This window comes from Vipera ursinii (genome assembly GCF_947247035.1).
Source record: "Vipera ursinii genome assembly, chromosome: Z".
NCBI lineage: Eukaryota > Metazoa > Chordata > Lepidosauria > Squamata > Viperidae > Vipera > Vipera ursinii.
The window spans coordinates 44,108,292-44,240,056 of NC_139517.1; the positions used below are offsets into that span (position 1 = coordinate 44,108,292).

At 38.7% G+C, this 131,765-nt stretch overlaps 3 protein-coding genes across 5 annotated transcripts; 1 reads left to right on the forward strand and 2 right to left on the reverse strand.

Annotated features, from left to right (window-relative positions):
- Nucleotides 1–12,337: 12,337 nt before the first annotated feature.
- Nucleotides 12,338–21,796, reverse strand: LOC310648469 (protein O-mannose kinase-like). The gene is made up of 4 exons (XM_083376318.1): nucleotides 21,653–21,796; nucleotides 17,079–17,255; nucleotides 15,706–16,014; nucleotides 12,338–13,661 (listed from the first exon to the last, which is right to left on the reverse strand). Exons 3-4 carry the CDS (start codon nucleotides 16,000–16,002, stop codon nucleotides 12,891–12,893), a joined length of 1,068 nt encoding a protein of 355 aa, XP_083232444.1. The 5' UTR covers nucleotides 16,003–16,014; nucleotides 17,079–17,255; nucleotides 21,653–21,796; the 3' UTR covers nucleotides 12,338–12,890.
- On the forward strand, nucleotides 21,409–69,469 carry LOC310648466 (heparan-alpha-glucosaminide N-acetyltransferase-like). Of its 2 annotated transcripts, none has more exons than XM_083376308.1 (18): nucleotides 21,409–21,612; nucleotides 23,261–23,376; nucleotides 24,015–24,139; nucleotides 24,846–24,967; nucleotides 37,930–37,999; nucleotides 38,357–38,426; nucleotides 42,466–42,575; nucleotides 48,050–48,126; nucleotides 48,579–48,609; nucleotides 51,498–51,658; nucleotides 55,748–55,863; nucleotides 58,084–58,205; nucleotides 58,708–58,834; nucleotides 62,936–63,022; nucleotides 63,437–63,514; nucleotides 66,261–66,331; nucleotides 66,415–66,527; nucleotides 69,148–69,469. In XM_083376308.1, exons 1-18 carry the CDS (start codon nucleotides 21,522–21,524, stop codon nucleotides 69,327–69,329), a joined length of 1,869 nt encoding a protein of 622 aa, XP_083232434.1. In that variant the 5' UTR covers nucleotides 21,409–21,521; the 3' UTR covers nucleotides 69,330–69,469. The 2 variants fall into 2 exon arrangements, with proteins under 2 accessions (XP_083232434.1, XP_083232435.1); XM_083376309.1 differs by having other exon boundaries at nucleotides 21,484–21,655.
- Nucleotides 69,470–69,603: 134 nt separating this feature from the next.
- Nucleotides 69,604–114,061, reverse strand: INTS10 (integrator complex subunit 10; the record flags this gene model as incomplete). 2 transcript variants are annotated; one of them, XM_083376306.1, is made up of 18 exons in its annotated part: nucleotides 69,604–70,407; nucleotides 72,442–72,519; nucleotides 77,874–77,967; nucleotides 78,773–78,935; nucleotides 81,123–81,202; nucleotides 82,023–82,128; nucleotides 83,594–83,746; nucleotides 85,973–86,055; nucleotides 86,525–86,678; nucleotides 87,383–87,516; nucleotides 88,092–88,261; nucleotides 91,194–91,365; nucleotides 97,477–97,617; nucleotides 99,140–99,221; nucleotides 100,044–100,183; nucleotides 103,264–103,367; nucleotides 108,590–108,657; nucleotides 113,933–114,061. In XM_083376306.1, 18 exons carry the CDS (start codon nucleotides 114,059–114,061, stop codon nucleotides 70,251–70,253), a joined length of 2,208 nt encoding a protein of 735 aa, XP_083232432.1. In that variant the 3' UTR covers nucleotides 69,604–70,250. The 2 variants fall into 2 exon arrangements, with proteins under 2 accessions (XP_083232432.1, XP_083232433.1); XM_083376307.1 differs by lacking the exon at nucleotides 72,442–72,519.
- Nucleotides 114,062–131,765: the final 17,704 nt, after the last annotated feature.

Sequence of the window (131,765 nt, forward strand, 5' to 3'; positions counted from 1 at the left end):
AACACTAAGTAAATTGGGGAAATTAAAAATGGACATAATTTGCTTACAAGAAGTTCATATTAAGAAACAACATAAAAATCTACTAGAATATCCAAAATTGGGAGAATTATATACCTCACTTGCAGATCAGAATAAAAGAGGTGTGGTATTATATATTCAAAAAGCAATACAAATTACATTGCTATATTCAGATGAAGAAGGGCAAATTTTAATGGTGGAAGTAATTATGAATTGTAAAAAAACTTTATTGGTACTGATTTATGCCCCAAATGAAAACCAAGAAAATTTCTATTCCAAATTACACCAGAAAATAATAGAATTGGAATTCAAAAGCGTATGTATGATTGGAGATTTCAATGCTATCATAAAGGCCGGGCTGGATCATAATACAGCAAAAATAACCAAGACCTTAAGGAGAACACTTTCAAAATCTTTTCATAATATGGTGGATGAATTAAATATATTAGATGTTTGGAGAGAAAAATATCCGGAAAAGAAGCAATATACATTCTATTCTAACAGACACCTGTTCTGGTCGAGAATAGATATGACATGGACATCAATAGACTTACACAAATTATAAACATAGAAACAAGCGCATGGGCAGAGCACAACCCAGTCACAATTATATGGAAAGGACAAAAAAAGAGAACAAGATGGACATTAAATCAAACTGTATTGAATGAAAAAGACTTCCAGCAATATATGGAAAAAGAAATGACTTTCTTCTTTAAGGAAAACAAAACAGAAGATACCTCACTTCAAAATGTCTGGGATACGGTGAAAGCGTACATGAGAGGACTTGCTATATCTTATATGGGGAAAAAGAATAAACAGAAAAGACAAATTAGGGAAAAACTGGAGGAAGAATATAAGACTATTGAGAAAGAATTAGAGAAAGATACACGAAACAAAAAGATAGAACATTTAATGGAGTTATTTAATGGCGACAGCATATAAAGAAAATATGTACAAGATGTTTTACAGATGGCATATGTCTCCAGAAGGACTAGCTAAAATGTTTAAGGACAGATCTATGAAATTTTGGAAATGCCATCAAATACCAGGCTCTTTCTATCATATGTGGTGGACGTGTGCAGAAGCTAAAACCTATTGAAACATAATCAAATCAAGGATAGAAAAGATGATACAATAACATATAGAATTAAGACCAGAAATATTCCTGTTGGGTATTTTACCAGAGAAATATAGCAAAAAGAACACATGTTTGACTATTCATATAACCACTGCAGCTAGGATTGTGTTTGCACAAAACTGGAAGGCACTGAAAGCTCCTCCAGAAGAAGAGGTGATCAGGAAAATAATGGAATGTGCGGAAATGAATAGATTAACAATGATAATTAAAGATAAGACAGAGTCAGAGTATTATGAAATTTGGGGCAAATTTTACAAGTGGGTGAAAAAGAGAATATGTTTAAAAGACGGCTAACACAGGAGATTAGGAGGGAGACCCAGGCGACACAGTATTGCATAACCGGAGGTAGTATAAAAATTTATAGAAGTATATACTGAGAAGGTGAGATTTATAAAAATATTGATGTAATAGAAAATTAATGTTATCATACCTAATATAGATATTGAAAATCTAAGGAGAGCTCGGACATTATCCCTGAATTGTATCAGAAGAGGAATGGGAGGGAAGAAATGAGAGGAGAGAGGGGAGAGAGTAGAGGAGCGGGAAGGAAGTAGGAAGGTTGGAGGAAAAGAGGAGGCGAAGTGGGGAGAAACGGGAGGGGAGTGATAAGGGAAAGAGGAGAGGAGAGGAAGAAGAGGCAAGTAGGAAAGAAAGGAGAAAGGGAGAAAGAAAGTAGAGAAGAGGAAAGAGAGAGAAGAAGGGTGGATACAGTGAAAGGAGAAATGGACAAGCAGCACCAAAACTTATGTGTATGTATCTATGTATTGTGGTATATTTGTTGACTTGTTTGTGGAAGAAATGGAAAAATAAAAATGAATATATATATAATATAATAAGAGCCTTGGTGGAGCAGTGGGCTAATGCCTCCTTAAGTAACACCAGCTGCCTGCAATTAGTGCAGGTTCACATCCCACCAGGCTCAAGGTTGACTCAGCCTTCCATCCTTCCGAGGTAGGTAAAATGAGGACCCAGATTGTTGGGGGCAATTAAGATGACTTTGTAATAATGCCGCTTGGGGGGGGGGTGAAAGCCCTAATAAGCAGGCATATACATAGAATGAAGGCTACTGCTAAGCTTGTAAGCCGCCCTGAGTCTTCGGAGAAGGGCGGGATATAAATGGAATATATATATATATATATATATATATATATATATATATATATATATATATATATATATATATATATATATATATATATATATATATATGCCTGATATATATTTCAGGCATATATATATATGCCTGATATATATATCAGGCATATATATATACATATATACATGCCTGATATATATATATATATATATATATATATATATATATATATATATATATATATATATATATATATATATATATATATATATATATATTCAGACCTCTTCCCCCCCCTCCAAGATCAGTGGCAAGGAACTGTGACAAAGTCCTTGCTTTGTGGCCGTTCTGGAAAACAGTTCCTAAGCTGATCGATATGGTGACGGACAACTCGCCCACCCTCTAGGCCCACTTTGTATGAGAGAGAACCTGACATTTTAGTGATTTTCCCTGGCACTCACAAGTTCCCATGCCCATAGTTCCTGGCCCACACCCTGTCGCCCACTTGCAGCCCCCTCGGGAGTTTTGGGTGAGAGGCCTCTGCTGCCACCCGGTCTGGGTGCAACCTGTCCAATTTCGCGATTAGTCGCCTCCCCCAGTGCAGCTCCACTGGGCTTTTCCCTGTAGCCATGCATGGCATGGAATGTTGGCAAAGCAAAAAGTTGGCCAGTCTGTGGTGCCAGTCCCCAGTCACTATATGCCTCAAAGACTCTTTTGTTGTGCAAACCATACTTTCGGCTTGACCATTAGTAGATGGGTGAAACAGGGCCAATATCGCATGCCTAATGAGATTTGCTCTCAGAAACGCCTGAAATTCTTCCGCAGTAAATTGGGCCTTGTTATTGGACACTACAACGTCTGGCAGCCTGTGCATGGCAAAGAGTTTCCTAAGCACCTGGATGCTCCTAGCAGTAGTCATGTTTGCAATTGGTATAACTTCTAGCCATTTAGAGTGGCTGTCAACCACTATAAGAAAGAGCTGTCTCTGAAAGGGCCCAGCGAAGTCTATGTGAATCCTAGACCAGGGAGTGTGAGTCTCCTCCCACCTGTGAATTGGAGCATGCGGCATTTCAGGCCTTGATTGCTGGCATGTATAACATCCATGCACCTGGGCCTCAATGGCTCTATCTAATCCTGGCCACCATAAATAGCTTCTAGCTAAAGCTTTCATGCGAACAATACCCGGATGGCCTTCATGCAGTGATTGCAAAACCCTGTCTCTTAGAGAAGTAGGAACTATGACCCTGTTCCCCCAAAGAATACAACCCTTGTGAGCTGAGGGTTCATGTCTCCTTGTAAAATAGCTCTGAAACTCAGGATCTGGGCTTTTATCCAGCCACCCTGTGTGTATCCAAGATAGCACTCTACTTAGAGTCTTGTCTGCTGCCGTTTCTGCAGCAATGTCCCCCGGGTGGAGGGGAAACTCCGACAAGTCCTGGATGGACAAAACGCGGGCCGCTGGGGAACTAACTGACAGAAGTGCCTTCAATTCCTGGAAAATCTTTTTGTGAATGCTAGTCCACTTCCATGAAGCATTTTTATCCAAGAGCCTGTGAAGCAGCTCCGCCACTGCGGCCTTGTTAGGAAGGAATGTGTGGTAAAAATTGTGGAGGCCCAGGAATGCCTGCAGCTCTCCTTTTGTTTTAGGGCTAGGTGCCAACTGAATGGCTTTTACTTTAGACTCAGCGGGGTGAATGCCATCAGCATCAATGCGAAACCCTAAGAATTCAGTTGAAGGGACTTCAATACTGCACTTATTCTTTTTAAGCTTGAGGCCTGCTTCTTGCAGCCTTTGCAGGATGGCTCTGAACCTCCTTGCTAGCACCTCAGTGGATTCACTGGTGATGAGCACATCATCAAAATAGGGGCAAATCCCCGGAATGCCCTTGAGTGTACGTTCCATGATGCCCTGAAAAATGCCCAGGGCTATACTGACCCCAAATTGCAGGCACTTTACTTTAAACACCCCCCTGTGGGTTACAATTGTCTGTGCCGCAGCCGTGGCCTCATCAACAGGAAGTTGTTGATAGGCCTGAGCCAAATCTAATTTCGCAAAAATGGTGCCACCCTGCAAAGATGCCAGGCTGTGGCTTACTACTGGTACTGGGTATGCGTGCTGGTTGAGTGCATGATTAATTGTGCATTTATAATCTGCACAGATTCTGACCTTCCCATTGGCTTTTAGTGGTGTTACAATTGGGGTCTCCCACTCACCCAATCTACTGGCTGCAAAACACCCTGTTCAACAAGTTTATCTAGTTTAGTGTCTTTTTTGTGTTTAAGGGCAAATGGGACACTACGAAGTTTAATCCTTACTGACATTACATTTGGATCTAGTTTGAATGCTATTGGCGGGCCTGTGTATGTTCCCAGAGCTAAATCAAACACATCTGCGAATTCCTCGCATACTGTTGCTAGACTCGTGACTTGTGTCTGCTTGATTCCTGTTACTTGGATGCCTAGTGCATCAAACCAATAGAGTCCGATCAGGCTCGTTCGCTGGCCCCCTACTACGACAACATCCAGGTGCCCTGAAAACCCCTTAAATTTAACGGCTAGTGTGGCCTCACCCTTGACTGTGACTCTGGCATTCTGAAAATCAGTTAGTACAATGTCAGAAGGCCTCAGCTTGGCCCATCTCTTACTGTGACTACAAATGAAATTAAATGTTTCAAGGGAAATAATAGAAACGGCAGAGCCTGTGCCCAGCTCCACCTTTCAGGGGACCGCTTGCAGCTCCACCCAAAGTCTAAACTTGGGCTTAATTGGACGGTGAGCCCTGGTACGGCAAATGCTTCTGCAGCTGGAGTAAAACCCCATGCTGTACTGTCTCAGGGTCCCAGTACCTCTCCTGGTTGGATCTTCTGACTGGCGATTCGATGGCCAGTCCTTTAGGCAACCTCTGCAGATGGAAGCAATGTGGCCTGTCTTTCTGCAGGCCCGGCACGTGGCTCTCCGGAACCTACAGTCCTAGACATCTAAGGAAGGGATCTGCCTTGTAAGTGGCCTCATGTTGCTTGTTGCTGTGATGCTGTTGGTTGAGTTCTTTGTGTAGCTTGTTGACTTCTTTATTGTCTTCGGGGTCTTCTGTGTGTTTGGCATCCTCATGGTGGACGGCTTCTTTGCGTTGTGCAGTTTTGGCGGGCTGCATGGCTCGTACGGCCCCGCTGGCAGCTTCATCTGCCATGACTTCCTTCTGTGCATCTGAAAATGATAGAATCTCTTTGGCGAAAAGCTTCTGCTGCAGCTCTCGGTTGCGGAGACCGCAGACAAGCCAATCTCATAATCTCTCCTTGACATCAGAGAACTGGCACAGGCATGCAGCGTGCCTCAAAGTCGCAATGTACTCGGACGCAGTTTCACCTGGTTGATGTACTCTTTGCTCAAATGCATAGTGCCAAGCAATTACCGACAGCTTGGGCTGGAAATGGTCTCCGAGCTTCATCTTCAAGTCCGCAAAGGACATGGACTCCAAAGGCGTTGGCGCGAACAGGTTCTGTGCTATGTCGAATGTTGGTGGGCCACACACACAGAGGAGTGTGGTGGCCTTCAGTCCGTCCTTGGCGACCTGGTTCACTCGAAGGTAGTTCTCGACCCTGGACAGGTACGAGAACCACTCTTCTGGATGTTTAGTGTTGAATTCTTCCAGCTTTCCGACCTTGGCCATTTCTGCTGGTCTTCGCGGCTGGTGCTTGGCGTCTTCGAATCCTGCTCCTCCGTTGCCCATGGACTGGTTCTCTGAGCGCGTGGTCACTAGCGTGGCTGTGCTAACCGACCGTAGGGGGGGAATTGGTTTTCCCGCCAGGCGTGTGCTGCCTCTCCTCTAGTGACTTTCAGCTCCATTGAAGAAGCAGAATTCCACCTTTGTCGCCAGTGTGATGTACTGGGTTCATTACTTAATGGCGAAGATGAGGCGAATGAGTTCAGCAAAGATCATTGTTTATTGCTTGCAGGATCTGAACTGAGAAACAGGGCTGCAAATGCAGCAATTTATACCCTGGCCTCTAGGTGGCAGCCAATAGGTTTAAAGCAACCTATTGCCGCCCTAGAGGCAACCAATAGCGGCACTGGAGATGGGTTGTCTGAGGAGTTGGGAGCCATTAGCCAGCTTCCCTGCTCAAGCAACCTCCCAGCAATTACCCATGTGGTGTTCCCTTAACAAAACAAGCCCAATACATTACAGAAGGTGGCAGAGAAGATGGCTGCTTGGTAGCTTCATAGGGCCCTGGATGAAATGGATTATCTTCACCTCTTCCAGTCAGCATTCCGGACTGGTTATGGGACATAAACAACATTAGTTACACTTGTGGATGATCTCTGGTGAGAGCAGGATGGAGGTAATGCAACCTTCCTTGGTTTCCTTTACTTCTTGGCAGCTTTCAGTACCATTAATAATAATAATAATAATAAGTTGGAAGGTACCTTGGAGGTCATCTAGTCCAACCCCTGCTCAGGCAGAAAACCCTATACCATTTCAGACAAGTGGCTGGCCAGTCTCTTCTTAAAAACTTCCAGTGTTGGAGCATTCACCGCTTCTGGAGGCTGGTTGTTCCACTGGTTAGTTGTTCTAACTGTCAGGAAGTTTCTCCTTAGTTCTAGTTTGCTTCTCTCCTGGACTAATTTCCATCCATTGCTTCTTGCCCTGCTTTCAGGTGCTTTGGAGAATAGCTTGACTCCCTCTTCTTTGTGGCAGCCCCTGAGATATTGGAACACTGCTATCACCTCACCCTTCTCTTCGTTAAACTACACATACCCAATTCCAGCAACCATTCCCTATATGTTTTAGCCTCCAGTCCCCCAATCATCTTTGTTGCTCTTCTCTGTATCCTTTCTAGAGTCTCGACATCTTTTTTACATCGTGGGGACCAAAACTGGATGCAGTATTCCAGGTGTGGCCTTACCAAAGCATTGTAAAGTGGTATTAGTACTTCACGCAATCTTGATTCTATCCCTCTGTTAATGCAGCCTAGCACTGTGTTGGCTTTTTTGGCAGCTACAGCACACTGCTGGCTCATATTTAAGTGATTGTCCACTAGGACTCTGAGATCTCTCTCACAGTTGCTACTATTGAGCAAGGTACCACCTATACTATACCTGTGCATTTGATTTTTCCTGCCTAAATGTAGAACCTTACTTTTTTCACCATTGAATTTCATTTTGTTAGATAGTGCCCAGTGTTTGAGTCTGCCCAGATCCTCCTTTATCTTAAGCCTATCTTCTGAAGTATTGGCTATTCCTGCCAGCTTGGTGTCGTCTGCAAATTTGATGAGTTCCCCATCTATCCCCTCATCCAAATCGTTGATGAAGACGTTGAAGAGCACTGGGCCCAGAACAGAGCCCTGCGGCACCCCAGTACACACTTCCTTCCATGTAGATGCAGTTCCATTGAGGACCACAAGCTGAGTATGCCCTGTCAGCCAACTACGAATCCATCTGGTGGTGATGCTATCTAACCCACATTTTTCTATCTTATCAAGTAGTAGGTTGTGATCTACTTTATCAAATGCCTTACTGAAGTCCAAGTAAATTATAACTACATCATTCCTCTGGTCCACTAATTTTGTCACTTGGTCAAAGAATGCAATAAGATTTGTCTGGCATGAACTGTTTTTGACAAACCCGTGTTGGCTTTTAGTGATAACTTTGTTCGCATCAAGGTGTTCGCTGATTTGTTGTTTAATTATTTTTTTCCAGAATCTTCCCAGGTATTGAGGTCAGGCTGATAGGTCTGTAGTTTCCTGGATCTATTTTTTCCCCTTTTTTGAAGATGGGAACTACATCAGCTCTCTTCCAGTCCTCTGGTAGTTCCCCAGTGCTGCAGGATCTTTGAAAAATACTTACCATTTTCTTGCCTATCTTAACTTGCGTTTCTATTCTGTTTTTTATGGCACTGGTTTTGGTAGGTTGGACTGTTTTTTCCCTTTGTGTAAAGACAGATGCAAAAAATGAGTTAAATAGTTCTGCTTTCTCCCTGTTGCTTGTCACCTTCTTGCCACTTTCTCCCACTAATGGACTAATCATTTCCTTAACTTTTTACTTGTTTCTTATATGTTGAAAGAAGTTTTTTTTGTTATTTTTGACTTTGGTCGCAAGCCTTAGTTCATTTTGAGCCTTAGCTTCTCTCACTTCATCTTTGCAGGCACGGGCTGTTTGCTGATATTGTGCCTTAGTTATGTGCCCCTCTTTCCACTTCTTATACTTGTCCTTTTTATCTTTCAGTTTATCAGAGTTCTTTATGCAGCCATGCTGATTTCTTTTGAAAGCTGTTATTTTTCTTCTTTGTTGGTATTGTGCTAGACTGGGCCTTTATTATCTCACTTTTCAAAATTTCCCAAGCTTCTTGAATTGTTTTCCCCTTTAGGATTCTCATCCACGGAATTCTTCCCAAGGTCTCTCTAAGTTTATTGAAATTAGCTCTTTTAAAGTCCAAGACTCTAGTTTGGCTGTATTCTATTGCTTGTGCTTCCATAATGTTGAATTCCAATATTGCATGATCACTTCCCCTCAAGGTTCCTGTGGCTTCGACACTTTCTATCATTTCATCTCTGTTAGTGAGAACTAAATCCCCTAGTTCCCTTCTCTACTTTTTGAGAGAGAATGTTGTCTGCTAGGTTTGTCAGGAATCTTTTTGATCTTCCACTTGCTGCAGAATTTGTCTCCCAGTTGATATCAGGGTAATTAAAGTCCCCCATTACTATTGTGATGCGCTTCCTACATATCTTAGTTAACTGACTAGCAAAAAGTTCATCTATTTCCTCTGCTTGGTTGGGTGTTGACCATGGTGTTGTTTTGAACTGGCTACAGATGGGTCTTATGCTGATTTGGCTCCAATCAGTGTTAATATGGACCAGTCCATGCAGCTCCTTGTGGCAATCCCAGGGCACCGTAGTTTCTCCTGTTTAACTTCTAAATAAAGCTGCTGGGTGAGATTATCCATAACCAAGGGTTAAAGTATCATCAGTACATATATAATGCTCAACTCTATATTTCCACCCTGGATGCTGTTACTGCCCACTCATGGTGCCTGGAGGTTGTGGGGGTCTGGATGGGAGACATGTTTTGACTGAACCCTGGCAAGAGCAAAAGGACTTAAATGTGTAGTGCTTCAAGATCTGGAACTTTAACATTTTTAATTGTGGATAGGCTTGTACTACCACAGACAGACCCAGTGCACAACTTGAGATATCTCCTGTACTCATGACTCCTGCTCAAAAAACAGGTGACAGTTGCAGCTAGAACCTTTGCATTACTCCATATTCTGTGACAGTTGAAACCTTTCTCAGACTGGGGATCCATACACTCAGGCATTCAAGATGTCAGTCTCATGCTTGGACTATTGCATGCCTGAAGAGTATTTGGAAATTACAACTGCTGCACACTGCAGCAGCATGGGCAGTTCTAGGGTGGCCCATGTTATATTGCTCTTCCATGAGCCACATTGGCTGCCAGGTTTGCTTTCAGATGCAATTCAGTGTTGGCTATTGCCTTTAAAGCCCTTTATTGTGTACAGTAGGTCCAGGTAATCTGAAGAACCATCTCATCCCAATGAAATTGGCCTGCACCACCTGTGCTGGAAGAAGCATGTGGACCCCATCAGTCAAGGAATTTCTGCTATTGGGGCCCAGGAGAAGATCATTTTCTTCCCTTTGGAACATCAAATCCCACCAAAGTGAGATCTGCACCCACCCTGCTGACCTTCCATAAAGACTTGAAGACCTGGGTCTGCAGGTAAACTGGGGCCCCAACAAGGGTGTACCATTCTGTAGGTGGCTATTGGATTAAGAAAAGCTTCACCCCTCTATGTGTACTTTGTGCTCCTCTCCTCCCTTCTTTTAACTGTACAGTTAGTCCCTGACATATAACAACTGAGCCCAAAATTTCTATTGCAAGGCAGTTGTTAAGTGAGTTTTGTACTATTTTATAATTTTTTGGCACAGATTATGTGAACCACTGCAGTTGTTTAGTGAATCATGCAGTTAAGAGAAAGTCTGTCTTCACTCTTGACTTTGCTTGTTGAATGCTGGCTGGGAAGGTTACAAATGGTGATCACAGGACCTCAGGCAGTGCAACTGTCATAAGTACTTGCCAGTTGCCAAGTGTCCAAATTTTGATTACATGACCATGGGGTTGCTGCTAGCTGTTACTGTGAAAATTGATCATGGGTCACTTTTTTCATTGGTGTTATAATTTTGAACAGTCACTAAACAAATGATTTAAGTTGAGGATATTATATTTGTTATTTATTGTTTTATCATTTTAATGCCTGCCAGTTCTAATGTTTGTAAACTGTCTAGAGCAGGGGTGTCAAACTGCCGGCCCACAGGCCAGATGTGTCATCCAGAAGCCGCGCCCACCCATTGCCAGCAATGGCAAAACCATCCCGATACATTGCGCAATGTCACGTGACGTTGCGAGTTTGACATGTCTGGTCTAGAGTCATCTCTAGATGATATGGGTAATACACAAATCAAATAATAATTTAACATTTTAATTTAAATCTACATTGGCTCTTTATTTTAATGGCTTGCTCAACCTATTAATTTTATTTGCTTTTAGTTTTAAAATGTTAAAGTTTCTTAAATATTAATTGAAAATATTTGTACATAAAATTGTATTAGAGAATTTTAAAAGTAAAACTTTAATTTTCATTTAGATTTTACTGTTCATGGTATTTTTCTATATAAAATTTATTTATGTTTATGTTTTTATTTCATTGAATTTGATCCCACATGTAGAAATAGTCTCTAGTAATTAGATAAAAGTCATTAAAAAAGCTGGATGGAACATTTTAATTTTAAAATAACATCCTTTTTGATTACTACTTGCTTGACAATAAAACAAACTAAGGGTTTGCTATTCTGATGGTCTGCTTAAAAAACGTCTCATAAAATCTGGCCAGCTACAGTGAAAATGTTTTCTAGAGCTTTCAGATATACTGGGAAGGCAAGTACTGTATTACTACCTCTAGTTAACAAATTGTGAAAATCTGGATCTTTGGCTTGAACATCAGATTATTTATGCTAAGATTCACTAAAGATAAATGTTTCTGGGCCTGAAAGTATATTTTCAGAACTTCCTCAAAATTCTATATTTATGCAATTTTCTCGAAACAGTAAGGTAGGTACTAAAACTCACTGTTTAATGTAATTTGGCTCGATATTTTCTCATAGGCCTAATACTATTATTTTTTAAATTGCCCTTGAAGAATTATCGCTCTTTTCTAAGATTAAATAAAAACCCTCTTTTTTCAAATTAAACATTAACAAAATCCTTTCTTTCAAACATGAGCATGAGCTTTGTTACAAATGAATTCAGATGAAGCTTTTTCCAAAAAACAATATGTTTATGAGTTAAGGGAGGTAGAAAATGGGAACTTATTTTGAACACCAAATCTGAGCTGATCTCAATCCTTTTGCAAGAAATGTCTTTCTGGTTATCCAAATATTCTTAATTTATCCAAGAATTTAGGAAGAATACTATTATTAAATAATTAGGACCTAGTAGTTCTACCAGTAGATCAAGATTAATCTTCTACCCACTCCTTCCACATGTAAATATTTTATAGGCATTTCTCTCTATAAATACAGTATTATTATATTCTGAGCTTGTTCAGAGTTGCTATGTTAGGGAGATGGGCAGCATGGAAATCCAATATATATTATAAATATTTAAAATGTGCAAAATGCATAATGTGCAAAGGCTAACTGTAAGTATAACAAAGGTATATTAATATTCTCAATGGTAAGGTACATTATTATATTTTGGTACGCTACTACCAAAATGTACTACACTGCTTGGTGTACTATATTTAACTAATATATGAAGTAGTGGGAAACATGGCTTCCTGCTGAAAACATTCATCCACTATTATACCTAAAAAAAATGGCTTCAATCAGCATTGTTTTCTCCCACTTAAGTTCATTTTGAGTTTCAAAAGATTTCTTGGAGTGGGTTTAATTATACAGATGTTTGCCAGAAGTGCATTTGTCGAAATATTAAAATCCTCTCACATTGATATTCCTAAGGAAATACAGATGTTTTTTGTTAATAATGCAAGGAAACATAGAATTTGTACACTAGTTTGTTTCATACCATTTGAACTAGCTTAACTGAGCAGCAATGCTTCGTTAGGCCACAATAGTTATATCTGAAACCATAACATACCTGCACTTCTTATAACTATATACTCAAATGTTCACTCTTCATATATTAATCCTAGCACAATGTATTCAAGACTGCATTAACATTTTGATGGAATTAAAATCCAAGGAGCAATTTTACCAGGACAGAAATTAGATTAATTGGGAACATACTAAAAAAAATAATCAAGAAAAAGAATTGCACAATCATCAATTTTAAATTAAAGAATTGCCTCTATCAAATGATCGATCTTTAGTGCATTAGTGCTACCATGATACAGGAATTTTATTTTAAAATTATAATATAAAAACAATTTGAATTTTCAAGCACGTTTTTGTTCCTATACAAGCTTTTACAAACATTTGAAGTTATTTAAGAATTTCCCCACTTATGCTTATAACATTCTCAGCTACTTTTGATTGGAAAAAAAATCATACAACAATGGACATTGAACATACCCAATTCTACTTGCATTATTGAAGCATTCCATTATTTTTTTTATAACATGTCCCTTGTATTGGACACAGTTGCTTCTTTCACAAGTGAGGCGAGAACATTTTTATATCTGTCTAGTACCATCTGAGCAGAAGGTCTTTCAGATGCATTTTTTTTACATGCTGCATGTATACTGAATAAATGAAATCTGACAAGATCACTCCCATCGACATCTCCCAAAAGAAAGTTAGAAACATCAGGGATTTTCCATATGTCTATCATTTCGTTATAGGGAGGCATGAGATGGTCTTCAAAAGGTACTTCTTTTCCATATGGCCATAGTTGCTCAGGAGCAACCCATTCACCTTCCAGTTCCCGATGACCACACTTGATCAATTCACCAGCCCTCCTGTTCAAGAGGGGCAAGGCATCCAAGTCATTCACAACCACATGAAAGCTGCTGGTCAATAAATATTGTGACAGTGTTTTATTCAGATCATTGGAGTCACACATAACAAAAGTGCCAAGGGGGTTGTTGTGTAAAAAATGGATAATGCTCACATAGTCTATGGCAAGCAGAAATCTGTTATGCCATGTATTGTAATTTTTATATTTTGGAAGGTTCAATATCTCATTAACATTTTTCAAGGATCCAAATGGGTGGTACTCTGTAAGAATCGTGAACTCCTCTTCACAATATCCAAGGAGTTTGACCACATGCTTGCTTTGTAACTTTTTTAGTGCCTGAAGCCCATGAATAAAGTCTTCTTGTAACTCTGGCACAGTTAGCTGGGAAAGTGCCACTTTGTTTTCTTTCCACTCAGAAAGAAAAACCTAGAAAGAAAAGGGGAAATGAAGAGAATTATGCATGTGTCTCACACATACAGCCACTAATGTTCACTATTATTTAAACATGCTATTTATTTTATGAGTTGTTGGGATCCACACCTTTACTAAGTATCCAGTTATAACAAAGGCCACTATATGTCATTATTTCAAACGATCGTGCATAAGAGAAAACTAGTCAGCAGCATTTAAGTAAATTTGTGTTGCTTACAAAAGTGGGTCAAATCCATCTATAATCATATCTATAAACAGATATGGAGTGTTTTCTATAAATGAACAAGAAATTTTTTTATTATAGTACATATACATACATCTCTTCCCAGGTTTTATTTGATAGACATTGGCATATTTTAAAGTATAGTATCCTTATTTAAATTTCTAAATATTTAATTGTCTCCTTCCAAATGTTAGCTTAGAATATTTCTCTGTCTTTATGAAATGGTGGGTTTTTCTTACAGCTCAGCTCAGTCATACTCAGTGTCTATAAAGCTAAGAAACTTGAAAGGATTCCACTGAGCATTTCTTTTCCCAAGTAAGTGGAACGAGAAGATGGAAAAAGCAGCTGGGAATTAAAATTCAATTGTTTTCTAATCCAGGTGGTAACAGCACCATTTGGCCATCCCCAACTTTTATCTTCAAAGAGGAGAGTTCATTTATCAATCAAGTAATCAGATGTAAATAACACAAGAAAAATTAGTAAATACCATGTCTATGCCTTATCTCAACAAAAACATTTTGTTTAGAAATAAATACTTCAGTAAATGTAAATAACTTATAAGCACTTATATTTAAATTTGTATTTATTTTTAGACATCGTCCACATTCCTCTGGAATCATCAGCATTTACTTACAAAACAATTCCAAACACTCCAGAAGTGGTGAATGCTCCAACACTGGACGTTTTTAAGAAGAGACTGGACAGCCATTTGCCTGAAATGGTATAGGGTTTCCTGCCTGAGCAGGAGGTTGGACTAGATTACCTCCAAGGTCCCTTCCAACTTCTATTAAGAGCCTTGGTGGAGCAGTGGGCTAATGCCTCCTTAAGTAACACCAGCTGCCTGCAATTAGTGCAGGTTCGCATCCCACCAGGCTCAAGGTTGACTCAGCCTTCCATCCTTCCGAGGTAGGTAAAATGAGGACCCAGATTGTTGGGGGCAATTAAGCTGACTTTGTAATAATGCCGCTTGGGGGGTGTATGAAAGCCCTAATAAGCAGGCATATACATAGAATGAAGGCTACTGCTAAGCTTGTAAGCCGCCCTGAGTCTTCGGAGAAGGGCGGGATATAAATGGAATTAAAATAAAATAAAATAAAATAAAATAAAATAAAAATTATATTATTATTATTATTATTATTATTATTATTATTATTATTATTATTATTATTAACAAAAATGCATGTAACGCGTTATTTAGAACTTTTTCCAATAGAAATATTAAGAAAATCAATTTCTTCAGCAGCATCTTAATGGAAAGGGGAAGTGACCAAAGTAATGTTGTGTTGATATGACAGAAACTCTACTCTTTTGTAAATGTGTTGTGACTGCTTATCTATACAAAACAATGTAATATTGATTTCATCATTTTGACAACAGCAATAGATTCTGAGAATGCCTATGCATCTCTATGTATATTGGGGTTATCATTAGTCACAAAAAGAGATCTGGAAGTCCCAAATGTGCTTTTTCATGAGGCAATTGGAGTTTCTTTTTTCTCTTTGAAGGCGTTTTGCTGAAGAAGCTTCTTCAGCTCTGACTGGATGTAAGGAATGGAAGGATTTATACTCCTTGCTGACAGCTGGTCATTTATAGTGTATAAATTCTTCCATTCCCTCCCATCCAGTCAGAGCTGAAGAAGCTTCTTGGATGAGAAGCAAAACATCTTCAAAGAGAAAAAAGAAAGTCCAGTTGCCTTGTGAAAAAGCACATTTGGGACAACCATGACCTGCATGACTGAGAATCTCCATAGACATTTAGTGACCTGGGAATTCATAGAATATTTTATTATGTTTGAGTCCATTAACTTATACAAACCATTTTTACAGCTCCTTCATCAACATATTTCAGTTTACGGACTTCTCTTTTTATAGTCTTGCAAGACAGCCATGGTGAGCAATTCTTCATAGTTCCTAATTTGAAGTTGCCATGTGGGCAGAAATTTTGCTCAACATTGGATTCTCCATTGGAAAAATATACATTGCCGAAGTATTGGTAGAGAAACAAGATCACAAGCAGCAGAGTTAAAAGCAAAAAGAAGGGTAAAAGGATCAGCTTTTGCTTAATATCATTTTTAAAATCACAAGCCTTTTTTGTCCATGTTGTAACTATCATCTTTCATAATTTCTGAAAAATAAACAGTAACAAATTATTAATTGAACATAACAAACCAGCAAATGGGGTGATAGTCAAGTTAAATATTTCAGAATATTTTTTATACTGTTAGGATTTTATTTTTGTACATAGCAATTCTATGGTCTCAAAATATGGCAAGAAATATACATATAAAAAGAGTTAATGTTAAAGTGATAGTTATTTCATAAATCATGATCTATTGAAACAATTTTGCACACATGGGAAAAATACGCTTTGATCCAATTCATTCAAATGCTAAATACACATCTATTTGCATCTGTTTCACTGATACATATTAGATTCAATTAATATTTTCATGTAAAGAAACCAAATAATTTCAAATTATATTTGCTGAAGCAAAATATTCCATTGCCTTCTAGAGAACATGATGAAATATATTATAAGGGAACATATGTACACATCACTTGTGGAGCTATGAAAGGAAAGCAGATTTTGTTCATGACTTGGTTCTGCTCTTTGGTTACATAAGAACTTTACTGTACTACTTATAGGTATCTTAATGAACTATAAAGCTTGTTTGACTATCAAATTCTATGGATCTCTGCTAGAAATAATTAATGTTTTCATCATTGGTATTACCCTAATTCCAATATTTTAAGTCCTGCTGGCTTTAATGATTTCAGCAGCAAATATTTACTTTCAATAGTACTGTATACATGACTACTGACAAATAGGTCTAGCTGAATTCACTAAGGCTTTCAAATAAATTTTAAAAATTTATAAATTTAAGCGTATAACTGAAAACAAAATATAAATTCATGGAAGCCACATTCTTTTCTAACTGCTTTTTAAAATCTGACTATTTCTCAGGGAATTTTGCGCGTTTTCACTTCTTAGAGATGGTTTTATATAGAGAATGTAATGGAATATATTTCTACCTATATGCCTAAATTAATGTATAGAAACAGATAGGAGTTGGAAAAACTGAGTAAAAAAAATAATAAAAATCTTTCTAGTTTGCAGCATCCCAGAAATTCTAGGCAGAATGAAATAAACTATTATTCAATAGATTTGTCCTATTGTACTAGGCTTACCTGTTTCCTATCTTTACAGCTTATATATTGTTGTCAATATCGGCATAATACAATCCCAGTATTCTCTGCTTTGAGCCACATGAGTTGTCCGTCGTTTGCGCATAGAGATAAAACAGTGTAGAGTCACATATCCCCTTGCTTTAGTCTTTTGGATTCTAATTGAAATGTAAACCTTTCCTGCAGTGGAGTGAACAGATGAAACTTATTTCTATTTATTTCTTAACAAGAAAATTTGGAAAACTAAAAATATAATTGGTTGGCTTTTACTACAAACTTGTGCATTAATCTAATTTAGATCATTTTGGGAGATTTAAATGTTTATAGATATATATTTGAATGGACAATATGTACGTTGTATTACAATAGCTTCTCAGAGCATCCAAATAACAGTCCTTTACTCCCTAGTTCATGCTTTTCTCTTTCTCACCATATCTAAAATCTTAATATGATTTTTTTTGGACATTAAAAATGCAAAATAGAAATGCTTAACTAAAAAATGTAAAATAAAGTGCATTCAGAAAGTATTCAAATCCCCTTCACATTTGTCAATTTTGTTATGCTGCAGTCTGATCCTACAATTGTTGAAATTCACTTTTTTCTCATTAATCTATACTCAGTACCCCATAATGACAAAATGAAAATAGAATTTTAGAAATGCCTGTAAATTTATTAAAAAGGAAAAAACCCTGACATATCACTTTGGCATAAGTATTAAGACTGTTCACTAGTACTTTGTTGAAGCACCTCTGACAGCAACTACAGCCTTGAGTCTTTGGGGGTATGACAACAAGCTTTGCACACCTGGATTGGGAGATATTCCGCATTGTTCCTTTCACATTCTCTCAAGTTCAGTCAAGCTGGATGGCCTCTCAAGTTCAGTCAAGCTGGATGGCGACCTTCGGTGGACCGCTATTTTCAGGTTCTCCAGAAATATTCATCAGGGTTCAAATCAGAGCTCTGACTGGGGCACTCTAGAACATTTACAGAGTTGTCCCTAAGCCACTCCTCTGTTGTCTTGACTGGTGCTTAGGATCATTGTCAAGTTGGAAAATGAACCTTCGGCACAGTGTGAAGTCCTGAGCGCTGTGGAACAGGTTTTCATTGAGGATATACTGTACTTTGCTCCATTCAGCTTTCCCTCAACCCTTACCAGTCTCCTAGTCCCTGCTGCTGAAAATACCCCCAAAGGATAATGTTGCCACCACCATGCTTCACTGTTGGGATGATATCAGGCAGGTGATAAGCGGTGCCTAATTTCCTTCAGACATAATGTTTACAGTTGAAGCCAAACAGTTTCATCAGACCAAAGAATCTTGTTTCTCACAATCTGAGAGTCCTTCAGGTGCTTTTTTGCAAATTCTAAGCAGGCTTTCATGTGTTTTGCACTGAGAAGAGGCTTCTGTCTAGCCACTCTGCCATAGAGCCCATATCATGGAGGGTTGCAGTGATAGTTGTCCTTCTGGAACTCTGTCCCATCTCCACATAAGATCTCTGGAACTCAGCCAGAGTGACCATTGGGTTTTTGGTCACTTCTCTTATTAAAGCCCTTCTCCCATGATTGCTCAGTTTGGTCGACCAGCTCTTGGAAGAGTCTTGGTTGTGCCAAACCTCTTTCATTTGAGAATTATGGAGGTCACTGTGCTCTTAAGAACCTTCACTGCAGCAGAAATTTTATTGTAGCCTTCCCCAGATCTGTGCCTTGCAATAATCCTGTCTCTGAGCTCCGCAGGCAGTTCCTTTGACCTCATGGCTTTTGCTCTGTTACAGTATGCATTGTCAGCTGTGAGACCTTCTATAGAGTGGTGTGTACCTTTCCAATTCTTGTCCCTATGTAATTTACCACATGTAGACTCCAATCAAGGTGTAGAAATATGTCTGCCATGATCAAGAGAAATGGGGAGCACCAGAGCTAAATTTCAAGTATTGTTGCAAAAGGTTTGAATAATTATGCCACTGTGTTAATTCATTTTTCTTTTTAATAAATTTACAAATAATTGTAAAATTCTGTTTTCATTTTGTCATTATCAGATACTAAGTATAGATTAATGAGGAAAAAATGAATTTCAACAACTGAAGGATCTGGCTGCAGCATAACAAAATTGACAAAAGTGAAGAGGGTCTGAATATTTTCTCAATTCACTGTATATTCCTTAGAGCTTTGCTGCCTTTAACCTTCCACAATTCTTTCCCCATAATTCTAATATGTTATGAAGTTTTATTTTCACTCCATTTTTATACTAAGATATGTCTCTGTCTATAGTTTCGAATCCCGAGTGCCGCGTAACAGAGTGAGCGCCTGTTACTCGTCCCAGCTTCTGCCAACCTAGCAGTTCGAAAGCACGTAAAATGCAAGTAGAAAAACAGGGACCACTCCGGTGGGAAGGTAACAGCGTTCCGTGCGCCTTTGGCATCTAGTCATGCCAGCCACATGACCACGGAGACGGCATGTGGATCAACTAAGGAAGAGGTTTCCAGAATGGTCACTAAGTGAGTATGGGGGTACTAGTTCCTCTCGTAGTTATCAAGCTGGCACACAGGCTAGCTCTTATCCTACCTATCAGCATTTTTAGCACACAGCAGGTTTCGAGTCCGAAGAGGACCAAGACAGCATGGAGGTGCAACAGGAAACCTCTGATCAGTCAGATCAGCCAAACTACAGCGACCACTGCGGCCACGCTGCTTCAAGCTTTGACTCTGGGGTGGGCCTACCAGGTGAGGCCAGCCAGAGCAATCCTCCATCCTCAGACTCTCCAGCACAGAAGAGCATGAACACGCCTGGCCTGCCAGGTAAGTTGGTAGACCACAGAGTGGGTGGAACTCAAAGACGTTCTTCATGGCCTCACAGGCCACCTGCATACCTTGCTGACTATGTTGTCAAATAAGACAAAGTATTGTAAATGGTTTACCAGCTTGTGGGCATGCCCACTGTTTTTTGGATTTTGTTTATCAACATGTAATAGGTTGCATTGCATACTGAAAGGGGATTAACAGAGAAAACAATTCTCAGAAAAGTGTCTGTAACTTCGTTGTAGTCCACTTGTACTTAGGGTAGTGTAATACTACTGGCAAGGGACGCGGTGGCTCAGTGGGTTAGGACGCTGAGCTTGTCGATCAGAAAGTCGGCAGTTTGGCGGGTCGAATCCCGAGTGCTGCGTAACAGAGTAAAGCCTGTTACTTGTCCCAGCTTCTGCCAACCTAGCAGTTCGAAAGCACATAAAAATGCAAGTAGAAAAATAGGGACCACTCCGGTGGGAAGGTAACAGCGTTCCGTGCGCCTTTGGCGTCCAGTCATGCCGACCACATGACCACGGAGACGTCCTTGGACAAGCGCTGGCTCTTCGGCTTTGAAACGGAGATGAGCACCGGCCCCTAGAGTTGGAAACGACTAGCACACATGTGCGGGGGAACCTTTACCTTTACCTAATACTACTGGCAGAACAGCAAAGCTGTCTTTAGTCTCATTGCATGCAACCTATACACTGCACGTCTGAGGTCACGTTATGATTATTCTACCTTGAATGGGGCCAAACATTCAATTTAGCATTGGAGGTTAAGAGTGAATCATAATCCTTAAATGTCAAAGGTTATAATGTTTGTTCCTTAAAAGGGGAAGGGGTGTTATGTATTGAGCTTTTGGGAATACCCTATCACTTGTACGCTGGAAAGCTAATGGTTCTCCAGCAACACAGATAGGATTTTCCAGTCCAGACTGCAGTTAACTTGGCGGGAATGATGGGTTCAGTCTGATTTGTTGTTAAGACTATGAGAGACTATATAAAGACTGCATGGATACCCTTAACCCTCAGTACAGTTCTAGTTATGAATAAAGCAACTATTCTTCTGTACTTATCTGCCTGGCGTCTTTTCTGCTCGTCTGAACCCGAAACATAACAAACAGTATTATAAGTTGTGAGTTTATTTTGTAAGTATCAAGTTGAAATGTATAATTAGAATTGTATTGGAAATGTATTCTCTAACTAGAGCAATGTTTCTCAATCTTGACAACCTTGCTATGCAAAGACTTCAACTCCCAGAATTCCTCACCCAGCATGAAGCTGAGGTCCTCGCAGCTTAACTGCTCAGAAATCAGAAATTTATCAGGAATGACCGCAGTGATTTAAAACAGATATCAGAAGGAGCAGAAGTATTTAAAATTGACAAACGGCAAAGCCTAAAGCCGAGTGAATGGAAAAGAAAAAAAGTTTATGTCTGGTCACTCGAGCCCCGCTTTCACAGCCTTTGCTGCTCTCTTCAGTGGTCAAGACCACCTTACTCTACCCAACTGCAGCGATTATTCAATAGCAGCACCAGTCGTTGTTTCATTCCCAAATATCGCGAAGCGCGCGCGAGGCGTGGGGAAGAAACGGAGAGCAGGAAGCGGCCTCCCCCTCCTTCTGGCAGAGCGGCGCACTCCTCCGCTTTCGAGGGAGAGAGGCTGCGAGTATGGTGGCGTCGGATTGTCGGGGCCGCTCGGCTGCTTATCTCGGAGGGGCCCTTATCGCGCTCCTTGTGTCGGGCTTAGCTCAGCCCCACGGTATGCTTTGTCTTCCCCGCCGCAGTATCTCCCTTCGTACCTCGTAAGCGTTGCCTCCTTCGGTCCTTTGCAGGTCTAGCAGGAGCTTTTTACAGGCGCAGCAGAATTCCTTAGCTTTCTGTTTTGCCCAGTGAAAAGAGGCTCGACTCGAGAAGAACTCCCTCAGCGGTGGGAGTCGACAGTCCGCTAGGGAGGAGGGAGAGAGAGAGAAGGAAAAGAAGGAAGGCCGCCCCGCTTTTAGTGAATGGCTTCATCATGCCTTGCTTTAACGGCGCAGTTGCTTGCAGTTTACTGTGTTATTTTCTCTCTCTGAAGAGATTAGGAGATGCTTAGAAACCACAATCAAAAACTAAACATGCACTTAAATCCAGTGCCTGAGATAAAAAAGCTGTGGACCAGTTCTTCTTCACAATTCTTGTGGATCTTGTTGGCTCTGTCGTATTCACTCTAGTCTCCAGCTTTTGGCTAGTGATCATACTTGATGTCCTACCTGTCCCTAAATCACAGCTTGCTTCTCTGTCCGAATTAAGTTACCAATTTTGCAAATGCTAAAAAATTAGGGATATCATAACAGACATCCAACAGCACTTTGGCTCCACCTTGTGGTTGTGTATATTATCTAATGTAGACCAGATGGGTCATTCCTATCAACTATTTGCTCACTGATTTCTTTCTCTTCTTCTGCTTTCACTCAGCTATGGTCTTCCTGATATATAAATCTAAATCGCAAATGAAGAAATTGGGCTTTTATATGTGAATTTATCTTCAGTTTAACAAGGAAATGTCGTGGGACAATTAACAGTCCCACCGGAGGTGGATGGACCGTGGTTCATTTGCATGGTCAATATCAAAGAAAAGAAATCCAAAACATGTTTTATAGTAAAAGTTGTTTATTGAGAAAACAAAAAACCTAGACTGACTGCATTCTCTCATCAGGCAGAAGAACAAAGTAAAGTAGTAACTGTGGGAAACTTTTTCTAGGCCTGCGCACAAAACTGTTTAAAACCAAAACATGGCTGGACATAGCTGGAGTCACTGGTTACATGATAAGATAATAACACAGGTGCAGAGCAGAAAGAGATGTACACTTAGGAATGAGCGAAGCTGGCAAAATAAAAAAACGCAGTGACATTTCTCAAAAATATTCTTCAGCAATGAGGGCTTTTCTCTTATTTTTTTTTCAAAAATAATAAATTATTCATTATTTATTAATCTTAAAATAAAATTAATTCCAGGCTTAGAAAAGTATTTTAAGGAGATGATATGGAATAGCCTTCTGTTACATCTGTTGCAATTTTCCAGAAGTTAGTTAAGACAAAACCTTTGGAGAGTATGTAGCAGTTGGTATGTTATTTGCTATAGTATTATTATTAGGCAGTTTTATTATATTGGTTAATTATGTTATAACTATATAATGCAATATTTAACTATTTTGGTAAGGTTACTTGGTATAAAGAGAACATATAACAATCACATTATATTGCTGGTTATGTTTTCATTTCTGAAATGTTTTTTGAGATCTCAAAGTACACAAGAAAAAAGAGACAATTCCAGGATTCTCAATTTTTCCAAACTAGCTAGACAAAAATACCCAATTCTGATTTTTTTTAATACATAAATATTTAATCACCTTCATTTTTAATTCTAGATATATCCAGACGGCCTCTGTGGAACTTGAAAATGGATCAAGCTTTATTACAAATTCATAATGAGTTGCTCATTGACAACTTGTCCATTTATTGGGTCTCAGATTATTGTTATGAGGTAAATAAAATCCTGAAGGGAGGGAAAAGTCCTATAATCAAAATACCTGTAAAATGATTCAAATTGGATAAAATGCTTCATCTGAATCAAACTGCAATTCATACTTGTAAATCATGATTTGTATTTGAACTGTGTGACTGTTATGGAAGAAAACTGGTTTAATCAGAAGCAAATATATTCAGCTAGCCCAATGAAATACATTTTATTTTAGATACTAGAATTCTAAATATATAAAATCAAGGTAATTTTAAAATCTTAGAATATAAATATATAGCTTGGACTCACTGGAGAAGAGCCTAATATTGGGAAAGATTGAGGGCAATAGAAGAAGGGGATGACAGAGAATGAGGTGGCTGGATGGAGTTACTGAAGCAGTAGGCGTGACCTTAAAAGGACTCCAGAAGATGGTAGAGGACAGGAAGGCCTGGGGGAATGTTGTCCATGGGGTTGCGATGGGTCGGACATGACTGCAACTAACAACAACAACATAGCTTCACCCAGTAACTTTCTTTTAGAATAAATCACATTGTTTATTTTAGATCCAGTAACCCTTCTATTAGTTTTTAATTTTAAAGATAAGAATATTGGTTCACCTATAGCAAGGCAAATCAATCTGTAATTTTTCCTCATTTTTTTAGTGTTTGGAACAGGAGTTGATTTCTATCCAGATGAACAGAACATCTAAAAAAGCTCACGTAGCTATAGATACTCAGCATGCCCTCATGCTGAGGGTCAATCATTTTAAAGAAGGAGAACTGTGCAGGTTAGTCCTTTTAAGATGCATAGCTTCTGCTATGTGGTTATCTCTTAGAGAAATTACAGAGGTATTGTAAGTAATTTATTTAGATAATTTATCCAAAAAGGGACTGAAATGTCTATTTAGATATATTATTTAATTTTATACTAAAATATTAATGTTATGTAAACAAAATTCAACAGGCAGCAGTAGTTGCTGGCTCTTTAACATATCCAAACATCTGTGAAAAAAAATATATTAGAGATAATAAATGGTAGGATAAACGGTTCAAAGATAAAAATCACTAAATTACTGCAAATGAAATGATAAGTATAATACGAGGAAAGTGAACATACTGAGAATTGTTGAGATTTGCATATATTCCATAAGCATACATATCGATAAGAAAACATCCAAGTATATTCATATTGCTTAAAGCTCTCTGTTTCTTTAGCACTTATAAAATGTTCAGATATGTTGGAGTCTCCAAGCTATGTGAGCAGTAATAGCATTTTCTGTGAGAAGTATGAAACCTCTTCCTTAAGAATTTTGATAACCTCATGTATCAAATATTAACACATCTGGAAAACCTGGATGACTTTAAGGTTATATTTAATGGAGTTGTTTATATTTAGTTCTTTTAAACTTTTAAGGGCACTATGTTCATATGTTGTCAAAATTGTTCTAACTTGATCTAATTTTGCAAGTATTTTTTTCTTTTTGCTGTCTCTAGGATTCATTATCATTTTGGAGAATATGGAAACTATTCCTTAAGAATTAGGCACCTCCAGAGCAACATCATAAACATTACATGTGACATAATTATCAATCAAAGTCCTCTCAACAGCTATCTCCGTATGTTACTTTAAACTTTTATAACTTGTTTGTTATAATGTTTGCCTTAATTTGTTTAGAAAACTAGTTGTTGTATAGTCATGTTTGGCTTAAGTATTTCTATTTAACTGTACTATCACATCTCAGTTTCAGGGATGGTGAATCTTTTAGAGACGGAGTGCCCAAAGTGCAACCCAAAACCTACTTATGTATTGTCGGGTGCCGGGTGGGTGTGGCCCATTGTGTGGGCATGGCTGCAGTGGTAACAGCAGACTGGGTAGGACTAAAAAGTTCAATCAATCAATTCCAACTTTGCAAGATCTTTTTTTCCCCACAAGAAGTTGAAATTCATTGATTGAATGAACCTTTTTTTTTTGCACATGGCCTAAAGTGAAAAGGTTTTATAAAACCCAGCTGAAGGCCTAGGACTGGGGTGATTGCACGTGTGCCTACAGAGAGGGCTCTGCATAGCATCTGTGGCACACGTGCCGTAGGTTTGCCACCACGGCTATATCCTATGAACAAAAAGAACCTAAAACTTACAGAGTGGAAATCTGCTAACTTAACATTTCAGCCTCTTTTCTCCCATGCTTGTTAATATTATAAATAACCTTTAAAGTCTTCAACAATGGGTCAGCTGTAGTATTATATTTAACTATGATGGGTACAAGGTTCTGCATTGGAAAGGAAAAATTAGACAAGGCAGGGGGAGACAAGATTTGGCATGAAAAGAACGTAGGACATCAGATGAGCAATAGCTGAATTAGTAGAAGCATTCCATCCAGGTTATGGGAGGTAATGGTTTTATTATATTCTGTGCTGATAAGGCCACTCTTGAAGCACTGTGTCTATTTCTGGGCGCTCCATTTTAAAAGGAAGAACATAGAATATGTTTGGTAGTTAGTCTCTGTTGAAACTGGGAATACAAAAAAAACCCTAATAAGTTGAAATTAAAGAATTTAGCTGAATATTAGGAAGAATTTTCTAAGAATGAAGCAATAGTCTTAGTCTGCCTAAAACAGCGGTAAGCTATCCTAAGAGCCATGGTGGTGCAGAGGTTAGAATGTAGTATTGCAGGCTGACCCTGCACTGCACAGGAGTTTGATCCTGAATGGCTTAAGGTTGACTCAGCCTTCCATCCTTCCGAAGTCGGTAAAATAAGGACCCAGATTGTTGGAGGCAATATGCTGACTCTGTAAACTGCTTAGAGCAGACATGTCAAACACAAGGCCCGGGGGCCAGATCCGGCCCGCAAAGTGGTTTCATGTGGCCCGCGAAGCCATCCTGGAAACAGTGAGGGAACGGCCCTGGCTGCCTTGGGCCTGGCCCAGAGACCCTCCTCCTGCCAGAGACCCTCAGATCTGTCCCACTCCTGCCCAGGCCCCCATAGGCACCCTTGATGCGAACGATGTAGAGCTGGCCACGCCCACCCAGTAGGCCACACACACTCTAGCCATGCCCACCCAGTAGGCCACGCCCACCCGGCCTCCTGAGGGCAACTGCAATGCTGATGTGGACCTCAATGAAATTGAGTTTGACACCCCTGGCTTAGAGAGTGCTGCAAAGCACTGTGAAGGGGTATATAAGTCTTAAGTGCTGTTGTTATTGCTGTCCCCTTGTGGCTTTGAAAAGTTAATAATAGATTAATAAGGATTGGAATAGAAAACTAACTGTGAGACTCTTCTAACTCATAATGATGTGATTATGCGAATATTGAATATGCTTCTGTTGAGAAAATGAAAGAATATAATCAATTAGTAAGATTCTACATTTAGGCAAGAAAAACCAAATGTACAGATATAGTATAGGGGATACTTTGCTCAATAGTAGTAACTGTGAGAGGGACCTCAGAGTCCTAGTGGATAATCACTTCAATATGAGCCAGCAGTGTGCTGCAGCTGCCAAAAAAGCCAACACAGTGCTAGGCTGCATTAACAAAGGGGTAGAATCAAGATCACGTGAAGTATTAATACCACTTTACAATGCCTTGGTAAGGCCACACTTGGAAAACTGCATCCCGTTTTCGTCACCATGATGTAAAAAAGATATTGAGACTCTGGAAAGAGTACAGAGAAGAGCAACAAAGATGATTAGAGGTCTAGAGGCTAAAACATATAAGGAACGGCTGCTGGAATTGGGTATGTCTAGTTTAAGAAGAGAAGGACTAGGGGTGACATGATAGCAGTGTTCCAATATCTCAGGGGTTGCCACAAAGAAGAGTGAGTCAAGCTATTCTCCAAAGCGCCTGAAGACAGGACAAGAAGCAACGGATGGAAACTAATCAAGGAGAGAAGCAATCTAGAACTAAGGAGAAACTTCCTGACAGTTAGAACAATTAACCAGTGGAACAACCTGCCTCCAGAAGCGGTGAATGCTCCAACACTGGAAGTTTTTAAGAAGAGACTGGACAGCCATTTGTGTGAAATGGTATAGGGTTTCCTGCCTGAGCAGGGGTTTGGACCAGATGACCTCCAAGGTCCCTTCCAACTTTACTATTATGATTATGAATTATAAAAATGATTGGAAAAATAAGGATGTTTCCCCCTGCTCCCTTCTTACCTCAGAGGAGTGTATGGTTGATAGCTGGCACTGGAGGAAAGCCCTGTGGATATATATTTAGCTCTTTATTTATTGCAAGTATTTTAATGTTTTCTTTTAAAGTTTTGTGATGAACAGATATAAAATTGTTTAAAATATATAAGCAGTTGATGCTACAGTGGTGGACTCTAAGTTGATGCTGAATTTAGTTACGGCAGCAAGACTTTTGATAGGGCAATATTGGAAGAAAGAGGAGCTGCCGACCATAGAAGAATGGACTTTAAAGGTTTCCGACCTGGCAGAGATGGCGAAGATTTCGGCTTACTTGAAAGATCATTCGCAAGAACGTTATATTATGGAATGGAGAAAGTGGATTGAGTTTATCCAGAATAAGTATAAGGTTAAGAAGTTTTATGTAGCATTCGAATAAGTCTTCTTTCGTGTTTTTTCTTTTTTTTTCTATCTTAGTTTTTTATATATATTTAATAATGTTAAGTTTTGTTTGTTCTTATATAAGTTAGAGAGTGATGGATTTTAGAATTTATGGTTGTTAGTATATGGTTGCTTATGATTGCTTTTTTATATATATATACCTTGTATTTAGCTCTGGGAAGTCCGGGGGGGGGAGGGGGGTGGGTGGGAGGTAGGGGAGGGAAGAGGGAGGGGGTGAGGGGGGAGGTAGGGGGGAGGGAAGAGGGAGGGGGGAGGTAGGGAGGGGAGGGTGGAGGGGGATGGGGGTTTTTTAAAGGAAAATTGTATTGTAAAACTTTTCAATAAAAAAAAATATAAAAAAAATAAAAAAAAGAACATAAAAAGAAAATATATAAGCAGCATAAATGGAAGTATTATGTAAAATTAATCATGATGGAGCTTGATGAAAAAAATCTTTGACTTACAACAGTTTGTTTAGTGACCTTTCAAAGTTACAATGGAAAAAGTGAGTTACAGCCATTTTTCTCACTTTACTGCTGTAGCATCCCCATGGTCTCATGATCAAAATTCAGATTTTTCAGAGGCAACTGACTCATTTTTTTTATGGTTTCAGTGTCCCGGGGTCACCTTTAGCAACCTTCTGACAAGCAAAATCAATGAGGAAGCCAGATTCACTTAACAGCTGCGTTAGTAATTTAACAACTGCAGCGATTCACTTAACAACTGGGCAAAAAAGGTTTAAAATGATGCAAAACTCACTTAACTGTCTTGCTTATCAATGGATATTTTAGGCTTACTTGTGGTCATAAGTTGAAGACTACCTGTATCAACACCAACTGTTACAGGCCTCAGAAAAAGGACAACTACTGCAACACCATGGCTTCTAATCCCAGCCTCTTGAGTCAGTCCAGAAGGATGCCATGATTGATGGTATCAAAACCCACTGAGAGATCAAAGAAAGCCAGATGGATGAACTATCCCATCCCACATCCACCAAAGGTGATCAAAAGCATAATTAGTGCCACCTTCCATAAAAAGGGGAAGTTGGAAACTGGTTGATATTGTCCATTGTGGGCTTCTTAAGGAGAAGGCAGACAACTATCTCTTTGAAGCAAATGGAGCCACCTTCTCCCATAAGAAAATATTAACCTTATGTGGATCTAAAACAGGTAGAGGAACTCACGTTCAAGGACTTTATCCACTTCATCATAATGAACAGGTTCAAATTCTTCCCAGATTATCACTCAAGAACATGCCTCAGGTAGTGCCATAGAACCTGTACAGCTGTAGACTAACCCCAAGTGAATCTGAACAACTTCATCCTACAGTTTCCTAGGATGGTCTTCTCTCTGTCATGAAAGAATTGGAATTAAAATTGATTGTAGCAACAATTCAGTTTAAGTTTAAGATAGGACTTCATAACTGAGATTATATAACAGCCACAAGCATTTTCTTGTGTATTATAAAGAATGACTACAGTATGTGAATATATTCAAGTCTCTTGTGTATTACTTATATAACAGAGTCTGTGTATTTCATATTTGAGGAAAACTAGGAACAGTATTCATTTTTTATTTTTGGATTTCTGAGTTCCTTTTCTCTTGAACATTTCAGTCAAGATGACTGGCAATTCCTTGATCTATTATATTAACATGAAGTTCTAGCAATTTGGATTATGTATCTTCTGTTTTTCTTCATCCAACCAACCTGTATCTGATACTAAATAGTATTTTAGGATTTGAGTAATTTCTGTAGATTTCAATTCTTAAGGATTTGAGACAACGAGAAACAGGATTGTGCTTCCAGGTTTCTTTATTAAAAATATGTCAGTTTCTTATGGCGAGTCCTATTTGTCTAACCCATAACGTAGGTTCTCCAGTCACCAGAATTAATAAAGATTGTTGTTGATCTATTTTCTGAATGTCTGTAGAGCTTCTCAGTCATCCAGGTCAAAGGTGCTTTTTCAAAAGGCTTTCAAGAAAAAAGCAAAGGAAGTCTAGTTGCCTTTTGAAAAAGCACCATTGGGGGGGGCGGAGCCAACTGTCAGAGCGGGCGGCTGTGTGAACGGAGCTCTCTCCTCGCACAACCTCTCACCCAGTGTTCGCGGGGGCTTTTCGGAGCTTCAGGAGGTCCTGTAGGGACATCCGAAGTTGCAGGCAGCCCGGAGAACCTTCATGAGCGGCAGTTCGTGTTGAAGATCCGGAGAAAGTCTGATGCGAGCGAACCGGGGAGAAGGAGGCCAGTAATGGCCGACATGAAGATCTGACAGAGGGACGGAGCTAGCACGTAAGCAGCGGGACAACGGTAGAGCGGAGCTGACGGAGAGTGTATCCGAATATTAAATAGGAAGCGCTTGTGAAAGAGGTACTGGTTCGAAGTGGGAGCCTCACGGAGAGGGAATAAGCGGCGATAGAAGTCTTGAGGGAGGCGTTTGGCAAAAACAGCAAGGGAAAGAAAGCCGAAGACTATATGACTGTATTCTAGCTGGAAAAAAGCTACAACAAGTCAAAGTCTGAGCTTTGGAGCCTTAGAGACTGAACTCTGGATTGTCGGGCGTGGAAAGCGATCAGCTTGGTCTAGTCTGGTCTATCCTGGTAAATTTTGAATTTGTGAACTTTTGAAACTTTTGAAATTCTACTCTACTTGTCACGGGCGGCCATTTGATATAGCAATTTAGTAACTGGAGGTTTGTTTAGTGGGACACCTACTGGTCTTTGACAGCAGAGGAAGACGGAAAAGGTGCCAATTTCTGCGCCGGAAACGGGGGGGGGGGGGAAAGAAGAAGAACGTGACTTTGATTATATTCATACTATAGAATTTTATTATATAAATTGCTTAGTTGGTAATAAGTATCTGGTGGTAACTGTTTTATATATCTTTTGTCATAGAGTTAAAAGGTTTATATAAGACTCAGGGTATTATACATTGATAAAACGCTGTTAAAATTGGGGAAACATGACAAGTATCTCGGGAGCAACTAAGCCTAGCGCTGGCAAAAAGGCAGCAGCACAGGGACAGGGGATGGCCTCAAGTCCCTCCAATCAGAAATCTATAGAGGATATGCTGCAAAGGGAAAGATCTAACTCGAATTCCTTTAAAGATTTACATGCCCTTTTGCAAAACCTACACGAGGCAATGGCCAAAAACCACGAGGAGATGAAGAGAGAAATAGGCCAAATAAGAAACGACACTGGTGAATTAAAGGGGAAAATCCAAGCGATAGATGATAAATTTGAAGGGATTCAACAGCAATTAGTCAAAAATGAACAAAGACTTCAAGATATGGAAGCTAGAATGGAAAAAGAGGAAAAGAGAGTAGATGATTTAAATGAAACACTCCTTCAGGCTAATAAGGAATTAGAAACAACAGTCATTTTTCTGGAAGCAGAAAAGGCTGCTCATTATCTACGCTTCCAGAACGTTCAAGAAAAAAGAGGGGAAGATCTGTTGGTCATGATGGCAGAACTGATGGCAAAGGCACTCGGTGTAGGGAAGGAGGAAATGCTGGCGGAAATTGATGAAACATACAGGGTCCAAACTAATTATGCGAGAAGGCACAACCTCCCAAAAGAAGTACATGTAAGGTTAGTTAAAAAATCAATTCGGGATGAGCTTCTGCATAGATCTAGAGAGGAACCATTAGAATTTCGGGGCCAACCAATCACCATCCTTAAACAGATACCTAAAAGGATGAGGGATCTGAGACGCGGCTATCAATTCTTAACATCTAAACTAATAAGAGAAAATGTAAACTTTAGATGGCTAACTCCAGAGGGTATTCTTGTTACGTGGCAGGATAGAAGGCATAGACTGGACACGATAGAGAAGGCAGAAGATTTTTACAAACGCCACTTCCATAGCCAAGAGGAAGTAGATTTAGAAGATCAAGATGGAAGGGAGGTAAGAGAAAGAGATACAATACGTGTGGCAATGGATGGGAAGATCTTAGCTACAGAGGATAGAAGGAACAAATCCGGTGAGTTAACAGAGAAACATGGAACTAGAGACAAGGAAGAGAGAGAGCCCCGAATCACGAGATCCACAAAAACCAGAAATAAGTAAGATGAAGGGAGGTGAGTGTAGTATTATGTCTGTGAATATTAATGGATTGAATTCGCCAGTGAAAAGGCGGAAATTTTTTAATAGGCTTATTCACCAACAATTGGATATCGTGGCAATACAAGAAGTCCATATAAAGGAACAACAAAAATATTTGTTAGTACAACCAAGAATAGGGAACCTATTCGTTTCCTTAGACCGACACAAGAAAAAGAGAGGAGTGGCACTATATGTAAACCCAAAATTGACTGCAAAACTAATTTATAACGATAAAGAGGGTAGAATACTGATAGTCGAGGTTATAATAAATCACAGGAAGGTCATGATGGTAGAGATATATGCCCCAAACCATAACCAAGAACAATTTTTCAAAACACTTCACAATAAGATATGTAGCATTGATTATGAGGAGATTTGTTTAATAGGAGATTTTAATGCTATCCTAGATATAAATTTGGATTATATGGGAAAGACGCTTAGGAAAAAGAAGAGAAGAACTCTACCGAGATCTTTTCTTAACTTGGCTGAGGAACTAAATATCCAAGATGTCTGGAGGGAAAGAAATCGTAAGGCTAGACAATATACATATTACTCCAACCGACATAACTCATGGTCTAGAATAGACATGGTGTGGATGACGAAAGAAATTAGTTCAGAAATAGATGAGGTACATATAGCGACAGGTACTTGGGCAGATCACAATCCTATTAAACTTATCTGGAAAGGTTCCAAAAAAATATCCAGATGGACGCTTCAAAGAGCAATTTTAAAAGAAGACGAATTCAAATCTAAGATGGAGAGAGAACTAAGTTTTTTCTTTAAGGAAAATAAAGCTATAGACACCTCAGTACAAAACAATTGGGATACAGCTAAGGCTGTGATGAGAGGGGTAGCGAGGGCATATATGGTATATAAAAATAAGGGGAAAAGACAACAACGGGAAAGATTAGAAGAGGAATATAAGAGCTTAGAAGTTACACTCCAACAAGATCCACAAAAAGAGAATATCAAGCAATCTATGGATCTGATTAAACACAAACTTAACATTCTAGACAAAGAGAAATTGGCACAACAATTGAGAAACACGAAACAAAATTTTTTTGAAAATGCAAATAAACCGGGCCGGTGGCTCGCATACAAATTGGGAAAACAAAAGGGGAAAAACTGGATTCACGAACTACGAGATGAGGAAGGGAGAATATTCCACCAGGAGGAAAAAAAAAAATTATAGCCCAGGAATTTTATGAACGTTTATATAAAGAAGATAGCCAGGCAAGTGTGGAGAAAATGGAGGAATATTTTCAAAGAGCCAAACTACCTAAGGTCACAGAAGATACCAGAAATATGTTAAACGAGGAAATTCGACTATCTGAGGTGATAAAAGCTATTAATGCACAAAAGAATAATAAAGCATCGGGACCCGACGGTCTTCCATCAGAGATTTATAAAGAATTACAAAATATCCTAGCTCAACCCCTAGTGGAGGTATTTAACGCAGTATTAGAAGGCGCAAGGACGCCTAAATCTTGGCTAGAGGCAAACATAACCCTTATTCCGAAAGATAACACAGACCATACATTAATCCAAAATTACAGACCCATATCACTTCTTAACTCGGACTACAAGATATTTACATCAATTATAGCGGAACGATTGAAACGATTTCTGAATGATTTCATACACGCAGATCAAAATGGTTTTCTCGCTAAGAGACACACTAAGCACAACATTAGAATAATATTAGATACATTGGAGTACTATGAATTACATAGCGAACAACAGATGGCATTACTTTTCTTAGACGCCCAAAAGGCATTTGACAATGTTAAATGGTCTTTTTTGTGCCAACAGCTTAGCTTTATGAATATGGGTGAAAAAATTATAAATATAATTAGGGCAATTTATGACAATCAGGAAGCAAAAATAATTATTAATGGGGAAGCATCTAGCAAGTTTCAAATTCAAAAGGGAACACGGCAAGGCTGCCCCTTATCACCGTTGCTGTTTATATTGACTCTTGAAGTATTAACGAGAACTATAAGAAACGACCCAAAGATAAAAGGATTAACCATTAAAAAGGAAACCTTTAAATTGCAAGCTTTCGCGGACGATCTAGTTTTTATTATGGAGGATCCATGTCAGACGGGACCAAAGCTATTGGAAGAATTATCTAAATATGGTGAGGTTGCCGGACTGCGAATAAATAGAAATAAGACCAAGATGATTGTTAAAAATATGACCAATAAACAAAAAGGTAATCTGGCCGAAATCACGGATATAGAAATAGTCAAGAAAATAAAATATTTAGGGATTAACATTACGGCTAGATGCACTTCACTCAAAAAGGATAATTATGATAGTGTAGTGAATCAAATAAAAGGTGACCTGGAAAGATGGGGAAACCTAAAACTCTCATTATTGGGAAGAATCGCTGTCATTAAGATGAATATTCTGCCTAAAATCCTGTTTCTGTTTCAGAATATCCCAATTCAACTCGACTCTAAATTTTTTCGAAATTTGGATAAATTATCACTAAATTTTATTTGGCAGGGGAAAAAACCAAGAATTAAATTGAAATATTTACAAGACACGAAGGAAAATGGGGGTTTTGGATTGCCAGACTGGGAATTATATTACCACGCCGCGGCCCTGAGCTGGATTAGAGAATGGGTAATCTTGAGAAATAGAAGACTATTAACTTTAGAGGGTCACGATTTGCAATATGGCTGGCATGCTTTCCTATGGACGGAGAAACAAGGTCTTTTCTCGCATTTTCAAAGACACCGGATCAGGCAAGCGCTACTCAATACTTGGAAAAAAATTAGATCTCACAATTACACCAAAATACCGGTCTGGCTATCCACCCTTGAAGCGATAGTTTACCCAAATCTGTTTGATTTGGGTAACATAATCTCATACAAGGATATTCTGAATGAGGAGGGGGAATTGAAACTTAGGAATGAACTAGAATTACAAGGTATAAAACTCGATTGGTGGGCCTACTTACAAATCCAATCGAGATTTAGGAAGGATAAAAATGAATGGGGGATATATACCTCTGAAACAGCATTGGACAAAATATTATTGGGACCGGACTCTAAACAAATAAGGAATTTTTATAAATTACTTTTGGGATATAAGCTGTTTGAAGAGCAAGTGAAAGACCCCATGTTGATCTGGGCTAACAATTTAGGACATAACATCGACCTAGATACTTGGCAAACAATTTGGGATAGGAATAAAAGGATAACACTGGCCTCATCGTATAAAGAAAATTTATTTAAAATGTTTTACCGATGGCATCTCCCCCCAGCCCGCTTAGCAAAAATGTACACAACAGTATCTCCCAAATGTTGGAAGTGTTCTGAAGAGATAGGCACATACTTCCACACGTGGTGGTCTTGCAGTAAAACACAAAAATTTTGGAGAATGATTTGGATTTGGCTGAAAGAAATATTGAAACAAGATCTGGAGTTTAGTCCAGAACTTTTCTTGTTGGGAATCACGAAAGAGAAATATCCTAAAGATGTGCTATACTTAACGATCCATATTATCACAGCAGCTAGAATATCATTTGCGCAAAAATGGAAAAAGAATGAGATCCCAGGACAAAAAGAGGTTATTAGGAAAATTTGGGATTGCGCTGAAATGGACAGATTAACTTTGGAATTAAAGAATAAAGATCAATCAGACTATTATAGAATTTGGAACAAATTGTATCTTTGGATGGATAAAAAGAAAGGTCTCTATTAGGTTTTACAGACTAGCTCACTGTTTTAAATATTGTGGTATTTCACCGATTTGTAATCTAAGTGTATTTAAGTGTATTTTTGATGTACATATATACATGTATATATATATATATTTAAACATTGTAGACAAAAAGGTTTGTCAGCTCGCTGGTACTGTGTCCAATGTTTTTAAATAATAAATTTAATAAAAAATTTAAAAAAAAAAAAAAGAAAAAGCACCATTGGGACAAGATGTATTTTCTAATGCTATCAACCTTTTAAAAAAATATAAAGTGTGCAACTAGATTGCAGTTCTAAAAGCAGAAATGTTTAAAATTCAGTTAATGCTGAAGGATGTCAATTAAAAGAGGCTGATCAAGAATCTCTCTGATTGCAATATAAAAATATGAAGCAGAACTGGGGAGTGGTACAGTAGCCATTGAGAAAGGGAATGTTGGGATTAAACTTTGCATGAACCAGTTGGAATTAAGCATCCCCAGTTTTTACTCCTAACCATACTGTTCATTGGGGGGAGTATACGTAGAGATGCAGGTAGTTCTCATTTAGCAGGCAGTGACTGTTCAGAATGATAGCAATCATGAAAAATTTCAGCCTTAGTTACTACCTATTGAACTGTGCTTGACCTTGTTTCCCCTTCCCCCCTCACAGAGCAGTGATTGTCTAAACAAGTTTCCTGAGCTGCTTGTGGCACAGCATGTCCCTTAAAAAGTGCTAAGCAGTTGTTAACAAGTTCAGCTCTGTGTTCTTAATTAGTAGTTTAGAAATCTTCCACCTGCTGGCTGCTGCCTGACACTGACAAGACTTTAATTACTTTCACATTACAGTAAAGGCTTTTGTTACCTAAGCCACTGGCTAGGCAAACAGCTATGGTTAATGCATTCTTTTCAATGTTTATTCCTCATTGTGTGCCTGCTTAGTCTTTTGTAATCTCCTCTTCTCCAAATAATGTAAATGCACAAACGTTAATATAAATACAAACATTAATGTAAATATAAACTTTCTTGCCAATTATCTCAATTTTGGAGTGAGCATTCATTTAATTATTGAGTTCCCAATTCCAATTGTAGTTGCTGAATGAGGACTATCTGTAATTAGCCGAGCCTCTGAACTTTTATTTCCTTCCCATGTCTGAAAGACTTAAATGTTGCATGTCTTTGGAACAGGGCTAGTATAGATTGGACGAATGTTCTCAAAGTTTTCATCACCTCTCTCAGTTCAATCTTTATACTGAGTTCTCTCTCATTCCATAATAGAGGAGAGTACAGGTAGTTAGAAAGTTTAAATAACTCAGGCTTTCCTATCACCATGTTTCCCCCCTAAATAGAGTTTGTCTTTATTCTTCTTTCATGCAAGCTCTAGCCTTAAGAATATTTATGAAAGTTTTATTTCTGACTTTAGCATTTTCCTTTCCACATACAGTATTCTGTATAAAGATATCTTTTTGCAGCAAGAAATTAATAAATGTGAACTCCAAATCTGTTCAAGAAATATAAAAAGAAATGTTATAATAGCACATAATATCTTCTTAATTTACATGCACATCTTTTATCAATTTACTGCTTTTTACATTATTGGTATTTCAGCTGCTTCCCCCACTCTCCTTAGTTATTCTTGATGCTCATGATTTCAACGGAACTGTTTCCATTCCTATTGCTGCAATATCTGATGATTTCTTTCTGGCAGCTGTCAAAGCACATTAGCAAGAAATGTAGTTATGTAGGCTACTTTTAGGGGATTGTATGGATGCCATATAATCTTTATTATACTTGAACCTACCTTATTTAGTATTTAATCTTAATATTTTAATATGTTGTTACACTTTGCTATGGTATAATGTATAATCATTTTTTCCTAGCCATTCCTTTTCCAGGAAGCCTACATAAAAATGTTTATTACAGTGAAGACCTTTTATAATGGTTCTTGAAAGAGTTGAATAATTTAGAAAATTTGGTATTTCACAAAAAAGTTTGTCAAAATGTGAAAAAGAAATCTATTTTTTATGGATTACATTAAACAATGTGGTTAAACATGGGGACACCATGTTTTTCTTTGTGTTTGTACAAAATTTGGTTTCCAACCTTCAAAATAAACTAAAGCCATTTCAATTACAAACCTGATAAATATAAATGGACCTTTTTTTAAAAAAAAGTATGAAAATAATTGTTTTAGAATATATATACTATTGTGTTTTCTTTTATGCAGCTATTTTATTTGCATTTCTCATCTACATGGCTATTTTCATTATTCTGATGATTGGACAGATTTGCATAAAGTAAGTAAATATTTTAAAATGAGAATGAATTGGATGTATACATTATTTTTTCATATTTGCATGTTAAAGTCAGTTCAACCATTGAACAATAGAGCAGTATATTAAGATTTTTCCTAGAAATCTTTCTCAAAATGTATATTTTTGGGGTAGTATTTTCTTTATTAAGGAAAGGGCCTTCAGGGGGACCTTCTCCACTTACAATTTCATCACTGGGCTCCCAGAGTTGCTTGTTTTGAAAGCAACTTCAAAGCTTTGAAGAGCTTCAAAGTGCTTGATTGTGACTGGATAATGATGATTTTAGATGAACGTTTGTGGTACTCAAGACTAAAGTTGATTTTCTAAATTTCTGTTTTATAGCACTGAACAAGTCAGAAATTGGTTCTTCAAAAAGATGGATCCTAGAGAAACTGATCGACTTATTAATTCAGTAAGATCTTTAATAGTGGGATCATATAAATTAGTTTTCAGAGTTCACTCTGCTGTTTTCTGAGACAAATAAGTCGTGAAAGCTTAACTATATGGGCTGATAATTAGATTTTTCTCTACAAATGAATTGTCTTCTAATGAGCTCAATTGTGCACGTTGACCATAAAACCTGAGAGCTTTATGATCATGAAATAATTCTGTAAATATTCAGAATTCAAAACTTCAAAGTATTTGAAGATAACCTAGCATCACTGCATCTCAGTTGCTTTTCATGTAAGTGCTTCAGACACTAGTTCTATGATTTTTTGCTTAATGAGATAAAAGTCAATCTGAGTTTAGTAAAGCATATACCTGCATAAATATCATTGTTTCAGCCTAAATATGTTGAGTAATTATCATTGATATGATATTAGTACTGACCTATGTTTAGTTAAGCTAGAGAAGAATGCTATACTTATTCATTGTTATGCTCTAGAATGAGGCCAAATATAATTACGAGAGCACCAGATGTGTCTCTGTATTCCTTTTGCAATCTTAATTACCAATTGGTACAGTGGTGAATATACAAAATTAGCCCAAGCTGTTGGTGTTAATGGGCTCATTTGGACATTTAAGAATATAGGAAGCACTCTTAACCACGTAGTTGCTGTGGAGGGCATGACTAAATACCACAGTAAAATATCCATTTCTGAGATGGCAAATTATTAAGCAAAACAAAAGCAAATTGATGAGTCTTAAAAACCAATTAACTTTTCCCCTAGTCTTTCAAGAGTTGAGTTCTGAACTCCTCAATACCGAACTATATATTTTCCCACAGACAGCATAACATAGTATTTTATTTTATTTACAGTCAATGACCAGTAATAATACTGTTGCCTATCCCAGGTCCTTGGTAAGGAAATAGGTAGACAGAAATGCCAAATCCAGTCTGAACATCTGGCTGACTGTGTGAATAACAATAGCAATAATAATAATAATAGTAGTAGTAGTAGTAGTAGTAGTAATAGAGTTGGATGGGACCTTGGAAGTCTTCTAGTCCAACCCCCTGCTCAGACAGGAAACTCTATCCCATTTCAGACAAATGGTTGTCCAGTCTCTTCTTCAAAACTTCATGTTGGAGCACTCACAACTTCTGGAGGTAGGTTGTTCCACTGATTAATTGTTCTAACTCTCAGGAAATTTCTCCTTAACTCTAGGTTGCTTCTCTCTTTGATTAGTTTCCATCCATTGCTTCTTGTCCTGCCTTCTGGTGCTTTGGAGAATAGCTTGACTCCCTCTTCTTTGTGACAACCCCTGAGATATTGGAACATTGCTATCATGTCATCTCGTCCTTCTCTTAATTAGACTAGACATACCCAATTCCAGCAACCATTCTTTATATGTTTTAGCCTTCAGTCCCCCAATCATCTTTGTTGCTCTTCTCTGTATTTTTTCTAGAATCTCAACATTTTTTTATATCATGGTGATCAAAACTGGATGGAGTATTCCATGTGGGCATAACCAAGGCATTATAAAGTGGTATTAACATTTCACATGATATTGATTCTATCCCTCCGTAAATGCAGTCTAGCACTGTGTTGGCTTTTTTGGCAGCTGCAGCACACTGTTGGCTCATATTTGAGTGATTGTCCACTAGGATTCTAGAAAAAAAAAGATTCCAAGGTCCCTCTACTATTGAGCCAGGTACCACCTACTGTACCTGTGCATTAGGTTTTTTTTTTTGCCTAAATGGAGAATCTTACTTTTTTTCACCACAATTTCATTTTGTTAGATAGCGCCCAATGTTCAAGTCTCTCAAGACCCTGCTGTATCTTAAGCCTATCTTCTGGAGTGTTGGCTATTCCTGCTGGCTTGGTGTCATCTGCAAATTTGATGAGTTCCCCATCTCATCAAATCATTGAAGATATTGAAGAGCCCTGGGCCCAGAACAGAGCACTGGGGCATCCCACTACACACTTCCCTTCATGTAGGACCATTGAGAACTACATGCTGAGTATGGTCAATCAGCCAGCTATGAATCCATCTGCTAGTGATGCTGTCTAACCCATATTTTTCTAAGTAGTAGACTGTGTTCTACTTTATCAAATGCCTTACTGAAGTTCAAGTAAATTATATCCATAGCATTCCTCTGGCCCACTAGTTTTGTCATCTGGTCAAAGAATGCAATAAGATTTGTCTGGCATGATCTGTTTTTGACAAACCCATGTTGGCTTTCGGTAATGACCTTGTTTGCTTCTAGGTGTTTGCTGATTCATTGCTTGATTATTTTTTCCAAAATCTTCCCAGGTATTGAGGTCAGACTGATAGGTCTATAGTTTCCTGGATCCATTTTTTTTCTTTTTTGAAGATGGGAACTTTATCAGCTCTTTTCCAGTCCTCTGGTAGTTTTCCAGAGCTCCAGGATCTTTGAAAAATATAGTTCAGTGGTTCTAAAATCACAACTGCCAATTCCTTCAGAACCTTGGGGTGTAATCTATCTGGTTCTGGTGATTTGAACTCGTCTAGGGTGGACAGTTGGTCACTTACCATTTTCTTGACTATCTTAACTTGTGTTTCTAATGTTTTTTACGGTGTTGTTTTTGATAGGTTGGACTGTTTTTTCCCTTTGTGTAAAGACAGATCCAAAAAGAAATAAAGTACTTCTTCTTCCTCCCTTTTACATGTCACTTCTTGCCACATTCTCCCACTATAATGGCCCAATCATTTCCTTAATTTTTTCTTCTTTTTTATATGTTGAAAGAAGCTTTTTTATTTTTGACTTTTTTCAAAAATTCATTTTGAGCCTTAGCTTTCCTCACTTCATCTTTGCACACTTGGGCTATTTGCTGCTATTCTGTCTTAGTTATGTGCTCCTCTTTCCACTTTTTATACTTGTCCTTTTTGTCTTTCAGTTTATCAGAGAGTTCTTTATGCAGCCATGCTGGTTTCTTTTGAGAGCTGTTATTTTTCTTCTTCATTGGTATTGTGCTAGACTGGGCTTTTATAATCTCACTTTTCAAAATTTCCCAAGGTTCTTGAGTTGTTTTCCCCTTGAGGTTTCTCATCCATTGAATCCTTCCCAAGCTGTCCCTAAGTTTATTGAAATTAGCTCTCTTGAAGTCCAAGACTCTAGTTTGACTATGTTCTATTGCTTGTGCTTCCATAATGTTGAATTCCAATATTGCATGTTCACTCTCCCCACTCCTCCAATGTTCCTGTGGCTTCAACACCTTCATATCATTTCATCTCTGTTAGTGAGAATTAAGTCCAATATGGATGATCCCCTAGTTTCCTTTTCTACTTTTTGGGAGACAAAGTTGTCTGCTAGGTTTGCCGGGAATCTGTTTGATCTTCCACTTGATGCAGAGTTTGTCTCCCAGTTGATATCAGGGTAATTAAAGTCCCCCATTACTATTGTGCTTCCTACATAGCTTAGTTAACTGACTAGCAAACAGTTCATCTATTTCCTCTGGTTGGGTGGCCTATAGTATACACCTATGGCAATGTCATTTTCCCCCTTTTTCATTGACCCAAATGCATTCAAGACAGTTTTCATCATTGTTGTGCTCTATTTCTGTAGAGATGTAGTTATTTCTTATAGAGAGAGCAATTCCACTTCCTCTTTTATTTGGTCTGTTTCTTTTAAATAATTTGAATCCCTTTAGCTGTGTGTTCCATTTGTGGGTTTCATCCCACCAAGTTTCTGTAATGGCAACAGTATCACATCTGCCGTCATTTACCTGAATAATAAATACTAAAACTGGTAAATGGTATTCTATTTTGTAGCATGACAACTTTCCAGACATGTTGTAGTAAAAATAACCTTAAATATTATATAAAAACATTATTTTAAAACTGTAAAATAAAATTAAAAATTAAGAAAGACAGGAAACTGGTAGGATTGAAGAAAACAATGCTAGAAATATCCAATTCAATACAGAACATGGCATGTGGGAAAAAATACAGTGAATAGATTATGAAAAGACAAGACCTTTATCAAACTTAACAATTTTATAACTAGGTTTTCATACTTAATTTTTCCTTGTCTCCGTCATTTTTAGGAGCTTGGATCTCCAAGCAGAACAGATTCCATTGGTGGTGAATTCCCAGTAGGAGTATGGAACACTGCTTCCTCTCTACAGAGACTTCGTTCCCTGGATACCTTCAGAGGGTAAATTACAGTTCTGGATAATTCCTTACAATTTTTCTGTAAATATCTTTGAGGATATTATCAGCTGAGATTTATAGGTGCAGTAGTATTCACATTCATAAAGTAGTAATGACAGCTATCAAGAGTGGAACCCATTTGTCCTATTCAGTGATGCTGTAAGTAACAACAGAATGATACAAACTGGTACAATCTGGACACTTCTTGTTCTTTACTGTGATTAGAAACTGGACTCATCTCAGATTCAGTTCATATGCCCCTGAAGTAATAGAAATCATTACTTTGGTTTTGGAGGTTCTGATTTCCTGTTAGGTTGTTCTGTTGAACAACTGAACTTGCTCTTAGAAAAGAAAATACAACAGACTTAAGGCTCTTCTGGATGGGATTACTGATCTGGTAACTGTGAGCAACATCATAGCTGCTTGAGCCCTCATCAGACTTAAACTTGCCTACTTGGGAGGAGGGTAAACTAGTCTGCTGGGTTTCTCTGAGGAAATGAAAGAATACCTGTCTTTATTTTGAATACCTCTATTTCTTTGATGAATTTTCTCAACCTGTTGTCACTGACATAGCAGCATTGGGTAGCAATCAGGGAAATGTATCCTAACATACCTAGAAAATCCATATTGAGGGACACTATTGTTTGTTTATTTCTTAAATTTATGTGTCACCCATCTTATCAGAGATCATGTCAGCTGAAAATCCTTGACTGACAGGGACTGCAGCATGCGTTCTCAGCCACTGGAAAGGATCTTTGGTTTTCAGCTAATCATTGCATTTTCAACTATCCTATTTACTCACAAACGAAGCTCCCCATCTCCCCAAGGTCTCATTTGGATAAAAGGTGATTGAGCGCCTATGGAAGCCTTGGAAACGCAGTGATTCACTGCCTTTCCAAGTGTCCCTAGGCACTCAAACACCTTTTATCCAAACAGAGAGGAGATTTTTCTGTATGCGAATGCAACACTTCAAAACGCAGCGATTCGTTGTCTTTCCAAGTGTCCCTAAGTGCTCAAATACTTTGTATCCAAATGGAGACTTTGGGGAGATGGGGAGATCCTTCTGTGTGTGAATACAGTGCTTCAAAACCCAGCAATTTGCTGCGTTTCCAAGTGTCCCTAGACACTCAAACACCTTTTGGTTAGGATTAAGTCCAGATTAAATAATTGATCCTTTGGTTTGTACCTCCATCCTTTGAGTGACAAGGTTGTTAGCTAGGCATGTCGAAAATCTGTTCAGTCTCCAGTTTGTTGCAGAGTTTGTTTCTCAGTTGTTGTCGGGGTACTTAAAATCCCTAATTACTACAGTATTGTTTTTCCTGCACACCTCAGTTTACTGATTAGCAAAACATTCATCAGTTTCTTCTGCTTGGTTGAGTAGCCCTTAGTTGTCCTAAAAATTGGTTTCCTTCTTCTTCAAAATTTAGTTTATAGCCCTTCAGAGTAGCTGAACCAGATGTTTAACAAACACATTCTTCCCAATCTTTGTGAAATACAGCCCATCTCTTGCCAGTCCTTTCTGCAAATAATGTATAATATTTGTAATCCAAAGTTCTGTTAGTGGCACCATCTGTTCAGCCAAGGTTTTACCTCTAAATTCCTCCATTCCTTTATTGGGTTTTGTCCTTCCATTGGAAGTATAGATGAAAACACCACCTGCGGTCCAAAACTCTTTTGCCTTCTTGCCTAACTGCTCACAGTCTGTTGATAATTTTTTCAGGCTCTTTGTTGCCTTGTTCATGCCAACATGAAAAAGGAGAAAGAGGTAATAATAGGTGAGCTGAATTATTTAAAAAAGGATCTCTGTCACATCTTGATCTTTGCATTTGAGAAAAAACCTCCCTCTGATCTACAGATTGCTGATTCTGTTCCTCTGAGAAGTGAGTCAGTGTGTGATAGTGGCGAATATCTGTACAGGTGGAGAATGAGGGTGGAGGTTCATTCTCCGAGCTTGTGGGTTGCTTTCTGAATGTTTCGTTACTATGCTAGGTAATATATTCAGTGAAGTTTAGGGGATGTCAGTATCAGTGTTCTGCTTATAAGGGCCTTGTGTAGTCAGTAAGTCCTGTGATGGGAAGGTCATGTTAGGTGAGGGTCACATCAGGTGAGGATCTTGTGATGGGGAGGTCATATAAGGTGAGGGTCATTGGGAGATGAAGTGCTGATTTGTGTTTTGTGTGGGTTGGTTGAAGGTCAGTGCCATCACTGGTTGGCTGTGCAGTTGATTTGAATTCTGGGGGGTTTGTAGGATGGTTATGGGTCGATGTGTCTGCTGATGGAGTGCCAGGCTTCAATAAATTCATGTGCACAGCGGGCGGTAGTGTGGACAATGATTTTTTTATTGCTCCAATCGAATTGATGCTGTTCGATGTCAATATAGAAATTAGGGATTTGGGATCGTGGTAATTGATTGCCAGCTGGTATTTGTGGATTCTGATTTTCAATTGACGTGATGTTTGTCCCACATAGAATTAGTTGCAGTTGTTACAGTTGGATTAATAAATTACATTATTTTTCATCCTTCTGTATCTTGTTTTTGGTTCTGGATAATTTCTGGATATTCCTAGAGGTTGGAGAATTCTGTCTGTCATTTCCGACATCCCTTTTGTGTATGGTAGGGTTAGTTTTTGTATAATGGTTGATTGTGTAAGTTGGATGCTGTGTGTTAGAATATGAAGTTTTTTGGATAGCTGTTACAGAGAAAGACATCTAGCAGCCATTTCTCTTCCACTTTTTTTAGTGCTGTGGTGCCACAGTGTGTCTTGGCCCTTCTGAAGAGGGTTTGGATGCACTATGTGCAGTGGAATGGTTGCTTATGAAGTGAGGGTCTGGGTTTGCTGTAGTGAGTCAGTACCACAAGCCTTTTTTTAGAAAGGAGGGGGAAACTCAGCAGATTAGTCTTCTTTGTGATAATAGTTTTCTTCCTGTCACTGGAATATTTGGTGAAGACCCTTTTCCAGATGCCTACATGTTTTCTCCTACAGAGAGGATATCAAAGTTATTGAGCTCCAGTGGCTGGGACAGTCTTCTTAGGGTTGTTTTGTTCTCTGAGTGACATGCTGCCATTACTATTCCCCAAGAGCAGGGGTGTCAAACTGCCAGTCCTCGGGCCAGATGCATCACAACGAAATCGTGCCCACCCCATTGCTGGCACTGAGGAAAAGGTTCCGATACGTCGTGCAACGTCACGAGTTTGACATGTCTGCCCTAGAGCTTTGTTTTTCTTGGTAGTTGTTTCTTCCTTCGTGTTTTCAGTGTGAATACAGATGTCTGCCTTTGCTAAGTATTCTTCATTTACTCAGAGGAGTCTCAGAGGGGTTACACATGCCTCTAGACTCACCATTTCTTCTCCAGCAATCCAATCAGTTGGTGCTTGGTGCATGTATAATTTGAGTCCTCTATGGGCAGGAATAAGGGATGCGGTGGCTCAGAGGGTTAGGACGCTAAGCTTGTTGATCAGAAGGTCGGCAGTTTGGCAGGTCGAATCCCGAGTGCTGCGTAACAGAGTGAGTGCCTGTTACTCGTCCCAGCTTCTGCCAATCTAGCAGTTCGAAAGCACGTAAAAATGCAAGTAGAAAAATAGGGACCACTACGGTGGCAAGGTAACAGTGTTCCATGCGCCTTTAGCGTCTAGTCATGCCGGCCACGTGACTACGGAGACGTCCTCGGATAAGCGCTGGCTCTTCAGCTTTGAAACGGAGATGAGCACCGGCCCCTAGAGTCAGAAACGACTAGCACGCATGTGCGGGGGAACCTTTACCTTTACCTTTTATGGGCAGGAATATAAATGTACATTCATTGGAAGTCATCAAGGTGCTAGTCTGTTTCTCTATGACTTGTTACTCTTCAGGGTTGTACAGGTGCAAATAGATCTTCCCTTGTAGATTTTCTGATTCAGATTCTTAGCTTAATCTACTGAACAAGTCCCTGTGATCCCAGTAAATACAAGGAAAACTATCTTTTTAACAATCTTTTCAATACATTGGTCCTTATGGCAAAGAGAATTTTTTGAGTTTAATAAATTCAATAAATTTATTCAAATTCAATAAATAAATACATTCACCAACCTTATTTTAGAAGATTAGTCTTTTGCTCCCTCTTGTGCCTCATATTGAAAAAATATTTAAATACGACGTGAAAACAAATCAGGTATTCTTCTCATCTAATTGTATCATATCAGAAAGCCTTCTATACTCACAAAACACAGCTTATACATCCACAAAGAAGCAGGCAGAGAAATAAAAAAAATCAATCAGGACACACAAGAGAAGAGAAAATTTAGTTATCACTTTGCAATTAATGTAAAAAAGGAATAGAAAAGGGTAAATCCAAGCTTCCTTAGTTCAGTGTATATCTGTCATGCCCCCTCCTTACCATTTCATTTACTGGAGTTCCAAAAAGGAGAAAGAACAACAAAAAGGAAAAGATAGTTTGCAAACCAAAAAAAGACTCCTTTCTAATGCAAAAGGCAAATATGTAACTAAAATGTTTAAGATGTAGTAGGCAATTTTTATTGTGCATATTTTTTTTAAATTACCATTTTTCCCAAGGGGAAAATCTTGGAAGCCCCACCTCCAAGCTGAACTCACCTGAGAAACTTCTTGCTTCAGGTTTCTTCAAACCTCTTGTATTTGTTTGGAAACCCAGTAGAGAAATGGGCATTTTCTGCTCATGTGATTACAAGTCTTGAGTAGAGCTTTCATTTTGGCCCCCAAAACTATTAAAAGTTCTCATCACACTGGCTGGGCGAGCGGTCTAGGAAGAAAATGAGCATTTAAGATTGACCAATCGCAACAGAGATATATTGTGGAATGGAGAAGATGGATTGAATATATTCAGAATAAATATGGGACTAAAAAGTTTCATCTAGCATTTGAATAAGTAGTGGTTTTATATGATGTATAATTAGTTATTTGTTATTTGTTAGCAATATGATGACTATGGAGAGTTAAAGTACGACAGAATTTAATGTTTTACTTTTGGGTTGTTAGCATATTTTAGCTTATGTTTGTAATACTATACCCTGTATTCAGCTCTGGGAAGTCAGGGAGGGGGGAGGGGTGGGTTGGGGAGAGGGGAGGGAGAGGAGGGGTTTTTTTCTTTTTTTGTTTCTTTTTTCTATCTTAAAAATGTATTGTAAAACTTTTCAATAAAAAAAAGATTGACCATGCCATTTTGGCAGCTATTTTGTGAAAGCATTCATAAAATCTTTTAAGTATTTCTACTGGTCCCTTTTAATGTTACTATCCCACCCTAACACCCCCCCCCTAAAAAAATTCTTTGGTAATGTTTAAAAGAATATTTTCTCTATATTATCACAATTTGGAAGATAACAATATTGATCAAATCTATTAATTTAAGACTTTTTGCAGAACAATATATTTATCATTGTAACAATTGTAACAATTTAAAAAGTTCATTCAGAATTGTTAATATATGCATTCAGTGTTTGATTATGATTTTTGTTTGACTTTATAGCCTGGCACTTACAATTATGGTCTTTGTGAATTATGGTGGAGGAAAATATTGGTTTTTCAAGCATCAGAGCTGGAATGGTAAAATATTCAAAATCCATTTGTCCTCTCACTTTAATTATATAAAATGAAATTTTCTCATTTACTGTTCTTTGGGAGTTTGGGAGTTTTTAAAATTCACTGTTGCAACTAATGTTCAGTAGTTGTGGATGGGCAAGCAGCCATGAAAGTGGGGGGGGGAGGAGAGAGGGAGGGATGGGGAGGGAAGAATGGGGCCTGTATGTACCGTAGTTTGAAATAGAAGATTCAGAATAAATATTGTAACAGCTTCTTTTTTTAGCTTCTTTCACTTCAGAATGCTGCTACTCAATGTGGTGACCTTGTATTATGTGTTTTTGAAAGTTCAGAGTGTATTTGTTAACTGTTAATAATATTTTAGAACTAAATATTTTATTTAAGTATCTTAAGAATAGTTAGTAGTTCTCCACTGTTATGAACATTAATTGTCTGTTAATGTCTGTTTCTCTTTATAGGCTTAACTATAGCAGACCTCGTCTTTCCATGGTAATTCATGTTGATTGCTAATACCTTGAATTAAACTAAGTCCATTCAGAAGAAATCCATATGGGAATACCTCTCATTGGACTGTCAGTTTGGTCAGGACAAGTTGACTTGGATTCTTAATTATCTTAATAGTTACTGTTTCCAGTGACTTTCTTTAATCTTTAGTTTTAGTGTAAAATGGTAATAAGTAAACATAGTTCCAAATCTTTATTTTTAATTTTTTTTATTTTTTAAATAAAATTTCCAGTCATTTCCAAAAGATAAAAAACTTAACACTGCCACGCAGTTCATTTAACAGAAGGCTGCTCTACACTTCCCCACCATGAGAGACCCACTGGCTGTTTCTCAAGGAGAGGAATACATGAAATCCTTATCTCATCTGTGTTGTAAATGTTAGTTGCAAATGTGACATCACCAAGTCTTTTGTTGCTCTTTCCACTTCTGCTGGTTCAGGTTTCCTGAGTGGTCTATCTGCTCATCTGCATTCCATTATAGGCAGATGTTTCATTGCTGAGAAAGGACTGGACTTGGAAGTCCATGCACATAGTGCTTCTTTGAGCTGGCATAATTTTCTGCTGGCTTCCCTCTCTCCTTTGCACTAAGTTCTTACTTTTGCAGTTTTTCTCAGGCAATCTTAGATTGGTAAGTATTCATTCTTTCACAGTCAACTATATTTGGTATTTCAGTAGAGGTCTATTTCAATCTTTTTTTCCATCTTAGAATTTAAAGAACATTCACCAGTGACAATAATGTGATTTCACTGAGGAAGTTATACCACAAGAAGTGGGGAACATCAGTGCTATGTTATTGGCACTTATTCCCGTAAACTGTAACTTTCTTTTACTTCATTAGTGATTGCACTCTGATCCAAAAGCTTTTAAGCATGTTCTGACACAGAGCAGAAGCAAAACATAATGACTATAAATGCTCACACTTTAGGAATATAGAATATAAAATAATAGAATAGGAAGAACCGTGGAGATCTTCTAGTTCAACCTCCTTCTCAAGAAGGAGACCCTATACCATTCCAGACAAGTGGCTGTCCAATGTCTTCTTAAAAACCTCCAAAAACCCTCAACTTCTGGAGGCAAGCTGTTCCATTGATTAATTGTTTTTACTGTCAGAAACTTCTCCTTACTTCTAGATTGGATATTTCTTTGATAGCTTTCCATCAGTTACTTCGCGTCCTGCCTTCAGGTGGTTTGGAGAATAGGTTTAACCCACTCTTCTTTGTCAGCTCCTTAAATATTTGAAGGCTGCTGTCTTCACCCTTACTCCTTTTCTTTGTTAGACTAGACACATACCAATTCATGCAACTGTTCATCATATTTTAGACTCCAGTCCCTTAATCATCTTTGTTCTTTTCTACACTGAGTCTCAAGATCTTTTTTGTATACTGGACGCAGTATTCCAAGTGTGATCTTACCAAGGGATTATAAAGCAGTAATAACACTCTGTTCTTAATTAATGAAAATAGAGCTAGAAAGGAGCTTGGAAGTCTTCTAATCCAATCCCCTGCTCAAGCAGGGAACCCTATATCATTTCAGAGAGATGCTGTCCAGTCCTTTTCTTAAAAACCTCCAGTGACGAAAGCACCCACAACTTCTGAAGGCAAACTCTTCCACTGGTTAATTGTTATCACTGTTAGGAAGTTTCTCCTTAATTCCAGATTGCTTCTCTCCCTGATTTATTTCCATCCATTATTTCTTGTCTTGCCTTCTGGAGCTTTGGAAAATAAGTTGATCTCTTCATTGTGGCAGCTCCTCAAATACTGGAATACTGCTATCATGTTCCCCCTAGTCCTTCTTTTCTCTAAATTAGTCATACTCAATTTCTGCAACCGTTCTTCATATGTTTTTTTCTCTAGGCCCCTAATCATCTTAGTTGCTCTTTGCATTTTTTACAAAGTCTCAACATACACACTATATTATAAATCTTGATCTGTGCTGCTTTTTTGGCAGCTGCAGCACACTGCTAGCTCATACTTAAGTAATTGTTCACTAGAACTCCCAGATCACAGTTTACTACTCTTGGGGCAGGTATCACCTATTCTATTCCTGGGCATTTGGATTTTCTTGCATAAGTGAAAAAAACTTACTTTTCTCATTACTGAATTGCATTTAGTTGGATAGGGGCCAGTGTTAAAGTATATTAAGTTCCTTCTGGAATCTGAGTCTTATCTTCTAAAGTGTTGGCTATTCCCTTCAGCTTGGTGTCATCTGCAAATTGGATGAGTTGCTCTTCTATCCTCTCATCTGAATTGTTTATGAAGATGTGAAAAGTATTAGGCCTAAAACAGAATCTTGAGGGCCCCCATTATATGCATGCCTCTATATCGATATAGTTTCATTGAAGACTACACTCTCAGTGCAGTTGATCAGCCAACTGCAAATCCATCTGGTGGTGATGTTGTCTATCCCACATTTTTTTATATGGGGATAAAGAAGTAGGCTGTATATCAGTAGTTTGGGTAAAGGGGGGCTTTTGGATGAAAATCTGGAAAGTAACAGATACAAGGAAGGCTCTTATCAAACTGGTAAGAGTAAAAACAGAATGTTGGAGTAGTTGATCACATAAAAATGTGCTCCACATGGATTGTACTATGGAGCCCACAAAAGAACTGCTGAGAATATGAATGTCAAAGACAACTGAAGTCTTTTGCATTTTCTAGTAATATTGACATGAAGAATTAGTTTTCTGGAATTCGTTGTAGATATTTGGGGAAGAGAGGAACTGTTGAACTATTTCTCTAATATTCAAATAATCCTTTCATTGCCTTCACAAGATTCATGTCTGTTTATCTACAGTTTCTCGGTTCTTGGAGATAATTTCATCATCATGTAATATATGTCTTTTTCTGATTTTCTCTCTCTCCTTTTCCCTTTTAGGTTTGTATTTATTATGGGCACTTCTGTTTCACTGTCTCTCAGTGCCATGTTGAGACGAGGTTATTCCAAATGGCAATTGCTGGGCAAAGTCTTATGGAGAAGTCTCCTCCTATTTTTAATAGGACTCATAGTTGTAAACCCAAATTATTGCCTTGGACCCTGTAAGTGCTAAGAGATTTATATTTTTCATATTGACTAAAAATGTGCCCCTTTGTTTGTATATCATAATAGAATTTTGGGAAAAACTGAAATTCATATGGTGGAACTATGCACAAACCATTGCAACTACATAAGTTGCAAAAGTTACCTTTCATATTGTTTCCAAATCATTGTAACATTCACCCCACTTTAATGAACATAAAGAGGGTAAATCTAAGTACTATAAAGGGAGTGGAATGATATGACTTTGAAAGCAACATGAGAGTTTGGAGGATAAATTTATATTTAATTTAGGTATCAGAATTAACAGTTTTTGTTATTCTGATTCATTTATTTTTCTAATCCAATAAATCATTTTGGAGACACCTGGTTGAAAACACATTCTTTTTTCTTCTATTATTTACCTCAGAAGTTACAGAAATTAATGCTGTTTAGTAAAATTCTTTCCTGTAGGCATTGACCCTGCCCCTTCTCCCACAGTCTGCAGTCTGAAATCTTTTAATTTATTCATATTATCTTCCAGGTTCTTTATGCTAATCTTGGGTACTAAGAATTTTAAAAAATGGTTAAGGAAAGCTTTACACATTCTTTCATACAGAGATTTAGTACATATCAGTTAAATTACGTGACTTAAAATCCATTTCATGTGAGCAATTTCCAGGCATATACTCTTTTTTTGATCTTTCAGATCCAATCTTTATTATCAGCAGGTTGATACATTACATGGACAATGACTTTCTCTTTATCATAGAAAAATGTATATTGCACAGATATAAACATTATTTCTCTCTTTTAAGCATATATATATAGCACATTATATAAATAGGATTTGGATTTAGGTACTCAACATTGCTGTACTACAAATGTATGCTTCAACTGTAGATGAAATGATGATGAAACTGAACCTTTTTTACACTTTTTTTACAACTTTTTTACAGTCAGCTTCAAGGTGCTCTTATGCAAATACCAGAAAAGGATTTTTTTGTGTATTATGGGCAATTTCAGGCCAAGAAAAAGTTGCAAGAATAGTAGGCAAGTTTGGGCTAAATGAACAGAATGAAGCTGGTGATCACCTAGCATAATTTTGCCAGGAAAATCATCTCATCATAATGAATACATGGTTTGTTCAATAGAAACAATGTTTAGGCACATGGACAGTACCAGGTGGACAACAATAAAATCAGATAGACTTCACATTGCCAACAACACTGCAAAGGTTCAGTTGCATCTGTTAAGACATTACTGGGATTGATTATAACTCAGACTATCAACTATTAATGGCTAAACTGAAGCTCCAACTGTGCAAAGTGAAAAAATGTACTATCCTCCCAAAATTCAATATAAACTCCATCTCACCTAGGTACACCATAAAAATTAAGAATAGGGTTGAACCACTGAATCTGGAAGGGAAAGACCCAAATGAACAGTGGTGAGAGATCCAAGCTAATATGGAAATTGCTGGAAAGTATGTGTCGTGTCAAAACCAAAGGGAGCAAATAAATGGCTATCTGGTGACATCAAAAAAATATGATCAGCATAGTGCCGCCAGAGCCAAAGGTAATAAGGATGAAGTCAAAAAGCTGAATGTAATTTTCCAACATGAAGTCAGGAAAGACAAAAATAAGCAGTGGGAGAAGCAGTGTCAATGTCTGGAAGAAGCTAACAGGAAGGGACATACTAGGGTCGTGTTTGCTGTAGTGAAAATGGTGCAGTCCAGCTTTTCAACACAACAAGGAGTTGTTAAAAAGACTGCAGTGGGGATGTATTGAATGACCAGCAGAAGATAAAGAGCAGGTGGACATAATGTACGGAAGGACTCTATAGCAGTTTGACATCAAGATGACAATGATGACTATTCAATTAACAGCAAACATCTCGAAAGAAGAAATAGAATGGGCCATAGAGAAATGGCTGAAATGGAAAGCCCCAGTTATTAATGGAATACCTACAGAATTATTAAGATCAATGCACTTATGGATTATGGAAAAGGCACACGAATATCAAAATGATCTATATATGTGTTTTATAGATTACAGAAAAGCTTTTGACTGTGTAGAACACAATAAACAATGTTTGGCTTTGTGTAATCAGGTATTCCAATCCAACTGATTAGACTTACCAGATCACTATACACTGATCAGAAGGCAACAGTGAGAAGACTCTATGGCAAAACAGATTGGTTTGGGATCAGTAAGGGAGTAAGAGATGCAGTTTATTGTCATAGTTGTTCAATGTGTATTGCTGAAGTGATCATGCAGAAATTAGACCTGGAATTGATTTGAGAGTGAAGATTCACTTTGGCCGAAACTAAGGAGGACCTGGAAAAAATTATCTGGAAAATAAAGGACGAAAGTGAAAAAAAGTAGGATTGAGTCTTAACTTCAGGAAAACAAAGATGCAGATGGACATGAGATGTTTAAAATGAACAAGGAAGAAATTGAATTAGTTTGAGAATTTATCTTCCTTGGATAAAAAATTGCTCAAGGTGGTAGTTCCACACCTGAAATCAAACACACGATAACCTTAGACTGCACTCCAATGGTTAATATGAATAAGATCTGGAAAAGCAGAATTATTGATATAAATACAAAAAAGCACACTAGTAACAGAAACAGACTTCCCTATAATGATGTATGGATGTGAGAGTTGGATACTAAGAATGGCTAACCGAAGAAGAATTAATGCCTTTGAACTGTGTTGGTGGCATAAATTATTGCATATACCCAGGACAGCCAAAGAGGTGTGCTGAATTATATAAAACCAGAAACATCAGTAGAAGCCAAAATCAAAAGACTGTGTCTGATTTACTTTGGCCATGCATGCAAATTCATTGGAGAAGTGAATGATGTTAGGAATGGTTAGTGGACCAAAAAGATGGGACAAATAAAAAAACACGCTGGCTTGATTCCATCAAAGCTGATTCAAAGATGAACATCCGGCAACTGAAAGAAGCTATTCTTGACAGGGTAGCATGGAGAACATTTGCCTATAAAGTAGCCAAGATCAGACACGACTGAACTGTTAAAACTAAACTAAATAATAATTACATAGGACTAGGGGTGACTGATAGCACTCTTCCGATATTTGAATGACTGCCAATGAAAGGAGGGAGCAACATATTCTCCACAGCACCTGAAGGCAGGACAAGCAACAGATGGAAGCTTATCAGAGGGAGATCCAACCTAGAACTAAGGAGAAATTTCCTGACAATGAGAACAATTAATCAGTTGAACAGCTTACTGCAGAAATAGTGGGTGCTCCAGCACTGGAGGTTTTTCAGAAGAGTTTGGACACCCATTTAAAATGGCATGTCTCCAGCATGAGCAGGGGGTTAGACTACAAGACCTCCAAAGTCCCTTCCAACTCTGTTACTCTGTTACTGTTACATTCACACACAAGGTAGCACTCTCTTTTCTAACATAGCAAAATAAAAAGTGGGATGTCTTTGTCTGGGCACAGTAGGAAAATAGGGGAGCTCTGGTGTTTAAAAGCTAATATGCTATAGCCTTTGTTATTTTGATATTTTCAAACATGAATGTAATTTTATCTAATTACATACTTATGTCATTGTGTAAACTGATAAACTAGGACAAAAAATATTAATTTTATGGTTAAAATTTTTGGTGTTATAATGCTGAAAAAAATCTTAACTGTACAAATTGCCCTACAACTTTATAATCCTATTCATAGAAAATAGACTAATTGGTAAGGTAACCAGTTGAAAAATTTCATAAACGTTGTATCCTTTTGTTAAGAAGTTTATGTTTTAGAGCAATATAGACAGAGTAGCTTGGACACCTAAATAAGATGGGCTAACAAGAAATTGATGACTACTGAGATTAATACTGGAATTATTAACCTCAATATCTCAATATTACTTTTCCCATTTCCAATCAAGAAAATTAAGTTTCCTTTTTTCCTACAGAATCTTTTTTAAAGTAATTGGGTTAATTTGCTTAGATTAAAATACAGTTATAACACTGTTAATTTGGAAACAAATATATATTGGTCAGCATCAGATCTACTTATGTATCCATTATTCTGTACACTTTTATGCTCACTTATATTACTTTTTTGGTTATTTTTTTTAGTGTCCTTGGATAATCTACGAATTCCAGGTGTGCTCCAAAGATTGGCTTGCACATATTTTGTTGTTGCGACACTAGAACTGCTCTTTGCCAAACCTGCACCTGAGAACAGTACTCTGGTCAGTGAATGGTTTAACAGAAATATACCAACATAAAGTGAAGAGAATATTTAGTTCGGTGTTCAACACAATTATTCCTCAACACTTGGTGAACAAACTGGCCCTATTAGGTTTTAATATCCTTCATATAACTGGATAGGGATGCGGTGGCTCAGTGGGTTAGGATGCTAAGCTTGTCGATCAGAAGGTCGGTAGTTTGGCGGGTTGAATCCCGAGTGCCGCATAACAGAGTGAGCACCTGTTACTCGTCCCAGCTTCTGCCAACCTAGCAGTTCGAAAGCACGTAAAAATGCAAGTAGAAAAATAGGGACCACTACAGTGGGAAGGTAACAGTGTTCCGTGCACCTCTGGCATCTAGTCATGCCGGCCACATGACCATGGAGACGTCCTCGGACAAGCGCGCTGCCTCTTCGGCTTTGAAACAGAGATGAGCACCGGCCCCTAGAGTTGGAAACAACTAGCACGCATTTACGGGGGAACCTTTACCTTTACCTATATAACTGGATACTTGATTTCTTTATTGATAGGCCCCAGGCTGTAAGAGTTGAAAGAAAAGTTTCCAATTCCATCTCTTTGAGTACAGGTTCCCCACAGGGCTGTGTCTTGAGTCCATTACCTTTCACTTTGATGACTCATGACTGCTGTGGCAAATAAAATAAAACTGAATGGTGAGTGAGAACACAGCTATGTAAATGAAGTGATTCTCGCTGAACATAGAGAAGGCACGGTAATGATGATGGCAGCAAGGAAGCAATAGGGTTTCAGAAATGATTTAGATAGAGGTATCTTTTTTCAGGATGCTTTAAAGAGTAATACATCAGAATAATTTTCAGAGCATGCCAGCCCTACAAAACAGGGCTTTTGTGCTGCTATGAGTGTCATCTGGTGGAGCTGTTCCTGAAAGTTTTAAAGCATTCTTCAGCTGGGTCCAAAAGGTGACTTCAGGTATCCCGTAGAAGTCTCCCATGAAAAAATTATTAAACTTTTCAAGAATAACTTTGCTAATTTCTGCTTCTTGTTCTTGTCATTCAATATTTGATATGTGGTTAGATTATAGAATGTTTACTACCTGACCACAGTTCTCTGATCTATTTCTTAGAACAGACAAGAGGTAGCACTTAGTTTTAAAGCCCAATACAGCTTGGAGCCCTTCTCTTCCACATCAATTGAACCATGTATTAAACATATATGTTTAAAGCCCTCCTTCAAATATCTAGATAGGATAGGTCAGGGGTAGGCAACCTTGGCCCTTTTATGACTCGTGGACTTCAACTCCCAGAATTCCTGAGCCAGCATGTCCACGAGTCATAAAAGAGCCAAAGTTGCCTACCCCTGGGATAGGTAAAGAACCAAAGAAAGGAGTGAGTAATGAGCTTTGGGATTAAGTAGGCCTTTCCTAATGCTTTACTGAGGTGCTTTACTGTTGCTAGCTCTTTTAAAGTTTAATATTGTTAACATTTGTTTGTTTTCTTTGTTAATGAATGTATTGCACTTTTATGGACTGCTCTGAAAAGTAGAAAATGGAAGAATAATGAAATTAAGTTAATAGATAACAAATCAGTTATCTGGCTGTAATACTTGATCAGGACTGAGAACTACTGAAATAGCCTAGGCCAGGGGTGTCAAACTCAATTTCATTGAGGGCCACATCAGCATTGTAGTTGCCCTCGGCGGGCCGGGTGGGTATGGCCAGGGTGGGCGTGGCCTACTGGGTGGGCGTGGCTGGAGTGCGTATGGCCTACTGGGTGGGCATGGCCAGCTCTACATCGTTGGCATCAAGGGTGCCTATGGGGGCCTGGGCAGGAGTGGGACAGATCTGAGGGTCTCTGGCAGAAGGAGGGTCTCTGGGCCAGGGCCAAGGCAGCGGGGGCCGTTCCCTCACTGTTTCCAGGATGGCTTCGCGGGCCACATGAAACCACTTCACGGGCCAGATCCAGCCCCCGGGCCTTGTGTTTGACATGTCTGGCCTAGGCACTAAATACAAATGTATGAGCTTCTATTAGTTCTCCTTTGCCATTCTGGAGAAAAAAGATTGGACCAGAACTATGTTAGTCAGTGGCTGAAGTTAACTACTGTTATGAAGATACTTAATAGAAGAAAAATTCTTGAAAGTATACAAATAGTATTGAGTGAATACCTCCAGCAAATCCAGCACTTGTAGGAGTTTCATGATGAAACCTGAATTATTCATATTTTACTTTTCTTTGTGTGTTTTAATAGGAGACTTCCTACCCTGCTCTTCAGGATATTCTTCCATATTGGCCCCAGTGGCTTTTTATGTTGGCCCTTGAAGGACTTTGGCTGGGCCTCACCTTCCTTCTGAGTGTACCTGGGTGTCCAAAGTCAGTTGAAGCTTAAATCCTTTTTCTTTTTTCAATGTTATCTTTTCCGGATACCTATGGGATTTAATATACTGTTCTGATTAATAACATTAATGTTAACAATATTCTCATGAGGAAGCCTCACTGAGATCAGTTGGAGCTAGCTATTCCAAGAGTGCTATTTATCCTTAGGCTGCCTTTTTTTTACAGTGATTTGCATATGAAACTCCTAAAGGGCTGTGAATATGGCTTAGATATGACACATAATCAGGCTAAGAATTTTGTCATGAGGTTCCTGTTTTGGGATTTTGATGGAGAGTGGGAATGGCAGTTAGATGAGATGATGGATTGTGGCCAGTTCTGGAAATTGTCAACATATTCTAGAAAACATTGTACATCTATCAGCTTACAAAGCTGCTTTCTCTTTATGTTAACACTACTAATAAGAGCTCCTGACCCTTTCAAATCAGCCTGCTCACATCCATGCTAACATATGACTCAGATTTTTTTCCCCCTCCTGTAGAGGCTACATAGGACCTGGAGGTATTGGCAGTTTTGGAAATTTTCCCAATTGTACCGGAGGAGCGGCAGCTTATATTGATCATTTGCTTCTAGGAGGAAACCATATCTATCAACACCCATCTTCTAACGTGAGTTAAACATTCCAAACATCTATCAACTATTTATAAAATGGTTCAACCTGCTGTTTATCACTGCTTATTAAGAATATTGGAAGGCAAAACTTTTATTTTAATTTTTGGAATTCTTCAAAGCTGCTGCCAGCTTCTTACTTTCTGTAGTTATTCCTTGAAATCAAGTTACTGTTCTGCTTTTGTTTAGATAATACTTTCATTAGATATAGAATGCTATTTTTAAAAGATAAAGAAAATACAGTTTATGTGATAGAACTTTCTCACAATTTCATTCAAAATAGGAAAACAACATTACTATTTTTTAATTTCTTAAAGTAATTTTATGATTGCATATTGCAGAAATAGTTCAGGTTCCCTGTGTCCAACACTTTAGAAAAGGGGCAGATAAGAAATACAATGGCTGAAGCAATCTCACCTATTTTTCAGTAAGTTCTAGTGCTAGCAATAAGTAGAAGCACATAGCTATTTTTTTCCTGTCTTCACTTCATCCTGTCCTACTGAACAATAATTTCAGTCAGTTACTGCTATTGTTAAAACACCTATACATTTGTAATAGCTCTAAATCAGGGGTGTCAAACTGCCGGCCTACAGGCCGGACATGTCATCCGGAAGCCACGCCCACCCCATTGCCGGCAATGGCAAAAGAGTCCCAATACGTCTCACAACGTCACGTGATGTCGCGAGTTTGACATGTCTGCTCTAAATTTACTTTAGGTCTCCTATTTTAAAATAAAAAAATAAATTTAAAATAAATTAAACAAATAAATTAATTTTCTCCATTCAGATGTCTAGCACTAAGTGACAGTAGGCATAGGTAACTCCCACGCAGTTCTTACTTTCTAACTGGAATGAAATAACCGTGCCTATGTGTCCCTGTCTTGTGACACAGAAGTTCAGGGTCAGAAGAAATATCTGAGCAGACAAAATTTCTAGATCTAAAGTTGTGCATAGGGTTACACAAGAGCATTCTGATGCTTCAATTGGTGCGAAGCATGGAGGTCCGGGCAGTCTTTGGGTCCCCTAGAGTGGCCTGTGTTAGGCTGCTGTTCTGTGAGCTGCATTTGACAGCTGGTTTGCTTTCGGGTGCAATTCAAGATAATGGTTATTACCTATAAAGGCGTGCATGGCATGAATCCAGGTTACTTGAGGAACCATCTCAACCATGCTGGGTAGAGGACACATGCTATGGATCCTGTTTGGTCAAGGAATTCTGGCTGGTGAGGTCCAGAAATAAGAGCCTTCTCTGCAATGGTGCCAGCCCTTTGGAACATCTTGTGCCCCCAGGGTAAGATCTGCCTTCACCCTTCTTCAGTAAGAGTCTGAAGTCCTGGCTGTGCCATTTGGTCTGAGACGCAACGGGGGAGTATCATGCTGGCAGTGGTAATGGACTATTAGTGGATCCTATCTCCCCTGCTGCGCATCCTGCTTCCATTTTGTTTTTAATACAAGTTTTATTAATTTGTTAATTTTACATCCAGGTATTTATGAAGCAATATGGTGGTTGGGTAGTTAAATGTAAACAATAGCAAATAACAAAATCATTTGTCAATAGCTCAAATTACATCAACAAAAATTCCCTCTCAGATTTCCTTAGTTATAATAACATAGTCAAATTAATCAAATTAGTACATTTCTAATTGTAACACAATCAGTTAGAACAATTTTCAATATATTTTCACTTATACATATCCATGTCCATGTCCTGTTTTTGAGTTTTACCTAATTGCAATAGAATATTCCAAAGTAGCCTATAATATATAAAAGAAAACTTAATTTTTGGGTAACCCCCATTTCCCCCATTTCATTATATAGTAATTATTCTGTCTAAAATACATATATTGTTCATTTTGGTGCATTTTTATTTTATACAAGTTTATTCTGTTTAACATCTTAATAGTATAAATCAATTCTAATAGCTAACTTTCCTTTCCCTTAAAAGTCTAAAAGCTAAGTATAAAATCAGTATGTATCTTTTAAAGAGTCCCATTAGCCCATTAAGAAAAAGTTTAAGCTCTATCATTGCAACAAATATATTCAATTTATCATCTTAATAGTTCATCAATTATTAAAATATCTTTTATTATATCATTGCAGATTCTATAATATAATTCAAAGTTATGTTCAGATAGCTAATCTATTTCATTATATAGTAATTATCGTGTCTGAAATACATACATATTTTATTTGTCATCAAAGTATGCTTTATTGTTTATGGCTAATTTTCATTCCCTTAAAAATCTAGATCCTAAATATAAAATTAGTTTATATCTTATAACAGTTTCCCTTGGCCCATTTAAGGAAAATTTAAGCTTTATTATTGCAAATCCTAATGTAGAACAGGAAAAAAAATCATTTTTTAAATCTAACTCTAGCTTTCTTCTTGTGCCAGGCAGGCTTCCCTATCATTGCCTTTAACTTCTCAAATGTGTCCCCCTTTCTTCCTACACACGTTGTTTGAATACAGGGAGACCATCCAGTTATCAATTTTTCAAAGAATGATCTCTTTATAGTCAGTAGATTTTCGTTCTAATAAATCCAATCTCCATGTTTGGCGTAGTACAGTTGTCATTAATTCAATCTGGTCTTCTTCTTTCAAATCCATCTGGTTTAGATAAGAGGTCATGTATTGTAATTATTGTTTGGTTGGTTAAAGTCTTAATGTACTGTATTTGAAGGCCTTTGGCATCCTCCATCTTAGTATTGCTTTCTTCAGTTTGTGTTGTATGTTGAATTGTACCTTTTATAGTTAAAATCAAAGTTTGGGTATCAAGGCTCTCAGTAGCTTGTACTTGTTGTACTTTAAAGTCGCCTATTTTGTTTTTGATTTCCTCATCCTCTGTTAGTTTTTGGGTTGTCAGTTCGTCAATTGAAGTCAGAGTCTCATTAGATGAGTTTATGCTGTCACATTTGTCTTTAAGTCTGGCTTTTATTTCTGCAGTCATTGCCAAAATTGTATCAAGTATGAGTTTATAGTCAAGTGGTGGGATGTATTCTTCCATTTCTTTAGTATTTTGCAGCTAGGCCTTTAGTGGAGGCTATTTTAATAAAAGTCAATAAATGTCCACCTCCACTATTCCTAAAGGTTGTTTTCAGTGCCAGGTGTTCCCAATTTTTATCTTTAAAGATAATGTCAAGGATAAATCTGTTACAGCCAGATCTCAAAGTAAAAAAAAGGTTTACTTGCTATACCAGGTTTCACCACAAGATGTCCTCAAGAACATGTACAGTCCTTTTCCAGACTAATATAATATAAGGCTTTTATCCAATTAATTCATTTTTTAGCAGTAAATAGGGTAGTAGGTCCCCGCAGAAATAAGCAATAAAAACTTTTTAGTGGCCCAAAAATTCCAAAAGTACAAATAGGTTTGCTTAGTTATTTAGCTTAGTCATTCGATTTCTTTTGAGGCTTTAAGGTTTTAATTCCTCAAGTAAGCAGTCGCCGATCTTTCAAGAAGGGGGGAAAACATTTCCAGGAAAGTCCCACAGGAAAGTAATTAGGGAAGTAAGAAAGGTAAGGTCTCACCCAAATCTTCCAGATTGCTTCGTTGTGCTTGATAGTGATTTTGGCTTTCGGCAGGGAACGGCTTAGTGATCGGCCATGTTAATGGCCGATCTCTTCTTCTTCGGGCCAGAGGAGCAACTCCGGATCAAACGGAGGGCTGCCGCCCTTCCGCAATTGCAGTGAGCGCCTCCTCATGGTGGTCGCCTCTCCAGTGCAACTTTTAACCCTTTTCAGGGTTCTCCAAGGTAGACCAGACGGCGGGGAGAGGCTTCTTCCTGCGTGTCTGACAGCCCCGTGCGCACAAACCGGAAGCCCTGCTTCCATTTTTAACCATAACTTTGTATTCTTACTGTTTTGTATACTTATATACCTCATTACTGTTATTAGATCTATCTTATCTATCTATATTTATGATTTTACTGCTTTTAATGTAAGCTGTCCAGAGGCATCTCACAGGGAGATGGATGGCAAACAAATTTTGTAAATAAAAAAGTGTTGTTTCAGTGCTAAATCAAAATGTATTTAGGTTAGCAACTAATGTTTCTACAAAATTAAAGGCTAAACAGAATTTCTAATGTACCCTTCTCAATCCCTAGGTATTGTATCTTACTACTGTCCCCTTTGACCCTGAAGGAATTTTAGGAACAATAAATTCTGTTCTTATGGCATTTTTGGGACTTCAGGTATTGTTTTCTCTTGCCCTTCATAAGCAGAAAATCTTCATCAAATGCTATAGATATTATAATTCCCTATATGAGTATGAGGGATGGGAGGTCCTTCCATAGGAATAATAATCCAAGTGTTGTTCAAATAGGCTTTTTGGAACAACACAAGGAAATACTTTAACATTTCAGACAAGACATAGAACTAAAGAATTAACTATTTAATAACTGCTCTTATTTAGACTACATTACAGAAAAAATGTAATATGGTTAAGAAAAACATACCCCAAAATCAGATTAGATGAAGATATTAGTAGAACTATTTAATGCTGCATTAGAGTGCAATGTTTACATCATGAACTAGATCTCAATTTCACTCTATTAGTCTGCTACAGCCATTCTAAGCCACATTTAATGTTGTTGTTTTTCTTTAAGGGAGGAAAAATTCTTTTGTTTTATAAAGATCAGCATAAGCAAATAATTCTTCAATTTTGTGTATGGAGTATAATAATGGTAAGTTACAAATATTGCCTTGTTAGGTCAAGTACTATATTTATTTCTCAATTCTTTTTAAATGTTATTTTCTGGTAAATTTGGCTCAAAAGAGATGAATACTTCCTCAGCTGCAGTAAACTGAATTTAGAGTTCTTTAGAGGATCACACTAATCACTGGGTCTTGATGGACTACATCCCAGAGTTCTGAAGGAACTGAAAGATGTGATTCTAGAACCATTGAAACATATCTTTCAAAGTTCTTGGATCACCAAGGAACTAACTGCCTGAAGACTGGAAAAGAACTGATATAGCCCCCATCTTTAAAAAGGGGGAAAAATAGATCCAGGAAAGTACAGACCAATCAGCCTGATATCATTTCTTGGGAAGATCTTAGAAAATATAATCAGGCAACAAATCTGCGATCACCTAGAAACAAACAAGATTATAACCAGAAGCCAAAAACAGAAGTGACCAAATAGATCAGCAAAATGCTGTGGACCTAGTATACGTAGATTTCAGTAAAGCATTTGATAAAGTAGACCAAAACCTACTTGTTTGCAAATTACAGATAGACAGCACCACCAGCAGGTGGATTTGTAACTAGCTGACAAAATTGTAACTGTCTTAAGTATAAACCAGGTGAAATTTGGCTTAATGCCAGTAACTTGTGAGAAAAATCTTGGCATCCTAGAAGACAATCCCTTAAATATGAGCCAACAGTGTACAGCAGCAGCCAAAAAAGCCAATGCAATACCTAAGCTGCATTAACAGAGGGATAGAATCAAGATGGTACTGTCCATACAGCTTTCATGGCAAACATACTAGAGTGGTTTGCCATTTCCTTCTCCAGAGCTTCTTGTTGCGGGTGAAGAAGGAGAGTGCAAAGGTTGGGTTGAAACTTAACATTAAGAAAACCAAGATCATGGCATCCGGCCCTCTCAATTCCTGGCAAATAGATGGGGAAGAAATGGAGGTAGTGACAGATTTTATTTTCCTGGGCTCCATGATCACTGCAGATGGGGACTGTAGCCAAGAAATTAAAAGACGCTTGCTCCTGGGGAGGAAAGCCATGGCAAATCTAGACAGCACACTAAAAAGTAGTGACATTACCCTATCAACAAAAGTGCATATAGTCAAGGCTGTGGTCTTCCCAGTTGCAATGTATGGCTGTGAAAGTTGGACCATAAGAAAGGCTTAGCGCCAAAGAATTGAGGCCTTTGAACTATGGTGCTGGAGAAGACTCCTGCGAGTCCCTTGGACTGCAAGGCGATCAAACCGGTCAGTCCTAGAGGAAATCAACCCTGACTGCTCTTTAGAAGGCCAGATCCTGAAGTTGAAATTCAAATACTTTGGCCACCTAATGAGCAGGAAGGACTCACTGGAGAAGAGCCTAATGCTGGGAAAGATTTGAGGGCAAGAGAAGAATGGGACGACAGAGAATGAGGTGGCTGGATGGAGTTACTGAAGCAGTAGGCATGAGCTTAAATGGACTCCAGAAGATGGTAGAGGACAGGAAGGCCTGGAGGAACGTTGTCCATGGGGTCGCAATGGGTCGGACATGATTTTGCAGCTAACAACAGACTCAAGATGATGTGAAGTTCTGGTACCGCTTTACAAAGCTTTAGTAAGACCACACTTGGAATACTGTTTTTAATTTGGTCACCACAATATAAAAAAGATGTTGTGACTCTGGAAAGTGTAGAGCAGAGGTCCCCAACCTATGGGCCATGGGCCACTACCAGGCTGTGGCCTATTGATCACCGGCTGCATGAGTGGCTGGCCAGTGCATGCATGCATGTGTGCATGCTCTGCCCTTGCACTGGCGCTAGGAGAGCCGCAAGCTGGCACTAGGAGAGCCGTGCACTGGTGCTAGCAGTCGCATTTACAGAGCCCTGTTTGCGCACACGCAGCCACATTTGCATTTGTGCACATGCACGCATAAAGGTGCCTATCCCTCCCTTACTCAGCGGGCCGCCAAGAAAGATTGGTGACCCCTGGTGTACATAACAGCAATAAAAATAATTAGGGGGCTGGAGGCTAAAATATACGAAGAATGGTTTCAGGAATTAAGTATGTCTATTCTAATGAAAAGGACTAGGGATGAAATGACAGCACTCTTCTAATATTTGAGGGGCTCTTACCAAAAGCCAAGACAAGAAACAATGATTGGAAACTAACCAGAGAAGCAGTCTAGAACTAAGAAGAAATTTCCTAACAGTGAGAGCAATCAACCCATGGAATAGCTTGCCTCCAGAAGTTGTGGGTGCTCCATCACTGGAGGTTTTCAAAAAGAGACTGGACAACCATTTGTCCGAAATGGTTTAGGGTTTCCTGCTGAAGCAGGGGGTTGGACTAGAAGACTATGAGGTCTCTTCTAACTCTATTATTCTATGTTGTAGAATTGGCAAAGCAACAGCAGAGCAAGTCAAGCGTGACATCAAATAGGAGTTTGTCAGGAGCTGAGCAGTAGGAAGACATAAGTTGTAGGAAGACATAAAGAATGAAAAAGAGCAATCAGTGAAACTGTAGGTTCTGAGGGATTGTATGCTGTGAGGAGTGGAAAAAAAATCTTAAAAGCTGTTGATTGGAAGAGGTATATACCGAAAGCTCCCAAATGCATACTACAAATGATTGAGTGATTCTATGAATATAAGGCAGTCTTCCAGAGAATGAACTAACAAAGCAAGTGAGCAGAAAAATCAAATAGAACATTCTGTAAATCCAGCATTTATTTTCATTTAAAATATCTGTGGGTTTTTTTTAGGGCATCATTTCTATGGCGTTGACAAAATGCTCAAAAGATGAAGGCTTGATTCCAGTTAACAAGAATTTATGGTGAGGAACATATGCAGTCATTTTATTCTATAAACTGATATTTGATAGAAAAATCTTGGATTACTTTTTTGATGTTCTTGCAGGTCAATTTCATACGTGACAACACTGAGCAGCTTTGCCTTTATACTTCTACTGTTGATATACTATCTTATAGATGTTCAGAAGGTATGGTCAGGTGCTCCATTTTTCTATCCAGGTGAGTATGCTTAAAAAAAATTGTATTATCTTTTTTCAGATTAAAGATCAAGATGGCTGTGAAGAACTAGGTAGATTTTCTTCATCTTTTGATTCATACTGGGCAGTTTCTATCTCTCCCACCCTTCCAGTTGCTCTCCGGGTGAGATTCAAGGTGCTGGTAATGACCTATAAAGCCCTAAATGGCTTGGGTCTGGACTATCTAAGGGAACACCTGCTGCCGGCATCATCTTCCCATCTTCCTGTGCGCCCCCACAGGGAGGGCCTTCTCAGGGTACCACCGGTTAATGAATGCCGGCGGGTTATTCCCAGGGGAAGGGCGTTCTCTGTGGGTGCGCCTGCCCTATGGAACCAACTACCCACAGAACTTAGGACTGCCCCTAACCTTCGCTCATTTCGTGGGGACCTGAAAACTTGGCTCTTCGATCTGTTTGGTCCAGACTGTGGGGTTGTTAATTTAACTGGGTTTTAGATTTACTCTTAGGGCTTGAATTTAATTTAATTGTTTTATTTGTTTTTAATTTTTTGTATTCATGGTTTTAATTGCCCTGTAAACCGCCCTGAGTCCTACGGGAATAGGGCGGTATACAAATCCAATAAAATAAAATAAATAAAAATAAATAAATATAGTAGTTTTACACTGGTTTATATCCTTCCAGCTGCTTCATCAGATGCATTGTTCAATTCAGGTGGCACAGTAAATTTTTGCTAACAAGTGGCTGGATTTCCTGGAATCATGACATATGCCATCATCAACCAATGGTTGAATTAATGGTTCCCTAAAATATGGGTGAAATAGCTGTTGAAATGATAAGGGTGGGGATACATAATCCCTCCCTCTTCAATCATTTATCTACCCAAAATCACCATCCCTTGCCTATTTTCCTGTCATTGGGAAAAATAGAGGGATTAAATATTCCTTGTTATGCAGGAATTGAACAAAGATGAGATGAGAGTTAACAGAATAATGGAATAACAAAGTTGGAAGAGAGAGAGCACTCAAACTCCACATATTCTTGAGATGAATTGCATACCTTTTCATTTCTTGCTTGACTATTCTGTAGCAATATTTTGGAACAAAAATCTAATTAATCTTGGATGAAATTATAAAAGAAACTTGAGTAGCTTTGGGGGCAACTGAAAATACTGGTGGCAGGACCTGTGGGATTGATATTGATATTTAGAAATCATATTGTAAAAAAAACACCTTTTGTTCCTTGTAGTTTATAGGATTTTTTTACTTCCTTGATCCTCTTAATGATTATTGTAATTTGATATATGGATCATTATTTGTGCTTTATAGAAATTTTCAAGTTATTTAGAAGCCATGGAAGAGGACTGAATATGAAGCTGGTGACTCCAGGGTAGGGTAGGTGGGATAGGGTGGCAGTGATCATTTGAGAATCTCTTGGCATTCAGAAGCTGTGCTCCACAAGTTTCTGGTTGTGAGACCATTTCTGAAACTGGCTCATGGGATCAGTTAGGACTGTTGCTATTGTACCAACATCACTGCTGCATGACAATCTCCCTACCTGAGCTGCTGGAGGCCATTTTGGTGCTGGCAGTGGAGTTCCCCAGACTTAAGGTTCTGAGAGACTTTAACCTGCCTTTCCTAGATTCGGCATCTGAAGTGGCCCAGGAGTTCATGGCCATCATGGTAGCCATAGGCCTAATGCAGATTATCTAAGGCCTAACTCGAGACAATAGTTGTACAAATGATCTTCTTGTCAGAGCAACACGATCTTGTGGAGGATATAGCATTATCCCCTTTTATGGTCAGATTGCACCCTGGTATCCTTGAGATTCTCTTATGCCACCACACACAGCATGCAGGGGGCCCAGCCCCATTTGAGTGGTCTACTTCCGACATGATGGACCCAAATGTGTTCCAGAGAGAATTGAGGAACATTCCAGGGATTTTGCTGCATGACCCAGTCAACATCTTTGAATCAAAGGACGGCCAGGGTTCTGGATAGGATTGTGACTATGTGGCCTCAACCTGTCACTCCCGATTCTCCCCAAGGTTCATGGAGGAGCTGCGGACTCTGAAAAGGATTAAGAGATGCCTAGAGTACACTAGGACCCCCTAGGGTGCTCCATGTTACACTACTGTTCTGAGCTGCACTGGCTGCCAGTTTGCTGCTGAGTAAAATTCAAGGTGTTGTTTATTACCTTTAAAGCCCTGCATGGCATGGGTTCAGGTTACTTAAGGAACCATCTCTCTGTACCAGCAAAGGGGGCGTGCTGTGGGCCCATCAGAGAAGGAATTTCAGGTCTTCTGTAGCTGTGGCTCCTACCCTTTGGGACATCTTATCCCCTGAGGTGAGATTGGCTCCCAACCTTCCAAAAGGGCCTGGTTCTGTCCGGTGGCTTGGGGAATATCACACTGAAGGTGGTTGAAGAGAAAATGCCCCCTCCTCCTCTCCATCTTTTAACTGTAACTTTACTTTGGATTGTAACTCTATTTTTATTATTTATTGTTTTTATGATGTTATTGCTTTTAATGTTATAAGCTGCCCTGAGCGGCTTCAAAGCAAGATGGATGTCAAACATATTTAACAAACAAACATACACTGTAATGCGTTACTACTTTTCTGATGGTATTTTTTATTTCTTTGTAGGTATGAACTCCATTCTTGTTTATGTTGGACATGAAATATTTGAAAACTATTTTCCTTTTAAATGGAAGCTGCATGATACACAATCACATAGTGAACATTTGACTCAGGATCTAATTGCTACATCTTTATGGGTTATCATATCATATATACTCTACCGGAAAAGGATATTCTGGAAGATATAATTCAACTCAACACTGATCAAGAAGTATGGGCTATGTATTCACCCCTATCATATTAATGTCATATTCCCCCCCCAAGGGTCATGTATTTGGTTTACATTCCAGATTATTTTGAACTGAAATCTGCTTATTTGGGGTTTGTTGGGGTGCCATTTAGTAAAACAAGGCTTTTGTTCAAGGTTTATTTTCTACATTATTCAATTTCTAAATAAACATACTGAATGATTTCCAATAATGGCATTTTCAAAATATTTTTTGGTACACAACTGTTCAGAAATTTGTCTCATAAAAATCACAGAGATCACACAGTGGTACATGTGGAACTATATAGGCTCAGGAAGATTCTGTTCATTTGATTGTGCCACAACTCCTTGTGAAAACCACTCAGGATTGTAGAATGGAATGAACAACAGTACTCTTCAGGCTCCATGGCTTCAGTCCAGCTAGGCTATTTATTTGTAAAACTAAGATACCCTTAGCAATAGCCACGTCTGGCTTACAAATAACTTGTACCAACTTCCAACTTGCCTGTTTGATGATGTCAGGCAGAATACTCGACCACAATGATCTCAGGCAAAACAACATCATGAATATCTGTATCTGTTTTGTGTGACTCATGAATTATTGCAATATGACTGTAATGGAATTATGGATTTATATTATTTACCCACAATTTTTAAATCCACTCTTGGGTATGAACTAGATTTTTTTAAATAAAATCATGATTTTAATTAATTTTGAAAACTATTTTATTTAGAATACCAAAGTCAAAGTTTTACCAAAAAGTCATGAAGTTTGGCTGTACTTTTCCAGCAACTTTGCTTCAGCAGCTAAGGATAACTGGCTAGCCCCAATGGAATGTTAACAATTTTCTCCTTATTTGCTTCTTCTCAGCTCCAATGAAGGAGCTCAAATGAAGTCTACTCAGCTCAATGTCTGAAGAAGCAAAATCTTCTCATTCATACAAAATCTATGCAATACCATCATCAAGTTTTCTCCACAGCGTGATACTTGGCGCTCCATTGCCAGGCGGAAATCCTCCTTCACACCTTTGGTGATTCCTCTGGTGATTGTATGATGTCTGGAATTATAATAACACAAAAAAAATAAAGGCCATGGAGCTACATTTTGTAAAATGAAAACTGCATAGTATTTGTTGTAGAACACTCCAGTTAACATTTTAAAATATTTATGAAATGAGAATGTTCTGTGATAAGTATCATACACGTATCATAAGGTTTTATGTCAAATCTGAGATATGGAAACATATAATCTTAAATCCTGAAATGTCTAGATCTCGATGCAGTGAATTAAAGTATGCATGCCACTGTATTCAGGTTTAAATTTGGCCACAAGAATATTTTTATGACTGCAAGTTAAAAAAGTAATAGAACTAATACTATATTTCATTTTTAGCATAAATTGTTTGCCAAAGTAGAGTAAAAGCAGATCAATATATATGCAGAATGTAACTGTAAAGTTCTGGAGATAGCATCACTAATTATCCCTGCCCAAACACTCTGCATAACTCTCTCCATAAAAAATTAATAATTTATAGCCTAATGAGGAAAGAGGAATCAACAGTACCATTTACTATTAAATTACAGGTAGTCCTCAACTTATGACCATAACTGGGACCAAAATTTAGTCACTGAGTGATGCAGTTATTAAGCAAGTAATTCCAGGACCATTTTTAACATAGTAGTTAAGCGAATCTGGCCTCCTTCATTGATTTTGCTTGTTGAAAGCCAATTGGAAGGTCACAATTCGTGATCACATGACTGTAGAACACTAGAACTGTTGTAAATGAGCTGGTTGCAATGCACCCAAATTGCAATCATATGACTATGTGGTTAGTACAACTGTAACTTTGAGAACAACTCATAACTTACTTTTTTCAGCATCATCAGAACTCTGAATTGTCATTAAATGATTGGTTGTAAGTCAAGGATTACCAATACAATTCTAAATTTCCCCTAAAACCACTACTGTAGCGCCAAGAGCTACAGAAATGATTCATGAGATTATGTCATTATGGGCATTCTAAATTTCATTTTAGTTTCTCCAGACTTTTCATTTTTTCCTATTGTAATGAACCTGTGCTCACCTACGGATTCTCAAGCAATTTGAAAGGGTAAGATTTAACTATGTTTCAACATACACACACCCAATTGTCTTAATGGGTTGGGACAATATCAGTGCATAAAGGAATTATTAAGAGACCAGAAACTGCTGCATATTCACCATGGATTGCTATTCGGTGTTACACAACCTCTAACTTTTGGTGGAGAATTAAAAAAAATGGGGAAAAAAGAGGGAGTCAATGGTAAGAATGACTTGCAGGTTTTTAGTCTTCTGACATTTGGTTTACAACAATTATGACTATTTTACCTAAAAAAAAACCACTATACAATATCATGAATTAGCTGAGGCTAATTGTTAAAAGTAAAAATGCATAATTTCAATTCTATGAAAAATTTTACATTTAAGTTCTTAAACCACATATTCAATATGCTGTATTTGTTTGATTTTAAACAAGACTTCATATTATTAATATGCTGTCTTTTCATTGCCTCTATCTTGGCCATATAATATTTTAACAGATTTTCTGTTAAAGAAACAAATTGCTGAAACCGCAAACCAGAAATCAGACTATATATATTTCTAGGATTACTAACAAAACTCTGCATAGGTCAATTTTCTTCCGCTAATAGTCAAATTTGCTTCTCGAGAGGCAAAGAAAATAGGAGCAAGCAATGCAGTGAAAGGAAAGAATATGAAAAATTATATGGAAATTCTTGCCAGTATTAACAAATAGGGTCATTTTTAGCTACATTATAAAAGAATGGACTAGCTTGTTAGAAAAAAAATAGAGCATCATTATTTTATTATATAGATCCATTTAAAAGTTTAACATACATGGGCCAGTAACTTATGAAAAAAATAACAAATGTTAACAATAGTAAAAACAATTTGCCAAATGATGTAGGCACAAATGAAGAACAAAAGCATGGATAAAACTATTGAATTAACAAAGGTCTGATAACCATGACCAGGAAAACATATTGACAAAAAGACAGCACACTATGAGCAGGGATGTCCTCCTGCTTTGTACCTGTCAGCAGTCTGCATGCTGGGCTGTAGTACAGGTATGAATTCCTGCTGCAGTAACCCCAGCGGAGGGCTAGAAGTCCTTTAAAAAACAGCAAATAGCAGCATTCAAACACACACACCAACTTTCCCTGTGCTACAAAATCAATTCTCCAGTAACATATACATAAAGAGGAGGACTACAAATCAAAAGTCTAGATCCTAGTGCAGGCAGGCATCCAATGGATTTTTTTTAATTAGCAATGATGAAACAGAAAAAGCTTCCCAAGCCTAGGTGTCTTTCCAAAGAAGAAAATTCAAGAAGACAGCTGAGGATTTAAATCCTGTTGGTAGGAATAATGCCTTTACCAAGAAAGATACAATGGGTAAGCTTGGATAATGTTCCTCAGTCCTTGTAAAATTTCAGTTGAGGAAGCCCAGCTAATGTTCACCATGTTGAAGAGAATATAAGATATCCTGAAGCACACATGCTCTGAATCTCTATCTCTTTTTCAAATTGAAGAAAACTGTTACTGTTAGACTAGGCCACAGGTCTGCAACCCACGGCTCCAGAGCCGCATGTAGCTCTTTCAGCCGTCTCCTGCAGCTCCCAGTCCTCTGCCATGTGCAGTCCCCCCCCAAAAAAAAGTGGGACTAAAAAAGTTCAACCAATCAATTCAAATATGCAGGGTAGGTGCATATCTCGCCTTGGCTCCACTCTTCAGTAAAACCCTGTTCTGCGCATGTGCGCATGTACGTGCATGCGCACAATTTTTTTTGCGGCTCCCAGTTTTTCCTTTTGTGAGGGAACTGGTTCCGAGTGGCTCTTTCACTGTTTCAGGTTGCTGACCCCTGGACTAGACTATCAATAATAATAAATCAGGCCACCTCTTTCTTTTACAAAATAGAAAGGGGTACTTGGCATCAAATATGCTATGCCTTTTCTTGCCTAAGGACACATCTAGAAAAACTGCAGCTTCTATAATTCTTTCTCCACTATTTTTAAAGTAATTTTGTGAAATCAAATTTCAAAAAGAAACAACAGCAAAACTAGGATATTTTGAAAGAGAAAAGAAAACATAACACTTCAATAGCAATAGCACCTAAATTTATATACCGCCCTCTAGTGCTTTACAGCAGCTATTGGACAGTTTACAATTTCAGCATACTGCCCCCAATAATTTGGGTCCTCATTTTAACAACCTGGGAAGGATAGAAGGCTGAGTCAACCTTGAGTCCCATCAGGATCAAACTCCAGGTTGTGGGCAGTTAGCCTGCAATACTGCATCCTAACCACTGCACCACCAGGGCTTGACCCTGAATACACATTCCAGAACTGACTTACACTACAAATGCTTCCAATCAGAAATTGAGCAGTAAATTAAAATGTGAAATATATTCTTTTTTAGCAATAGCTAAAAGTTTTTGTCACTTGAAGTTTAGTATTATTCATATGTACCACAGAAAATACATATTGTAATTTCTCCAGTATTTTATTTTTGCCAGCATTTTTCTTAATTGCTGTTGTACAATGAAAAACTGCAAGGTATCTACTAAAAAGATAAGAAAACAAAAATTGTATCTCTTTTATATTAGCATTTGAGAAGCCCTGATGGAAATCTCTTTAAAATCTCTTTGAAAGCCTTTAACAGAATTCTACTGAATCTAATTTTCATAAGAAACATAGGAAATGAAACATCTTAATATGTTGATACACAAACCAGACAGCCTTTTTTTAAGTAACAAAAAATCAAATTTAAGTTGGTTAAGTTTACCAAATTGCCTTTCTAATTCAACCCAAACATGACAAAATCTATTAATTCCTTACAGAAATAATAATTACAAAATACCAAATTAATTATATCACAACACAAATGTAGGAAAGGCTCGCAAGGCAGTACTATCACTATAATACCTTCACTTTTTTCCCATTCAATCTGGTCCGATTCTCGGACACTCCTCGGACAAGTCCCTTCAGTTTTCTTGGGAAGGTTTTTCAGAAGTGGTTTGCTTTTTCCTCCTTCCTAGGGCTGAGAGAAAGTGACAGCTGGCTTTGTAGCTATGGTGGGACTGGAACTCAAGAGTCCCACTTTCTAGCCTGGTGCCTCAACCACTACACCAATCTGTTTCTCTTACACCTTTACTAACAACCAAGAAATTAGAAATAGGAATTATTTAATGACAAGGAAATGCTCCTTCTGCAGAGGAATCTTGTTATGTTCATAATAAAATTGTAGCAGGATAAAGCAGGATACATCTAAATATCTGAAACAGAACTTTAAATTATAAAAAAGGTGCCGGAACTCCATTCGGAGCGTTCTATGACAAAAAAAGCCCTGATCGTAGTGAAATCCAGGTTGTTTGATAATGTCCCCCAAATCTTGAGAACCAAAGTTCTAATAAACATTAGGTAAAGGTAAAGGTAAAGGTTCCCCCGCACATGCGTGCTAGTCATTTCCGACTCTAGGGGCCAGTGCTCATCTCCGTTTCATAGCCGAAGAGCCAGCGCTTGTCCGAGGACGTCTCCGTGGTCATGTGGCCGGCATGACTAGCACAGAACGCTGTTACCTTCCCACCGTAGTGGTCCCTATTTTTCTACTTGCATTTTTACGTGCTTTCGAACTGCTAGGTGGGCAGAAGCTGGGACAAGTAACAGGCGCTCACTCTGCTACGCGGCACTCGGGATTCGACCCGCCAAACTGCCGACCTTCCAATCGACAAGTTCAGCGTCCTAACCCACTGAGCCACCGCGTCACTAATAAACATTAAGAATGCAATAATAAACATAAGTTATAAGGAAGTTCACTTTTTGGGAGTTACTATTTGGAATAACTGAGAATCTGATGTGTTTGCCATAGAAGATTAAAAATGGTCTGAAATATCTTTTTTTAAAGATAAATAGCTTTTAGTAGTAGTTCATAGAACTCAGTATTTGGTCTTGGAGCCTCACTGGATATGAATGGCAGCAGGAATCCACATTAACAGATAAGCAATCAGAAACATCAGGATCTCTCATATCCATAAAAATAAGAGTAAGTCTCAGTAATTAAGGTCAGAATGATATCACCATGATTTTCCTTGTGGATTTTTCTTTGCATTATGCTATGTCAAAGAAATTAGTAAAGTAGCAAGCCTAGTGGATACTGGTTAATCACCTCTTCAGCTATTTTTCTGTTTGAAACTTATGAGTTTGTTTTTATACTTTCTTTTGCTTGTAGTCTATGACCACGATAAACTTCAACTAATTATAAAAAATAATCTATGAGCATGTCCTTGCATTATGAGAAAAATAGTTTTTGGACTGAAAACACATTTTCACTGTTCAAACTTCCCAATTCCTGTCTTTTAGAAGCCCAACAGATAATCTACATTAATAGAACATTCACCTCTATTGAAGTGAACAGACTTTTTCCAGACTGCTAAAATACCTACCATGCAAATGTTTTGAATTAAAATTTCTATCATAGGTAACCATAGGTAGCATGGTAAATAATGAAAGAATGTGAGAACTGCAGCATAACACATCTGGAAGACACCAGGTTAGCTACCCATAATGTAGGACTCCAGAAGATGGTAGAGAACAGGAAGGCCTGGAGGAATGTTGTCCATGGGGTCATGATGGCACGACTTTGCAACTAACAGCAGCAACAACAATGTAGGGCTTTCTGGTGGTGATATCACTTCTTACAAAGTTATATATATTGCAGTTCCAATAATTGAATTTTTATATATGAAATCACGGTTATTAGGCTATATCATACATGTGATGGACTAAAGTACATTCAGAAAATATTCAGACCCCCTTCACTTTTGTCAATTTTGTTATGCTGCAGCCTGATTCTACAGTTGTTGAAATTCATTTTTTCTCATTAATCTATACTCAGTATTCTTCTAGAAGGCCAACAAAGTCAGGACCAATTCAACTTAAGAAAGAATGATGTTCCAAATGGCAGGTATCAAGGTAGAAAAGACTCTCCTCCTGAGTCAGATCAGATGACATTCCTTTATGGGCAGCAACCTTCAACCTCTCTTTCCCACCAGACCTCATGGGTAGATTTGATTTGATAGAGGAGAGGTAATCCGACAAATAATGCAGCCCTATGCCATATTGGAATTAATAGATCATTACCAGTACCTTCAATTGAACCAAAGAAGCAAACTAGTAACCAGTGTAGCTTGTGAGATGAGAACCTCATTTAAATATGAAGTCTTGTATGAATTTTTCAGTTAATTCAACCTAGTTACCAAATCAACATCCTTTTGTGGAGGAAAATTTTTTGATCACTTTGAAAATCAAATCACAGTCCATCTGATTCTCTGCTGCCGTAAGCACTCAACAGTTTATTTTATTTAAATTTATCGGGGACACAACTCCAGTAGATTCTGGGCAATGCATAAAACTAGGAAAAAAAACTAATAACAGTTAAAATGTTAAATCTGAGAGCCCAGATGAAAAAAATCTAATAGCAAGATCAACAAGACAAAACAGTGACCATTGGACAAATAATAAATATCTATCTCAATCTTGAGACCAAAGCAGATTTTCAAAGCTTTCTGAAACCCTAGGCTAGAAGGCACCATCTTTATGGTGGGGAAAGCTGTTCCAAAATGTGGGAGCTTCAGCAGAGAAGACATGCTTCCTATGTCCCACAAGTTGGCAATGTTTAATGGACAGGACCTGAAGTGAACCCATGTACTGAGAAGGCAAAAACAATTAGAAACAAGCAGTCTCTCAGGTATCCAGGCCCTTTGCTACAGACGTCTTTAAAAATAATAACCAACATCATGAATTAAATTGCAGCTCAATGAATATAAACAAGAGCAGAGCAAAGAGAGATTCATCAAGAGAAAATGTTTAGAAGCCAAGACATTTATCACTGTCTCATTATTCCAAAATATCAGTTCACGTAAAACAGACTTGTCAAACCTGGATATCTCTGAATTATCAAAATAATATCTGTGTGTTTTAATTTTTACAGTTAAGGAAACAAAATTAGTAAAAAGTATTAGCCTGAGATGTTTATAACATGCTATTGATCCAATTATGAATTCATCATGCTAGAACTTTCATCTGAGAATCCTACATATTTATTATTTTCAATTATTTATTTATAAATTTTCTTCATCTTTAATCCAATATATCAAGGCTATCCATTAGTGAAAATTACATCCACTATTCTTCCAGATTAGCTATTTTTACAGCCCAAGTGAGATATAATACTTAATGCCACATCATCTTTACTACGGCTAAAGAGCTCGCCCAACTAAAAAGGATCCTATTTACATATAGCACTCCTCTGAATATCTAAGATATACTCAGAAACAAGCCTAACATTTATCTGAATGTTCCATAAATACCATAGTGCTTTTAACATCAGTTTAGGCCTAACAAATAAAGTATATGAGCAATCAGTGTAAGTTCACAAACTTTTAAAATTGGGAAAAATATTTTCTTACTTTATTAACATTCCCTGATTTGGCAGTAATTCCAAATGAATTTTTCCACCTTCTTGTGTCCTTAAGTAGGCAAATTCTTCCAGCATATCAATATCTAAAAGAAATGTTTAGGTCCAAAAGAAAGTATCTTTGAAAACAGAGAAATTACTATGATCATTATCTGATTCCTCTACTCTGTTCTAATTTTATTCCTCATTGCCGGTGTCATTAAAGTTTTTAATCTTTATTTTCTTCACAAACATGATGTATATTAGTTTATTGTAATATCCTACTTTATCTGTAGGTGTAATTTGATCAGAGTTTTATCCATGCAACAGACTAATGCAACTATCCTTTATATGTTTATCTAGGAACGAAGCCCACTGAGCTTCAGAGAACTTACTAAGAAACGTATATACATGGGCCTCTTGTACAAAGGTTCATAGCATCTGATAAAGCATACCATATCTGAAAGCATGTACTTGTTCTTTCTATAAAATAACAAAAAAGGTTCAAGCATCACTCATAATGGTTTATTTTGATCCTGGTTTTCTGAGTAAACAAAATTGGACAGGTTCACACCTAATACAAAAGCCCTAAGTTATGGTTTATAGAACACAATGATTTGGTTCATACAATAACTTAACTAAACAAACTACATTAATCAGTTTACTACTGATTCAGTATGTTCTATAATCTTAGTAATATTTCTGAACCCATGTTTCTTATAGAACATTTAAAAATTCCATTGTCCTCTTCTTTTATTTGCTTTTTACTTTTTGTTTCAACTATTACTTATACAATTCAATTAGATTTTACATTTCTTAACAATAGATCTCAGTATTCTTAATGATTTGGAAAATATGACCCCCTTGAAGAAACTGTTTATCTCCAATTAACCCACTGAAGACAAAGGATACTTGTAATATAGTTGAAAAAATTTTCATATTGGAAGTTTGCTTGCTGGCAGATTTTATTAACTGCTTTCAAGAATAAGTTTTCACCCCTTGGCCACTCATGCTGTAACAATACAATCACATGACCCAATGCCATATCATCTCTATTGTCTGTGAAAGCTTTCAGCTGTTAGGAGAAAAAAAAAACAATGTTAACAGCATCTCAAAGTAAATTCCAAACACACAATGGACAGACATACTTCAAACTGTTTTATTTTTTCTAATATTTTTAGCATTTAAAAATATTATTCATATTTTCCCCAGTATGCTACTCTAAACAAGATATAAAATTTGTGAGCTGTTATTAGAGTGGAATATACTGGAAAATAAGTGTTTAGAGTTCTCAAAACAACTAGATGGAGCTTAGAATGAGGCTGACTCAGTTAACATTTATGTCCAGTTATTCAGGCAGCATGTTTGTGTGTAGTATTCACCATGAAGTAAAACTGGATCTTCTCTCAAGTCACATTGTATCAGGTTTATATGCAACTTATGAATGGTATATCGTGGTACTGGAGTATTGCAACGTGCTCTACACTGGACTTTCCTTGAAGACCATTCAGAAGCTACAGCTGGCACTCAATGCAGCTTCCTGGATAGTTCTGGGGCCTCTAGGGTGGCCCATGTAACACCTCTATTATGTGAATTGCATTGACTGCCAGAGTTTGCTTTTTGGTCCAATTCAAGTTGTTGGTTATTATCTATAAAGCCATTTATGGCATGAGGAACCTGAGGTTACCTGAGGAACCATCTCACCCTAATAGGAATCGATTGCCTCATTGTACCAGCAGAAGGGGTATATTGCATCCTCATCAACCAAGGAATTTTGGCTGACAAGATCGAGGAGAAGAGCCTTTTCTGCAATAGTGCCTAGCCTCTTAGAATATCATACCTCTTAAGGTGAGATCCACCCCCATCTCTTGACCTATAAAGATCTTAAAACCTGCTCTGCCACTTGGCCTGGAGCCCAAATAGCGGTGTATCATACTGAAGTAAGACACTGAATTAACAAGATCTCCCTTCCACCTTCTACATACCCCTGCCTATCTTAACTATTTCTACTTAATTTTAATGCATTTATTGCTTCGTTATTTTACTATTTTAATTTTTATACTATAGTTTTATCTGACTGTAGGCTGCCCAGTCACATGATAGCAAGATTGGGGAGGGCAAATAAATTCAGTAAACAAACAATCAATACCAGAATTGCTATCTGTATTAGTTAATTAATTAAATTTATTTATTTAGAAACCATCCAGCTCCCTCATAGTGGGGCTCCAGGCAGTGTACAAGCATCAGCTCAGTCAACATGCCTACCACAAGAATGACAATATGCAATAATGAAATGAACAGCAGAGATGTTGAAAGTACTAATGCTTCAATGTTCTCACTGTTAGCTAGTAGTACACAATTTATCCTTATAATAAAAATAATTATTCCATTGCTTCACTCATGAAGTCAATCCCCATGTCTCAGAAAAAATCTTTATCTTTATTTTCCAGTCTGTTATGAAACCTTCCTGATGTAGAAAATAATTAATTGCTCCAACAGTTGTTATATATATGGTATACTGTACATTCATAATAAAAAATGAAAACTATCATCAATAATATTTCAAAACACATTCACAAATTTGAGATGACCTTGGTAGCCAAGTATTTTAGTTAATGGTCCTCACAAATTATCTTCATGTGGGGAGGAGAATAAGACTCTTACTTTAACAGAGCTGGGAAAACCCCTGGGTTTAACATGAATTGAAAGGTCATTTTTCCTTCACATTCTTCAACAATGATGGGATCACTTAATTCAGATTTACTTTGAAGGCCCCCGAAAGTATCCTACTATGTGACTTAAGTTATTTTCCCCTTCCCAAAGAAGCAATCAGCATTTATGAGTCTCGTACAATGTTGATCTACAATCACAAATGGCTATCAAAAGATTCTTCTTAATAATGATGCACTTACTACAAGGAACATTTACTTAGACTGACCCCCACCAAATATATAGAAATGTGTTTCTTTTTTAGAGATTGCTTAGCAATTTATTTTCCTATAAGAATGTTTGTTATTCTTCAATGTTTAAAACTCAATTAGGACAGTGATTTGACTATTAACTGGTAATCAAGGTAACTGTGTTTAACTCTTAAAATTGATTCACAGTTCATTTGGCAGTGATTTAATTAAGCTGATTTCAAGTTGTTCAGTTGTTTGTATCTTAATCAACACTGCATTAATATATATTAACATTATAATAAGGATACTGAGGCGAACATGAACAGAATGAAAAATTGGGCACCACGAATAGAATAAATTACCTTAAAACAAGCTAAAAGTAATCGGAGACAATAAGGCATAACAGTTTTACTGGTGCATGGCCAAAGCTTCAGCTCTGAAACTAGACAAATAATAGTTTTGCAAATATTAAAATCAAACAGAATTAAAAGCAAATATGACAGGTTTAAAAATGTATTCATTTTAGTATCTATAAAGTGTGCTTATGTTATAGAAAGTCAGATTCCAATTGAATGTTACAAAAAAGCCCTTCCAACTATAAGAGCAGTGTGATAGTGGAACTGACTACATAGAGTAGTGGTTGGCTTCCTTTTCCTGGTGGTGTTCAAGCAGAAACCAGGTATGACTGCTTTAATTTACACTTCTGCACTAAACAGATTTCATTTCTTGGCATAAATAGTTCTTTCTATCTTTAGGAATCCATAGTGTTTGGGTAAATACTCATATCAACTTTACATCCCAAATAGTAAAATAATTTATTTGTCCAACAGTGTGATTAGCTACTCAACATTTGATTGTTTTCACCTGTATAGTGGGGCGGAGGAGGGGGCAATTACTCCTAGACCAGATGCTACTATATATATCTCCTCCCATTGAAAGCCACTAGTAAGTTATTAGAATCCAGGAAAGGGGCTTGATAAGAGATAATTCCTTCCTTACCATCATTGATCATTCTAATTATCCACTCCTTTATCTAGTTCTGGGGGTAGAGCACATAAAAAACGTCTATCTAAAATCGATAAGCTGCTCTTACCCACAGTTCTTCCTAAAGGACAACATATATTTTTTATGTCATCTTGTCAATAGTCTTTTCAGGGTTTTACAATTTTCAATATTATTTCAGTAATCAGTAATTTTAAATACTCCAATTTACTTATTTCTCTATTCTTCATCTACTATTTGGAGATAAAGTAATAATTTACCTTTCCTGAACTTTGACTTTAATATAGGCTGATCTTGTATTTTGGCTCCTTCTTGTATGGGAAGTGTCATGTAACACATTAGGTCAAGAATTTTTTCACAAGTCAACTACAAAGAAAAGGTGAGATTCATTATATGTGAAATGTCTATAAGTCAAAGAATAAAGAAAAATAACTAACAAATGTGTCACCATATTATCCTTAGAAATGAAAGTGCATTCATAATTTTATGATACCATTTCTATCTATTGAGGGGGGGGGAACCAGTAGTAGTAGTAATATTAAAGAGTGAACACTGAAGACCATTATAGGTTATTCAATCAATATATGGCTTTCAGTTTTCACTTCCAGTTTTGCTCACAAAGGAAAACTCTAGTTGATTTTGGTCAAAATAAACTTGGATCCTTTTTAGCAGGGAGCAAATATTGAAATATTTGGGATTTTTTATGTCAAAAGTGCTGCTTAAAGAAATCTCATTTTTGGAAGACAAGAACTGCTGTTTAGCCACCTTTAACTGTGATTGTTAAATTAAAATGTTATGTCACTGAACTTACATATTGCAAAAGGAACTGAGGCTACTTAAGGCTAACAGTAAATTTGTGAATGAAACAATATTTGAATTAGGCAACCTCCCTGCTCAGACTCAGCTAATGCACTACAACAAAACTTAATTACAAATTATAAAGCCCCAATGGATACAATGTGATTCTTCTGCAAATTAAGTTTGCTAAGAAAAACCAACATATGCAATCATATCTGGCTTGTAGTCTTCATTCCAAAGACTTGTCTTTCTCTTAAGATTAAATAGTGTTTAAAAACAACACTGAAAAGCACAGCTCATTAACTATCACTTGGGATTTACAGGTTAAACTTGGAGATCTTAATTCAAGATCTGAAATGGCTGCACAATTCTAAGTGGACATATATGTGTAGGTGAGTGGCTGGATCGGTGTAACCAAAATTATCAACCCAAATCAAATCCCTCTTTACTGATGGGCTACAATCTATCATGCTAGTCCTAAGAGTTACTGGTCCAAAATCACCCAGTCAGCTTCTGGCCCTGAATGTAACTGATGTAATTTATTTGTGTGCTTGTGTGAGTGTGTGTGTATAAATTTTGTAGTGTACATATAGTTTCTGTTAAGAATTATTTCCCATTTTCATGCAGACCCTGAAGATGGCATATGTAGTCCTCCCTTCTGCTACTTTCTCCAACAATAGAGCAATATTGTGAAGAATATGGCTGGTCCATGGTCAGCCAGAATATGGCCAAAAATGGACTAGACTGTGAATCCTTAATGTCAGTCCAGTACCTTAGCCACTACACTACATTGGTTTATCAGTGTAAATATTATCCACTATATTGGTACAGTGCTACATTATTCAACTTACATGAAATGAAAGCAGATAAGCTATATATAAACAAACATAGTATTCACTCATCCTAGTCAAAGTCAAAGTCAAATTCATATGCAAAAGTAGTTTTAAAGATTTTGTCTGGTCTCAACAACCTGCTTTTCTCATAAATCCCAAACTTAGCAGTAAAAAGCAGGCAGGCAGGCAGGTGGGCTTACATGGTATTCTCCAATGGCAAAATGACAAGTCGCTAACTGGATTAAAGGTCGTTGATTTTCTAGTGATCCTTGCCCCAGGATTTGTTGTGGAGAATGAGATCCTTGCAGAGCTGCTAAGTGATGTAAACTGGCAATTGCTTTCTTGTATTGACCCTTTTAAAAGAATACAAATCAAATCACTAAAAAAATGTTCCATTTTATACTACAATAATTTACAAAAGTTTCAAGATTTCCAGATAGTAATTTTCATACAGAATTTACATACATTAATACTGACAAGTATAGCACAAGTAGTTAGCTTCATACAAGTTGTTTTTATAGATCTTTTTATAGATCTATAAGATCTGTTTTATAGATTTATAGATCTGTTTTTATAGATCTAAAAAAGATCTAAAAAGAGCCTTATAAAGTTAAGGATATTGTCCTTCTTATAGTCCAATTTTTAAGAAAAAGCTCTGAATTTCATATACTAAATTTATAAATTTATGGAAGAGGCAAGTTTTGAATTAGCAATTTTATAATTTACCAGCAATTTATATTTTTTGAATGTAAAACATCAAAATGCGTTAGATATTTCTTCATTAAATCTTTTTAGAATGGAATGATACTTATTATTCTATCTATAATCCCTCCAATTATAGGGAGTCATAGAAAGAATCTTGGAGAAACACCCAGAAGCATTTAAGACAATAACTGGTACAAAAGCAGGCCTTAAGTCCAGGAAGGTTGGGCAGTATTAGAAACAAACTCAGACTGGCTCCCATGCCCCACCACCACCACACACAGACCCCTCCAATTCCCTGGAGTGTAATAAGGAGGGAAGGGCAAACACAGCAGATTTACAAGATTCTGTTTTTAATCTACCTCAATGAAGTATAATTCCATTCTTCTTTGGGAATTAATGTCTTACAGAGCTACCTTGTAAAGCTGACACCAATAGACAAATTTGCCTATGAAGATTATAAGGTTACTTAATGTTTACTTAAAACATGTGTTCATTTATTTAAATCAAGATTTCACAAAATGATCAATACTGATAAACGCCTGGAAGTCAAAAGGTCAGTAAATGTCTGCAGATCAATAAATGGCTGATAAATGATAGGTTGATTGGGGTTAATTAATGTTTTGGAATCTCTGCAGAGTTGCACACCTGTTCCTAACTCTGAAGATGAGATGGCTTTTTTGTGAAACTGTCACTCAGAGTTGTATGGTCAATAAATTTTAATAAATTATTGTTGTTCACTGCACAATCAGCCAGTTGTTTAGACTGGATTTGGCATTTTTACCCACATTGATTCCTTCCCAAGGACCTCGGACAAGCAGACATTGTTTGATGGTGATGGTATTAAAGTATTCACACAGAATGTAAGCTGTTCTGAGTAAAGCTGCCTTTAATAATTGACAGATGATGATTTTGTCAATAGCAATGGTGTTCAAGTGGTGCTTCAGTTGTTTGGGGATTGTATTTAAGGTGCCTATTACTATTGGTACTGCAATGCTGCATCACATTGCGTCACATTGCCTACCTACCACCAGCCTCCACAGCAGCCACCAATGAAACCATACAATACAAGCAGCAAACAGGGTGGTAGCCAAGCAGGGAGTGTGTGAGGTGCGTGGAGCAACTCCCCTCTACCTGCCTCACCTCACCTCGTGGTGGCAACATCAGTACACCACATGCTTTTCTGCCCCATTATGACCACAACCAGGCGGCATGGAGTGGGTGGGTGGCTGCAAAGTCAGACATCCCCCCAAAATAAGCCCTGATAGGTCTTTTGGTGTATGTGTGTGTGTGTGTGTGTGTGTATATATATACACATATATATATATATATATATATATATATATATATATATATATATATATATATATATATATATATATATATATATATACACATATATACATATACATATATATATATATACATATATATATATACATATATATATATATACATATATATATACATATATATATATATACATATATACACACACACACACACACACACACACACACACACACACATACATATATATATATATATATATATATATATATATATATATATATACACACACACACACACACAGTAGCTATAATTGTGGCTAGTTTATTATGCTGTTGTTAGTAGTCAGTGTATGCGATCTTCTTGCAGCAGCTAAGTGGTCCACTGTTTCTTCAGCTTCTTTTCAAAAGTAGTAATAGTAGGAGTACTATTCATCAAATTATTGTTATATAATTAATGTCTGGGAGTTGATGAAACTTCATGAAGTGTCAACAAGCTGGAGAGTTTGGGATTCTTGATCTAATTGCTTATGAAAGAGGCTTGACGAATAGATCAAAGGTAGGTCTATTTGCTCCTGCACTTTTTACCTGATAGATAATCATATCTGTGAGAAAGATTCTGAACCAAAGCCAGGTTTCTGTCTTCCAAGACACACAAATTCTTGTAAATTCTGTAAAATGAAATGAAGTGTATAAAAATATAACATAATGTCTTTGAAACAGTTCTTCCTGAGTTGTCAGGGGAAATGACATAAGATTTACCAATTTAAATTTGATTATAAACACTTTATATCTAGTTCTGTGAATGTAAATAATTGTTCCAAGTTGTACTAACTCCTTTAAAAGATCAAAACATTCGATTTTCAAGCAGATTCATAATCAAAAAGGGAACAAGTACTATTGAAATCAACAGCAATAGATTTATTTTGAATTTCAGTGAATCATCAGCCCAGTAAAAATGTGTAGGTGTTAATAATAAAATAATTATTCATTTTTAATTTCAGTTTTCAACAAGCCTCCTTCAAGGAAAGATTAGTAATGGCTACTTTTCTGTCAAAAATCTAAGACCCAGATTCAAAATAAAGAATTAGCTATTACAACAAATTCTCTAAATATTTTTTTCACATTGTAGTAAAGTACCTTTATCCAATGATTCCAATGAGTGTAGAAGTTCCCAGCTCTCTCTAGCCAATCTAAAGCTCTCTTGTACTTCAACAGAATTTGGAAGATCTGTTGCATTTATTGTAATGAGCCTATTTTTGCCCTTTCCAGAAGGATCTTCATCATCAGAGCTCTACTCCAGAGACAAAACATAAAAATCCAAACAGCAGTCAACTGGATCAAACCAAACTAGAAAATCATTTCTCAGAGACAAAAATAACCCAATAAAATTTTTAGTGATAACCAAAATTAATGGTATAGATCTTCCTTGCCACATGTACGTCCATCTTCAAATAAGCCATCACTCAAAATTTTAACCATAATATCAAAAAAACGTGTCAATCTTGAATACGATATCACTCAAAAGTTTTGTATAATTTTCATAATTGGCTTACTTGTGAGTAATCCCATGGATTATCCATTTTTCATATTTTGGTTAAAAAAATGAGGGTCAGCTTATAGCTTATCTATAAATGGACTTATATACAAGTATGTATGGTGTTACAATATATACTCATAGATATACCCATTCACAAATGAGTTGAACACATTTTATTTTTGGCACCTAAAGTTCCTGTCTTATTTGAAATTGAAACAGTAATCACCAAAGGCCTTCCAGAAAAGCAAGGTTTTAACTATTCTCCAAACTACTGTTAACAGAAAGGAAGCCAGACATTGAGAATGTATCTTGAAGATTTAAAATTTCTCTTTGGCGAGAGGGCTTTGTATATCAATCAGTATTTTGGAAAGAAAATGTTTGGGCAATGTTCCATATCTACAATAAATTACTATAAAAAATTACTATAAATTTCTACTTAAAAAAATAGAGAAAATTACCATTGTTTTCTCTCTCCCTTCAGCGAGTTTCCGTTTCTTGTGAACATGTTTGCTACGTTCAATATCTGTATCACCAAAAACATTGGACACATCCTCGATGAGAATCAATGGAACTTGGTTTGAAGCATTTGATCCTGGGTATAAAATGAAATAATTATTTCTATTTTTCCTGTTATAATTGGTTTATTAAATATATACTTCTCCATAATAAGTCTAGTTATTAATACCACAAATGTTTATGATCAAAATGCAAATAATATTATATGTTCCTTTGTTTAAATATTTAAACACGCTTGAAAGGCTCCATGTTAGGGAATGTTGCCACAAAAAAATTCAAAATCCCAGTTAGTTGTGACAATAACAGAAGGTAGATTCTAAATTTCTGGCACCAAAAGGTGAAAAGAAATCTGAAAACTATGAAAACATGCACAGACTATGACCTTATGTCCAAGACTCACATAGGAAGAAAAGGTGGATTGTGCTGATACATAGTCAATTATCACTAGTTAGAACAGTCTAATAATTTCATATGACATAATTAGATTTTAAGTGTAGTATGTATGTAGTTAAGTGTTGAAAACAGAAAATTATCTCAATGCAAATGCTTCATTTCAAAATGCCAATAACACTATTAAGTTAGACTTCACACAAAAGTAATTCCGGCAAACCTGCCCCAAAGGGATACACGAAGGGCATCATTTCAACCCACCCTGAAAAAGAGAAGGCTGAATGCTGCTGACATACTGGAATGCATTCTTGAAGAAGACTAGCATTGTGGAATACACTACTTGGGTCTTGTACTTTGCATTAGCTTCATTATCATAGTTACTTATATATCTGCATACATCTTTCATTTTCAGCAATATGTCACCAAAGCTTCTGAGGATAAAAGAACATTCAGTTATAATGGAATTTATAAGATAAAATAAAGCACATTCTAAAATTATTTACTAGAAAAAATAGAAAACCAATTCCTAAATATTTTCCTCTTATTTTATTCCCATAGCTGACTCAGGAATTCTGGGAGTTGAAGTCCATGAATCATAAAAGAGCCGAGATTGCCTACCCGTGACCTAGTTTGAGGACTACCTGTATGGTCCTAAAATAACTTTTGCAATTCCCAAAGCCTTTTCAAGGCATAAGCACTGAAAGTCGATGATATATTTCTCATCATTTTGAATCAAGAAGAACACAAAAACTTAGTGTAAACACATAACTCAAAGAAAAAGGAAAAAACAGCCTTAGAAAATTATTTCAGCTTATGTGCCTGATGCAGCATTGCTCATAATGCATTATCACCTCATCTATTGTAGCTTTCAACTCTTCAAAAATGTTAAATGCATCTCCTGCCCATCAAGATTGTCCACTTCTTGTGAGATTGCTAGAGGAGAATCAACCAGATTTCAGCAGAGATTTGTTTGGTTTGAGGTGATTTCATTCTCCCTTGCACTATTACATTTTCCCTACTGCCCCCAATTTTTTTAGGAAAAAAAGTAAATAGCCAAGGAAGTACCTGGTAATACTTCTGATATTTGTCCCAGAGGCAAGTGGACTTTCTATATTTTTTTTCTCTTGAAGACATTTCGTTTCTTATGCAAGAAGCTTCTTCAATTCTGAACTGAAGAAGCTTCTTGGATGAGAAACAAAATGTCTTCAAGAGAAAAAACACAGAAAGTCTACTTGCCCTTTGAAAAAGCACATTTGGGACAACCATGACGTGGATGACTGAGAATCTGCATAGACATTTCTGATATTTCCAACATGTGTTTACATTTCTTATCTTAAAACCAAAACATTTCTCTTTAAAACTCTGGACTTATTGTAAAGAAAATACTCTAGTTTTTAGAATATATTTCATTGTAGCAAAATGCCACACAGATAACTTCCAAACAGATATGCAGAAAACTGTGTGGAGATTATAGCAATGAAGAAAAAAAAATCAATCACAAAAATCAACCAAAACAATTATAGAACACTTTAGATCATTCTTTCTAAATTCAGAAAGAAAACTGCTAAGGTTTTAGTACTGATATAAATTTTAATTAGAAAACAGCTTTCTTGTTCCCTCAAGAGAAGTCTAAGAATTAGAACAGACAGTTTTGAAGATATCTACAACATGTTGTCAATCAAACTTCCAAACTATAGGTAGTCCTCAACTTATGACCACAATTGAGCCCACAATTTCTGTTGTTAAGTGAGACTTTTGTTAAGTGAGTTTTGCCCCATATTACAACCTTTCTTGCCATAGTTGTTAAGTGAATCACTGGATTTAGTAACATGGCTGTTAAGTGAATCTGGCTTCCCTATTGACTTTGCTTGTCAGAAGGTCACAAAAAGTAATCACATGATCCCAGGATGCTGTGCCTGTCATAAATATAAGTCAGTTGCCAAGTGTCTGAATTTTGATCACCTTACCATGGAGAAACTATAATGGTCATAAATGTGAAAAATGGTCATAAATTACTGTTTTCAGTGCCATTCTAACTTTGAATTGTTGTAAGCCGACGACTAGCTGTACTTCCAATATAGGTAGCTCTCCATTAGCAAGCATAATTGGGACTGGCAATTCCATCACTAAGTGAAACAGTCACTAAGTGGGAAATCCTATGACTGTGTTTTCCTTCTCAAAACTGACAAGACTAATCAGTTTCATGCTTTTTACTTTTGTATGCTTCCTAATCGCTCCTCCACCGTTTGGAATGCTTACCTTGGCATTGGGATAATTAACGAGAATAAATTAATGTTTGGGTTCACATTCATTGGAGAGGAAGGGATTACAAGACATTGATCAGTTACACAATGAGGAATACACATCAAAACCAATGCGCCAGAAGCTATGAGCAATGCTATGCTAACATCTCAACATATTCTTCATTGTGCTTGCTTATTCTCTCCTAATTCTTCCTCACCAATCTCTCTGCTCTGCAAAGTGGGGGGGGGGGGAAACCAGATCAGACACAAGACAACATGTACTGTGATGGAATGTGCAGTTGGAGGAGAGGGATCTTGGCAACAGCACTGTGGCTTCCTAGGAAGAGGCAACACATTCCAGAGGGAGGCCCAGAATAAGAGACTGGGCAGTTCTGAACTGGATGGGGGAAGGAGGAAAAGGTACAGAATAGCCACATCCTAGAATCTCCCAGGTATATCTCTTAGGCTAATAGTTTATAGCCTTAGTCTGCTGAGATATCTATCAATTAGGTGTAAATAAATAAATAAATTGGCTTGACTTGATTTTAGTGTGTCATCCTTGGACTTCAGTCTGACATGTACTGACTGTAATGAATATCATGTCACTGAGGGACATTGCAAAGGTTGAAAAATATGTGCTATTCTTTTTATATACAATTAGTCCTCAATTTATGACAACTGAATTCAAGTGCTGCTAAATTAGAGAACTGTTAAGTAAATTTGCCCTATTTTACGTCATTTCTTGCCATAGATGTTAAGTGAATCACTGGAATTATTAAGTTAGTAATATGGTTGCTAAATGAATCTGGCTTTCCCATTGACTTTGTTTGTAAGAACAGAATAGGCAATCATATGACCCTGGAACACTGCAACATAAACATGAATAAGTTACCAAGCATCTGAATTTTGATTACGTGATCATGGGGATGCTGCAATGGTCCTCAGTGTGAAAAAAAACAGTTCTAAGTCACTTTTTTCAATGCTAGTCTAACTCTGAATGTTCACTAAATAAACTGTTATAAGTCAAGGACTAGCTGTACTGTTCTGCCAAGAAGAATCAGGCCAAAGTTCATTAAATGTTAATCAGATATATTTTAAGAAATTTAATAATTTTTCAAACCTTCTTGCCACATCCATCTGCCATTCACATCTCACACCTACTACAGACAGTATTTTGAATATCCTTTCCCAAGGGTCTGTAATCTGGCATGATTTCTCAATGACACCTTCAATGATATATTTCTGAGCACTTCGTTTATTAGGGGACACAAGATCAGATGTGTCCTGTGTTCCTAGAAATGAACAAAATCAGTTAATTTATCATTATAAATAATAATAATAATTATTAAAACAACTTTTGCTTCCTACTCCAGCAATGTGCCCCAATGTTTGTTAAGACCAAATGATTGTCCATATTTTGAAAATGATTGTTTTAATTATTGTTTTTATATTTTGGTTTCATTTGATTATTATATGCCTCTTCTAGTGGGAAGGGTAGCTACATAAATTTAATTAATTAATTAAATCCAATATCAAGAAAAACATGGGGAAGAAAACAACTAAATTGTATAAACATTGTTATCTTTAATCCCTGAAATCCATGAAGATCTGATTTCTCTATGTGCATTCTTAACTGTGATTTTCATTAATTTAGCTCTGTTATTCTTTGTGCCCCTAAGAAATCTATTCTTAAAGACATAGTGTTTTTTTCTGGCAATCATTATTTGAACTGTTCATTATAAAACCCCTTACTGTGTAGGTAAGACAATCTACATATTACAATTATTTTTCATCTCTTTATTTCCTCAATTCCTCCTTCTTTCTTTTGCTATCTCCTCTGTTATATTTAAATTACAGTCCTCTTGAGGCAGAAATTCCATTCTTTATACGTATACTTATGCTGAGTAATAAAAATCTAGGGATTTTAGAAAGGCTGAGCGCCAAAGAATTGAGGCCTTTGAACTATGGTGCTGGAGAAGACTCTTGCGAGTCCCTTGGACTGCAAGGCGATCAAACCGGTCAGTCCTAGAGGAGATCAACCCTGACTGCTCTTTAGAAGGCCAGATCCTGAAGCTAAAACTCAAATACTTTGGCCACCTAATGAGAAGGAAGGACTCACTGGAGAAGAGCCTAATGCTGGGAAAGATTGAGGGCAATAGAAGAATGGGATGACAGAGAATGAGGTGGCTGGATGGAGTCACTGAAGCAGTAGGTGTGAGCTTAAATGGACTCCAGAAGATGGTAGAGGACAGGAAGGCCTGGAGGAACGTTGTCCATAGGGTGGCGATGGGTCAGACACGACTTCGCAGCTAACAACAACAGGGATTTTAGACCAATTTTGTCCTGAAAGTATATCAAAAAAGATTTAATTCTTTCTTTTTATATTAGTTGACTATATTACATCTAATATCTTATTTTGCTTTTAGACAACAGTAAGTTTTTCAAAAGAATGCAAATTTCCTGATTCTCTCTTATTATTGTGGTTTCTAGTTTTAATACTGGGGGGGGGGGGGTAAGGAGAAATTAAAATATATTAAAAATTAAAAATAAACTACCCAATAGGCTACTGAGGAGTTTAAATCCAACAAACACTAAGAATTGACATTATCCAAATTTCCACTTTATCACAATATTTGAAGATGGTAAAGTAGGCAGAGATGAGAGAAATGGAATGATAATTATACACGCCCTAATCGTTTTGACTATTGCAACATGCTCTACATGTGGCAGCCCTTGAAAAGTAACCAGAAGCTTCAACTGATTCAAAATGCAGTGGCCCACATGGTTTTGTGCAGGTCTATATGTGCATGTGCTATCTCTCCTGAGGGAGCTGCAGTGACTGAACATTTGCTTCCAGGTCCAATTCAAGGTGTTAGTTGTCACTTTTAAAGCCCTTAGTGGCTTGGGACCAGGTTATTTGAAGGGTCATCTTTCCCAGTCACATCTACTTGACTGTGCAGGCAAGAAATTATGAGTCCTCTCTCCTAAATGGGTTCATCTAACAGAATCAAGAAGGGCCCTCTCTATGATGGCTCCCACTCTGTAAAACATCATCCCCATGGTTATAAGACTGCCCCCCCCCCACTTAGAAACTCTTTCACAAGTCCCTGAAAACCTGGTTTTGCCAAAGGCCTGGGGACCCTAGAGTGGAATGGAACCCATCAAGTGGTTTATTTGATTGATTGATGTTGTTGTTGCCAGAGTAAGGGGTATTACTTTGTATTGTTTTTTACTTGGTTTTAATATTTGTAAGCCGCTCAGACTCACCAAGACTGGGATGGGCAGCCACATAAATTTTCTTAAAATAGAAAATAAAAGTATACAAAAGAACCCTGTGGTAAACAACAGTTCCCAAATTTACATTCTTCCTTACTAGGAGGGAGGATCATACAACATAGAAGGTAAGTTTAAAATTAATGTAATGTTATTACTGAGTAATAACATGTCCAGTCTTGTTTTGGTTTGGAAACTGAACAGGACTGGACTTGGATGGAAATTGTGCAGGGAATATCAGGACTATGGGAAAAAGAAAACGCAAGTAATAAGACGCCAATATACCATATATACTTGAGTATAAGCCGACTCGAATATAAGCCGAGACCCCTAATTTTACCCCCCAAAATGGAAAAAGTTAGTGACTCGAGTATAAGCCGAGGCTGGGAAATGCAGCAGTTCACCTTATGCTCCTCTCCAGAGATCTTCCCTCAGCAGCGGCCGGCAAAGTAGCTCGCACGCGAAACAAGCCTGGCAGAGGAGCCGGAGCGGCGAGCAGAGGCGCCCGGCCCAGATCCTGCAAGGCCCGGCCGAGACGCGCCCCCAGCAGCTGAGCTGCTCCGGCTCCTCTGCCGGGCTTGTTTTGCATGTGAGCTACTTTGCCTGACGCTGCTGGGGTCGCGTCTCGGCCGGGGCCTTGCAGGATCCGGCCCGGGCGCCTCTGCTCGCCCTCAGCAGCACCTGGCCCGGAATCACATGCGAAACAAGCCCGGCAGAGGAGCCGGAGCGGCGAGCAGAGGCGCCCGGCCCAGATCCTGCAAGGCCCGGCTGAGACGCGCCCCCAGCAGCGGAGCTGCTCCGGCTCCTCTGCCGGGCTTGTTTTGCATGTGAGCTACTTTGCCTGATGCTGAGAAGACCTGCTTGGGCACTCGGGTTGGTGTCAGTCTCCGCAGGCCCTTCTCGTTTCCAGAAACGTCAAGCGCGCTTGGCTCCCCACCCCCACGGCAGGGCAGGGCAGGGCAGAGACTTGCTCGCCCTTCTGACGGCCCTGAAGAGAAACGAAGGGCTTGCAAACTCCCCGCGAGAAGCTGGGCGAAGCGCGCGGCTGGGCGAGTGTGTGCCTGCGCGCGTATTTACGAAAGAAACGCTCCGAGAGTTCTTCTTTCTCCGCCCCCTTGGGGGGAACTCTAGCGACTGCTGTAGCCGCGCTTCTCTTCTCGGCTCTGAAAATAGGGATTTCTACTCTCTCTCTCTCTCTCTCCCCTCCCCACCCCGCATTCTCCTGCCTCTTCAATTGCGACAATAAAAGGGCGAAGGGTGCGCTGGTTTCTTCCTCCTTCCTCCCCCCCTCCCCTCCCCGATTGTCAGGTGTGGCTTCGACTTTAGTTTTTGCCTACGGTGCTAGGGAGTTGCCAGTGGTGGGATCGTTTTCGGAGTTGCGTGCTTGGCCCAGAGGTGCAAACAAAATGTTTGGAAAAAGGGGGGGTGAGGTGGGGTGGGGTGGGGTGGAGGAAGCAGTTTGCGAAGCAGCCGAAATGGGGGTATATAGAGGATGGGAGGTTCCCACCGAGAGAGCCAGCAGAGTTGTTGTCGAAGCGCGTCACACGCCTTTCCAACCACCAGAGAATATTCCAGGCTGGAGCATTCACTCCCTCCGCAGTTACTCCAGCCATTACGAGCCGTTTCTGGCTAAGTTCAAACAAATACAAGCAGATTCAAGCCGTGGCTCTTTCCGCCCCGAAAATCAGCTGATCGGGCGTTTCAAGCCGCGGCGTTTCAAAACGGCCACAATCTCCCGGCAAGACCTCCTCTGCAGTTCCTCCAGCCATTACAAAGCAACTCTGGTCAAATTCAGGCCGTTTCGGTCTAATTCAGGCAGATGCAAACAGATTCAAGCCGCGGCTCTTCCACCCGAAAATCAGCTGATCGGGCGTTTCAAGACGCGGCGTTTCAAAACGGCTACAATCTCCCGGCCAGACCTCCAGCTGCCTCTCGCCGATATGGAGGGCACCAACGCCCCCAAAAACAGGGACAACAAAGCAGTCTAGTCATCCAGCCCTAACGTGGAGGCATTATGCACTCCAAGGGTGCCCCCAAGACCACCAAACCACACCAAACTCACGGAGCTCACGGAGCTCAGCTCGACACGTCCGCCATCTTAGTTGAGCCTGTTAACAGACTTCATCAGTTCCAAAATCAAGATCACACCGGCAAGCTTTGTCAGTTGTCACTCGCGGCAGTACAAATACACTAGTACGGAAAGCTGCCGTTCACTTTCGGGGGGAGGAAAAAAAACACAACAACACCGCACGCTTTAAAAGATTGGAGTTTTGCAGCCTTTTTTCTCGGGCCCGTCCGCCACCTTTAACTTAAGGCTGCGCTCTCGATTTCCTGGTGTGTGTGTGTGTGTGTGTGCGTGTGTGTTTCTTTCTTATTCCTCCCTTCTCTGGTGGTTGGAAAGGCGTGTGACGCGCTTCGACAACAACTCTGCTGGCTCTCTCGGTGGGAACCTCCCATCCTCTATATACCCCCATTTCGGCTGCTTCGCAAACTGCTTCCTCCACCCACCCCACCTCACCCCCCTTTTTCCAAACATTTTGTTTGCACCTCTGGGCCAAGCACGCAACTCCGAAAACGATCCCACCACTGGCAACTCCCTAGCACCGTAGGCAAAAACTAAAGTCGAAGCCACACCTGACAATCGGGGAGGGGAGGGGGGGAGGAAGGAGGAAGAAACCAGCGCACCCTTCGCCCTTTTATTGTCACAATCGAAGAGGCAGGAGAATGCGGGGTGGGGAGGGGAGAGAGAGAGTAGAAATCCCTATTTTCGGAGCCGAGAAGAGAAGCGCGGCTACAGCAGTCGCTAGAGTTCCCCCCAAGGGGGCGGAGAAAGAAGAACTCTCGGAGCGTTTCTTTCGTAAATACGCGCGCAGGCACACACTCGCCCAGCCGCGCGCTTCGCCCAGCTTCTCGCGGGGAGTTTGCAAGCCCTTCGTTTCTCTTCAGGGCCGTCAGAAGGGCGAGCAAGTCTCTGCCCTGCCCTGCCCTGCCGTGGGGGTGGGGAGCCAAGCGCGCTTGACGTTCCTGGAAACGAGAAGGGCCTGCGGAGACTGACACCAACCCGAGTGCCCAAGCAGGTCTTCTCAGCGTCAGGCAAAGTAGCTCACATGCAAAACAAGCCCGGCAGAGGAGCCGGAGCAGCTCCGCTGCTGGGGGCGCGTCTCAGCCGGGCCTTGCAGGATCTGGGCCGGGCGCCTCTGCTCGCCGCTCCGGCTCCTCTGCCGGGCTTGTTTCGCATGTGATTCCGGGCCAGGTGCTGCTGAGGGCGAGCAGAGGCGCCCGGGCGACCCCAGCAGCGTCAGGCAAAGTAGCTCGGCCGCGCGCAAGTCCTCGGTAAGTTCTTTTTTTTTTTGTTCATTGGAGTATAAGCCAAAGTGGATTTTTTTCAACCCAAAAAGTGGGCTGAAAATTTCGGCTTATACTCAAGTATATACGGTAAATCATTTCCATTTTGTTGCCATGAATCACCAGGAAGAGAACTTAATTTGATATTCAGATGTTGTAGAATCCTAGGCATTATCTTAACCTGCTGTGGAAATGATATCATCATGTAAGCCACAATATAGTTTGTTTCTTTGAGAGGGACATATAGGTAGTCCCTGGCTAAGAACAATTTATTCAGTGTCTGCTTAAAATTATTGTGGTGCTAAACAAATGGTCCTGAAGTTACAACCATTGCAGCCATCACCACCCAGTCACATGATCAAAACTTGGGATCTTGGTAGTTTGCCTGAACTTACAACTGCAGGGGAGCTTCAACTCCCTCCATCCGTTTTTATATCCCCACCCCCACCCCATCTTTGCCGTTTCGGCCATCCTGCATGGCAGCACACCCAGTGGCAGTGCTAGGGCTAAAGTAAAGGCCCAAAGTCTTGAGCAATCCTAGCCAGCTACCACTGCCCTCAGGCACCTATCTCAGCCCAAGTGCTGCCATTGCTGCTAGCCACTCCATTGCCAGTGCAAAAGGCCCCTCTACCCCACTCACCCTACGCTCTATCAGCCCCTTCCTGAGTTACGTAAACATGGCAATACAGCTTCATTAAAGATTTTAAGATTCCTAAATAATATTCATATGATATACGAACCAAGCCACTGTTTTTTATTAGTACATTTTGCTCTAGCATTTTTACCTGGATACTGGTTTTCTGTCAGTGATGATCTAGTCACATAATTAATATAAAATTCTGCAGCTTTATTCAGGTACTTGTATAATAGAGTGGAAGGAAGTCGTACATCAGGGTTGTTAATTATTAAGGGCAGAACATCACAAACTAAAAATGATAATGAAATCAAATTAATTTTGTTAGTTTCCTGCAACATGTCAATATTTAACAAAGCAATATCTATATTCCTTAAGCAAGGTATTTGCAATTCATTTAAAATAAAGTCACATTATTTGTCTGTTTCCTGCAACATGTCATTGTTTAACAAAGCAATATCTATATTCTTTAAGCAAGGTATTGCTTAAGGTATTTGTGATTCATTTAAAATAAAGTCCTGCTAACAATAGCTAAAACTATTAGCTTATTTAAATTAAGCAACAAATGGACACTCTCTCTTTTTTAGGAAGAAGAAAATGATTTTTCAGATGTGCACCTTCTGAAATGTTCATCTATGTTTACAATTAGCGATCCAGAATCATTGGGAGCAGAGTGGTTTACAACTTCAATCAATCAATCAATTACAGATAGTCCTCAACTTACAACAGCAATTGGAGCTGGAATTTCTGTTGCTAAGTAATGAGGTCATACAGCAAGATCACACTGCTTAGCAAAAGCAATCCCTACAATCCCAATATTATATATCATTATTATATAATAACCAAATCCCACGATCATTAGGCAGGGCTACTGGCGTCCCACAACCAAAGTGAATGAGGAAGGCCGAAGGAAATTGCAACTCCCATGCCTGCAGGCAGGTGGGGAGGGAGGGAGTGGGCAGGAATTGGTTGGGAAGGGCATACCAGAGTACAAGGGAAAATCAAGGTGTGTAAGATGTATGAGAAGCATGGTGTAGGATGTGTGAAAGCACAGGTCAGAGAAAGTGTGCAAGAGGCAGAATGCAGATCAGAGAGGGTATGACTGATAGTGAAAACTGCAGCATGAGGGTGCAAGGGAGGGCACAAGAGGCACAGCATGGGTTGAGGAGGGTATGTAAGAGGCATGGTGCAGATCAGGTGTTTGAGGGGATGAGTGAGAGCACAGAAAAGCTATGGAGGGTGTGTGGCTGACCTTCCTTTCTGGCTTCCCCACTGATTTTCTGTAAGTGCAAATGGGTTGCCAAACTCTCAGAGCATAATCGTGACCACGGGAACGTTGGAACAGTTAGAACTCCAATGACCAGTCGTAACCATCATTTATTCAGTGCTGTCATAACTTCAGTTGCTAAATAAACATTATTAAGTTGAGGACTACCTGTAGAATTTCTTGCAATATGTTTTTTTTTACTGCAAATATGTCTGGATCATTATTCCCTATTCCTAAAGAGCTCATAATATGAAAAAGAATAAAGGAGCTTCAAATATAAAAGGTAAATTAAAGTGTTCTTATTATTCCCCATTGTGATTCTAAATATTTAATATTCACCATTCCCATTTTATTTTTTATCCCAAATGCACTGTCAGTTGACAAACCAAAGGAAAAAAGATGACATAAATAAATGTTAATTTATTCATACAACTCATATACATGCAAATATTTTAAAGATTTCACAACTATGATTATCACAACCTTCAATATATAAAATGGTGCAATGTCTTGTTATTTTAGTTTTGGAACAAAATTATATTCTTACCAAATAATTTTCTAAAGCAATTAACAGGCGATTCTTGATCTTCAATATTTTCTGCTTCTAACAACGTTTCCCCAAGGCCCACCTTTGCAAAATTTAAAGAAAATCAAACTTGTTTCTTCTTCCTTATATGTTTTTCAAATTGTTTGTAACATATTGCATAAATAAAGCTGATGATTCTTTCCTCAACTTCAAAAAATACAGCTCTTTAACATGCTATGGCCATTACAATCAAAAATACAAATAGTCCTCAATTATGACAACTGGGACCAGAATTTTGGTTGCTAAAAATCGCAGTTGTTAAATTGAGTAATGCCCTATTTCAGGAGCTTTTTTGCCAAGGTTGTTAAGTGAATAACTTCAGCTGTTAAGTGAATCATGTGGTCATTAAGCAAATCCAGCTTTCCAGCTCCTTGCTTGTCTGAATCTATCTGGGAAGACTGCAAAATGGTAATCACATGGACCCCAGCCACTGCAACCATCATAAATAAATGCCAGTTGCCAAGCACTCGGATATCAAACATGTGACCTTGGAGATGCGGGCAATAACTATAAGTCACTTTTTTCAGTGATGTTGTAACTTTGAACGATTGTAAGCCAAGGACTACCTGTTATCTGTATAAACAAGTAGAGCACTTCCTTTCAAACTAAAAAGGAAGAAATATGCACACAAATCTACCTCATCGTCTCAATTAAGCTTTTGGACAACATTTTATTATGAAATAGGCCAACCTTCATACCCCCAATATTGATTATTGCTGCTAGAAATTGCCTTTATTTCCATCTTATCAAACTGTACTTTTATTTACCAAGTTGATTCAAACTACACACATTTGTTTTGTGAAGCTTTACAATATCTTAAAGAAAGAATATGCAAGTATTTAGCATATAATCTTCATCCTCTTACCCCATGCTGGACCACAGTCTCAGGAAAACGCCGTAAAAGCAGAAGTAACATTTCTGCCCTTTCTAAAGTATTGAAGCACTGGTCTGTAGCTTTTAATAACATTTCACACTGAACTCGGCCGGGAAGAGTTTCAAATAAACCTAAAAGGAGAATAATATTGAACTAATGTTTTCAAAGGGTAGGATATAAGTAAAAATTTGAAACTGAAAAGTATGGTGTGAACATAACAGAAAAAAAGACTTAAAAATCCTAGGTAAAACTTAAGACACGTTAGCTCAAGTATTTTGTTTCTGTGAAGAGAATGTACTTTTTTCATATTTATTTATTTATCATATTTATAGCTGCCCATCTTGCAGAAAAGTGGCACAGAATGAAAACAATTGTAAAATTAAAATATTAAAACAAGTAAAAATTTAAAATATATCAGCAAGATTATATAGCAAGATAGTAGAAAAATTTATGTTAAAAACAATGCAGCCATCTCATTAGATCAACATTTCTTTTTCATCCCTAAGTTCCTGACACAGCCATGTTCTCAGGGCCTTCCAGAAGGTTGACAAGGTTAACAAGAATACAACTAACCTCATCTGGGGGGAGAGGAATAATGTTCCATAGGGCAGGCACAAGGGCAGAAAAAGCCAGTCCCCTGGATACCAGTTCCTGATGAAACTTGCAGCATGCCTTCTTCTGACGGAACTGATGGGATGGGCAAATGTAATTGGGTGGAGAAAGTCCCTCAAATAATGTAAAAAGGCTTTAAATGTCAAAACAATACCTTAAATTAGACCAGAAGCAAACTGGGAACCAATATAGCTTGCAGAGCAGAAGTGTAATGTGTGCCACTCATTGCGGCATTTTGCACTACTTTAATCTTCTGGATAGTCTTCAAGGGCCATCCCTACTACATTATACCCACATTAGTTTGGAGATGACCAGAGCATGAGTCAACATATAGCAGATCAATGTCATTGAGCACCACATCTGCATTATGGTTGCCCTCAAAGGGCCAGATGGGAGTGGCTGGATAGGTATGGCTGGGTGGCGACAGATAAGTCACCATGACTAGGTAGGTGTGGCTGAGTGGGCGTGGCTGCATCAACCAGAGGATACTCGCCATCCCTCTCAGGCCACCTGGAGGACCTCAGGATGTTAGCATGAGCTGCCCAGAATAAAATATTTTGTACAAAGGCATTTTCCTATTTGCTTCATGTTCCAAGGTTCTGCACACTTTCCAAACTATATGTCTATGGCGATTCTCAGTCATTCAGGTCATGATTGTCCCAAAGATGCTTCTTCAGAATTGAAGAAGCTTCTTGGATGAGAAGCAAAACATCTTCAAGGAAAAATAAAGTCCAGTTGCCTTTTGAACTGGGATCCCAGCCTATAGGTATTCGTTACTTTTCTCTTTTTTTGTATAAATTTTATTACTTTTTATAGGGTTAGGGATGAGGTGGGATTGGGATTTGGGTTTGAGTTAGGATTAGGATTGGGGTTAGGGATTTTCCAAATAACATTCTCAATATTCATTACTTTTCTCAACAAAGCTGCCTAGGTCTACAAGGAGCCTTGGATCCACTAAGCACATTTTAGGTCATGAAACGGATTTGTCTTTCTTCTCCCTGCCAATCCACAATGTAACCCATTTATTATTACAAATTGTAATTACTTGGAATACCACTAATACCAGGGCTGGCAAATCAGGTTCAGAATTTCTTCCACCTGCAAACTCTAAATCTCATTTCCCAAAAAGTTTGGGGTGCAAGGAAGTCAATCACATCCACTCATCCATTTGTTAACTCTAAATAAAAATGCGCTTTTTATTTATGTTGTGTATTTTAGTTTACAATCTCTTCCAGAAGACAATCAGCTGAATTCCTACTTAGTCCTACCAATAGAAAACAGCTTTAGAAAAAGCAATCTGAAGAACATAAGGTAGAAACCAGAATCTCATTTGAAGAAAAGTATGGTTAAAATACAACAACATTATTTATACTGAATCCAACAATGAACTCCACAAAATACAGAGAGGCTTACTTCAAGTAAGTATTTTAAGGGATTGCATTATAAGAGCTTTTATTAAGACACAGGCAACTTATTGGATAGTGCAATTTAGAAGAAAAGCTACCATCACCTTGTTCCTCAAAGCTTCCTGCAAATCAAGTTCATTAAAACACTATTCTCCAAGGAATTTAAGTCCAGAATTTTTAATTTTAATTTTAATTTTAATTTTATTAAATTTATATACCGCCCTGTCCCGAAGGACTCAGGGCGGTTTACAGGGTATTTAAAATCAAACAGTACGAAATACAAAAGTTAAAAAAACAATTAAAAAAGATTAAATTATCCCTTAACTAAAAACCTCAGTTAAAAATTCTCAGCCTGGGCCGGAGAGCTCAAAGAGTCAGGTCTTCAGGTCCCGGCGGAATGAACGAAGGTCAGGGGCGGACCTAAGCTCCACGGGCAGCTGGTTCCAAAGGGCAGGCGCACCCACAGAGAAGGCCCTCCCCCTGGGTGTTATCCGCCGGCAATCTTTTACCGGCGGCACCCTGAGAAGGCCCTCCCTGTGCGAGCGCACTGGATGAAGGGAGTTTGATGCTGGCAGGAGGTGTTCCCTCAAATATCCCGGACCCAGGCCATTTAGGGCTTTATAGGTCATTACCAGCACCTTGAATCTCACCCAAAGGGCAACCGGAAGCCAATACAGCTCGCGGAGTAGAGGTGTTACATGGGAGTATCGGGAGGCCCCCATCACAACTCGCGCGGCCGCATTCTCCACCAGTTGAAGCCTCTGGGTGGTCCTCAAGGGCAGCCCCATGTAGAGAGCGTTGCAGTAGTCTAAACGGGAGGTCACGAGCGCATGAGTGACTGTGCGTAGGGCATCTCAGTCCAGGTAGGGTCGCAACTGGCGCACCAGGCGAACCTGGGCAAAAGCCCCCCTGGTCACGGCACCTATATGGTCTTCAAAATTGAGCTGTGAATCCAGGAGGACGCACAAGTTGCGAGCCCTATCAACGGGGGGTAACACCTCACCCCCCCATCGTTAAAGATGGAATGAACTGGTTAGTCCGAGATGCCGATATGCACAGCCACTCAGTCTTGGCAGGATTGAGACGAAGCCTGTTTCTCCCCATCCAGACCTGGACCGCCTCCAGGCAACGGGACATCATGGTGAGGGCATCGCTGGGTTGGTTCGGGGTGGAAAGAAAGAATAAATTTATACCTTTTAAAAACTGTGTCTGCTTATCCTGTGAATCATTACGAAGTGCTGATGTGATAATACTAATCTCCCGCCAAACCACTGGTTGCTCTGGAAAATTGACAAACCTGAAATAAAGAATAGGGGAGGGGAGAAATTTCTACTTGAAATCACTAAGAACAGCTGAAATTTTGTTATGAAAAGCATATTATTGAAGTAAAAAGGTTTTGCCAAACTGGTCATATTAACACAGTACAAGTTATACTAAGGAACAAAAAAAACCCTATTCCTCAATGCTCAAAAACCAACAAGTAAAAGGACAATTATGAAGATTACAAAATTCACTGGTTAAAGGATAAAGGAGAAAATTAGAAACTAGCTTTTATTATTTTTTTTAATACTAAAGACATCAGTATTAAAAGTACTAAACTTAAGATAGAAACCTTATATAACAAATAACTTTTTGAAGATGGGCAATTCAGAAATGTGAAATATAAATAATAAATTTATTGCAATTTGTGGTTAATCAGTGCTGCTCTTAGTTCTAGATTAAGTATCAACATTAATATTTTAGAAAACATAATTTATATTAATATAACTTTTTTAAAGCTTTATAAGTTATCTAAATTATGTCTTAATAATTTCTAGTCAATACTGTATGGGAAAACTACTGTACCAAAATAATATAATGTAATATTTATGTTTTGTAATGCATTAAACAATACTAATTAAAAGAAAAAAGAAAAGAATCAGGAAATCACATAAAGTTTTTACATAAAAGGACCTAGAGCATGATATATTCCAAACAATCATTTAGAGTTTCTTCTAAGAAACAGTGTGCATGAGGTATATAATTTCAGCTTACTGTCATAAAATGGAATAAGACACTTCTATGCTAGCAAAAACATTTGTAATGAAAAATCATAATAACAAAGCTGACACATATCAAGTTTTTTTTTATTTTCTTTCTATGAAAGCTCTCTTTTAACAGAGGTCAGCCCAGAAGCTTCTATGACTGTTAAAAGGGTTCTAAGAAACTATTCAGTATTCCCTCACTTACAGTGGTGGGATTCAGCTGGTTCACACCACTTCGGCAGAACCGGTAGCTAATTTTTTGTTGCCCAGACCCAGAATGGACTTCTGGGAGCAGCATCCACACAGAGAACCAGTTGTTCACATATTTGAATCCCACCACTGACTTAACACTATTCTTGAAGATAAAGTTAAAACTTAAGAACACTGTTCTTAAAGCTTTAAGTTCCATTTAGCCATCTAGTTAACAATTCTATTACCTATTTCATCTAAGTATCAAAATATGTTAACAAATTCCATATATTAATTATACACTATGAGAAAAATGTTTTTATCCATTCTGAATTTATTACTCTAGGGGCCGGTGCTCATCTCCGTTTCATAGCCGAAGAGCCAGCGCTTGTCCGAGGACGTCTCCGTGGTCATGTGGCCGGCATGACTAGACGCCAAAGGCGCACGGAACGCTGTTACCTTCCCACCGTAGTGGTCCCTATTTTTCTACTTGCATTTTGACGTGCTTTCGAACTGCTAGGTTGGCAGAAGCTGGGACGAGTAACAGGCGCTCACTCTGCTACGCGGCACTCGGGATTCGACCCGCCAAACTGCCGACCTTCCGATTGACAAGTTCAGCGTCCTAACCCACTGAGCCACCGCGTCCCTTTTATTATTCATAGATATCACTAAATCAGGGTTTTTCAACTGGTGGTACGCGGCATCGCCTTCCTCCCCCCCGCCTCCCCCCTGCTCCTTCCTAGCTTACTTGCTGCCGGAAAACATGCTGCTGCAGGAACCTACTGCAGAGTGAGGCCCCGCCCTCCCCTGGGACTCATTGTGCAGCAACCATGTTGTCGTTCCCCCAGAAACAAGCACGAGCCCGAAGGGGACAGAGCCATCCACTCCCTCGACAGGCAGGTGTTATCATCCACTCGCATCCATCTTCTTTTCCTCCCCCCCCGCGAGCTTGCGATACCCCTCACTACCCTCACATTGCCTCCCTCCCGGGGCTCGAGAGATTTCCCCCTCTCCTCTTCCCAATGTGCAATGTAAAGGGGAAAGCAAAGTGGCCAGACAGCGTGCGCCCTCCCCAAGGATTCATCCTCTGGCAGCAGGTGGGAATCGAGGCCATTTGTTTTCCTGATGCGCGCCACGGCAGGTGAAGCCATCAGAACACGGGTATGGAGGGAAAAACGCGCCCGACTCCCTCCCCCCCACACTGTTGGCAACTCCGTACAGCTGGCCCTGACCTCTGCTGACTGGAGCCCATTGGCGGAGTTCGGGGCCAGCCGTATGGAATCGGCAGCTGATCCGTATGGCCAGCCCCGACCTCCGCAAGTGGAAAGCGAGGGAAATTGCCAGGAGCACGAATTGGCGTGTGCTGAGACACGCCGATCTCGCGCTGCTGCAATCTCCTTCACTCCATTTCAGCTTGCCTTGCTGCAAGAGAAAGCAAGCTGAAACGGAGCAAGGGAGATTGCTAGGAACGCGAATCGGCCGATCTCGCGCTGCTGCAATCTCCCTTGCTCGGTTTCAGCTTGCTTTCTCAAGGCAAGCTGAAACCGAGGAAGGGAAATTGCAGCAGTGTTTCTGTTGCTGGAATAAAGCTTATTAAATGAGCTAGCAACCTCCAAGTATCATTGACAGATCTTCCCCAACTTTCCTCTGGTGCTTCATAGTAAAGTGGGCATCAGGTTTCTTGGTAAAAATGGATTTAGAAGGAAGGAAGGAAGGAAGGAAGGAAGGAAGGAAGGAAGGAAGGAAGGAAGGAAGGAAGGAAGGAAGGAAGGAAGGAAGGAAGGAAGGAAATGACAATGGGAGGGAGGGAAGGAGGAAAGGACAAAGAGGGAGGGAAGGAAGGAAGGAAGGAAGGAAAGGAAGGAAGGGACAATGGGAGAGGGAGGGAGAAACAGAGAGGGAGAGAAAGAGAGGGAAAGAAAGAGAAATAGAGAGGGAGAGAAAGAGAGGGGGAGAGAGAAGGAGAAAGAAATAAGGAGGGAGAAAAAGAGAAAGAAATAAAGAGAGAGAGAGAAAGAGAGAAAGAGGGAGAGAGAGAGGAGAAAGAAATAGGGAGGGAGAAAAAGAGAGAGAGAAATAAAGAGGGAAAGAGGGAGAGAGAAAGAGGGAGAGAGAGAGAAGGAGAAAGAGGGAAATAGAGGGAGAGAAAAAGAGGGAGAAATAGAGAGGGAAAGGGAGAGAAAGAGAAAGAGAAAGAGGGAGAGAGAGAGAGACAAGGAGAAAGAAAGAGGGAGGGAAATAAAAGGAGAGAGAGAAAGGGAGAAATAGAGAGAGGGAGAGAAAGAGAGAAAGAGGGGGAGAGAGAAGGAGAAAGAAACAGGGAGGGAGAAAAAGAGAGAGAAATAAAGAGGGAGAGAAGAGCGAGAGAAAGAGCGAGAGAGAGAGAAATTAAATTAGTAACATGATTGTTAAGTGAATCTGGTTTCCCCACTGACTTTGCTTGTCAGAAGGTTGCAAAAGGCGATCACATGACCCTGGGACAATGTGACCATCATAAATATGAATCGATTGCCAAGCATCCAAATGTAAATCACATGACCCTGTGGATGCTGCAATGGTTATAAGTGTGAAAAATGGTTATAAGTCACTTTTTCCGTGCCGTCGTAACTTTGAACAGTCACTAAGTGAATTATTGTAAGTCGAGGACTACCTGTACTTTATCATTTTTTTCTTTTTTTTTTTTTTTTGGTCAAGTTTTTGACACTTTGCTGGGCGACTGATGGGACTCGGACATTGCCTTGTCCTAAAAGTGGTATAATGGATGAAAAGGTTGAAAGGCCCTGCACTAAATTAATATATATATATATATATATATATATATATATATATATATATATATATATATATATATATATATATATATATATATATACACACACACACACATATATACACATATATACACATATATACACATATATACACATATATATACATATATATACATATATATACATATATATATATATATATATATATATATGTTAAGTATTTTATTCCCCAAGAAATCAGTATTTGGATCCAAGGCAAGAAACGTTCTTTGGATCCAATGTGAGTACACTTGTTATACCTATCAGAAATAGCTAAAAGAAAACTTGCCAGATTCTGTGGCTACTGAGCGGTCCTAGGAAAATGCACATTTTCCTGGTACTGTATGAATGCTATGAGAAACCTGGATAAAATGAGATTTCTAACAGGTACAAGCATGCACATGCTAAATCCAAAGCATTTTCCCACTTTGAATCTATCTGGAAATCTTTTGTTTCCACACCTTCATAAACACAGATGTCTTTCTTCAAAAATAAATCTTTCAAGATATTGATTTTCCATCAGATTAATTTATTATAGATATTCCTCATTTAACATCAATTCATTCAATGACCATTTAAAGTATATGAAATATTGGACCTTTAACTGGTCCTTGAACTGTCCATGTTCCCCCCCCCCCCGCCTCTCTGCACCACACTGCCTACCTGGGACATTTGGTCTCTATTACTTCTCATAGAATGTTTATTTTTATTTTGTATATCAATTTTTTCTGCCCATTGCCCGTCTCACTCACAGTGACTCTAGGTAGAAATATATATTCCTTATGGGGCAAATCTGCATTCTCTAGGAAAACTCTGTTCAAATTTTTACTACTACTCTTTCAATGAATTAGGGCATATTACGTACGTCTTGGTGCAGAAGAATATAAACATGTCTCTAACGACCTAGTTGCAGGGATCTCCAACCTTGGCAAACTTTAAGACTTGTGAACTTCAACTCCAGAATTCCTTAACCAGCCATATTGAGGAATTCTGGGAGTTGAAATCCATAACTCATAAAATTGTCAAGGTTGAAGACTCCTGCAGTATGGAATATGTGATATGTACCTCAGGTTTCAAAGGTTGAAATATAACTCATACAGATATTTAAAATGTTTTATTCATCCCACCAGATTCCTGCTTATTGGCATCTGTAAAGTATTTTTCCTTAAAAACTATAGCTGTGATTGTAATTACAGGGTAGTCCTTGATTTACAACAGTTCAAAGTTACAATGTCATTGAAAAAAAGTGACTTATGATCATTTTTCACACTTACAATCACCTGGTCAAAATTCACAGTTGGCAACTGACTCATAACAGTTGCAATGTCCCAGAATCATGTGATCCCTTTTTGTGACCTTCTGACAAGCAAAGTCAATAGGAAATTCTCTTAAGAACCAAATTACTAATTTAACAATTGCAGTGATTTACTGGGATAAATAGTTTGTCCCATCCATTCAATCCTTATTTAGGAAAAATCCAATAAAATATGTCTTACATGTCATATAACAATCTGCCTGCTGATGCTGTTCGTTCTGCATTCTTCTCAATGGAGTACATCTCATACTAGGAAACAAGAAAGAAGAATGTGAGGAGACAGAAGCATTCCTACACTGAACATCTTGGTATTGCATATTTTTCTACCTTACCATAACTAAAATGAGAAAAAATGAAAAACAGAGCCATTAACACTAAAAGAGCCATCAATTCAATCATATTCAAGGTGCTGGTAATGACCTATAAAGCCCGACATGGCATGGGTCCGGATTACCTACGGCAGCACCTGCTGCCGGCATCAACCTCCCTCCGTCCAGTGCGCTCTCACAGAGTGGGCCTCCTCAGGGTGCCTCCGATCAGAGAATGTCGATTGGTGGCCCCCAGGGGGAGGGCGTTCTCTCTGGGCGCGCCAGACCTATGGAACCGCTTGCCGGTTGAGCTCCGGATGGCCCCCGACCTTCGCTCCTTCCGGCGTGATTTAAAAACTTATCTATTTGAACAATTTGGCCTGGTTTGATGGGTTTAGGGTTGGATCTAATTTTAACATAGTTTTAATTATTGTATTGTATTGGGCATAATTATTTAATTCTTTTTAACTTCTTTTTTAACTTTTGTATTTATATTCTGATATTTATTGCCCTGTACACCGCCCTGAGTCCTTCGGGAGAAGGGCGGTATAAAAATTTAATAAATTAAAAAAAAATTAAAATTATGGTGTTCTACTAGTTTCACTATAAGTTTTTCTTCATTTCTCCAAAGTTTCTCAATTACTATGAATTGAGTCTAACCCAACTGTTTTATGAGATTACTAGAAAACATTAATTGAATAAAATAGGGTGGTCAAGGGATGATGCTTGCAAATTTTATTATGGAAGCCTATCTCCTTTATATTGTAATATTTTTTCCATAAGTCCTTCTTTCAAAATACGTTTATGAAGGCAACTCCTATTTCACCACATTCTTTATATACTAAAATTAGGTCATGGCTGTAAATATCTTCATTTTTATATGATTCTTGATCCCCTAATTTAATTTAGGTAGTATTTATTTTATTTATTTATTTTATTTTATTGAGATTTCTATACTGCCTTTCTCCCCAAGGGACTCAGGGCGGTTCACAGGGCATATATAAATAGCAGTACAAAAATTAAAAGAAAATTAAACCAAAGCCCAATTAAAATACAACAATGATAGAATAATAAAAACCAATTAAAAAACCCATATACCCCTATCAGGCCAGACCAGCTAATTCAAATAAATGGGTCTTCAACCCGCGACGGAAGGATTGAAGGTCCGATGCCGTCCGGAGCTCAACCAGCAGTTGGTTCCATAATGCCGGACCACCCACAGAGAAGGCCCTCCCCCTGGGGGCCACCAGTCGACATTCCCTGACCGGAGGCACCCTGAGGAGGCCCTCTCTGTGGGCACGCACAGGGCGGAGGGGAGTTGACGCCGGCAGCAGGTGGTCCTCGAGGTATCCCGGACCCATGCCATGTAAGGACTTAAAGATCATAACCAAGACCTTGAACCTTACCCGGAAGACAACTGGTAACCAATGTAGCTCGCGGAGCAAAGGTGTAACATGGGAGTACCGGGAAACTCCCAAGACAACTCTCGCGGCCGCATTCTGTACCAGTTGGAGCCTCCGAGTAGTCTTCAAGGGAAGCCCCATGTAGAGAGCATTACAATAGTCTAGACGAGAGGTCACGAGCGCATGAGTGACCGTACACAGGGCATCCCGGTCCAGATATGGCCGCAACTGGCGCACCAGGCGAACCTGGGCGAAAGCCCCCCTAGTCACGGCCACTATATGATCTTCCAGAGTAAGTCGTGAATCTAGGAGGACTCCCAAGTTGCGAGCCCTATCCACAGGGGGTAAGAGCTCACCCCCCATAGAAAGCGATGGAACATTTTGAATGTCCCGGGATGCCGGAATGTACAGCCACTCAGTCTTGTCAGGGTTGAGTTGAAGTCTGTTCCTCCCCATCCAGACCCGAACCGCCTCCAGGCAACGGGACATCACAGCGAGGGCATCACTGGGGTGGTTTGGGGTCAAAATAAAAAGTTGGGTATCATCGGCATATTGATGATACCCAACTCCAAAACCACGAATGATCTCACCCAGCGGTTTCATGTAGATGTTGAACAGGAGAGGCGAGAGGACCGACCCCTGAGGAACTCCACAAGCGAGAGTCCTAGGGGTCGACCTCTGCCCCCCTGCCAACACCGACTGCGAGCGTCCCAGGAGATAGGAGGAGAACCACTGAAGAACTGTGCCTCCCACTCCCAATCCCCTAAGATGCCACAGCAAGATACCATGGTCGATGGTATCGAAAGCCGCCGAGAGGTCTAATAGGACTAGGACAGAGGAATATCCCCTATCCCGAGCCCTCCAGAGATCATTCACCAGAGCGACCAATGCCGTCTCCGTGCTGTACCCGGGCCTGAAACCCGATTGGTAAGGGTCCAAATAATCCGCTTCATCCAGGACCAGAGGGAGCTGATGCGCCACCACACTCTCAACAACCTTCGCAAGAAAGTGAAGGTTGGAGACTGGACGAAAGTTGTTCAATACAGCTGGGTCCAAGGCAGGCTTCTTGAGGAGAGGTCTCACCACCGCCTCCTTCAAGACGGTGGGGAAATAACCCTCACTCAAAGAAGCAGATATAACCGCCTGGAGCCAGCCTCGTGTCCTCTCCCTAGCTGCATAAAGCAGCCAAGAAGGGCACGGATCCAATAAACATGTGGTGGAGCTCAGCCTCCCCATAATCCTGTCCACTTCATCAGTTGTCAGGAACAATTTTGCCCAGTTATTCTAGTGTACTCTTCTGGAAGCCTAATCCCTTTCTGGCAAAGATTACAATCATCAGCTCTTGTTTAGACCAGGGCTTTTCAACTGGTGGTACGCATACCACCTGTGGTACATTAGCATGTGGCAGGTAGTACGCTGCTCAGCCAAGGGAAGTGGGGGAGGGAACGAGGCCCCGGGCCCACTTCCGGCTGACCCAGATGAGAAAGGAGGAGGGGGGGCGGAGACAGGAGAGGCTATAAAAGGAGAGAGTTTGGGAGGGAGAGAGAGAGAAAAAAGAGGCAGCCTTGGGAGGAGGTGGAGTCAGCTGTAGCTGCACTGAAGGGAAGAAAGGAAGGCGGAGGAGGGTGGGGGGATAGGAGATCAAGCAGGCCAGCCATGAGCTGATCTACAACTTCTGTAGCAGCCACCTGTGCTGGCAGCACCATACAGGCAAGAAACGCAGCAGGGGAAGGGTCGCCCTCCACTAGGAATGAAGAAAGGCAGCAATGAAGAAAGGCAGCATCAGCTGGAGGTGAGGCACAGAGGGAGGGAGGGAGATGGAGAGTAGAAGGATTCTTATGTGCTTTTGTGACTTTGAAGTTCTGGGATTTGTGCAATGTGGGCTTTATGTTCTTAAGGAATGTTTGGCAATTTCTATTTGGCTGATGTCTCGTGTTAGCTTCTGTTTCTCTGCTATTGTTAGCTGTAAGTTTTGCTGCAAGGAATTTTGAAGTATTTTTCTCCTGAATGGATTTTGCCTGTAGCATTCCTTTACTTATGAATGGAGCCATTTGGGGAGGCTGTCAGTACTTACTACATTTTTTTTCTTCCTTAAGTGCTGGCTCCTTAACTTTCCTTTCTAGCCAGTAGCTAATTCTTAACGGGGAATGCACCTTTTTAAGCTAGTTCCCTCAGCAGTTTGTCTTTTCTGTCTCTGGACGCTTTTCCTTGTTTGATGAATATATGGGAAATTTGGACGGGGGTCTTCAAATTCTTCCTTTAGAAGGAGATGGGCATGAGAAACGAGGGAGGCAGGGAGGGAGGGAAGGAAGTCCTGCCTTAGCACTTGGCCACCAGCAGCCCTGCCATTGGCTTTGCTTGTCAAAAGGTTGCAAAAGGGGATCACAGGAACCTGGGACACTGTGACCATCATAAATATGAATCAGTTGCCAAGCATCCAAATATAAATCACATGACCCTGGGCATGCTGCAATAGTCATAAGTGTGAAAAATGGTCATACGTCATTTCAGTGCAACTGCAACTATGAACAGTTGTTGTTTTTTTGGTCATCAAGTTTTTGACACCTTGCTAGGTGATACTCGAATACTGCCATATCCTAAAAGTGGTACAATCGGTGAAAAGGTTGAAAAGCCCTGGTTTAGACCACAATCCAAAAGAGTTTAACCTCTTTTCATTCTATTTTTTTTAATCTATTCACCTAGGTTTCGGCAGGAAAGTAACTACAAAAACAATTTATCAAAGTTAGAGGATTTCTCTGTTATTGAAAAGGAGTGCAGGCCATTCCTTTATTAATGTAGTGAATGTCATTCAGACATGTCAAACTCACGGCACGTGACATCGTGCAACATATCAGGACGGTTTTGCCATTGCCAGCAACGGAGTGGGCGTGGCTTCCGGATGACACGTCCGGCCCATGGGCCGGCAATTTGACACCCTTGGGTTAGAACAAAACTGGAGAGAGTTTAAAGATCCTTCTCCCTAGCTAACTTTAAATGCTATTCAGCAGGCATTATCTCAGTGTAGCTGACATTTTGGAAGAATGAAAAAAAAGGGGAGAGAGAGGAGATACATTGGTCCAATCAGAGTGAAAGAAAGAAGAAAAATTATTAAAGGTCATCAGGACGATTACATCTTCCAGTTTATATTTTAAGAATATTACAAATGAATTAGTTTGCAAGATTTTAAAATCTACCTTCAATGCTTTCTAGTCCTGCACTAAGAAAAGGAGATGGGGCAACCAGTTGCTCTTCCTAGTGCAGGAAGCATGAATATTTAAATAATGATAGCAATAATCTGACAATCCGTTTTCCCACAAAGATTCAAGTCTGAAGGAGTATGAATTGTTTTTATTTCTACGAGAGATAGAAGAAAAATACCAAATAATATAAATAATACAATCTTGGATTTGAGGGATCTTTGGTGCTCTTTGAGCTTGCTTGTTTTGTTCATTACGCTACCTAAGTAACATCTAGCACTGATGTTGCCTATTAGCATAATGAAACCTTTGCAAGCAAACAAGCAAGCTCAGAGACTACCAAAGACCCCTCATTTCAACCCTGAGCTACAAATATACTCCTTCATTGGAATCTTGGGTTTCTCTACTAAAGTCTTTTAAAGGAAGCTTTTTTCAACATTATCCCTTCGCCCAAGGAAAAACACTCGTCAAATGCAAAGGATAAACTCTTCGCGAGTTCCAGTTGTCTGGAAAGCCGTAGAAATGCGGTCAGAGGAAGTGGAGCTTGGCTGAAGCGAAGCCCCAGAAAACAAGTAAAAAGGCGGCGTTCAAAACCCCAAACTCACAGCCAACCAACCTGAATGTTGAAGTCGGCAGGATAGAGGCTCCGCGCGGTGATAAGCCAAGCCTTGGCGGCCCACAGGTCTCCTTGGACTAGCTCCCGGGCTCGCTTCACCAAAAACTCACAATCCCCCAACGCCGACATCTTGCAGGACTTTAAAACTACGCGCATGCGTACACATGGTCCAGTAAAGCTCGAGAATCTATTACTTCCCAGGACCAATGAAGTCGAAGAACAATTCTACGCATGCTCCGTATCTGAAGTTAAGCGGTCTTTTTTTTACGGATGAAGTAAACGTCACTTGGATTGAATATTGGATTTTCGTATTATGAGCCTTTCAGGTTACTAAAAAATCCACTCTTTGTTTTCTTGTAATATATTTCGCAGGTGGAGCGATACTGTTCACAGCTCTGAAGGTATTCCCTGGTTTTTTGTAGCTAAATTCTACTACCTCTCTATCAAGCATCATCCGCTTGGTTAAAGTGTATATGAAGTTTTCGGGGGACTTTTAAAAAGTAAAATATTTATTAAAATGAAGAAAAATTTAGAGTTGAGTTTGTGAATCTTCCACTACTCTTTGGCAAAACAGATAATAAGTTGCTGTCTAATCATAGCTACGTTGACGGTCTGAACCTTTTCACTCTTTTATGTACTTATTTGCTAGTTACAACGTATTTGCAAAACATGACGATAACTTTAAAGTAAATGCATTTCGTCCTATTTATGATCATACTATGTAAGTGACAATTTACAGGCAATTTCTTGGTTTTAAATGAGGTAAGAACATTCAAAGTATTTAACTTGCTTCAGTGAAAATCAGAGTTGAGATTGCCTGTGAAGATCTAGCACAGGTTTCGTGAACTGGGATGGGGGGGAAATATTTTTACTAACCTCTAGTAACTGAATGTAACTTTTCATTCATTAATGTATGTAGACAGTGAAATAATGTATGACCTCTAGATTCCAAAAATGTTTGTTGATCTAAATAAATCTCACTAGCTGGAATTAACTTATAATAAAAAGTATTGCCCTGTTATTGGTCTAATGAATACATAATCACTATATTAAAGGTAAAGGTTCCCCCACACATGCGTGCTAGTCGTTTCTGACTCTAGGGGGTGGTGCTCATCTCCATTTCAAAGCCGAAGAGCCAGCGCTTGTCCGAGGACGTCTCCGTGGTCATGTGGCCGGCATGAAGGCTACTGCTAAGTTTGTAAGCCGCCCTGAGTCTTCGGAGAAGGGCGGGATATAAATGGAATTAAAATAAAATAAATAAATGACTAGATGCCAAAGGTGCAAGAAACACTGTTATCTTCCCACCGTAGTGGTCCCTATTTTTCTACTTGCATTTTTAAATGCTTTCAAACTGCTAGGTTGGCAGAAGCTGGGACAAGTAACAGGCGCTCACTCTGTTACGCAGCACTCAGGATTCAACCCACCAAAGTGCCGACCTTCTGATCGACAAGCTCAGTGTCCTAACCCACTGAGCCACCGCATCCCTTAATCACTATATTACATTGTGTAATTTTAAACTCTTTCAATTTTCTATTTCAATCTTTGTAATACAATCCACATCTATGTATTTAATAATAATAATAAAGTTGTAAGGGACCTTAGAGGTCATCTAGTCCAAGTCCCTGCTCAGGCAGGAAACCCTATACCATTTCAGACAAATGGCTGTCCAGTCTTTTCTTAAAAACTTCTAGTGTTGGAGCATTCACCACTTCTGGAGGCAGGTTGTTCCACTGGTTAATTGTTCTAACTGTCAGGAAGTTTCTCCTTAGTTCTAGGTTGCTTCTCTCCTTGACTAATTTCCATCTGTTGCTTCTTGTCCTGCCTTCAGGTGCTTTGGAGAATAGCATGACTCCCTATCTTTGTGGCAGCCCCTGACATATTGAAACACTGCTATCATGTCACCCCTTGCCCTTCTGTTCATTAAACTAGGTAAAGGTAAAGGTTCCCCTGCACATGCGTGCTAGTCGTTTCCGACTCTAGGGGCCAGTGCTCATCTCCGTTTCAAAGCTGAAGAGCCAGCGCTTGTCCGAGGACGTCTCTGTGGTCATGTGGCCGGCATGACTAGATGCCAAAGGCGCACGGAACGCTGTTACCTTCCCACCGTCGTGGTCCCTATTTTTCTACTTGCATTTTTATGTGCTTTCGAATTGCTAGGTTGGCAGAAGCTGGAACGAGTAACAGACGCTCACTCTGTTATGCAGCACTCGGGATTCGACCCGCCAAACTGCCAACCTTCTGATCAACAAGCTCAGCGTCCTAACCCACTGAGCCACCGCGTCCCTTTACCTTCATTAAACTACACATACCCAATTCCAGCAACCGTTCCCTATATGTTTTAGCCTCCAGCCCCCTAATCATTTTGTTCCCCTTCTCTGTACTCTTTCTAGAGCCTCAACATCTTTTTTACATCGTGGTGACCAAAACTGGATGCAGTATTCCAAGTGTGACCTTACCAAGGCATTGTAAAGTGGTATTAATACTTCACATGATCTTGATTCTATCCCTCTGTTAATGCAGCCTAGAACTGTGTTGGATTTTTTGGCAGCTGCAGCACACTGCTGGCTCATATTGAAGTGACTGTCCACTAGGACTCCGAGATCCCTCTCACAGTCACTATTATTGAGCAAGATACGATGTATACTATTACTTGTGCATTTGTTTTTTCCTGCCTAAATATAGAACCTTACTTTTTTCACCATTGAATTTCATTTTGTTAGACAGTGCCCAGTGTTCAAGTCTGTCCAGATCCTCCTGTATCTTAAGCCAATCTTCTGGAGTGTTGGCTATTCCTTGCAGCTTGGTGTCATCTGCAAATTTGATGAGTTCCCCAACTATCCCCTCGTTCCATCCCTTGATAAAGATGTTGAAGAGCCCTTGGCCCAGAACAGAGCCCTGGGCACCCCACTACAGATGTCCTACACACACATGTAGATTTAATTTAATTTAATTTAATTTAATTATGGGACTTATATGCCGCCCTATCTCCCGAAGGACTCAGGGCAGCTAACAATAAAACAACAATAGAACAATGAATACAAATATTTAAAAGAGATTAAATTTACAAAGCCACACTAAAACAATAAAAATTAAAAACAAAATTAAAACCCCGTCTTCAGTCCAGGTCGGCCAGTTGGAAAAAGTATGTCTTTAGGTCGCGACGAAAGGACCGGAGATCTGGGGCCATCTGAAGTTCTCGGGGGAGCTGATTCCAAAGGGCAGGTGCCCCAACAGAGAAGGCCCTGCCCCTGGGGGTCGCCAGCCGACATTGTCTGGCTGACGGCACCCTGAAGAGACCCTCTATGTGCACAGGGCGATGGGAAGTCGTTCCTGGCAGCAGACGGTCCTGTAAATATCCCGGACCTAAGCCATGTAGTGCTTTATAGGTAAGAACCAGCACCTTGAACCTCACCTGAAGGGCAACCGGCAACCAATGCAGCCCACGCAGGAGGGGTGTAATATGGGAGATGCAGTTCCATTGAGGACCACATGCTGAGTACGGCCAGTCAGCCAGCTACGAATCCATCTGATGGTGATGCTGTCTAACCCACATTTTTCTATCTTATCAAGTAGTAGGTTGTGATCTACTTTATCACATGCCTTACTGAAGTCCAAGTAAATTATATCCACAGCATTCCTCTGATCCACTAATTTTGTCACTTGGTCAAAGAATGCAATAAGATTTGTCTGGCATGATTGTTTTTGACAAACCCATGTTGGCTTTTAGTAATGACTTTGTTTGCATCTAGGTGTTCACTGATTTGTTGTTTGATTATTTTTTCAAGAATCTTCCCAGGTATTGAGGTCAGGCTGATAGGTCTGTAGTTTCCTGGATCTATTTTCTCCCCTTTTTTGAAGATGGGAACTATATCAGCTCTTTTCCAGTCCTCTGGTAGTTCCCCAGTGCTCCAGAATCTTTGAAAAATATAGTTCAGTGGTTCTGAGATCACATCTAACAGTTCCTTGAGAACCTTGGGGTGTAATCCATCTGGTCCTGGTGATTTGAACTTGTCTAGGCTGGACAGGTGCTCACTTATCATTTTCTTGCCTATCTTAACTTGTATTTCTATTCTGTTTTTATGGCAGTTTTTGATAGGTTGGATTGTTTTTTCCCCTTTGTGTAAAGACAGATGCAAAAAATAAGTTAAATAGTTCTGCTTTCTCCCTGTTGCTTGTCACCTTCTTGCCACTTTCCTCCACTAATGGACCAATCATTTCCTTAACTTTTTTCTTGTTTTTTACATGTTGAAAGAAGCTTTTTGTTATTTTTGAATTTTGTTGCAAGTCTTAGTTCATTTTGAGCCTTAGCTTTCCTCACTTCATCTTTGCAGGCACGGGCTATTTGCTGATATTCTGCCTTAGTTATGTGCCCCTCTTTCCACTTTTTATACTTGTCCTTTTTATCTTTCAATTTATCAGAGAGTTCTTTATGCAGCCATGCTGGTTTCTTTTGAGAGCTGTTATTTTTCTTCTTTGTTGGTATTGTGCTAGACTGGGCTTTTATTATCTCACTTTTCAAAATTTCCCAAGCTTCTTGAGTTGTTTTCCCCTTTAAGATTCTTATCCATGGAATCCTTCCCAAGCTCTCTCTAAGTTTATTGAAATTAGCTCTTTTAAAGTCCAAGACTCTAGTCTGACTGTGTTCTATTGCTTGTGCTTCATTTTATGCATCTTTCCTGCCTCCCCTTTTGTATCAACTAAGTACAAAAGCAATAATAATACTACACACAATGATAAAAGAAGACAAATATGCTAAAGAAGAAACAAAAAGGGCTTATATATATATAAGGTTGTAGTATGAATATTTCAGTGAATGGAAGCCATAATTCATTAAAATCACCCATAGCTTATCTGTATTGATTAATTATTGATTCATAAATTGCTGGTAAATCAGTTCTGTAGATCCTGGAATAGTTAAATTCTGAACACCAAACTCAATAGTTGAAGCCCAGGTTGTGTTTCCAATGCTGAACATCAAATCTTTTAACTTCAGGTAAAATCCACATCTTTTCCATGTGAGAGATAAACTTCAAAATAATATGAATATCTAAAAATATTGAATCTTAAACTAATACATCTAATAACTTCTTTCTCAAGTAGAACAATTGTTGGACATTAGAAATATTTCTTGTTGAAAAAGATAGGATTTAAAATATATTTGAACTTTTAGTATTTTTAATATTGTTTTTAAATTAATAAAATATGCAAATAAAAGAACAGGAAAAAGATACATGTACATGCATAAATGATAATTATAAAAAAATTGAAAGGGTTTTTTTAAAAAATAGATTTTTAGCGAGAGTTTCTAGTACTTTTCTTCAGATATTGCAGGAACAGTTAATCTCCACCAAATTTAGTAAAAATAGACAAATTCATCTGTGAATACTGTATATTTTGCTTCCATTTTCCTGCCTCACTGATTTCTTGTTTGATCCATTCAGTTGAACAATCTGATTGACCAGACTTTTGGATCAACAACAACAGTCTTGACTCTAATTTAGCCAGAGATTGTCTTGTCTCAATTTGATTTGCTTCCTCTTATTGACTGCTAGTGTATACTTGGATGAAATGGGACAACTTGCTGCGGCCAAATCGCTACAGCCAATTTGCTGCAGTGTGTTATTCTAGACCCTATTTGGAGATAACTACGGTACACTAGCTCAGAAATAAGTAACTGTAGTTTTGTAAGAAACAAAATATCAGTGTGCTTTGTTCTGCCTAATTTTACATAAGGTACTGGATGTCCTTTTTATTTGGCAGCTTTTCCTTATTGTAATTTGAAAATTGACTAAGTGCTTCCTTACTGTGTAAAAAGCAAACTTCTGTATCACTTTGCTTCACTTAGATCAGTAGAATTTATTTCTGAGAACATAAGTGGAAGATGAGTACTGCTAATTGCCCTGTGATGCATGCTGCCCTATCATTTTTTTCTGGAGCTACTGCTGAAAAGAGTACCATTAAATTTGGGGGGGGGAGGGGGAAGCAAGGAGGAGGGAGCAAGCCTCCTTCCAGTCAGTGGAAAGACTATGTCAAATTCATATTGGAAAGATGTCCTCAGCCACGGCTGGACAGTTAACAACTCAGTTCCCTGTTCTGATTTGCACACTGAACTCTTTGAGAGTACAGATCCTCTCCCTCCCACTTCTCATTTCCGTTGAAACTTGCCTGGGGCCTTTGAAACTTGTGGGATTCTGCTCCCCCTTCTCTCCATCAGTAGCAGGTTTATGTGATAATGTTCCTTTTCACCATTTCATTCCATGAAGCTTTTTTTTCTTTTTCCTGTTTTCCCCATTCTAAAATTCGGAGTTTCTTACTGCAAATTCAGATCACTAACAGCTCTATGCTTTAACAAGTACGACACTTTGCAGCCTAGTGACAATTTAGCAGTACTCAAAGTTTACAGCAGGTAAGAAGTTGTCTTTAGTGTGGTTTAAAAAGAGAAAGATCTCCATGATTTCCAGAGTGACTTATGGAAGATAATAAATTATCCTTATAACATGGAACAAAGCCACAGCTTGTGAATTCTGGAAAATAGCATGGTTGTATTCATAGTATGTCCTGGCAATTATGTGAGTAACCTAGAATTTAAAAAAAATAATTTTAATTCTAGAAAATTTAATATTTTGCATGTGTGCTGGTATGTATGTATTTTGTTAACAAATATTTCAGCAGATGAACATTTCTAACATTTTTCCTTTTTGGTTTCCTAATTAAAATGCCAAAAATTTCAATGTAGAAAAGATAATTCACTTATAACTGAGTTGCGTTTATTACCTTTTAAAATTACCATTAAGTTAAAATCAATTAATTTTTTTAAGAAACTTGTATTTCAATTTAAGATCCTGTCAGAGAAATATGCAAGCTTATTCAGAACCAGGTTTCCTGAATCCAGTGATTTTAGAACAGTTGCATTAAAACCTGATATGTTATTGTCTACAGAACAGAGAAGACTTCAAATTGTGTAGACTTTTAAAACCAATTGCAAATTGATCATACCTTTTTGGTGAATGGAATTTGGAAATTCAAGAAGACAATGATAACAAAAATATTTTCACTTTTCACCAAAGTGTACATGTTTATCAAATGCATTTTTACTAAGCATGCATAGCTGTTTCCTGTAGTATTGAGAATATAATGTTGAGTTGTAGAATGTTGGCTCATTAGGCTACCTCCAGTTTCCATAATTATGTACATGCTTTTTTGCATTTCAGCTGTGCATAGTATGATTGATTGTATTGTTATGAGAGAAATATTTAGCTAACAGTGTTATCTGATTTTGCAGAATAAAATGATTTTTCTTGATTTTATTGCTTGTTTGATGTAAGGGGGAAAAATCTTGGTGAGATAAGCATATAGGTAAAATATATAAGAGTAATGGACTAAAATATATGTTGAAGTTTTACATACTGTGAATGACAATTTGTCTAGGTTTCATGGAGAATTAATGGTTAAGGTATATATTAGATCCAGTGAATATAGACAATTTTGATCCAGTTTCCAACCTTGCCTTTTTAAGGAAGGTTGTTGAGATGTAATTGGCTTACACCTACAGAGGGCCCTGGAAGAAATAGATTATCTATTCTAAAGCCTTTTCAGTCATCTTTTTATAGCACTGAGACAGCACTGATCACTCCTGTTGAATGACCTTTAGCAGACTAAGAAAAATTTTAAAAATAAAAAGTACAGAGGAAAGAAAGGGGGACAGGGAAAAATATAATAAGACAAAAAATAAAATATCTAAAGAAATTATTTCCCACTTCATCAAGACGAGTACAATCAATGTATCTATTGATTATATTAATGTTTAACAAGTAAATCAGTTTTGTATTCTTTTCCTTTCTTTTACACGGTAGCATCATTTTCTCTAAAAATACAATAAAAATATTTTGTAGTCTTTTGTTTCTTTAATGTATCACCATTAAAACTTATTCAATAAAATACCGTATATTGATGTTTATTCCTTTTAAGTAATGTCCCAAATATTTTTTTTCATTCTCTCTTTATCTTTACTTAGGAACTCAAGTATGATACATCTCTTTTATAAGTTCAAAACCAGAAAGTTGTCTAAGTCATTCTCCTGAGTTGAAATCCACACATCCAAATCACTCTTCTGATTTATTATTTGTGTATCCCTTTTAGCTATTAAAATATCAGCCAGTTTCATGTATCTCATGTAATATCTATGTCACTATCATTCTTGTAGCCTGTCCTTTTAAAATCATATACAAAATAGGCTGATCCTCAGTTGTATCCTCCATCTCTCTTTTAAATTCAGTTGTACAGTAGTAGTCAATCTTAACAGAAAGTTCTGAAAACATGGTTGCCAACTATCCTTGAATTCTTCCAGAGTTACTTACTTCTCTTCATTCTACATTAGTGGGTCTCTTCTCTTTTAATTATCTGTAGTTTTTTTTCTGGTTGCCTCTTGTAACTAGCTTTCAAGGTCTCTTATATTTTTTTCTGAAATTTACATTTTCCTAAGGAATAATTCTTTACATTTAGATGCAGAATTTTCATATATACATTTTAATTTTAAACAAACTGTAGGAAGGATTCTTATAATTAGTTTCTAAATCTTATTGCCAGTCAATCTGGCCTGTTAGTCTGCTTACAATGTTTTAGTATCAGTGTTCTAATGGCCTTTTTGCTGCTTATTTCCAAATTTTTAAAAAAATCTTTAAGTTCTTAAAGGTGCATGACATTTCTTTCACGGAGGAATAAAGAAGAATCACCCAGTATAATGAAACTTGACCTCGATATTTAAAAAGAAATTTACAAGCCATTTTCAGAAGTGATTGAGAGAGGATGTGGGTGATCCTTTGAAGGTTCTGAATTGCAGCTTGAGCAAAGCTGATTCTCCCATCTCCAGAACTGCAAATTTTTTACAGTCTCATCAAGAGAAGCATTTGCTTGGAGCACTGTGAGGAATTCCAGGTACTGCCCTGTTTCCAGAAAGGAATTTGAAGGCACCAGTGCATTCCTCAGTTCCTTGTTCGTTGCTTTCCTGGAAAACCAATCTCGGTGGCTTTCACCGAGCAATCACCAATGATCATAGTATCCTTCTGGGCAGACTCATGGGATTGGGAATGGGAGACATGTGTTAAGATATTTCTCTTTCCTCCAGGGCCAGTTCCAGTTAATGTTGGTGGAAGAGATCAAGCCTGAGGCCCCTGACTATATTTTTCCCACTCCTATGTAATATCTACACGAAGCCACTGGGCAAGGTCATGAGCAGGAATAGTGTGTGGTATAAATATTCTGATGATAGACCTGGCTGTTTCCTAAGGCCTTTGGGTCAGGTGAAGAGATGAATTTTGTTACAGATATCTTTTTTTCTATGAGTGTGGTTATTGTTTATCTCTGGGTACCCTGGGTTATATATGGTGTAAGTTTTTATCTATATTAATCTTTGTAAGTCTCCAGAATCACTTGTGTGAGATGGTCAGATACATAAACCAATTAAAATTAATAAAGCACAATCAGATTGCTCTGATACAAAATAATTAGAAATGGGCTCTTAACTGTCAAGTTTCAATATTAAGTGTATTTACTTCCACCTCAGCAGTTTGTCATAATCCAAAGCCTCTTTTGTCTAACATTTATAAAGCACTGTTTTATGATAGTGAATTTCTCAGAAAGAAAGCATTTTAACATTTAAAATAATAAAATTCTAATGAGATGTTTAATATTAAAACTTGAAATAGAATGACAGGTTTAACATTTGATTTGATCTAATCTGATCTGATCTGATTTGATTCTGCCTGAGACTAAGTGACTCTGGGTGGCTCACAATATACCAAACAAGATAATCAATAAACAATATCCAACAGATATCATACAACAAACCCAAACTATTTCAAAAAGTTAGAAAATTCATACAGACTGCCTTTGAAGAAAATAGAAAACTGCAATTAGCGCAGAAAGCAATTGGTGCAGTATATTATGGTTAGCAAACCAATGAGTTGGTTTCTGCATATACAGAGACATGGAGGGAAATATTCAGAAGCTGTTACAGAAATAAAGAGGATTGAACCATTCCTTAGGTCGTGGGAAGGAAGAATCTTATGTTGACTCCTCTCTGACTGACTTGAGATATAAGAGAGAGAGTAGGAAAAACACAATCAGTCTTGCAAGATTCTAATATTGTCTATCTCAATAAACTTTCTAACCCTCTTGTGGAGTCTGTTTCCTAATTTGGACAACATTGAACAATTAACATTGCATTGGCAACAAGAGAAGACATTATTTATAGATCAGCTCAAAAACAGAAAGAAAACGAAATGTGAGATAGCAAATAAAAACCATAGTATAAGCCAGTAATTATAAAATGGTATACTCAGGATATGACACATTTTACAAATACTGCAGTAAAACAACTCAACCATTTAATGGCCTGGCTCCCAATTAGGTTCTGAACACAACTCAAAGTGCTTATTAAAAACTTCAATGAAATCTGTCCAGTCCAACATGCCACCCACTCTATCCCTCCATCTCTCGCCTTGCCTGCCACTGCGCTGGCACAGGCAACTATGCAGGTGTTGGGATCACCTGCCTTCCCCCATGCCTCTGCCTCCGCCTGCTGCCAGTGCCACCATGCAAGCCTCCCATAAGGAAGGAGGCTGCGCAGTACATCTGGATTGCCTGCCTCCTCCCCCGCCCCCGGCCTCTGCCTCTGTGCTCGGACTTAGGTGTGCTGTGCCAAGGGGATAGTAGGCTGCAGCTGCTTCTGGACACTGTATTTTGGGAAGTCCATAGAATCTGGGTACAATGGAGTCCTGTGGTAGTAAAAATTATATTTCTGTTGAAGTTAGTTGTTTTTCCATTCTTATCAAAGTGTTTCTTATTTTGATCTCTAATTGTTTTTTGGGGGGAGGTCTTTGTTGATTACCTGGTAGGTGTTACTGTCATTAAGTAAATTCTCGGTCTTCTTGATGTAATCAATTTTGTCCATTACCAAAGTTAGTCTGCCTTTGTCTGCCAGTAGGATGACAGTGTGTCTATCTTTTTTCAGTTTTTTTAATGTCTTCTTCTCTTGCTGGTTAAGTGTTCTGTCTTGTCTGTTTCATTGGATATTAGGAATTATTCTCTGTCTGATGTCCTCTTGTTTTCCCTGGTAAAGTTTGTTAGTTTTCATTATGTATTCTAAACTGGCAAGGAAATCTACTAAGTCTGCATTCTTGCAGTTGAAATTAAAGCCTTTTAACAAGGATGGCTTTTTCGTTTTCAGATAATGATCTACTACAGGGCTCCAGAAGTTATGGGCTGCAGCCCACAACCAGGACGTGGCCTCTTGGCTACTAGGCCGCATAAAGGGATGGCCAGTGCACGCATGTATGTGTGTGCACTAACCCCCCCACTCGTGCTAGTCCTGCCCCAAGCATCCTGCCGTGCTAGCATCGCCCCATCCTGAGCGTCCCACCAGTACTAGTGCCGCTCGGAACATCCCACCATCGCTAGTGCCGCCCGCCCCTGAGCATCCCGTCGGCACTAGCACCACCCTGCCCCTGAGTGTCCTACCGGCACTAGCACCGCTCCGAGGATCCAACCAGTGGTAGCGTCACCCTGCCCTGAGTGTCCTACCGGCACTAGCGCCACCCCAAGTGTCCCACCGGCGCTAGTGCCACCCCATTTGCAGCACTCATGCTCGCGCAGGCCCATTTACATGTGTGCATGTGCTCACATGTGACCCATTTGTGCATGCACATGCGCTCACATGCGGCCCATTTGTGTGTGTGTGCACACTTGTAACGGTGCCTGCCTCCCTTTCCGGGCCACCAAACCAAAAACGTTGGTGACCTCTGATCTACTGTATACGTTTTTGATCCATGAATTTAAATTGTCATCTTGCTGTTTAGGAGTGATCTTGGCTAATTTCTTTTATAGGGCATTGTGTTTTCTGGTCTGGAGTTTGTTAGATATCATGTTGATTGTGTTTTCCAATCTGTCTATAAGATCTTGTCCGATTGCATTGAGGCATTCAGTTTTTTGTTAATTGATGATGCATTTGTATTCCTCAGGGCTATTGTGTGCATCAAGAATCATGAACTGAAGCATTTTACACCCATTTTTGTAGGCTAATTTCCATGCTTGTAGGTGGTTAATTGGAGGTCTGTAGCATATGCTTTTGGTATTGTTTTCTTTAGGAAGCACTCATGGAGAGTTAGTGCAGTTGTTCATGGGTCAATGATTGTCTGATTGCAAAGGTCTCACAATGATGGGTATGTTTAAGCAGCTTATGCCGATATAACTTTGAAATAATAGAAAATACTTGTAGCCCGGATTTTAGATTTTGGAAGTAGTTTACTCTCCAGGCTTGTTTCAATATAGTTTCTGAATGTTTCATTACCAAACTAGTTTTTACTACCACAAGACTCTTACTACACCCAGACTCTATGGACTTTCCAAAATACACAAAAATGGAATTCCTCTCCACCCCATAGTGATGTTACCTGGAGTACCAACCTACAAAGTGGCGAAAACTTTAATAAAAAGAGTTCACCATCTCATCAACAATTTGGCTTATTCTATAAACTCACCTGAACAATTCCTCCAATTAATTAAAAATGTCAAAATAAATGAAGAAGAAATAATGGTGTCATTTGACATCACTGCATTATTCACATCTATCAACATTGACCTGGCCAAACAAATCATCTATGATCTACTCACAGAAAATCAAAGCCATAACAAAAAGATTCCTAAAGAACACTCCATGTCCACTGATGCTACCATGAAACCTCTGGAATTATGCCTCATAACATTAAATTCAATGGCAAAATCTATTAACATGCACAAGGCACACCTATGGGATCACCTATATCTAGCCTAATAGCAGAAGTAGTAATGCACAAACCTGAACGCACGGTCCCGACAACCATTCAGCCAAAGTATTAGGTACATTATGTGGATGCCACTTTTACCATCATCAAACACATCAGACTAGAAGAGACACACCATCTACTCAACAATGTATTCACTGGGATCAGTCTTATACATGAGGAAGAAAAAGAGCAATGACTCCCCTTCCTAGAAATTGACATAAGGAGAGAAGATAATGGTGAATTAACAACCTGCATATACTGAAAATCCAGGCACACAGACCAAATTCTAAATTTCACAAGCAGCCACTGCACTGCACACAAAAGGAGCTGCATCCAGACCCTTTTCAAAAGAGTTAAAAGACACTGCAGCACGGGCTTCCGGTGGCGTCGCGGCGCCGAAGACAGCCTTCCCGGGCTGCCCGCGGCTCAGCTGTTTGTTTTTTCGCCCGTAACAGCGCCGAACAGCTGTTCGGGCGAAATTGAAGCCCCCTCCTCGGGAGAAGAGGAGGGGGTGAGGCCCCAGGTAGGGGTTGAGTTCTCCGAGGCCGCCTGAGCTTGGAGCTTGGGCGGCTGAAGGATTGAACTCCCCCGAAGCCTGGGTTGCTCCCAGCTGGCCGGCGTGTCTGCTCTGAACTTTTTGGAGCAGAGCCAGGCGTCTGCGAACCATCCCTGCCTGAAGAAAGGACTATGATTTAAAGGAGCAGGCAGAGCGATACAAGAGATAAAGGTGAAGAGGCTTATTTTATTATACTCTCTAACTACTTGAACTTTTTAAACTCTAAGTGAAAGTGCGTCATATTTGAGGATTAAAAGATGGCGGCGAAACCTCCCCCTAAAACTCTTCGGAGTGGTGGATCCTCGCCAGTGCAACAATCATCTTTACAGGCGTTGCACCCTTCTGAAGCGCTGACAGCGAAGGAGTTTCGAGATGCTGTGGATAAACTTTTGGACTCAATTAATCAATCAATGGCTGATAAATTTGCGCAGATGGAGGAGAAATTGGAGAAACTGGAGGAGAGAATGGAAGAGAGGATGGAACAGAAGCTCAGCGTGATGAAGGTAGACATTTTGTCTTCAGTGCATAAAGTGGCGGAATGTGTGGAAGAATTAGATGAAAAGATGGATGATTTGGCTCAAAGGAATGCTATATTAGAAGTTAAAGTAAGAGAGAATGAAAATGTAAGAGACAAACTGGAGAAGGACTTAAGCTTAGCCCAATTTTACCAGATGCAGTTTGCTGTCAGAATCAGAGGTTTAAAAGAGGATACTAAAGAAGATTTGAAGCAGCTGATCTCTGAGGCTTTTGAAGAAGTATTAAACCTGCCAGCATCTGAAATAAGAGCAGCTATGGATAAAGTGTTTCGGGTGAATTCATGGATTGCCAGACAGAGGAAGTTGCCTAGAGATGTGGTGGTTTATTTTGCAAAAAGAGAGATCAGAGATCAAATTATACAAGCTGCCTATGATGTTAAAGTGGTGATTGCTGAACAAGAAGTTTTGGTTTTAAAAGAAATTCCTCCAAGGATTTTAAGGGGAAGGAAGGATTATACATTCCTCGTGCATGAGCTCAAGCAAAGAGATATAAGGTTCAGATGGGAGATTCCTCAGGGGCTGATGGTGATGCATGAAGGTAAAAGGTACCGGTTGATTACTGTGAAGCAAGCGCGTGATTTCTACAATAATGTCCTACAAGCAACCCCATTAACGCTCCTGGAAGCTGGAAAAGGATCTGGAGAAGAAGAACAACAAGAGGAGGAAACAGAGGAAAGTGGTGTGGGAGGAGATCAAGTTACAACTTCTTTGGATGATCCTAGAGAGCAAAGAGTGACGCGTGCTGCTTTAAAACGAGCAAAGAAAATAATAGAACAAGATCAGCAAAAGTCTTCAGTTTCTTCGCAACGTACATACAGTCAAGCTGTGGGAGGGGCACGGCCTAAAGAAGTTAGTCCTATCAAGGCTGTGGTCCAAGGGCTTCTGGATGATATGCATGGCAACTAAATTTTTAACTTGGAATGTTAATGGACTAAATTCACCGCAGAAGAGGAATAAAGTTTTTCAATATTTAAAGCAATTTAAGATAGATGTTATATGTTTGCAAGAAACGCATATTAGAGTTTTGGATCAAAAGTATTTACTGAACTCGAGACTGGGTACGCATTTTGTTGCCTCTGCAGAGAATAAGAAAAATGGAGTAGTTGTTTATGTTAAAAGTGCCTTAACAGCAGATTTAATTGAAGCAGATAAGCATGGAAGATATGTTATGATTGAGCTGCTGTTAGAAGGTAAAAAGATGCTTCTAGTTGGACTATATGCACCTAACCAACAACAAGCTGATTTTTTTAGCTTACTTCATACAAAGCTTACCCAGTTGGATTATAAATCTTTTATTTTTATGGGAGATTGGAATGGTGTTCTGGATGTACACTTGGATAAAGCTGGAGCTTTTAAGCGTATTCCAAGCCACGCCAGACTGCCTAAAACTTTTTTTGAATTGAAGGATGATCTCGAATTGCGAGATATCTGGCGTGAGAGGCACCTGCAGGAGAAGGATTATACTTTTTACTCTGACAGACACCAATCTTTCTCAAGGATTGATTTTATTTTGTTGACTAATGATTTCTTTTTGAGAACTAAAAAAGTGAAGATATGTGCAAGAACTATTTCAGACCACAGTCCAGTTTGGTTGGAGATTGATAAGGAGAAAAGAGACAGGCGCTCGTGGCGCGTAAATGAGAACTTGTTTAGAGATCAGAGAAATGTGGAAGAATGTAAACAGCGGATGAAGGATTTTTTTGAGATTAATATGAATAAGGGTACCTCTATGGATATGGTTTGGGATGCTAGTAAGGCCTATATGAGAGGTGTGTTGATATATATGAATAATAGACGTAGACGTGTAGTGGAAACTAGAAGGAAAGAACTGGAGAATGAAATAAAGGAAAAAGAAAGGGCTTTGATTTTGAATCCAGGGGACGTGAAGATTAAAGAGGCTATTAGGCTGTTAAGAGGACAATTTGATAAATTAATGGCAGACCAAGTGGCAACCAATCTGCGGTTTGCTAGGCATAATACTTTTTGCAACGCTAATAAACCAGGCAGATGGTTAGCCTATAGACTGAGGAAGAAACAAAGGGCCTCTAATATAGACAAGATTGAATATAAAGGAAGGGTTGTGTTTCAACAGAATCTTATTAAGGATGCTTTTGTGGATTTTTATTCGAAATTATATACCAAAGAGGAAATTGAGGTAAAAGACATTGATAAATATTTGGAGAATGCTAATATTCCGGTCCTTACGCAAGCACAAAGAGAGGGGATTAACCAACTGATCACAGAAGAAGAAATCCTTACAGCAATTAAGGATTTGAAGGTTGATAAGGCGCCCGGTACAGATGGCTTGTCTGCGGCTTTTTATAAAAATTTACAATTTGAGATGATAAAACCGTTAAAGGAACTGTTCCAGACAATCCAGAGGGGGGGAAAGGTGCCACCGTCTTGGAGAACAGCTTTTATCTCATTGATTCCGAAGGAAGATCAGGATGCTACTCAAGTTAAAAATTACAGACCGATTTCGCTTTTAAATACAGATTATAAGATATTTGCTAAGGTTTTGGCTAATAGACTGATGAGGGTTCTGCAACAGGTGATTCATGGGGATCAAACGGGGTTTATTAGTGGTAGGCAAATGAAAAATAATGTTAGACATATAGTTGATGTGTTAGAGTATTTGGAAAGGCACAACCAGATCTCTGCAGCGCTAATCTTTTTAGATGCTGAAAAGGCTTTTGATCAATTGAATTGGCAATTTTTGTTGAGAATGTTAGATAAAATGGATTTTGGGGAAAATTTCTTACAGCCGATTAGGGCATTATATCAAAAGCAAACTGCCCGAATCATAGTTAACAATAGTCTGACGGCAGTATGTAATATTGAGAAGGGTACAAGGCAAGGATGTCCGTTATCGCCCTTGTTATTTGTATTAACTTTAGAGATATTATTGAACAAGATTCGGAATTCGGAAAAAATTAAGGGGATACAAGTTGGAGATCAGGACTATAGATTGAGAGCATTTGCAGATGATCTGGTTGTTACAGTGACCCAGCCAGAGAACTCTGTTGTGGACCTGATAGAGATAATAACACAATATGGGAAGGTTTCTGGATTTAAAGTAAACATACAGAAAACTAAAATTTTGGCTAGAAACATGACAGTTTCACAGAAGGCCTTCTTGGAAGGATTAACTGGATTTGAGATTGTTAAAAGGGTTAAATATTTGGGGGTAATTTTGTCGCCCTCGAATACAAAGCTATATAAAAATAATTATGAAAAATTGTGGGGGAAAATTCAAAAAGAATTGGAGAGTTGGCAAAAATTGCAATTGACTTTGTTGGGACGGATTGCAGCAGTGAAAATGAATGTCCTGCCCAAATTTTTATTTTTATTCCAAATGATACCGATTCTTAAGAAAGATTCTAATTTGGAGGAATGGCAGCGTGGTATCAATAAATTTGTGTGGGCAGGGAAAAAGCCACGAGTTAAACTTAAGATTATGCAGGATATTCGTGAGAGAGGTGGCCTTAAATTGCCTAATTTTAAATTATATTATGAAGCTGCTGCATTAGTAGGAATAAGTGATTGGATCAATTTGACGCAATCGAGGTTATTAAATCTTGAGGGCCATGATTTGTTGTTTGGCTGGCATGCATATTTGTTGTATGATAAGAAGGTAGGTACTGTGTTTAGGACGCATATTTTAAGACAGGCATTGCTGAGAGTTTGGAAGAAGTATAGACATAAGCTAAGTTGTAAGATACCATTGTGGGCAATTCCAAAACACGCAATAGAAAATATACATGCTGGTTTCAAACACGATGAGACTACTTACAAGGAAATTTTAAGTTTGGAAAGGAATGTTTGGTGCTTGAAATCATATAGCTTCTTGCGAGAAGAGAAGGTTGTTCAAACATGGTTTCAATATACTCAGTTACGGGCCAGGTGGAAAGAAGACCAGAAAA

Bases quoted from the DNA above. Each gene is read 5' to 3' on its own strand.
- LOC310648469 (XM_083376318.1), bottom strand. From the start codon at position 16,002: ATGATAGTTACAACATGGACAAAAAAGGCTTGTGATTTTAAAAATGAT. The intron at 13,662-15,705 runs GTTTGTATAAGT...TTTTCTTTCTAG, and splicing joins ATGAAGGAGCTGTAAAAATG to GTTTTTCTTTCTGAGTGGAA.
- LOC310648466 (XM_083376308.1), top strand. From the start codon at position 21,522: ATGGTGGCGTCGGATTGTCGGGGCCGCTCGGCTGCTTATCTCGGAGGG. The intron at 24,968-37,929 runs GTATGTTACTTT...TCTTTTATGCAG, and splicing joins TCCTCTCAACAGCTATCTCC to CTATTTTATTTGCATTTCTC. The intron at 38,000-38,356 runs GTAAGTAAATAT...TCTGTTTTATAG, and splicing joins ATTGGACAGATTTGCATAAA to CACTGAACAAGTCAGAAATT.